We start from the raw sequence: 115,238 nt of genomic DNA, 5'->3' as shown, positions 1-115,238 counted from the left end.
GCTTCTGCCACTGCCAGAGGAAGACCTTGAAATGTAAATATTTTTTTTTTTTTTAATAAATGTTTTTATTTATTTTTTATAAAGGAAAACAAAAAATATACAGACAAAGTAGAGAAATAATCTGTTCGGAATTTGGAGGAGCAAAAGGAGGTGCCATAAACCGTAAAGTATAACATAAATAGACACTAAACAAGATAGTTACGTAAGTATGCCATGTCCATCAAACAATAATTATAAAAGACATGAAAGACCTGAATCAAAATGCCAACCCGGTCACTCATAGAATACTCGTAGATAACAATCTATTGATATGATGACTCCTGGGGGGTGAGTGATGACTCCGAGCCTGTGACCCACAAAGATTCTGTATGTATTGATTTGTATCTTGCACCGCGTTATCGTTGAGTAATTAATTCTGTGTCAAACCATGTGGTATGCCGAAAAGTGTAAATCGTTAGATGTCTAGTATGAGTGGGGAGTGAGGAGATATATGTCATCCAGGTTGAAAAAATTTTTTCTACATTTTCCTCTTTATTTGTAGTGGTTTCTAACCAGTCCATGTGGAAGATATGGTGAAGTTTTTGTTTAACCAGCGAAAGTGGAGGCACCGATGGGGGAAATGTAAATATTTAAAATGAAACATTTCTTAATTTAGGGCTGAACTCCACGGCGTGCTTACGTCCAATACGATGACATGCATAAGGCGAGTCGGATTTTGCAGAAGAGAATGGAACTGAATCTGAAATTTCTGGTACAAACTTCATGTATCCGACTGTGTAGTTTGTACCTGCGACTTCTAGTTTAGTTCCATTCTCTTCTGCACATCCGACTCGTCGCATGTGTGTCATCAGTGCGCCATGGAGTTCAACCCTTAAATGTTTACTTTTTTACAGCCAGTTGTACAAAAGCAGCACAACTAAAAGAAGAGACAAACGGGTGTAAATAATGATCTGCAAATTAAGATACAGCACAAAGGACAGTGGATTATATTTAGCATGCTATTAGGCCTGGGAGGCTACATCGTTAAAATGAAGCTGAACAAATCACAGAGATTGCAGATCAGATCAAACCAAACAAATTTAATTAACAGATGATAAAAACATTATAACTAGCCAGTGCCATTGGGAATCTGATATGGTATTTTGATCCAAAAAGTAAAGCTCACACACAGTGTACAGTAATTTCCAAAGGGTGCACATAGTCTGGTTGACAAGAAAACAACCCAGCATGTTCTGGAGCACATTTGCCTCTTATTTATTATGCAGGACAATGGTTTATTGCTTCCTATGGAATAGTTTCTGAAAATAAATAATTTATTTCAAGATAACTATGCTTTTGTTATGATTATTATGGCCAACTATGATATGTTTTCATGACATTGGGTTAGTTGATATGTAGATCAACTGTCTGTGTGTATATCTATTGGTGGCCAGCATGCGGCCACAATCAGACAGAGATACCTAATCACATGAAAATGCATCATACCTTTTTTCCACACCTGATGAGATTAACTCCTTTGGCCAGTTTTACTGAAGCTAGCAAATACACTTGCCAATCCTTCAAAGTATTCGACTGATCAACCTGTGAGCAGTAAGACTGTCCATGCAAAGGGATGGATAAATACTGTATTATTGTTCCGATCGTTCAAACTGCTATATTGCACCTTTGAATCGACTCATAGCAGCTAATCGAAAACTATGTAGATTTAATCAGCACACACATTATTCCCTTCTGTATAATGCAGTAACTGTTCTTTCTATGCTTGGGTGTATGCTGGAAATGCAACCTGAGCCCAAAACAGAAGGTTGCAAATGTGAAATAAATCTAATATTTGATTCAAATAACTTAAGTATCAAGCAATAAATGTTTGTGAGAGAGGTAGGTGGGGGTGGACAGAAGATAATAATAATTATAAGATATAGATAAAAGTATATTTTGTGTGCTCTTACACAACCTTGGGGTAGGCAGAAGAGGCACATGCCTAGGGCACAACGAAAACGACGGCTCCACGTACCTCTATTTTCCCCTACCCCTGGTCAAGACCCCTTTTCCCCCACTGGCATTCTGCGCATTCCTCGGTGCCCGGTTCCCTGTGGAGGGGACGAAGCGGCTGGCCTGATTGCCTTGGGCACCCAGCCGATTTGGCCTGGACCTGCCTTTACAGACTAAAGTCAAATTAACCTTTCAACAATTTTTCCCAACATTTTCACATTTCACAACTTTTTTGTCTTTAATAATGTTTTTCTCTATAGGTTGTACAGAAAATAGCCACGCCCACTTTTTAACAATTTTTTTTAAAGATTATCAATAGAGACGGAAAAATTACGTAAAATTGGTCTGTGAAGTCTGTCACAAAAACCCTTTTTATACAATATTTATACAACATTTTCCTTTACCAACATTTTTGTGAATTCCCCCCTATGGATTTTGGGGCAGAAGGGTTGCTGCCTATGTGCTGCTCCTCATGGATACAGAGTAGGCAGTATTATATTCACTGGTGCACTGATGAGCATTTTTCTGGCCTACATGGTGGAGGGCTGATAATGGAAGTCAGTGTTGACCACTCCCTGTTTAAAACCACACCCATGTTACCACAAGACAAAGCGCACATTAATGGTGGCAGCACGCCAAAAACCAAATGGTTGGTGATATGCATTGGTGATACTCATATGTGAAAAAAGTTAAGTCATGTTAAGACCCTTAAATCAATATGCCTCCTCCCCTGTGGATAACCCAGCACCCCCAGCACATTATAAACACCTTAGGGGCGCCTAACAATAACTTTCAAATGCTAACAAACCCCCAGAAAAAATACCAGGCTTATGTTCCACAGGCAGAGCAGGGTACACAGATAAGGTTGCCACCTATCCGGTTTTGACCTGGACAGCCCAGTATTTTGAAGGGCTGCCCGGGTCAAAACTTCCTGGACAGATTTCCAAATAAAACCGGGCAGGATTCCCTTGATTGACACGTCGATTGGGCAATTGCCGCATCATAGCTCCGCCCCCTGATTCACTGATGCTCCCATCTACATCACAGCCCCACCCCTGACGTCACGGCCCTGGCCCCCTGCCTGGTCTCCATCGTTTCGAAAGGTGGCAAACCTACACACAGGGGCAGAGTATGGTACACACAGAAAGCATAGGGTGGCAGAGTATGGCACACACAAGGAGCATATGACAGACAGAGTATGGCACACCCAAGGAGCATAGGGCAGGCAGAGTATGGCACACACAGGTAGCATGGGGCAGACAGAGTATGGCACACACAGGTAGCATGGGGCAGACAGAGTATGGCACACACAGGGAGCATAGGGCAGGCAGAGTAAGGCACACACAGGGAGCATAGATCAGGCAGAGTAAGGTCCATACAGGGAGCATAGGGCAGGCACAGTATGGCACACACAGGGAGCATTGGGCAAGCAAATTATGGCATACACAGGGAGCATAGGACAGTCAGAGTATGGCACACAGGGAGCTTGGGGCAGGGGTGGTTGCGACCTGCTGCCACTTGGACAGTCCTTAGGTAAGTGAATACAATCTCTGGGGGGGGGCATAACTTTTGGCATCCCCCCAGTGATTGTTGTGTTTCCTTCTCCTTTAAATCCATCTCCTTTAAATGCAGTGTTAAAGTACACAAAACAGCTCCAATAAACTCACATTTCATTCACCTAATAAGTAATTAATGGTGAGCCTATAGTTTAAGCTATTTCATAAGTAAGCATATTGCTGTGTTTAAATACAGCTAATCTACTGCCTAAGAAAATCCACTCTTCCCAAAGCACAACAGATATATAATAATTACACCAGGGTCCCTGTTTAAATATAAGTATCAACTTTTCGATTATGTTAAATGAAGAATAAAAACACAATACTGTATGTCACTAAAAAAGCCTATCTGAAGCCTCTCCGATTTGCCTCAGAGGGGGAAAAATTCCTTCCTGATTCCAATATGGGAATTGGACCAGTCACTGGATCAACTTGTACTATGAGCTATCTTCTATAACCTTGTATTTACGCACATGCTAAAAAGCAATCCAATCCCTTCTTAAAGCTATCTAATACATCAGCCATTCAGGGAGAGAATTCCACAGCTTCACTGTTCTCACTGTAAAAACCCTTTTTGAATATTTAGATGGAACCTCCTTTCTTCTAATCGGAATGGGTGCTCTTGTGTCAGCTGGAAGGACCTACTGGTAAATGAATCATTAAAGAGATTATTATATGATTCCTTTATATATTAATACATAGATATCATATTTTTCAGTGTAAACAACCCCAACTTGGCCAGTGTTTCTTCATACCTTTTACCAGTTTAATTGCCCTTTTCTGCACCCTCTCCTATTCAATAATATCCTGTTTGAGCACTGGAGACCAAGGGGTGTATTTGTAGTAACCAGCTTTTGTGGAAATTTTGGTTAAGGGCATTCCTGCTATTTTTGCCATTGCCTTGTGATTCATTTCCTGTTCCTGTTTTCCCTCTTCCTGTCTAAGCTGACAGCAAGTGTGGAGCAGGGCTGTGTTACCTGCCATGTTCAATAAATGTATAAAGTTCCAGTGCTGGTCTGACTGCTTCACCTGAACTAACACAGCAGTATCATTTAACCCACTGCTAGCCAAGCAGTTTATCACAGTATTATTTAACAAAGAGTGAAGTTAGAGATCACCACAGTCCTCTAGAGTGAAATTCCACCACTTTCCATTCATTTCTATTGGATTTTTAAAAGGGTTAAAGTGAAAGTTCATCCTTTGATAAATACTCATTTCAAAATCCCATAGAAATTAATGGAGAGTGGCGGAATTTCACTCTAGCAAGACTGTGGCGATCTTTAACTTCACTCTTTGATAAATATATATAAACATAACTGTACAGCATATTCTAGATGGGGCCTTACCAAAGTTCTATAAGTGGAATAATAACCCCTTCCTCCCACTAATCTAAGCCCCTTTTAATACAGCTCAAGACCTTGTTTGCCCTTGCAGCTGCTGATTAACATTGCTTGCTACATACAAGTACAAGTACAAGTCCACAAGGACTCCATTTTTCATTATGGATTTACCGAGTGCAGCCCCATTAAAGCTGGCCATACATATGGAGATCCACTTGTTTGGTGAGGTCGCAAGGATGTTGAATCCTGCATGTAATTAATTGGGCTGTATAGTACAGTACTTACAATACCCTCCCCTAAGTCAATAATAAACAAGTTTAAGGTCCCCTGACAGACCCCCACTAAGAACCTTACTCCAAGAAGAGAATGTACAATTAACAACCCTCTATACCCAATCCTGTAGCCAGTTTCCTATACATGTGCAAACGACTCCATTAAGTGCAACAGACCTTAGTTTAGAAATCAGTTGCTGGTGGGGCACTGTATCAAACTCCTTGGCAAAATCCATATAGATCACGCCAACAGCACTCCCCACTATCCAGCTTCTTACTAACCTCATCATAAAAAGCATTTAAATTTGTCTGACATGACCTATCCTTCACAAAGCCATGCTGAATACTGCTCATAATGCCATTTTCCAGAACATAATTTTAAATATAATCCCTTAACTAGCCTTCAAATAATTTGCCCACCACAAATGGCAAACTTATTGGCCTATAATTGCCAGGCTGAGATCGTAATCGTTTTTTAAATATAAGAATTACATCAGCTTTCCTCAAATCCATAGGTACCATACCAGATGAAAGCGAGTCTGAGAAAATTAGAAATACAGGCCGGTCTAAAACTGAACTAAGCTTTTTCAATATCCGAGGAAGTATTCCATCTGGCCCTGGCACCTTGTTCACATTCATTTTGAGTAAAGCTTCATGCACCATATTCTGTGCCAGCCACTGACTACACTGTGCTCAGCCAACAGTGCAGTGGTTCTTAACACTTCTACATTTACTTCCTACGGGAATTAGGCATGCACTGAATCCACTATTTTGGGATTTGGCCAAACCCCTGAATTTTTTGTAAAAGATTTGGCCGAATACTGAACCGAATTCAACTCCTAATTTGCATATGCTGGGAAGGGAGAAAGAGAAATAAAGTCACGTGATTTTAAGGATTTGGATTTGGTTTGCCCATTTGATTAGGCTGAATCCAAATCCTGCTGAAAAAGACCAAAACCTAGGCGAATACCGAATCAAATCCTGTATTTGTGCATCCTTAAAGGGAATACATTGAGAACAGTAATGAGTTAATATCATTTTCAATGACAACCATTTCTGTTTTGAGCTTTTAGCAGAAAACATAATGCTGCAATCCATGCTAGGAAGGACAGTCCTTAAGGAGTTAATTGCTTTTCTGAAATGTAGGGTCATTGTTGCCACAGTTTATAAATGTTGTTTGTACCAAACATTCAGCCATGTTTCAGCAACACCAATCATATTTCCCCTCCAGCAACAGCACCTACAGTTCTCCCATTTTACCACAGTCAGGCTCCATGCATTTAAAAACATACAATAGTGGCATCAGTACAATAATTTTCCATATACAAAATGTGGTTCTCCCTATCTTTATCAGTACCCCCAACCAAGTCTCCTCTCCCATTTTCCCCTACTATGCCCACACCTAGTTTAAAATCTCCTTCGAACCTATAGCCATCTTTTCCCCCAAAGCAGCTGCACCATCATCATTTAGGTGCAGCCCATCCCTGGAAAAGATCCTCTAGCAATTGAAAAATCAGCCCAGTTCTCCAGAAACCTTCCTACACCAATCTCTCCACACATTAAACTGCCTAAGCTCCTGCTGCCATATTATTGTTGCTCGTGGCAAAGGTAATATGAGAAAATTACCTTGGAAGTCCTCGTCCTTAACATTTTACCTAGTTTGTAATATAAATGTTTAGGACTCCCCCCCTCTAACTTTGTCTTTAGTACCTACTGTATGTGTAGCAAGTCTGCTGGGTTTTCCCCTAGCCACTCCAAATAATATTCCAATCATTCCACCGCATGCTAAACCCTACCACCTGGCAAGCAGCAGACAGTTTGACATGTAGGCTCCTTGCAAAAGATGACCCCATCCACCTTTCTAATAATTGAATCCCCTATAACTAAAACCTCACAATGATGCTGGAAAAAGGACATGGCACTCTGCATATAAAGAGTGAACTTTGCACTTGCTCCATAAATGGATCCTACAGCCTCTCTTACGCAAAGAAACAGCCTCCCACTTTAAAGCAGTGGACAAAATTAGTCAATAGCAGGCTGGACTGGAGCAATGGGGGTTGATGCGCAGGAAATTAGAAAAAACTATTGTATCTCCTGTGCATCCCTAGTGTTTCTGAACCAATGTGGATGTGGTTGGGCAGCATGCAGCCCCCTAAAATTCTGTGCCCTATGCCCGGCCTTGGTAGCTTCTCCACATACATGCATCAAACAACTTCCCACTGCTTCCTGTTACAAATAGAACCTTCATTTTTTCTTGTCAATTGATCAGTGATTGATTCAAGAAAACAGATCATCACAAATATTGGTGCTAGGTAAAAGATGTAAAAAGAATTTAAAACAACCCAAGACATTTTGGTGAACAACTTTCTCATTTAATAGTGTTAGCAATACTTGATTTTTCAGGTTTTTAGTTTTAGGGTAGGTACAGTATAAGAGCCATGTGCATAGAGCACAAGGTGGGGGGCACTAGGTCTGATATTTGGACTGGCACTGCACTGTTAGTAACAGTATAAGAGCCATGTGCATAGGGTGCAAGGTGGGGGGGCACTAGGTCTGTCGACCCCTGGTTTGGCTTTCTGTAACTCTGGCTGCTGGTTGAGGCAGTTGGCCTAGAGCACAGCAGGATTTGCTCAGTGGTTTCAAGAGGTGAGTTGCACTCTACCCCATTCCCCCACCTCATTGGCAGAGACAATTGAGGGGTTGCCTTAGGCACCCTTGTCATTTGGACTGGCACTGCACTGCTGCACAAGAGTTCCTTTAAAAATAATTTAGGCACTGCAGTTATAAGTTTTAACTAAACAAACAAGACATCATGAAATATGCATTTCTTTTAAAAGCATGGAAACAAAACAAGTTACTTTTCCGATACTGAGATCATTTCTAAAGGTTGTTTCATCCAGGAGTAATTACAGCAAAAAGTGAGCAGTGCAGGAAACTAAATTTCCTTATTGTTTGTCTTCTTTGGTATTTGTGATATTTGATTTCTACATTTCTACTGTCCTTTTTTTGTAAAGTGCTGCATATTTTGCAACACCAAATGCAAATTTGGCATCACAGAGCAAGTATTTTATACTAGGGCCATGATGAACCCTTAATGGCCCTAGCATAAGGGTTCAACAAGGCAGTAAACTTCAACTGATATTTTGAACTGAACAGAATAGTAGAATACTGCGATAATCCCTCCAGCGGGATAGCGTATGCTCCAAGACAAACAACATGCAATACAGGTAGCCAGCAGCAAAGATTCACAACTTCAAAGGATAGTTACCCTCTCACTAGGTAATATACCCCCTTTGATGGAGAGCACTAGGTCCTGGGTATTCAGATAAAACGATACTCCCGCGTGCTAGGCGCTGATCCAGGACACCATGTGAGGACACAATCGTTTATGTTGAAATGTCGGCTTTATTGGAACAAACACACAGGGGGAATCTTGCGGTGGGTATACTGGGCTGACTTATGCGTTTCTTGCCGGATCTCCCGGCACTTCCTCAGAGTCAGTCAGTGACTCTGACAAGAAGGCTGCAAACAACTCAAAATTGAAGGCTGGACATCTCCCATTGACTCAAACAGCAATTTAGCAGTTTTTAGGTGGCGAATATTCGAATTTGAGTTCTTAAAGGGTCAGTGTATGATAAATCTAGAAAATCTAATTAAAATTTTTTAAAAACTCGAATCAGATTTGAATAACTCCCTAGTCGAATTTGACAGTTTTGATCATAAAAAAACTCGAAAATTTGAATTTCAAATTTTCAATTCAACCCTTGATTAATCTGCCCCTTAGAGGCACATTTATCAATGGTCCAATTTGGAATTCATGTAAGTTTTTTAAACTCCCTTAAATTAGAATATATTCGAAACTCGACTGGGGGGTTATTTAAGAAAAAAATCAAAAATCTTAAACTCTGACTAATTTTTTCAGACCTGTAAACCCAAATCAAAGTTAGTGGCTGACTGAGGGTATGATCCATAAAGCTTTAATAAAAATTTATGTAAACAAGGTTCCAGGGCCTGATGGCATACACCCCCGGGTTCTAAGAGAGCTTAGTTCAGTTTTAGACCAGCTCTTATTTCTGATTTTCTTAGATTCACTTTCATCTGGTATGGTACCTATGGATTGGAGAAAAGCTGATGTCATCCCAATATTTAAAAAGGGATTACAATCTCAGCCTGGCAATTATAGGCCAGTATATTTGACATCTGTGGTGTCTGAAGGCTTGTTAAGGGATCACATTCAAAATTTTGTCCAAGTGAATGACATTATGAGCAGCAATCAGCAGGATAAGGCAGGATAGGCCATGTCAGACTAATTTGATTGCTTTTTATGATGAGGTAAGTAAGATGTTGGACAATGGGGGGCAGAAGATATGATTTATTTCTAAACTAAGGTCTGTTGGGCTTAATGAAGTCGTTTGCACATGGATCGGAAACTGGCTACAGGATCAGGTACAGAGGGTGGTTGTTAATGGTACATTCTCTACTTGGAGTAAGGTTCTTAGTGGAGTCCCTCAATGCTTGGTATAGGGTCCACTTTGATTTAACTTGCTTATTAATGACTATGGGGAGGGTATTGTAAGTATTGTATCAGTGTTTGCAGATAGCTTACAACAAAGGTTCCTGATTCGCCAGCCTCTCCAATTTTATTATTTGTAAATGCATAGTTCTTGATGTGATCATATGTGTGAATAAAATTTATGAATAAAAGACTGTGAGTGAAACCATCCTGTGAAGCATTTCTTCACAGGAAGGTTTTACTCACAGTCTTTTATTCATAAATTTTATTCACAACAAGAACTATGCATTTACAAATATTAATAGTACTTTAATGCTCAGGCAAGCATGATATATATTGTATTAATAATTATGTGTTGTACAAACATTTTTTAATTTTTCTTAATTGTGATGGCTATTTATAAGATGTGTGCACGCTATTTTGCATGTCTGACGAAGGGGTCTGCCCCCGAAACGTTACATCACAGGACTTGAATTAAACACGCAGGGGTTCGGCCCGCTTCACCTGCTGTCGAGTATTTGGTGATTTTTTGTTCTCAGTGTTTGCAGATGACGCAAAATTATCCAACCCAATAAATTCCTTCCAGGACATGGCATCCTTGCAACAGGATCTTGACAAACTGGCAATCTGGGCAGCTAAGTGGCAAATGAGATTCAATGTTGATATATGTAAAGTCATGCACCTGGTATGTAAAAATATCCAAGCCACTTATACCCTAAATGGGACTGCACTAGGCAAATCCATTATGGAAAAGGACCTTGGAGTCCTTGTAGATTATAAACTTGGCTGTAGCAAGCAATGCCAGTCAGCAGTATCAAGGGCAAATAAGGTCTTGAGCTGTATTAAAAGAGGCATTGATTCACGACAGGAAGCGGTCATTCTTCCACTTTATAGAGCACTGGTAAGACCCCATCTAGAATATGCCGTACAATTTTGGTCTCCATCACTCAGGACATTTTTGTATTAGAGAGGGTACAGAGAAGGGCAACTAAGCTGGTAAAAGGTATGGAAAATCTTAGCTATGAAGAAATACTGGCCAGATTGTGGATGTTCACGCTAGAGAAGAGGCGTTTAAGGGGTGATATGATAACTATGTATAAATATATAAGGGGATCATATAATAATCTATCTAATGCTTTATTTACCAGTAGGTCTTTCCAGCTGACACAAGGTCACCCATTCCGTTTAGAAGAAAAGAGGTTCCGCCTAAATATTCAGAAGGGTTTTTTTACAGTGAGAGCTGTAAAGATGTGGAATTCTCTCCCTGAATCAGTTGTACTGGCTGATACATTAGATAGCTTTAAGAAGGGGTTGGATGGCTTTTCTGCAAGTGAGGGAGTACATGGTTATGGAACATAGCTCATAGTAAAAGTTGATCCAGGGACTAGTCATTTTGGAGTCAGGAAGGAATTTTTTCCCCCTTTGAGGCAAATTGGAGACGCTCCTCTGGATCAATTGCAGTTAGGCAGGTTAGAAAAAAAGTTAAAAGTTTGAACTTGATGGACGTGTGTCTTTTTTCAACCTAACTTACTATGTTACTTCCTGTGTAAGCCCTGATATGTAGTGCACCTATGCCAGTCCTCGTGCCAGCAGTGATTTTATCCAGCTCCACTGGCATAGAGACATCATTGCTGTGTGCATAATCAGTCTTTTCTAGCATAAACTAATATTTATTACATCGCTTAGCACTTATTATAACTGATGACAATACTCCACCATTTATAGCTATATAATTTACAGGACATTCGTGATTCTTTTGTATTATGATATTCTAAAATGCCTTTATTTATCCATTAGCAGAGACCAATACTGCAACATTTCAGGTCTTACCTTGACCCTTTCTCAAGTTTGAAAAAGGGTCAAGGTATACCTGAAACGCTGCAGTACTGGTTTGTGCCAATGGATACATAAAGGCATTTTAATTAAATTAATTAAAAATTGTTGGTCCAGTGACGTGAACACAGTGGGACTTGCACCCTGTAAAGTAGTTATGGTTGATCTCAATGTTATTAATAGGGTTGCCACCTGGCCAGTATTTTACCGGCCTAGCCGGTAAAAATGATGGTTGATCCCAATGTTATTAATAGGGAAAAAAGATAAATATATAGGAAGGCGATATTTTTTTCCAGAAAAGGTGGCAACCCTAGTTATTAATAGGGAAAAAAGATATATAGAAAGGCTGGTATTTTTTTCCAGAAAAGGTGGCAACCCTATGTGTTACGGACTACTAAGCATTAATGTATTATGATATATTATACAGGTTATTCATGACGTTTATCAAAATAATGGTAATTTGGAAACATTTTTAATAGGAGCTTTTTACATTGAAATTACAAATAAAGATCCTGTAGGGTAGGCAGCAAAATATATTTATTTTGATATATTTTTCAATATAGGCAATACATTATATAAGGTCTCAGTAATGCAGAGTTGATCAACATTATCCCCCATGACATGGCGTCAGTTGAAATTTCACCTTAGGAACAAAAAGCTAGCCTGCACCCCTATACACAGAGGTATCATTTAAACGGTGTCAACCAAAAAAGGGATTCGTTTAAACTAAGTGGTCTTTTGTGCACTTTTGTAAGTTACACTTGTCTATTTTCAGTGATTCTTGAGATACGCGCAGTTTCAGCCTACAGGATGCGGCTAAACAGCTTTTCAAAGCTATAAGGCACGGCAGCTATTCACTTCCGGCAATACTACGCTAAGTTTGGATTTACTGCTTTTACGGAAAAGGCCTACGTAGACGGAAGTAGACGCAAGGGAAGCCGGAAGTAGCTTGCCGACGCTGGTTCCACGCTGGTTCCAAGTTTAACTCGGTAGAACGGAGATAGCTCTGCAAAGGGCCTGCTTAATCAAAGTCTAAACCCAAGGATTCCACATTGAACAGCGATCGCAACGCAATTTCTTGTCTAACTGTATTGCAGAAAGAGAACCCTGAAAGATGTCTTTGACTTGTTATAGTGAGTGCAAAAGAAAATCGCAGTAGAATAGCACCTTACCTGATTCATAATTTGCTTGTGTACAATAGTTGATCATTGCATTGCTCCAAATCTGGGGTTGCAGCACACAACTGCTTGTCCTTACACAATGTAGAGCCTGTGTTTCATAACATGCATTCATGCAATATTTACTATATAGATCTTGTAAATTGGGATTCAAAATAAGTTGCCATTTATTACTAGAAAATAAATGTTATTAGATTTGCATTTACGTAAACTGATTTCTATGTGGAGTGTAGTAACTGTGCTTAATTTCTTTTGCAATATCTTGAATTATAGTTTGTATATATTCATGTAGTCATTCAGGAAATGTAAGCTTGTTTAGTAGCTGGGTCATAGTTTGGTTGTAAATATTGTATTGTGAATGTGATTAAGAAATAAGATGCAACTAACAACATATGAAAAAAATTTGAAGTTTCTCTAGCTGTTTTTGGTTGCATACGAAGAACAGAATTATCAGTATATAAATGACTAGACTCCAACCTTAATGAAAGGTGCCAGATACTTGTTGCTTAGGTTCCTACAACTTAAATTTCAGGGCATTTGGCAGTACATGTGTATTTGAACCCTGTTTTTGGATTGCAATATTTTAGAAAATTATACATGTCATAGTTGCAAAAGAAAATGTAATCGTCTTTTTTTTTCTCCCCCTTTGCCTCTAGTCAGTAATGAGGTCACAGACCGCCCATGTATTTCCCCTGTGTCGGGTCATATTTTTGATCGGCGCCTTATTGAAAAGTATTTGGCTGAAAATGGGACAGATCCAGTAACAAATCAGCCCTTAAGTGAGGACCAGTTAATTGACATCAAAGGTGAGTAGAGCCCTGAAGATGTATAATGCTATTTTTTCTTTGTTTTCAGTGACATGACCAAACCCACCCCCCAAAAAGAAAAATTTGGGGTAGAAAGTACTTTAAAGGTCAGTACAGGTATGGGATCCATTCTCCAGAAACCTATTATCCAGAAAGCTCCGAATTACAGAAAGGCTGTCTCCAATAGACAATTTTATCCAAATAATTCACATTTTTTCATATGATTTCCCTTTTCTCTGTAATAATAACAGTAGCTTGTACTTGATCACACCTAAGATATAAATAGTCCTTATTGGAAGCAAAACCAGACTATATGTTCATTTAATGTTTACATGATTTTCTTGTAGACTTATGGTGTGAAGATCCAAATTACAGAAAGATCCGTTATTCGGAAAACCCCAGGTCCCAAGCATTCTTGATAACTGGTCCCATACCTGTATTATTTATTTTAGCACATTGCTGAGTAATGTGAATTGTATATGTCCCCAAACTTTACTGAAATTTTACGGTAAGCATCATTCTGCAATCTGAGATGAATTGTGCATTCTAAGTATTGTGGAGCTAATTCCTTGTTTTTTATGCCTTTGTAGGCCCTGCAAGTGTTCTTTTTACACAATATTAGCATTCCCCGAATGGCGGTCCCTAACTTGTTTTTTTTTTTTTTTTTTTTTTTTTTGAAACACTTTATTTTTCAGTATTTTGAACAACAAATATCAGTAAGCATCCGTGACAGCATTTCACATAGATAAAATGACAATCCAGAAAAGTCACACGAAATAGGCATGAGAGTACTGCACACATTGCAGATTTATCTATGTTGGAAATTGCATACATACTGATATAACAGAAAGAGAGAGACAAAAAAGAAAAAGCAGAAAAAAAGACAAAAGTAAAAACGAAAACAAAAGCAAAACCATAAGAGCAGGCAGAGGACATTATTCCAGTATCATATTTAAAAGGAAGGGCAGGTGGGGAACGGCCGGACAATTACAAAACGTGTGTTTTATTTATTTTTTATGTGCATTCTAGCATTACCTGTAATCAATGTCCATTGAACGCTGTTTTTTCACTGAGGGCTAAATCCTCCCCAGCCAGCAATCAGGCTTTTAAAGGAGAGATATTCCCAAAACAAACGCCCAATTTTAAAAGCATAGGATCACCACTAGTTTAAAGGGCGGGTATGGGGTGCTACAACCACTGAAGCTATGCCACAGCTTCCAGCTAAATATACAATATCAAAACAGGGGGGTTGTGGGAGCACTCTAAAGGCTTTAAAGTATATATATATTAGTATAATAAATGCTATTGCATATGTACCCAAAACAGGGGTTATTTTGTTACAAAGTTATGATCATAAAATTGATAAGCCACCATACCACATCAAGGTAAACCCCGAATGGCGGTCCCTAACTTGCACACACACATACATACACAGTCCAGGTGTGTATCCGCACTCTGACTTGTATCAAGATAAAGGTCCAAACGTGGACCGAAACGTTGGTATGCACAGTGGAATAAATGATTGTTGACCAGTAATATTGGAGTGCTTATCTTCCTTATCGCTATATACTGTATATCACCACCTTCCATAAAGCTACCTTGTAGCTGCCACGGAAAACCAGTGTGCATGAAATAAAACTAACACCAGCACCAAGGGTCTTCATCAAGGGCCCTTTATATGCTCATATTTAATGGTTTTGATGCACTATTCATAAAGAAAAGTGTGGTGGTAATCATACAGTGACTCATTCGTTTAATGATACACTAAGTTACACATGGATATAGAACCACATATATTTAACTACTCCTTAATCACAGCAGAAAATGGACTGATATGTACTTTGTGTGTTTTCACTTCTACTTCTTTGAGCAGTTTATTGAAAGATCTTATGTTTGTTACAGTTGCCCATCCAATTCGTCCAAAACCACCTTCCGCAACCAGTATCCCAGCAATCCTAAAATCATTGCAAGATGAGTGGGTATGTGTATCTGGATCCTTCTCTTTGCACTTTCTCCCCTTAAAAAGCGTTATTCAATAGTCAGAAGATCAGAAACCTTGAATTGTAGGCAGAGAAAGACTTCAATGTTGTAATCTAACCAAGGGTCAATTGTCCAAACTGTAATGGATGCTGTACTACAAGATTTACTAATTGTCAAACCAGCATGAGTATTTTATAGGTGTCTGTCTATAAAATATGTGTGAATTTAAAATAAAACAGAACACACACATTGCACAGCTGATTATCGAGTACACATGTACACTGCATAAACAATATAGTCTGCAGTATTCATACCTGTTGTATTGTTAGTATATAATGTATCAGGTTACCCTTTACTTATTTAACTTAGTACAGGGTAAATAATTTCTCTCTGCTTGGTATATTATATTGATTTCCATAAATGCAAAAGCTTTTTTTAATTTTAGGATGCAGTAATGCTCCACAGTTTTACATTGCGTCAACAACTACAAACCACTCGCCAGGAGCTCTCTCATGCACTCTACCAGCATGATGCTGCTTGTCGTGTCATTGCTCGTCTTACCAAGGAGGTGACAGCTGCCCGTGAAGGTATGAAGTACATAAGGAGAGTGTTCGTATAAAAGGATTATTAAAGATGTCTTAAGAAAAAAAGTATTTTATTTGTTCCCAGAGTGGCATTAAAGGGGACCCGTCACCCAAAAAAATTATTCAAAATCCTATTTTATCACATTAGTTAAGCAAAATGAACTTTAATTACACTATATAAATTATTTGAATCTGTTTCCTTCAGTCTTGGAATTCAAAATGATAGCAAGCAGGCAGCAGCCATTTTGTGGACACTGTTATTTAGGCAAGCCTTGCATCATCTCAGAATCTTGTTTGTGCACCAGAATGGGGGACACAATGCCCCCATCCCCATGCCCTGGCTACACAATTAAATGATGAAGGCGAATGTGGGGAGGGCAGTGACATCTAGGAAGTGCTGAATGGAAAGTGGAAGTAATTGTCTGCCCCGCCTCTATGCCCATGGCATAGAGGAGGGGCAGACAATACTTGATTGACAGCTGAAATTTTTAAATGAGCTTTCAACAGCTATGAATGCTTTAATAAAAAAATGAAATTGGATTTCATGTTTAACCCTTTGCCTGCCAAGCACGTACACCGTACGTTCTGGCAGGCAAGGGCTTTAACTGCCAAGCACGTACATTGTACGTTCTTGCAGTTTAACATGCTGTACTCTGCATCAGCGGCTTTAGTTGCCTCTGCAGAGGTTTAGCAGCATTGACAGCCCCCTGGGCAACAAGGCTGGGGGGCTGTCATGTCGGTCCTGCGACAGGATTGTCGCAGGGCCGACCTAAAAGAGGCAGACACAGCAAATCGCGTGTCTGCCTTGCTGCACTGCTTCCTCCTGCTCACCTCGTGTTCCAGCGACGCCCACACACTTCCTGCTTGCTGTGAATCTGCAGACAGCTTCTCTCTCTTCTCCAGCTCTCAGATCAGCCAAAAACGGTAAGTGCCCTTTATTTTACACACTTACATACACCTACCTACATTATACACACATACACACATATTTTAGTGTAAAAAAACAACAAAAAAAAACGTTTTTTTGAATTTTTCATTTTACACTTATATGCACTTATATGCATTTATATACACTTATATGGACTTATATATACACTTATACACACTTATACACTGTCACACAATTCTTGGAAGTGTACACACATGTATACACATTTTATTTTTTTTACTTTTTCATTTCACCAATTTGTGGTTTTTTTACCCCTAAAAACTGTTTATTTCAGCAGCGTGACTATTGGATAATAGATTTCGGTCACTAATTACGCTGTCGGTGCAGTTATTTTGTTATTTCATTGATTTGCACAATTTTTGTGGTTTTATTGCAATTTTATCCCTGCATTATTGTTCCTTATGTATCTTTAGTATAGTTTTGCTGTTTGGTGCTTTGGTATATTATTTTACTTAGATTGATCCGTCAGAATATATGCTTTCCAAAAATATATGGTTTTCTAGGGTCTTTTTACAGTTTGGGGGTCTTACGGCACATAACGCACAGTTGGGGTTCTCTTTTCAGCAGCTTAGTTGGCCAGCGTGAAAATTCATATGCACATTTTTCATTTGGGGTCGTGCACACCATATACTTTGGTAAATCTATGCATATTGGGCATCAAACTATTCAGTAGACCTCTGATGTCCATATTTGGGGTGATTTTTCTTTGTACGTAAAACATTGTGTGCGATAAATGTGGCAAACTGCAACATTTTTAGGCGATTTTCAGAAATGTAAAAATCTCTATGTTTAGAAAAGTTTTGCAGTTTGGTACTTTGCTGTAGAAAGACGTCTTTATCTTGGTTGTTTTCGTCAGAATGTGTACTTTCCAAAAACATATGGTTTTGGGGGGTCTTAGCTGTTAGGAGGGTCTTGAGGCACATAATATGAAGTCAAGGGTCTATGTTTACAGAAGGCGAATCGGCAGTAGAGAAAACTCATTCACTATTTACATTTGGGGTCCGCACATGCCAGCTGCCTTGGGATATCAATGCATATTGGGCATAAAACTGTTCAGTAGACCCTTGGCATCAGTATTTATGGTGTTTTACAATTGTATGTAAGAAGTTGGGTGAGATAAATGCGGCCAATTGCAATATTTTTAGGCGATTTTCAGAAATGTAAAAACCGTTGCTTTTATTGCCAAATTTAGGAAAGGCTTACGACTTGGTACTTTGGAGTACAAAGACATGCATACCCAATTTGGATTCGCGGGAATGTGTAATTTCCAAAAATATATGGTTTTCTGGGGGGAACATACTTTTTTCTACCTTTGCCCCCCCCCCCCAAACTATGTAAATGTGTTGATTTTGCAGTACCTGAAATGACAGACTATATGGGGGTCTTCCTTTTCGGGTCCCTATATGCCACGTACTTGGGTACACCTATACATATTGGGCATCAAACTGTTCAGAGGACCCTAGGCTTTCATATTTGGGGTGATTTCTCTTGATACCTAAAAGTATGTGGGTAATACGATGCTGCAGGTTAGAAATTTTGAGGTGATTTTTGGAAATATCACCAAAATCACCAAATTTAGGAATGGTTTGCAGCTTTGTACTTTGGAGTACAAAGACATGCATAGCCAATTTAGATTCGTGGGAATGTGTACTTTCCGAAAATATATGGTTTTCTGGGGTGAACTTACTTTTTTCTACTTTTGACCCCCCAAAATGATGTAAATGTGTTGATTTTGCTGTACCTGAAATGACAGACCATATGGGAGTGTCTTCCTTTTGGGGCCCCTGTATGCCACGTGCTTGGGTACACCTATACATATTGGGTATCAAACTGTTCAGAGGACCCTAGGCTTTCATATTTGGGGTGATTTGTCTTGATACCTAAAAGTATGTGGGTAATACCATGCTGCAGGGTGGAAATTTTGAGGTGATTTTTGGAAATTTCACCAAAATCACCACATTTAGGAATGGTATGTGGCTTGGTATTTTGGAGTACAAAGACATGCATACCCAATTTGGATTCAGGGGAATGTGTACTTTCCGAAAATATATGGTTTTCTGGGGTGAACTTACTTTTTTCTACTTTTGACCCCCCCAAAATGATGTAAATGTGTTGATTTTGCAGTACCTGAAATGACAGACCATATGGGGGTGTCTTCCTTTTGGGGCCCCTGTATGCCACGTGCTTGGGTACACCTATACATATTGGGCATCAAACTGTTCAGAGGACCCTAGGCTTTCATGTTTGGGGTGATTTTGCTTGATTCCTATAAGTATGTGGGTAATACGATGCTGCAGGGTAGAAATTTTAAGGTGATTTTTGGAAATGTCACCAAAATCACCAAATTTAGGAATGGTTTGCGGCTTGGTACTTTGTAGTACAAAGACATGCATACCCAATTTAGATTCGTGGGAATGTGTACTTTCCGAAAATATATGGTTTTCTGAGGTGAACTTACTTTTTTCTACTTTTGACCCCCCCCCCCCAAAACGATGTAAATGTGTTGATTTTGCTGTACCTGAAATGACAGACCATATGGGGGTCTTCCTTTTGGGGCCCCTGTATGCTACGTGCTTGGGTACACCTATACATATTGGGCATCAAACTGTTCAGAGGACCCTAGGCTTTCATATTTGGGGTGATTTTGCTTGATTCCTATAAGTATGTGGGTAATACGATGCTGCAGGGTAGAAATTTTAAGGTGATTTTTGGAAATGTCACCAAAATCACCAAATTTAGGAATGGTTTGCGGCTTGGTGCTTTGTAGTACAAAGACATGCATACCCAATTTAGATTCGTGGGAATGTGTACTTTCCGAAAATATATGGTTTTCTGGGGTGAACTTACTTTTTTCTACTTTTGACCCCCCCAAAACGATGTAAATGTGTTGATTTTGCTATACCTGAAATGACAGACCATATGGGGGTCTTCCTTTTGGGGCCCCTGTATGCTACGTGCTTGGGTACACCTATACATATTGGGCATCAAACTGTTCAGAGGACCCTAGGCTTTCATATTTGGGGTGATTTTGCTTGATACCTAAAAGTATGTGGCTAATACGATGCTGCAGGGTAGAAATTTTCAGGTGATTTTTGGAAATGTCACCAAAATCACCAAATTTAGGAATGGTTTGCGGCTTGGTACTTTGCAGTACAAAGACATGCATACCCAATTTAGATTCGTGGGAATGTGTACTTTCCGAAAATATATGGTTTTCTGGAGTGAACTTATTTTTTTTACTTTTACCCCACCCTAAAACGATGCAAATGTGTTGATTTTGCAGTATCTGGAATTACAGAACTGATAGCTCAAATGAGGTGTCTACATTTTAGGGCCCCTATATGCCACATGCTTGGGTACACCTATAGATATTGGGCATCAAGCTGTTCAGTGGACCCCAGGCTTTCATATTTGGGGTGTTTTACATTGATACCTAATGATATGTGGGAGATATGATTCTGTAGATTGGAAGCTTTGAGGTCATTTTTCAAAAAATTCACCAATTTCTATAAAACATTATAACTTTAGGAAACAATTGCAACTTGGTAGTTTGGAGTACAACGATATGTTTACCCATTTTTGATTCACCAGAATCTGTTCTTTCTAATAATGGGTAGTTTTCTAGGGTAAACCTACTGTTAGTGGAATGTTTGGCCTTGAAATCATAAGTATGTCGTTATGTGGAGAGGTGCTTTGGAAATTTGGTAGTGTACTGCTTGTAGATTTTGATCTATACAAGTGAGAAATCTCCATAAAACTATATATATTTGGTATTGCCGCGTTCAGGAGACATAGACCTTTCCAAATCAGCTGTGTTCTCATACATAAAGTAAATAATGTTTCTGATATATGTGATTGTTCTTTGTGAAACATGATTTTTTTCATTTACTTACTTTACTTAGAAGCCTATATTTTTTTACAGAAGTAGAATTACACCAAAATTCTTGCATATTTTGAAAGTTCAGGTTGTCCTGAAAAAAACAATATATTGTTTTCCTGGGTAAACTAAAAGACCGCCCCAGGAAAGGCCCTTAAAGTGAAAGAGTGCAAAATATCTAAAAACTGCTTGGCAGTAGATGTTCGCATCTAGGACAAAATGGCTGGCAGGGAAAGGGTTAATTTGAAAAGGACTTTTATTATAAATATTTTTGTATCTGGGTGACAGGTCCACTTTAATAACTCTTGAATACTTGAATGCATTATTCTTGGTTGTTGCTTTGAGTAAGATATTCAGATTTGTCTTTCAGAACTTTTACTGCATAAGGACAGTATATCAGAGTATGGCAGTTTAGAGTTTCTTATTTTTAACATACACCTGTCTTGCATTAATACCATTTATAAAAATGTAACTAGTTAACGTTACATTACTCTTAGTACACATAGTGGTCTGACATATAAAAAGATGTCTTTACAGTCCACTTTATGGGAGTTTGTCATTTTCTAAGACAGTGAGTATCTTTGATTCTGGGACTCTCACCCCAGGGATTGCTTAATAATAAGCTAGCCATCTCTGTGAGGCAGGAAAAAAGTACTCTGCCTCTGCGAAATTAATAAAAATAGGACCCATTTTGTTTGAGGCCTCAACCTTTAGATCATATACTTACCAATACAATTTTTGAAAGACTCTCTTTATATATAAATTAAATATTTTGCAATGCTTTTTAGCTCTTGCTACATTGAAGCCCCAGGCTGGAATATCTGTGCCTCAAGCCAGCCCTATGCCACCGACTGGAGCAGCTGTGAGTAAACATTCCATTTTTGTAGTTCAGTACATGTATTTTTAGTAATGCTTAATGAATTACTTAACTTTCCTGGCAGGGCTCTGCAGAAGCCATGGAACTTGGTGAATTGGTTGGAATGTCAGCAGAAATTATTCAAAAGGTACATATTTTATTGTTGAGGTGCAGTAGTCCAAAAAAGGTTTTTTGTTTTTTTATTTTTTTTTTGTTTTTTGCGGATTCTCTAAAGCTCCAATACAGTTAAAATATCCTTACTCTTACAGCTTCAAGACAAAGCAACTGTGCTCACTACAGAACGTAAGAAGGTAATAAGAATTTTAGAATTCTAGTTTATATTGCATTCTGTTTCTGATGTTCATCCATCCACTGTATATACTCTTTTATAATGTCTTTTCCTCTTCTGTTTAGCGTGGTAAAACTGTCCCAGAAGATCTGGTTAAGCCAGAAGAACTCAGCAAATATCACCAGGTTTCCTCTCATGTGGTAAGGGTGCATGTGTTCTTTCTTAGTACTATCCAGCTTGTTCAATCGAGAAGCTTGATTGCCATTTAAAACCAAATAGATCTTGCATAAAATGATCATGGTGATACTGGCATTAACATTTTATCAATATAAAGAATTGTCTCTTAACACACACACAACCAGGAACATGTTTAAATTGGTGTACCCATCCACCTCAACACTACTAGTGTTGGGGTGTATAAAATCAAGGTTAATGTTAAAAAATTTAAAAAAATATTTCTGTCCTTGCTCTTTCAAAAAATCAACACAATTACTCTTGTTGAAACTTTATATATAAATAGTTAATTGATAATGACTTATGTCAAGCTGGAGGCTGCTTAAATCTGTAAAATACTAGTTAAAATGGCACATGGCATGGAATATGCCCAAATTTTTTGGATCATTAGACGAAACCCATCGAGGATCACAATTTCTTCCAATTGTAAAAGGGACGACTGCCATTGACTTATAGATGACCTCGACTGGTGGCTTTGGCTTCAGGGTATAATAAATCTCGAAAAATTTGAGGGTTTTTTTTTTCCTCTAAAATTGCCCAAAAACCTTGGCCCGAAAAAAATCGAGTTAGTAAATATCTCTCTTAATGTAGCAGTTTAACAGATATTCTGTGGAAACCACCCCATATATTTTCTCAAAGGGTGATTTTCATAATAAAATAGTTTTTTTTGTCGTATTAAAATAGGTTTGAAACCCATGTATGTATTGTGTTAAACATTTTTGGATGATCATTTTAACATATACAAACTCAATTCTGAATTTTTCTGTAAAAAAAACAACAGCCTGTCTCTTATTACCACTGTGTATCTGTTTAGGGGCTACACAGTGCAAGTGTCCCTGGTATTTTGGCATTGGATTTGTGTCCAACCGACACAAACAAAACTCTTACTGGTAAGGATATTACCACTTCTTTCTGCTTTTCATTTAATATAGAGAGCAATGTTTAAACTTGTTTTTTCTCTTTTTTTTTTTTTTTTTTTTAGGTGGGGCAGACAAGAGTGTTGTTGTATTTGATGCACTGTCGCAACAGATCCTTGCTACTCTTAAAGGTCATACCAAAAAAGTTACCAGTGTTGTTTTCCACCCTTCTCAGGTATGCTATATAACCACAGGAGAAAACATACTGGAAAAGCGGTGGTTCCCCTGGATCTAACCGTCATGGCAGTTATTGCAATTACAATAAACACCAAGATATTGAATAGCAGGTTGATTAAAACTGGATTAGATGACTATACTTACCAGTCATTACTGAAAAAATATTTTTTGCTGCTTCTGATCTAAGAATGTAACATGAAAAAGAGACACATCACTTGTCAGAGATTACCTGAGATTATAAAAAAATCAGACATCTGATATTTCTTCATATCAGTCATTAACAGAAAGTTTTGACTCTTTATTTAAAATCAAATGGATGTTTTCCCCACTATGTATTTGGTCAGATTTAGTGTTTTAATGTTAACCACTTCTTCTGTTTGTGCTAAACTATCTGATAAACACAATCCTTGTACCTGCTGTGGATTGCTTCAGTGTTAGATGTAGTTTACAACAGATATATGCTGTACAGTATATATTTTAGGTATACTGTCATATGATTTTTTCACAGTTCTCTAAGTTTTTGTGTGTCTTTGTCCAGATGTTTATACTTCAGTCTTTCTGTTTTTTAGGAGCTAGTATTTTCTTCTTCTCCGGACTCCACAATACGGGTCTGGTCTGTTCCTGATGCATCCTGTGCTCAAGTGCTAAGAGCACATGAAGGGGCAGTGACTGGTCTAAGTTTGCATGCAACTGGAGATTACTTGCTCAGCTGTTCTGATGATCAGGTATTTTATAAATTACTTATTTCCAAACAATGGCTAAAGTGATTCCAAATGGTAGGACGAGTTCAGAATTGTAACCTGCCATACACTGAACGCTAACCATGAAAGATGCATATGTGTGATAATGTCTCTTTAATGTACAGTAACTTTCTCTTTTAGTACTGGGCATTCTCTGATGTTCATGTGGGCCGTGTACTCACCAAAGTGACAGATGAATCTTCTGGGTGTGGTAAGCAAACATTTCTTTTGTGGCAGTTGTAGCCATGATGCTTCTACTTACTTACATATGGTCAAAGTGGGTTTCTTGAAAATGTTACACAAAAGTCCAGTTACTTTAGACTTAATTCTACTAGATCCTAAATTACCAGTACACAAACAAGTCCGTTGTATAATAATCTGCTCTTTATTCTAAAGCATAACAAAGGCTGCAGTTTAGGGAAGAGATGCGGTTTATTTATACAGAGCTGATTGTCTCAATTTAAACAAAATTCCCTGTTTATGTGGAGGTGGGGGAGAAATCAGACTATTTTACAATTCATTTTATAATAGTACAATCTTTGAAGAACATGTTTTTTATCTATAAGAGTAACAAAATACATTTTCATGTAAGTCATATTTATTCTGATAATTTTGAGTAAAGGTGTGAATTTGTGTATACTGCCCTTTAAGGACAAGTTAAGGCTAATTCACGTGGGGTCAAACTGGGTGTTCTGCCTCCCTTTCTAAGCATTGAAAGTGTGATCTCTTTAACTTATAAAGTTGTCTTGAGCAATAACTTCAGGAATGTCAGCAGACAGTTGAACTCATATGTCTTAAAAGAAGAAGCCATAGTAGGCTTTCTATTTTTTCCCATGCAGACATTGCCTATGATTACCCAGCCTAGATCCAGGCGTTGGGCAAACGGGGCATCATGAGGTCCATTGATTTGTTGGCAGACCTTGTGCACTCTTGGATATCTCTGCCAAGTAAGAGAAGGATATCAGAATTTCTGTCAAGGGCAGAAAGTAGGAAAATTGTCTCTAGGACCCGGTATATGCAGTGTACATGCCTTGGTCAAGTGATGCAGCCATGTTGACCGGGAGCTGAAGTTTTGGAGAAACCGCTAAGGGGCCTCTTGCATTAGATGCAGCTGAATGGCTTCTGCTATCATTTGCGACATACTTAATGCATTCAAAACCCTTTATGTCTGTTGGACTGCTACAATTTCTCTCACATTAGCCTTTTGTTCTAAGACATGCAACCTTGCCAGAGCTGTAGCATGTTCACATTGCTTTTCCAAGGCCTCCATTTCTGCTTTCTTGTGTGCAGCTTCTGCATCTATGCATGCGGCTTCTGCTTCCATTTCTGCTTTCTTTTGTGCAGCTTCTGCTTCCATGCATGTGGCTTCTGCTTCCATTTCTGCTCTCTTTTGTGCAGCTTCTGCTTCCATGCATGCGGCTTCTGCTTCCATTTCTGCTTTCCTTTGCTCAAAAACTGCCTGGACCCTAGTGAATTCAGCATCGGTGCGTGCCTGAATAAGCTGTTGAAGGAAATTGGAAGATCCCGATTGTAGGGTTTGGAGGATCTCGTGGAGTGTCTACTAGATACAGAACGATGAGATCTGGATTCAAGAAATTGTGGGATTCTCATTTCTGCCTTTGTCTTTGCAAAACTAAGCTGTCTCTGTTTAGATTCAGCTAATCAAATCCCTTTACTTCCTTCTGTGACTCAGCAGTGTTGTACTGCTTTAAGAAGTTGGTATATTTCAAACACAATTGCTGGTCGCTCTCATAGGTAGCAGTTAATTGTTTGAGTGCCCTCGAGTTGAAGAGGATCGAAGGCAGATTGAGAAACGGCAGACATTAAGTTAAGTCTTAGACCACAACTGGTTAATACCAGAAAGCAATTCCTCTTTATCAGTCTCAGACCTTTGCTGAGCCTTCCAAGTCAATTTGGTTGTGCGCTTTGATTTTGCACTGGGCTCAAGGTTTACTCCCTGATCTGGAAGGAATTCTAATTCTTGCTATGGATCAGCTTCCCCAAAATGTGTAGCATTGTGCTGAGACATTGTGCTGGCAGGAAAGGAGGTAGTGCTAAGTCCTTCAGCAGCAGAGAAAATAATCAATTCAGATATAGCTGGAAGTTTGCAGAGCCTGTGTTTACAAGGCAATTCAGTCTCTCTTTAACTTAATTCACAGAATAGCAGGCAGGAGTCAGGATGCCAAACGCTTATGAAAACCGCTATACCATGCATGTATTAAACACAAGCTGATTTGAATGATGAAGCTCCAACAGTCACAACAGGATTGATAAACTGAAAGCTGCTGTTAGTTTGCTGGCACATACAGACTGTATGGCTGTGGCTGTGATGCTGCACTGTCTTTAAGTTGCTATATTACTAGTGTCCATGTATTCACAGTATATTGCAGAGTTATCAAATGATCTTTTGAATAATCTTTTGACTGTTCTGCCTCCCTTTCTAAGCATTGAAAGTGTGATCTCTTTAACTTATAAAGCTGTCTTGAGATAGCAATAACCCCAGGAATGTCAACAGACAGTTGAACTCAATCAGAATGGCACCTTGAAGATTTATTTCAAAACTGTAAGGATCTTGATAAAAGTGAACATCCAGATAGGTCAAAAGATTATAACATGATCCACTCTAGCAATATACTTGTAGTTCAAAACAGACAGAGATCAGAGGGGATAACAGGAGGGGAGATGGAGCAAAACAAGAAAAGCAACCATCAAACAAATTGCATGTGTAACATGAAACTGGGCATACTCTGTAAATAAACTTTAGTACACAATTTAATACACTGGGGATTCCTGCCATTTTTGTTCCCACAGCAGTGGTCCTTTCCATGGCCTTTCCATAGTTAACCCTTTATCATAGGGAAGTGTGCAGTATGCATGTGCCCCATTCCCCCTACCCTTAAATTTTCTAACCGTGGTTTGTTTCTGCAGCTCTCACTTGTGCCCAGTTTCACCCTGATGGTCTAATTTTTGGCACTGGAACAGTGGACTCCCAAATTAAGATCTGGGATCTTAAGGTGACTCTAAATTTAAATTAATTTTCTAAATTTAAATTAATTTTCTTAGCATGTTTTCTTTTTCATTTGTCTCTTCACTCTTGCTTAACTACTGAGTGAATTTTCAGATTTAGATTTGTTTTGTTTGCTTTTATTTCTAGGAACGCTCAAATGTGGCTAATTTCCCTGGACATTCTGGTCCTGTATCATGCATAGCTTTCTCAGAGAATGGTTATTATCTGGCTACAGCTGCTGATGACTCCAGTGTGAAACTGTGGGATCTGCGAAAACTAAAGAACTTCAAAACGCTGCAACTTGAAGAAGGATATCAGGTACGGAGAGGAAATTAGCTATTATAGCTATGAGCTAAAAATATAAATCAACAGAAACTGTAGTGATCTTTCTGACTTCAGCAAACGAGACAGGTTCCACATGACAGTAAAGGCAGAAAAAGTGAATATTTTTTGGGTGTCAACACCATAATGCTTCTAATACTTAATAGTAGCTGTAATCAACATTCGCAGGTTGTCCTCTGTTTTTTGTTTGTTTGTTTTTGTACTTTCTAGTTTTCATATGAAGAAAATGAAAAGATCAAAAAAGAAAAATAAAGCACATTAAGGGTTGAATTTTGTTTTCTTTAAAAGTTCAAGTATTTTTCACTTAAAAATGCCCCAAAGTAGCAAAAAACCTGAATCCAAAAATATTCCAGCTAAAACTTGTCGAATTCATGTAATGGTCAATGGCAGATTGTCCTTTTCCATTTGAAGATGATTTTTGCTTTCACAATTTTCCAGTGTTTTGGGGGGTTTTGACGCTGGTTTCCACTCAAAAACTTGATAAATTAGAGTTTTTAAGTCTATAAACTCAAAATTTAAGGTATTCATTTTTTCGAGTTTAATTGTTAGTAAATTAGCCAAATTCGTGGATGGGAGTTAGGTCGAGTTTGTTTCTGGTAAAATATAAGGGGAAAAAACTTTTTAGTAAATAACCCCCTGAATGTAAAAGGGTCCAGAAAAGAGCAACTAAATAAAGGGTAAATGTTTTTCTCCATGTCTGATTTAAGTGTGATGGACACACTTAGCTGCTTCTTAAAAAAAACAAACTGCTCAGGTTAATGGGGATGTAGCTTTTAATATATAATCTAATGTGTTGATTCAGCAACTCGGGTGAGTGTCTGTGACAACCGCTCACAGCTTTCATCAGTCATAGCGTTAGCTATTCAGTCATCCAAAACGGCTTAAACCATAAACATGTTAGAGTTCATTCATGTATAGCATGAAACGCCCGAAAGCCTCATACATACTTGCATTACCTTTCTTGCAGCTGGCTGGGAAAATCTAATCACTGGTTACATAGTTATATAGTTAAACCGGGTTAAAAAAAGACAAAGTCCATCAATTTCAACCCCTTCAAATGAAGACCCAGCATCCATACACACACCCTCACTACTTTCACATAAATTATATATACCCATATCTATACTAACTATAGAGTTTAGTATCACAATAGCCTTTGATTATATCTGTCCAAAAAATTATCCAAGCCATTCTTAAAGGCATTAACTGAATCAGCCATCACAACTTCACCCGGCAGTGCATTCCACAACCTCACTGTCCTGACTGTGAAGAACCACCTTCGTTGCTTCAAATTAAATTTCTTGTCTTCTAGTCTAAAGGGGTGGCCTCTGGTACCGTGATCCACTTTATGTATAAAAAGGTCCCCTGCTATTTGTCTATAATGTACTTGTAATGTTACTATGGGTTATTGCCCAGGTGCAAATTCGTCTAGTGTTTTATAAATGAGCCCCACTGTCTAAATGTTCTATTTGTAAGTTAACTGCTAATTTGTCTAGAGTGTGCATTTTTGATGCTACGTTTTCAAGGGGTGAGCTGGCAACCAATTTCTTTAATGGACTGATGTTTTTTTCTGTTATTGCAAAATTATTCATGCTACAAAAATGAAGTCAAATGTCACTTTATTCGTTTAAGCAATTGTTCAGTATAAAAATAAAAACTGGGTAAAAAGGCTGTGCAAAATTAAAAATGTTTCTAATTTAATTAGTCAGCCAAAAATGTAATGCGTAAAGGCTGGAGTGACTGGATGTCTAACATAATAGCCAGAACACTACTTCCTGCTTTGAGTTCATTTGGTTCAACTGATTGGTTACCAAGCAGTAACCAATCAGTGACTTGAGGGGGGGGGCACATGGGTCATAACAGTTGCTTTTGAATCTGACTTGCATGCTAAGGATCGACTGAACAGTTATGTGCCATGTGGACCCCATTAAGGTCACTGACTAACTCAAAGTTAAGTAAGCTGAAAAGCAGAAAGTAGTGTTCTGTTGGATTAGACATCCGCTCACTTTAGCCATTTAGATTACATTTTTGGATAACTAACTATATTAGAAACATTTTTTCTAATCTCCACAGCCTATCTGTTTACCCAGTTTTTATTTTTACACTGTACTGTTCCTATACCTTCTATACCACTGAATGTAGCTGACTATTCTTAGTAATGTATCTAATCTAAGAAACATGTCACATGGGTTGAAGTTTGCAGTACAGCCCGTTTATAACAATAGAAGTTGTTTTTCTCCCATGTCTGATTTAAAAGGGATGAGCTGGCAGCCCTCTAAATATAATAACCATACCTCTACCTTCATAAAAACTACATGCAGGGTAAATCTGGAAGCATGACATGCCTACTGATGAAAACCTCTAGTAATCTGCTTAGAAGCATTCTACCAGTACATTCTAAACTATTCAAACCACAGACATAGGGATTTGAAATGCTCTGTGTTTTAAAAAGATAACAAAATCCTTTGTCCTGTTATATGGATCAGAGAACACAGAAGTAGTGTGCATCCATAAAGATTCCACACACCGCAATGCTCATTATTGATTACTTTAGTTCCAGTACAGCAAACCAGTGTAGTGTACAATATCCGTTGCTAAATACCAATCAGTCATACAGCATATGAATGTATGTGTCTGATAAATAATGAAGTTGCCAAAGTAGACACAGCTAAGAGTACTTGACAGTTTCTGTACCTCATAGATTTAGCCTGGAATCCCACTGAAAAGCAGTTGACTCCTGGGTTATGAGATGGAATACATAAACACTACATAGCAAACACAAATCCTTTTTGCTACATACCTCAACATGAGCTCTAGAAATCAGTTTGGCATAGAAGACCTTAGGCTAGTTTATGTGTGTGTGTACATGGTACGTTTTGTGTGACATTAAAGTACAGTATTTTTATGTAAATTACATTTAACACCAAATTCACAAAAAAATTTACTTTTAACATCAAGAAGTTTGATTATCCAGAATAAACCAATTTAATGTAATCTTTTTGAATTTTATGTTGATGCAAGCAAAAAGTTAAGTTTCAAAAAAAAGTGACTTGTGAATGGTACTCATAATATATAAAAGTGATCTATGGAACAACAATTTATCAAAACATAACAATGCCTTATTTATGAAAACAGGAATTAGGCGCTTACAACTGATTTACTCCACAATCTGAATAACCCCCAGCCCCCTTTTTCATAAAAAATGGAGTAGTTACAAAGTAAATTAATTGGAAAATACACCTACCTAACCATCTGAAGTCTACAAAAAAAGTGCAAAAAAGACAAATAAAACCAGTCCCGTGATCAGCTCTATACTCATCTAGAAGTACTTGTGGATAATGAACTTTGTTATGGTAAGCAAGGCCAGTCAGCAGTAACGGCAGGATATGTCCTTTGCTGAAAGGTGTATTTATTTATTTATTGATGGATGGGAGGAGATGATTTGGAGATGTTCAGTTTGGCATTCAGTTCGTTAATAAAACATAACTAACAGAGTCTTGAGAAAGGTGACTAATACAGGGTATTGAATATCTAAGTGAAAAGGGTAGGTTTGATTTTTAGATAATTTTAAACATTTAACTATGTTGAGGGAAAATTGTAGACAACTATTGTTTAAATTGTAAACATACCCCTTTTCAGGTGAAAGTTGACCAGTTGCAGTTACAAGAATTTTGCTTCCTTAACTTTGCCTTGTAAAGAACAGAAATTATGTGGCTGTGTGGTATTGTAGCTGTCAGGGGGATCACTGGTGATGGTGCCCATAGCAACCACTCAGATCTTTGGTTTTGTTTTCTAACTTGTAGGTGACTGTTCAAATCTTATTGTTGATTGGTTGCGATGGGCAACATCACCGGTGATGTTTGTCTCCAAAGTTAGTCCCCATAGTGTGTAGAAAGAGGGACAGTGCAAATAGAGGTGAAAGCATGTGCACCGGCTTTTCTTTTTGTTAAATTTGCTCTTACATTTATATTTTGATTTGTCTGTTTTAAGGTATGCTCTCTGGTATTTGATCAGAGTGGTACATACTTGGCAGTTGGTGGGACAGATATACAGGTTTACATCTGCAAGCAGTGGGCTGAAGTTCTGCACTTCACAGGTCAGTCTCCTTACATCTTCCCTTCAATCTTCTGGTCTGTTAAAGTAAAACTATACCCCCAAAATGAACACTTAAGCAACAGATAGTTCATATCATATTAAGTGGCATATTAAAGAATCTTACCAAACTGGAATATATATTTAAGTAAATCTTGCCCTTTTACATCTCTTGCCTTGAGCCACCATTTCGTGATGGTCTCTGTGCTGTCTCAGAGATCACCTGACCAGAAATACTACAACTCTACCTGTAACAGGAAGAAGTGTGGAAGCAAAAGACACAACTCTGTCTGTTAATTGGCTCGTGTGACCTAACATGTATGGTTTGTTGGTATGTTTGTGAGTACAGTGAATCCTACGATCCCAGGGGGCGGCCCTTATTTTTTAAAATGGCAATTTTCTATTTATGATTACCCAATGGCACATACTACTAGAAAAGTATATTATTATGAAAATGGTTTATTTACATGAAGCAGGATTTTACATATGAGCTGTTTTATGCAATATCTTTTTATAGAGACCTACATTGTTTGGGGGGGTATAGTTTTCCTTTAATGGTATCTTCATAATTTTTATTGGATATTCTGTCCCTAATTCCCACCACTGTGGTTTCTTTCTATTGCTTATTTTCTTGCCTTAAGCCTGGAGGAAACCACCTTTACAAGTCCGCTTTCACCCCAGCCTTATCTTGGCTCCTCTGGTTTGGTTCAATATGTTTTTTTTCGGTGACTTGCTGAACCACTGCACTCATTGTATTTAACCCTGATTAGTGCTGACTCTCCTGTACCTGCGACCAGCAAGCCCTTCATCAGTCTTTACTAGAAGCATTTCTTACTCTGCTATCCATTTTCAGTTTATGTCAACAGTTACTAAAATTACTTCTCTGTTCTTTAGATCACAGCGCTCTTACAACTGGTCTTGCTTTTGGTCAGAATGCCAAGTTCTTGGCCTCCACAGGAATGGATCGGAGTTTGCGTTTTTACAGTCTTTAAATGGATCGGAATCTACCTATCTGCATTCTGTCATTTGCATATTTGTCACATTTCAGGTGTGACTGACATTACACAATTTGCATATGGTTATAATTTGGGATCTGTATAACATGCTTGCAACATGTGTGTACTGCAGCATTTCTGCAGTGTCAAATATTTGGGTTGTACTATCCTTGTTTTGCAGCTGCTCAAGACATTTATTGTGTATGACAGCTCAAGCTGTAGCTTTTTACATGAATGTGCATACTGCCAGAACAACATACTTCAAATATTGTGCAGCTCTAAAAATGTGCAGTGCAGCTGTGTAGCATGTCAGTAGTGTGATCACTGGGGTTAACAATCTCCCTTCTTTCTTGAAAAAGCCTTAGTGGTTGTCTGCTATATATCTGTTGTCTACAGCCTCATTATTCTTAAACTCCTACTTACTTTTTATTCAAAATATTCTCAGTCTCATGGTTGCTGAATAGTATGAATGCACCAAAGGGCTTTTTTAGGATAAAAAGCCTAAATCTGATAGATTAGACCTTCGTGTTATTTAAAAGTCACTCATAGCAATCCTTTGTTAAAAGCCTCATGTTCAGACCTGTTTTATTCCTAAAGAGTAAGTTCTCTTGAATATTTTCTTAGTTCAGTTTTGCCCTCTCCAGCCTGGTCCGGGTTGTTAGATCACAGTAGATTTTCTATATTTATATGTATTTTCCTTTGTATCTTTCAGGCTAAAACCATGAACTGATAAGGTTCAGCCTAACAGTAGAAAGCTGGAAAACTGCACTATAAATGTGTCTGGACCCAATTTGACCACCCACATTCCGGCCCAAATAATGTCCCCAATAGTGCTAATGATAAGATCATAATGAGGGCATAGAGAGAGCTTTTGTCCTCGTCCCATGACAATTTCATTCCTGCCCGATTGGTGTCTTGTGCTGAAGGGGCTGAATCAGCAGTTTAAATCTACCCACATATGGCTGCCTTAAGTCTGTGAACTCTTCTTATTTTATCCTACACCATTTTTTTAAAATAGTAACATAGTAAATTAGGTTGAAAAAGACACATATAAAATATACATTTTCCTTGTTAAGCTCTTTTTTTCTTTTCTTCTAACCTCTGCATTTTGTAATGTATTTTGTATTTCTTAGAAAAAAAATGTGATTAAAAATGTTGATTTAAACATACCAGTTAATTATGTAATTTTTTCCACACAAAAATAATCATGCCACAAAATGTGTACCTTTTTATTGCTTCAGCACCTACTGTTTCAGCATTGTCTGTTCTTTCTTAATGTAACCAAAGTCAAACCCATTTTACATACATAGTACATACCTTATTGTACAATCAAAGGTATGCTAAGCCTTACATATCTTAGTATTATTGCATACAACTGTATGGGTCTGTATGTATATTTTTATTCATATAGCACTACTTGTTTACACAGCACTGTACTGCAGAACAATAAATTAATAGAAGAAATAAGGGGTTATTACAATAATAGAATACAAACAAATGCAAGTACAGTTACGTTAAGATTAAGTGTCAAAGAGGAAGGAGGTCACTGTCTTGTAGAGCTTACAATCAAGTTGGTAGATAACTGAGACTAATAGGAGGATAGTGCTGCAGGTAACAATGGTTGACCGTTCAATAGAAGTGTGTAAAAATAAAACATGCTTTTGAATAGTTTAAAGGAGAAGGAAAGGTCTTCTAACTTGGGGAGTTCCAAAAGTTAGGTTACGTGATCGCATAGGTGTTCCTATCAGAAGGAAACTGCACCGGCTCGGGATTCTTCCAGCGAGCACCACAGAGCGAAAAAGCCAGATCTACTGGCTTTTTCTATGTTCACATTTCTCTCCGGCTTCTTCTATTTTCAAATGCAGATTCATGCACAGTAGAATCAAAAAGCTGATTTTTTCGAGAAAGTTTATCTTTTCACACTACTGCGCATGCGCAGCCGCTATAAAAAAGAAGAAACCAGAAGCTGGAAGATGATTGCTCCGTGGTGCTCGCTGAAAGAATCCCACACCGGTGCAATTTTCTTCTGATAGGAGCACCGGCCCAGGGTTTCAGGTAAGTATATGCAATCACTTGGGGTGCCTAACTTTTGGCACCCCCAAGTTCGAAGACCTTTCCTTCTCATTTAAGCTTTGGTGCCTTATAGGAAACTGGACAGCCATGTGCATCTTTACTATGAACAACAAGCAAAACTAACTTAAGGAACAGTTCAGTGTAAAAATAAAAACAGGGTAAATAGGCAAAATAATAAATGTTTCTAATATAGTTAGCCAAAAATGTAATGTATAAAGGCTGGAGTGACGGGATGTCTAATATAATAGCCAGAACACTACTTCCTGGTTTTCAGCTCTCAAACTCTGACAAAGTTAATGAGCATGACATCAATAAAAATTGTAAAGGGGAGAAGGACCAGTTTTTTTTTTTTTAAGGTTTTTTTATTTTGCATTTATAACAATAAACAAACAAACATTATATCATTTGTGGTTCCATTTTCTTATAGTTGTCATAGTATAGTGTGAGTATTTCACATAATTGAGTCCTGTACATTAGTATATACTCTAATTCAGTTATTATACTGTTGCTATTGCTCCTAAATCCCATGAATATGTGATAGAGGTAGTTATGCCAGTTATCTTATCCTTCTTGATATGAAGGCTCCACCATAAGGTTTGGATTCAAGGGCATGACCAGATGAGATGTAGATAAGATGCCTCTGAGGCCCTACACTTAGGACACTGTGGTGAGTCTAGTCGGCTCATACGGAACAGCCTATTTGGGGTTAAGTGGAGTCTATGGGGCAAATTCACTAAGCGGCGAACGCTAGCGTTAATTCGCTAGCGTTTGGCATTTTCGTTACTGCGCAAATTCACTAACGAACGCTGGCGTAGTTTCGCTAGTGTTACTTCGCACCCTTACGCCAGGCGAATTTTCGCTAGCGACGTAACTACGCAAATTCACTAACTTGCGCAGTGTACTGAACGCTACCTTTTACGCTAAACTTCCTTCGCGACCTCAGACCTGGCGAAGAGCAATAGAGTAGATAGGGATTGTTTCAAAAAAAGTCAAAATTTTTTTCTAAGTCCCAAAAAACGCTGGCGTGTTTTCTACATTATGGGTGATAGGCTGAAAAAGATCGAAAAAAATTTTGGGGCTCCCCTCCTTCCCCCCTACATTTCCTGACTCATGGCAACTTACCTAGACAGTGGGCACATGTGTAGGGCAAAATAAAATTTATATTTGATGATTTGAAGGTTTTCTAGGCATTTGTAGTGCTGATACGTATTCCTCCATTGAAATTTGAATTTCGCGCCGTATGCAAATTAGCCTTCGCTAGCGTAACTTCGCTTTACATAGCGAATCAACGATAGCACAACTTCGCAACCTTATGCTACCCCTGTGCGCAACTTCAGATTTTAGTGAATTAGCGCTGGCGAAACTACGCCTGGCGAAGTGCGGCGAAGTTGCGCCTGGCGCAACTTCGAATCTTAGTGAATTTGCCCCTATGTAGGATCTTGAACTGGATCAGTCTATCTCTGGTTGAGACGAGGTAGTCATATGCCTTATCAGTTGCCTCCTTCCAATCTTCGTCCTCTAGCTCTGGGATGTCTCTGCTCCAGGCTGCACCCGCTGCATTAAATGGAGGTTTAATAGTAGCTAGGAGAAGCGAGTACAGACTGGTGACAAGTTTTTTGGTGGTGGGGGCTTTAAGGGCTGATTCTATCTTAGAGGTTGTGAGATTCATAGCGTTCCCATGAAATTGGGTATTGGTGGAAGGACCAGTATTAGTGTGAAAAGTTGAGTGTGAAAAGTTTTTTGTTAGGTTTAGTTTCAGATGTGATGATTCATCCAGGAGGCATTTGTTATGATGCAATTCTATTCATATTATAGAATCTTGGTTTCAGCTGTTGAGGTTGATTAAAGTCAAATGAGTGGATGAGATTTTCCCAAAGTCAGAGTGTATAGGGAGAATAACAATCAATCAAGTACAAAACCTTGTGGCATCCTTTTATTTAGTGGAAGTGGGAATGTTTTGTTAGCATAAGAAACAGAAAAATCTCTAAAAAGATTCAGACTTTGCATTAGAATAGGAGCATTAGAATAGTGAGTTTTGGTAAACTGAATATCATTTTTAACTCCGCACAAAGCAATCTCAGTATAGTTTGTAGACTGCAAATGATCTCAATTATGGGTGTGTATAAAGTGAATAATATGGGAGAATACAATACATTCCAGGATTAAAGAGGCCAAGAAAGAGTTGTGAGTGTGGATGACAAAAGAAAGGAATAAAGCAAGCATAAGGGGGCTTAGAAAGAAGGAGATAGTTTTAGAGAAACCATAATCATTTAGGGGAGCAGTAATACCAACAGTTCTAGTAGCAAATCAGGAATATTGTGTAGTTCTTTTTTTTTAGTTTTTCATATGCAAGTTTCCAATTTGGAGTTTTAATAAAAAATATCGCCACCAAAGCCAGGCCAAAGGTTCTTGCACCCAAGGCAAGTACCTCTTGTGCCCCTGCCAGCTGTTCACTACAATAGCCTTCCATCCACTCAAGCTCCCATGCACACCACCACCGCAGGCCACTCTGCTTGCCCAGACCCCCCACCTTCACTTTGCCCACTAATTTACCCACTCCTGCTCCCTCTAGTTTGCTGTTTTAGGAACTTGTAATCCAGCACCAGAGCAGGAGCAGAGTATATCTGCCCCCACTTGGCATTCAGTACAACAGTCCACACATGCCACCTCAGTCCTCCCTGCTCCTCCATCCCCCTATTTGTTTACTACTCACTCGTTTGAGCTTTCTGTAACTTTTAAGCCATCACTGGAGCTGTAGCAGAGTATATCATTCAAAGAAGACACGCTGCAACACTCTGAATCTTGTGACAGTGGTTTATTGTGGCAACAAACATGCAATGTTTAAGGCTAGTGCCCTTTTTTAAAGCCGTGGGCAGTAGGACTAGCAGCTTGCGCCCAACTCTACAAGCGGATTGGTATAGTTGAGCATTGTCTGCATTGTGTTGGAGTATATCATTGAGTAACTTTTTTTTTATTGCTTCCTCGAAGTTGCACCCTAGGCAGCGGCTTTTTCTTTAACCCCTAGTATCTGTCAAGACCCCAGTCCTATCAACCACAGTATTAATCTGTTCTGTGACCTTGAAAATTCAGACTAGGGAGAGGCAGCCAACAAAGTCAAATAGTTCTAAACCACACACAGATTTAAGACCATTTGCATTGGTATAGGCTACATCAGTGCTGTCCAACTGTAAATCTGCCTGCTGTGACTGTTTACCTTGTCTAAACTTTAAAAGGTATCACTACATAGATTAACTGACCCCTGCATTGTTTACACCTCAAATTCAGACTGTAAACTCCTGCATTGTTCACACCTGTAACACCTCTATTGTTCACACCCTAAAGCTCTGTACTGTGTACACCTCAGACCCAGACTGAAACTGCCCACATTGTTCACCTGCTCATACCTCATATAAAGGGGCAACAACATTGTGTCACTGTATGCAGTACATCTTAGAGTGGTTTCCTGCTCATTTCTGCCTTCGCTATGCTCCTTGTGTGTGCCATACTCTGCCTGCTCTGTGCTTCCTGTGTGTGCACCATACTTTGCTTGTGCTAATGTCCCTTTGTGTGCCTTACTCTGCCTGCGGTATGCTCCCTGTGTGTGCCATACTTTGCTTGCTCTATGCTCCCTGTGTGTGCCTTACTCTGCCTGCCCTATGCTCCCTGTGTATGCCATACTTTGCATGTCCTATTCTGCCTGTGTGTGCCATACTCTGCCTGGACTATGCTCCTTAGGTGTGCCATACTATGCTTGTGTGTGCCATGCTCTGCCTGTCCTATGCTTTCTGGGTGTGCCATATTCTGCCTGCCCTATGCTTCCTGGGTGTGCCATACTCTACCTGTCCTATGCTCCTTGTGTGTGCCATGCTCTACCTGTGTGCCCTGCTCTACCTATGGAACATAAGCCTGGTAGGGGTTTGTTTTGGGGTTTGTTAGCATTTGAAAATTATTGTTAGGGGCCCCTAAGGTGTTTAATCATGTGGTGGTGGGGGAGGGTGATGTGTTATCCACAGACGAAGAGGAGACATATGGATTTCATATGTCTTAATATGACAACTTTTTCACATATATAGATTCGAGTTTGTGAGTTTTAGCGCAAAAGATTTTGAATCATAGCAAATATTCAAATTCAAACTTTAATAAACCAGACCCTTAGGGGTTTATTTACTAAACTCCGAATGCAAAAATCACGAAAAATCCGTGTTTTTTTTTTTTTTTATAAAATCAGACTTTTTTCAGAATTTAATAAACCCTGAGGATGGAAAAATCTGAATCTGAAAATCCGGCATCTCAGAACGGTCGAGGTTGCATATAAGTCAATGGGAGAAGTCCCAATGATTTTTTGATGTGTGCTGGGTTTCGTGCCATACCCTGGAGTTTTCAGGTGAAAATTCCGAAAAAAACGTGAAATTCGTGAAAATCTGATTATTTTACCGCAAAGCAAATTTTCAGGAAAATGTAATAATAAATAAGCGTAAAAAACCCGAGCGGATTTGATCGGGTTTGTAGCAGAAAGTATTGAGATAAATTCGACTTTAATAAATAACCCCCTTACAGTTGACCCAGCCCTTGACACAAGTTGGGCTCTGGCCTATCTGTATAACCCACCATTAAATATTAAAATTACAAAAGAGGAAAGTAATATTTATACCCTGTTTACATAAATAATTTTTGTTAGAGTGTAATATATTGTGAATAATCAGCTTGAATGTTTTCAACACTGAGGCGGAGATTTGAGCATAAAACGTATTTGTTGTCCTAGATATCTAATATGAAACAACAATGTTTGCATATATTTGTAACCCTGTTATTAGCTAAGGACTGGAGGACCTTGGCCAAAGGTTGGGTCTCCAAAAGGGGTTTGAACTGAGAAAGTCTGAAAACTACAGTACTGAGCTAGAGCAATCACAAATGACTTTCACTGAATATCTCAATGCCATGAAAAATGTAAGACTATTTACTTTAGTAGAATTATAGGGTACATTAGTTCAAGCAGCTAAGGATGGTCTTTTACAGAAAAATGTTATTATCATATACTACAGTGTTACCCATTGTTTGCTTACATATCTCAATTTACAGGGGTCAGCCAGAAGTGAGGAGGCAGATAAGTGCTAATACCAAAAAGGAAACAAGTAATTGATTTAAGGGAAGGGAACATGTGGAGGATATATTTTTACAGTATAAATGGCAAATGGCCATCTTACACAGCAAAAAGGAAGACAGAGAAAATGAAAGGTAAGTATTTCCTTTGGAGTTACTTTATAATGAAGAGATCTTAACTGTGACTGTTGATTTTAAAATTTGGGTAACAGCTCATGAAGTCCCCTAACATCATGAAGGTTGAAGGTCTTAGTTTTCCTGAATAAGACATGTAAAACACATTTCAAATATAGAAACTTTTATTTGGACATAATGCTGGATTTATGGACAGGATACTTAGGCGTGTCCAGAACATACAGTGGCTACAATGACTTCAGTATTTCACTAACAGTGAACAAACAAGGTATGTTGCTCTGTTAGTTTGTTACGTGGCTCTTTGGTGCGGATGCACCTGCCAAGGTAGGCATTGTAGTCACCCTCCCTTTCTCTCCTTTCAGTCCTCCCTCTCTCTCTCTCTCGCGTCTTCCTGGGAGGATTAGGGAGGAGCTGTGTTTGTGAGAGAACTGTTCAGTCAAAGAGAGAGGCAGGGGATTTACAGGGAGAGAGCAAGTGAGTGGAATCAGAGAATTAGTGAATCACAAAACAAAGAAGAGAAAACTAAGGTCTGAAAGAGCAACAGATCTCAGACATCTTAATGAAGCTACATTAAAGGTTGGTGCAGAAAAATATAGAAGAAACAGTGTCCTATCTGACACTGAAAGAGAAAACTGAAAAACCACTGAAAATAATCCAGGAAATTACAGAGACGCGAAAAAGAGAAAACGTGACTCACTAAAAAAGTAAAACGTTTCTTCAGCATGAAGGATCGTCTAGAGCAACTGAAAGCGGTAAGTACACAAATCAAAACAAACAGGGAATAGTTGTCAGTGTATGACAGTTAAAAGGTTTAAAGAGGTTAATAGGAAATCAACATTCACAAACCAGTTTTACAGGTTATATTCTGGGAACCTCCCATGGTCACCGTAATTCAATGACAAATGTGAAAATTGTGCCACCTGGATTTAAATCTGCCCATTCTTTATTTTCACACTTCGAATGTACACAGTGTACTAGCTTCCATGCCACCTATACATTTAGCAATGAAGTCTAAAATAAAAAATAATATTATACTGTTATTAAATGAAAGATATTATTATATTAGCACCTGTACCCGATAGTTAACTATATTCAAAATAGGTTGACATGGTAAATATAATGAATATATAAGTCCCTGAGCCACTAAACCATTTTCAAAGATCGAAAAGGCTGTATGGCATGGGGTAAAACCTGTTCTTTTTAGCAGCTAATGTGCTGGCTGAGGTATGTTTGATGACTGATTAACAAACCAGCTTTACTTGATGACTGAAACAATTACAAAACCAAGAAACCATTTACAGGGAGCTCTTTTCTTTCTTAACTATTTGTTTTTAGAGTATTCAATGTAAGAACATTGTATTGTACATTGTCTATACGATTTTATACATTTGTGGAGTATGCCAACATTGTCTTGATATCAGCCTCTTCTTATTACAATAAGAATTTGATAATAAGACTAAACTGAGGCTTTATTTTTATTCAAGTATAGCTGTTGTTTTGGAACTACTGTATGTGCATACAGATTTATTTTTCTTCCTGTAATATGTTGTATTTCCCTTCCCCCATTACACAGTTTAAAAAAACCCCTTAATAACATGTTACAGGTATTAGCAGATAATCCACTGACCATCTGCACCAAGAGAGACAGACTCTCAGAAAAAAGAGACAACTCGAGCGAGACCAAAAGATAACCAGCTGAAAAACATTCAGAAAGGAGATAAACAATGCAGCTTTTAACAGCAGAGACAGAAACTGCAAGACTAAAAAGATGATACAGACTGGTCATGGGATAGCCAAAGGAAGCATGAGTCACATAACTAGTGGCAGAGGGCTAGAAATAGACTAATGTGACAGGCTATGTGACATATACCAAGTGCAAAGATCAGAACCACAAAAAAGATATTTGTCTTTTTAAGAAATATGTAATTAAAAAAAAAGCTAGAGTGAAGTTTGAAATGGCATTATAATGTGAATAATTTATTGTTTTTAATATATTTTTATAGACAAGGGACACTGATGATCAAGATGAAGTTGACATCTCCATCGACAATGCAGCTTTTATGGATGACTTCTTTTCCCAGGTCAGATCTGAAAATCAATTTGCACTAAAATGTTCACTCTTGGCAATCAGCCATACACTACAGAGCTTCTAATACTTTCCATAAGAAGTGGTCTATTATGCAGGCAATCTAAATTTCAGTTGTTGCAATATGGTTTTGTCACAAACATGCAAATTTAACTTTTATTAAGGGTGGTAAAGTAAACTTCAAAAGCAATTTTTAAGTCTAAACAGAGATAGAGAAAATGTTAGGAAGAAAATGAAAAGGAAGATGAGAGTATTTTAAATATAATCATTGGGAATAGAAACATCACCAAAGTTCTTGACGTTATTTCAGCAGTCAAGAAGGTAAAAATTTAAAACAAGGATTTGGTTATTATTTTGTGCTGCTTGCACTTAGGTACACTAACTAGTTGGGGTGTCTGCAGGGGGCCAAAAAAGCACAAACTTAATTATCTATTCATCCAAATACAGAAAGACACCACTCAATACATAACAGATAACCTACAGCCCATAACAAGCGCTCTGAAACGTACTTTCCACTGGACCAAACTGCCTTCACATTATGGGGGTAGGGCAAATATCCTAAAAATGTTTCACCTGCCCAAATATCTGTTTATCTTCAACACCTCCCTTATATGTAAACAAATGGTTAAGGAAATTGAATTTGAAATTGAGACGTCCATATTGGAACTACAAAGGAGAGTGGTGGTTTAACACAGATCTCTGTACTCCCAATTAAGCCCTCCAGGCAACTATCACGGATCTATTGCAACCTTACAATACATCCCATATAGGAAAAGGTGTAAACTAGATGCTAACCACCCAGTTTTAACTAATACTGTACCTACAGATTCTGGACCATTGCCCTTAAAACACATACAGCTAACCCATATCTATCCTCCCCACGTCTTCCTCTGTGGAAGCTGGTGACTAGGCTCTATATAGTATGCTGATCGCCATAGTTCCACCCCCTTTCCAGGCTTCCTGTGATAAATGGAAAATAACTATACCTAGCCTGGGTCTAGGCCACTGCATATGACGATACCTCATATTGTCCAAAGATAGTTTAAATACTGTTTAAATTCAACACCAGTTTTATTACTGATCTGAACGCCTAGCAAAATTTAAACATCAGAATAGGGAGAATTGCCCAAGGTGTTAGTAATCCAGCCCTGTTTTTTCACATGATTTGGTCATGTCCCAACATCCCGCTCTTCTGGAGTAAAATTGTGCGTGAACTACGTGCCTATCTTAGATTCCCCCAGGATGTCTTTGTGCAGACAACCAATGTTAAAAATTATTGTTATTTTTATTATTTATATCAGAGCTTTGCAGAGATTATTCATCATTCACATCAGTCCCTGCCCCAGCCATTCACACTATGATCAGTTTAATCACGAGCTGCATTAATGTTTTGAAGCACTTTCAAAGTTCACTGGACTTGATCTAAAACATGTACAGGGAATAATGTAGCCCTGTTGTAAAATATATGGCTATTAGATGTTACCAGGTCCGGACTGAGAATTAAAATAGGCCCTGGCATTTCAGGTATACAGAGGCCCAATCAGCCCACACAGAGACCCAAGCAGTCCCTACCAGCCCACTAAATACTGACTTTCTATGGCACCTTATAGCAGCCCCTCTGGCATTTGCCAGAACCCACAGATTGCCAGTCCGGGCCTGGATGTTACCAAGGAGTTACATGCCCATATAAAGTCACAAGGTTGCAGTAAAGTCAAGGTGATTTCGTATCCTTATATTGTAACTATAGAGGAAGCAGACTGCATGGTCACAAGGGGCCAAGACCACAGGGTCCCACTTTCTCTATAGTTCTAGAAAACTTAGTAGCCATCAGCCCGCACCACTTGTGGTGCAGCTCCCCTACGTCTCTCCTACCTATATTCAAGTGGGCAGTGCGAAGTGGTAGGGGAGCGGGTTGTGTATGGGTGCATGTTTGTGCTGCATATGTGCGCTGGGCCCCTCCAAAGATTTTTGGACAGGGGTCCAACATGAGGTAGGTACGCTGCTGTTGTAACTATAAACTATTGTTTTATTTGTTATAATATGGAAGTTTTTGACTTTGTTTTATTGTTGTTCAATAATATACCTGGAGCCCCTGGTGCATAAACAGGGGTTGAGTATTGTAGTTCACATTGCAAAACCCTTCCTCCAACACCTCAATGTGGACCCAACTGAATAAAGGAATCACAAAGTAATGGTGCTCTACTATCCAGAAACCCCTAAAATATTGTTTTTAAAGCTAGAGTGACATGTTCAATATAAATGTTGTGATTACATATTGCTTAAACCTGTAGAAGGGGTTTTGTAAGATTGGGTATTAACTTATAGTTCTAATGTGTGTAGCCTGAATAGTAATTGGGTTGTGGTGATGATGCTGATACGTCATCTTAATTTGACTAGCTTTCCCACCATGTCTTGTATTTAAAGCATTTCCACACTGTATTATGCACTTTGAGAAAGGCCTCGGAGGAGGCCGAATCGTTAGTCTCCCTTTTAAATAAAAATCTTGTGAATTTATTTAAGACCTGAGAGTGCGGGTCTCATTGACCTGTTATATATATATATATATATATATATATATATATATATATATCATTCTGCAGTTTTTAGCAGAGATGAGACATAAATATTTATATAGTTTTGAGGAAAGAGGAAATAGTGAGATTAGTTGGCACATCATTTAGTGGGAAGGTTGTCAAGCAGAGGATGACACGTACAAACAAGAATATAGGGATTTTCAGTTTTGACAGGAAGTGGAAGAAGGTTTCTTGTGGTTTGCCTTATGCTGTGAGTTGGTCATGCCTGATTGCATCTACCCATTAATTGGCATGTTTTGCAAAGGCTTAGGCCTTTTCAAAAACAAAGGAAAAAGGAGGTATGAGCATAATGTTTATATCTGAAGCAGAGGAAAAGCTTCTTTAAAGGGGACCTGTCATCCTAAGAAATAATTTCAGATTCCTTTCTATCATGTTGAGCAAATTAAAGTTTACTTACACTATATAAATTATTTAAATCTTGTTTATTTTAGTCTTGGAATTACACAATCATAGCAAGCTTTGCATCATGCCAAAATCTTGTCTATGCACAAGACTAGGGGACCTGAGGGAGAATGTGAGACGTGTAGTTACATCTAGGTAGTACAAAATGTATAGTGAAAGAAATTGCCTTCCCTATCTCTATGCCTGAGGCAGGTGCCCTTTAAATGTGCAGGTAGTAGAACTTACTTAGTGAACTCAATGTTATTTCATTTAATATTTGGTGCAAAAAGCAAATTTACACTGGGCAACAAATTATTATGCAGCAACCCGAGTGTCAGTGCGGAAAATTAACATGCACCTTTCATTTTTGTGCCTCGGTACACCATACAGTTTGGCAAATCTATGTTTTTATGGGGTCCACTTACCTTTAAGTCACTTTTGCCACACATAAAGCAGACAGTATATTAGTTTAGTACAGGTATGGGACCTGGTCGGGACCTTGGGTTTTTCCAGATAAGGGATGTTTCTGTAATTACTAATTTAACTAGAGATCTTTAAATATGAGGTGTTATGGGATAAATATATTTTGGTGGCTTTATCCCACAAACTGCACTAAATATGTTGATTCAGTAGCTGAAGTGAGCTCTAGGGCATTTTGTATGAACTCATTTAATTTTGGGGTCTCCAAATGCCAGTTAGTTCAATGATCCTATGTACAATGGACATCAAACTGTTGCCCCGGTAGGCATGTGTATGTGAAATGTGAATGTGTTTTGCTGCAGTGCTTTGAAAACCTGGTAATGCACAGATGGCTCAGCTCAATCAAGTAAGTGGTTGATGCAGGATATAGTACATAGAGGTCTACGCAAAATCAACCAGATGGAATACACCCTTGGGTACTTAGAGAGCCTAGAGTGCTTAGTTCATTTTCAGCCAGGCCTCTATTTCTCATTCTCATCTGATATGGTTTGTGGGGAAACTGATGTATTTCTAATATTGGAAAAGGGATTACCATCTCAGCCTGCCAATTATAGACATTTAAGTTTACCATGACATATATGCTGGGCAGGTTATTTGAAGGTTTGTTAAATGATCACATTCAAAATCACGTTCAAAAGTTTGTCAGGTAAAATGGGAGACCTAGAATTAATAGCATGTTCTAAAAATTATGATATAATTGGTATCACTGAGACATGGTGGGATAAACATGGGACTGGACTGTGGATTTAAATGGTTACACCCTTTGTAGGAGGAGGAGGAGTGTGTTTGTATGTAAAGCCTGAATTAAAGCCATGCACAAACGAAATAACCATTCCATATAATAATCCAGTCCTTAAGAGGGATATAAATGAGCTGGAGAGTGTGCAGAGACGTGAAATTAAACTGGTTAGAGGGATGGAAGACTTAAATTATGAGGGTAGACTGTCAAGGTTGGTGGTGGTTTTCTCTGGAAAAAAGATGCTTGCGAGGGGACATGATTACACTTTACAAGTACATTAGAGGACATTATAGACAAATAGCAGGGGACCCTTTTACTCATAAACTGCAACAGAGGCCACCCCTTCAGACTAGAAGAAAAGAACTTTAATTTGCAACAGCGTAGGTGGTTCTTCACAGTGAGGACAGTGATACTGTAGAATGCACTGCCGGGTGATGTTGTGATGACTTAATGCTTTTAAAGGAAACCCAAACCCTTTTTATTAAAATCCCCCCTAGCCTACATAGACCCCCCTCTCTGCTCCCCCTAGCCTAGGTGTTACCCTGGGTAAATTAGCAGAGAAGGGGATCTATGTAGGGTAGGGGGGTAGGGGATTTTAATAAAAAGGGTTTGGTTCTTCTTTAAGAATGGCTTGATGGTTTCTTGGACAGACATAATATCAAAGGCTATTGTGATACTAAACTCTATAGTTAGTATAGATATGGGTATATATCATTTATTTAAAGGTATGGAGGGGTGAGTGTATGGATGCTGGGTTTTCATTTGGAGGGCTGAACTTGATGGACTTTGTCTTTTTTCAACCTGATTTAACTATATAATTATGTTCTGGAGAATGGCATTATAAGCAGTAATCAACATGGTTTTTTGACGGATAGGTTTTGAAGTAAGGCAAAATTGATTGCTTTTTATGATGAGGTTAGTAAGAAGTTGGACTGTGGGGGTTCAGTAGATGTGATCCATTTGAATGTTGCCAGTGTTTGATACAGTGCCCCTCAAACAACTGCTTTCTAAATTAGGAATGCACCAAATCCAGGATTCAGGCTTTTTCAGTAGAATTTGGATTCAACCAAATAAAAGTGCCCACCAGAACCGAATCCTTAAAATCAGACAACTTTTTGCACCCAAGCAAGGAAGTAAAAATGTTTACTTTTTATCCCTTCCCAGACCTGATTTGCATATTTGAATTAGGGTTCAGATTCTGTTTTGTATTCCACCAAATTAGTCACAAAACATTCTGGATTCAGCCAAATGCCAAAATATTGGATCTGGTACTTCTAAACTAAGGTCTGTTGGTCTTCGTAATGTTATTTGTACATGGATAGGAAACTGGCTACAGGATCATGTGCAGAGGCTGGCTGGCAAAGATACATTCTCTACTTGGAGTAAGGTGGATTCCCACAGGGTTCTGTATTAGGTCATATTGTAAATAGTTTAGTGTTTGAAAATGGCACAAAACTATGCAGCCCAATTAATTCCATCCAGAATATGGGATCCTTGCAGCAGGATCTTGACAAACTTGCAGTTTGGGGGTGGCTAACTGGCAGGTGAGATTAAAAATTGATAAATGTAAAGTCAAGCACCTGGGATGTTAAAATATGTAAGTCACTTATACCCTTATTAGGACTGTAATATGCAAATCCATAATGGAGAAGGACCCTGGTGCCCTTGTAGATAATAAAGGAATTTTCTCCTCCATTGAGGCAAATTGAAGAGGCTTCACATAGAGGGTTTCTTCTTCCTCTGGATCACCTAGCAGTCAGTCAGGTTTCACATAGACAAAAAGTTTGAAGTTGATGAACGTGTATCTTTTCATTATGTACTATGTTTCATGGACCACTGTAAAATCATTGGATAGATACTTATTACTCTTAAGGAACTGCATCATTATCTTTCACCTACTAATGCCCATGTGCTGTGTCCCTGCTGTAGGTTAATAAAGGTTGCTGATTAGCTTGTAGTGCCCCATGATAAGGAAGCTTAAGATATTTTTGAAGCAATTTTAAGATTGATGGCATGCAGCTGAAATTCTTGAATGTGGAACAAATGCGCCAAAGAAGCAAATATTGTTCGGTAGTAATATCTCACTTATGTTTACCAACAGCAATTCACAGGAATGTCTGTAGGACATAAAAAAGGTAGCACAATTTTATGAATAATATAAATTGCTTTGAGGATATGAAATGGAAAAAAACCCATAATACTTTATCCTAGTGGAAGATAGTCACAGTTGTTTATGAGAGCTGCCAGAAACTCTTATAGCTGAACAAACAGCAAGAACTACATTCCAAGATAAGAAAGTCAAGTTCACTAATGCCATGGGATCAAAGCCTCATAAAAAAGCCATAAATAAAACAGAGGCCAAAACCAAAGAGTCAAAATAGGCCAATACAATCATATTTGAATAATTTAATAACCACCATTGTAACTGACTAAACAGTATCTTATTTTCAATGTAATGTGTTATAGCTTTAATCACCATTTTATCTGTTTAGATTGAGGAGAGCCGTCAGAACATTGAGAAAATTGCAGAGTGTGTTAATGAAACAAAGAGGCTGCACAGTGTGATCTTGTCTGCACCTCTCCCTGAGCAAAGTAAGTTGTTGCACTTATATTACTACAGATATTAAAATATAAATATGGCATTAATTAATATTGCATTAATATGTGGCCTCATTTGATCATTCAATCACTATATATCAAGCAAAATGTTTGTCATTTTGTATATCATGCCAGCTTCTGTTCATGTCAATATAGGCATTTACTGGGCATGTAGTGGACATTCTGTTATACACCACCAATCAAATTGGCACCAAAGATGTGTGCAGAACACAACATTAACCCTGGCTTTAACAGGTCGAAAAATACAGGGTTCTCCTCTGGCTATTGAGGTGCTAGGCAATAGACATAGCTGGTGCTACAATATTGATGCTAAACAATGCAATGACCTGGGGCAAATATTTTCTGTATGGTGCTTTTATATATGCAAATTTGCACTCATTATTGTGCCTAGTACATCAACTGCTGTTAGTAAATGAGGATCCAGAAATGGAGTAAGATAAGAGAGTGAACTGATGCCTAGGGCTGACTAGGTTCGTTTAAATGAGAACTAAAGCCTAACTAAAGAAGTAGCTAGAAATGTTGTTCATTATGTTTTGTGCTTCTGTTCCAGCCCAAAGCAACCACAGCCCTTTAGCAGTAAAAATATATGTCTCCAAAGATGCCCCAGTAGCTCCCCGTCTTCTTTTCTGTTGACTCACTGCACATGCTCTGTGCTGCTGTCACTTACTGAGCTTAGGGACCCACTCACAATGTACAGTACACATAGAATAGAAATGTCACAATATAAGGCTGATTAGTAACTAATACAGATATTTACTACATGGTAGCACAGAAACCAGTGCAATTAGCATCTGCAATTAGGGACCCCTAAGCTTAGCTTCTCAACAGCTGCTCAGAGTCCACGGAGCATGTGAGTGTAACAGACACTTTCCAAGATGGTGACCTCCTGTAACAAGTTAGAGGTCCTGGATCATTGCTGCTATTGACAAGCTGAAACTTTAGGCTAGTGCAATAAATTCAGTATATAAAATATGGTATTTTCAGTCACATTCATTTTTAGGGTTTAGTTCTCCTTTAAAGTAGACATATGTAAAAAGCAAGAATGTGCCACTGCATTATACTCTTTTAAATATACAAGAAATGGTTCTGCAAAAACCCTACTAATCCCACTCAACTGTTCCACTTCCTGCTGCCTCTTTTCTCAGGCTGTGCAGGGGAGCCGGCAGCACTCAGGACACTGTAGGATAGGAACCAATCAGCAGCTAGACTGACCTTTTAGGTAACTGAAGCATGTGTGACTGCAGGGCTGTGATTGGCTGTCCCCATCCTACTGTGCTTCCGGCAGGGACTGTTAGAACATGCCCATCCTTCAAATGAAACACAGACAGGGACATAGTAGATCTATAGGGAGCTCCAATAAAGAGGCCTATTATAATGGGTTTTAGCTATGCTATATGTATCCTTTAATATTATTGGTAACAGAGGGCTTACAAAATCACCACCTTAGTTCTTTACAGTCAAGAATGTGTTAAAAATCAGACTATAAATACCCACTATGATAACATGTTAGTGCTCTTGTGGATCTATTGATGGTAGCAAATATTTTGCTTAACATGGCCTCATCTGGATGTATCCACAGTAGAGTAGATAAAAGCATATAGAATCAAATTACTTTGGACATTGCAACCATATATGCATAACGTTCCCTCCCCTCTGCAACCTTTAAAACACTGTAGTTTATATTTTATGTAATTTATATTGCATAATCTGGTGGGCACCATGTACGGTGTAGGAGTAGCTTGGATGTTATTCCCTTTGTATAAGGGTTTATCAAACAAATGGTTTTGATATATGAGGACAGGGATTTGCATTTGTCATTGTCAGACACAACTCTTTGATCCATAAAACCTCCAGCACAAATTGAGTTGTGTCTTACAACGAAATGTGCACTTGCAAGTGCAGTTGTCCCTGATGTAAAACTGCTTCCTTCTTTTTTTCCTTAATTTTTATATTCTTTGTAAATGAGACTTAGTACATATAGATGTAGTAAATGTATGTCTTAGTAAGTATGCCCTAAAGATTCAAGTTTGGAAATGTTGTTTAAGGGATATCGCATCAAATGCAGCACTGTGACATATCCTGCTGCAACTGGATATGTTTCATTCTTCAATTTTACCATCTTTCACATTACTTAGACCAGCTTCTGTGTAATACACAGAATAATTTTGGAAGCTTAGGCCTGGTACTGTACGTTTGCTCTACTCTACGTTTGCTGTGTATAAAAGTAGGCCTCAAGGGTTTTACGGTTTGTCCTTTATTAGGTATTTTCTTCCTTTGAAATCTTTTATGTGAGCCATGGTGTTTACTTATGTCCATAAAGGGTCTTTTTCATGCATGATGCTCTAAGGGTCATGCTTTTATAGCTTTTAGCATCTTAGCAGTTGCACTTCACCGTTATTAAATGGGCCCTAAAGACTCAAGTTTGCATATGTTTTTTTTAGCATCAAAAGCTGCTCTGTGACATATCCTAAACAACTGCAACTGGTTTCTTCACTCTAATTATAGCTGGTCTAAGAAAAGCACAGGATAATTTTGGAAAGCTTAGGCCTGTATGTTTGCTCTACTTAGGTTGTGTAAAAGTAAAATGGTAATATTAATAGTAATAAATCAAAAAAAATTGAATTTCTTCTTTTTTTTTAAAGAAACAAAGGATGAGCTGGAGAATCTAACAATGGAAATTAAAAAAACAGCAAATAATGTGAGATCACGTTTAAAGGGTAAGTATATCTATTAGTGGCTAGAATTATACTTTGTCCATTGAGAAACAACAGACTTTGTACTCTTGGTACCGTGTCTAGCACTTTTGACAATATTACACCTCTTCTGTGCTACTCATTGGTCAGACCTCGCTTAGTAGTGGAAGGTGGAGTTGGGGCCCTTTACTTTATGAAAACCACAGGTCGCTCTCCTGGCTCAGGTCTCTCCTCTTTCCACATCCGGGATTGTTTTGGTGGGCTTCTATCATTCATCTGTACTTCTATTACTCTCTGTATCACTGGGACTGCTGCAGCCATCTTTTTTAGATTCAGGCACAAACTTTGACACCACTTCAGTACAGTCTAGGTCTAGGGACTCACAGTGGATAACACATCTATTTTCACTTATATTGAGACCAGCTCCCAACCAAAGTCCAGCACTGCTTCCAATGTTATACAGTATAAGAGATATTGTTTTTTTGTTGCCTTGACAGTGTTACATCCTTTCCCTGGTGCTCAACTGTTGGTATAGGACATACCTGATTCATTCTACAGTAATAATAGAAGACATTTGAGATTTATTATATTACCAACCAAGACTTTGAAAACATTTCATAAGCAGAACCTGGTCATAATATATTAACATTACCTGCAATAAAGAGATTGATTGCTGCTGTTTCAACCTCTTCGGAGAGAAGCTACCACTGTAGGCAAATCTCTGATCATCTAGGACTTTGTAAATAACTTCAAATCATGGTACCATAGGGACATACTCCTACAGTGATGGATGGAAACATTTTTGTAACATTTATGAAAGGGGTAGTTCAACTTTAAATTAACTTGTAGTATGATGTAGACATTGATATTTTGGTTGTAATTGGCTTTTTTCATGTTTTTTTAGTTATTTTGATTAGCAACTCTCCAGTTTCAGCAATATTATACATTCTTCACATCACATACTGTAGTCCTTGGTCCATGCAGGTAATTTTCTGATTCTCTCAGTACGCCTTATAGGTTCACTTTCTTCAGGCATATTGCAGTTGGCATCAGGAGTAGGAAAATGTCCTTCATCAAATGGAGCTTCTCCAAAGTCATTCCTAACCGGAGCAAGACGACTTGCATTTCAAATGCCAGTTCATATGTGTATGGTCCTTGCTGGCGTCTCACTTCAAGTGGTGTACTAAATTTAGATTGTCCTAAAAATTTTAAGGACAATCTAAATTTAAAAAAGGTTTAATGCAGAAAAGAGATCAGACCTTGGAAAAATAGATGTACCCAAAATGGTTTGCTATAATGTTATACATTCATACAATTTAGAAATGAAAAACTATACAAACGCTCTTTGCCCCACTTAGATATACAGTATCTTTATAAAAGTCCGATATATACTGTATGTATATTGACTGTATGTTTCCTTCTCTGTATGTTTGCTTCTCCTTCTGTTTCAGCAATGGAACAATCCATTGAACAGGATGATATGCAGTCATCAACAGACCTTCGGATACGAAAATCTCAGGTTCGATATTGCTTTGTTTGGCATTGGTTATTCAAAATACGAAACTAAGCACACATGGTTCTATGTAATTGTGAAAACAGGGAACTTTTTTCATAGCACAAGATAATAAAATAATGATTGTAAAGGCTGCACCAGGTCTACTAACCTATAGCAGCCAAACATATCTTTGCTTCCAAACAGATGTTTAGTAAATGTTACCTGCTAGATTGCTAACATTTATTACATTTTGCCCTCCAAGTACATACATACTGTAGCTGCATTTCTATTCTGCCGTGGTGCAGTTCCCTGAGACGTGTTTATCAACCAGGTTGCTGAAAATGCCAAGTGGAGAGCTGCTTTCAAAAAAAGCTAATTGACTCAAAAAGCATAAATAATAAAAAATGAAAACCAATTGCAAATTGTCTCAGAATATCACTCTCTACATCATAGTCAAAGTTAACTCAAAGGTGAACAACCCCTTTAGACTTAAACTGCAAGCAGAGGAAAGCAATCTACTGGTAAAGTCTGTGAAATTAAAACACTCTCTTGCTTGTTTTCAGTAAATGTTAAATGTCTCAGAAGCTATAAGTTATAATTTAAACTTTTTTCCCTATGTTTAAAAAAAATAGCATTGCATCACAGCTATGTTTAAAAAAATAAATATTACAAAATGCTAAAGGTTTAAATCTGTTTTTATAAAAAAAATTTATGGTGGGTGTTCTCTTTCCACAGCACTCTGTTTTGTCTCGGAAATTTGTGGATGTTATGACTAAATACAATGAAGCTCAGGTGGATTTCAGAGAGAGAAGCAAAGGCCGAATACAACGACAGCTGGAAATTAGTGAGTTGCCATTCTAATACACTCTAATTTCATAATAAGGTAGCAGTTTTTGAGACAATATGAGAGGATAAACAAATAAAAGCTGGTAAAATATGATTTTAAACTTGCAAAATTCTGAATCTACACTTCCATTTGCATTGTATGGCATCTGGATTTGTCTTAGTTGGAATGAATAAAGTTTATTTTTTCCACAATTGTTTTCCAAGAAATTGTACAAAATCACAGAATTACAGTTGACATTCTGTACACATTTGTGTCTGTGACCATGACTTATTAGTCATGGAGGTTGATAACCCATACAAATCTCTGCAATTGGGACCCCAGGTCTCCCCAATTCCTGACGCCAATCCAACCAATGCTACGTGTCATCATCTACCCATTGACATCGTCATCCCTACCCTCTTTATTACCGTGACGTGACAAGAAGGTAGCCATTTCTTAAAGCTGTAACCAATTGACATGTGTGGTCCAGATATGAAAGTAAACTGAACTGGCTTAACATGTGAACTAGACAAAGAAAAACTGCGTGGAAACAGGATATGTGAAATAGCATTAGAAGCTGAAAAGTATCTTTATGAAAAATAGAAAGAAAAAAAAGTCAGAAAATTCCCATATTTGAGAGCTTTTTGGATAACGGACTTTTGGATTATAGATCACATATTTGTGTTAGGTTTTTCCTTGTATAGTACAATTTTGTGTCTCTCTTTGACTGATTTGTGATATGTAATTTAGCAAAAGCTTTTAATTAAAAGGCACTGCTTTCCCTTTTTTCTTAACTTTGCTTGATATGGTTAATCTGAAGCTTTTGCATAAACCTTAATGTTGTCCTTTTCACTTTGCACTTCCCGCCAGCTGGCAAAAGTACCACAGATGAAGAATTGGAAGAAATGTTAGAAAGTGGAAATCCTAGCATCTTTACTTCAGGGGTAAGAAATAAAAACGGGGAAGAGATATTTAAAATTTAGAGGGGGAATGCAAAAAATGTGATTTGCTATTCTCTTCAAGTTAATAATTCTTTTACAGGAGCAGAGGTAGATGACAGATGGACATGTTTGGTTTTCAAGCCAAGGAATAGCTGAAAAGAAAATAATTTTAGAAACTGATTCAAAAGAAGGGTCTGAAGATTTCTAATCATCTGAGGCTAAAGTGGGTTATGTATGGCGTTGCTAACTTCGGTTGTGGGGGGGGTCCAGTGATGTCAGAGGCAGAGCCATGATGTGGCGATTGGCCGATCAACATGTCAATATCAGGGAATGCTGCCCGGTTTTCCTAATTTGGAAATCCAAAAACAGGCTGTCCAGGTTAAAACCAGACAGGTGGCAACCCTAGTTATGTACAAAGTCATAACTAGGGACAGTGATATAAGAGCAATGGCACATAGCACGAGCCAAGTGGTTGTAGACAGAAGAGGCATGTGTCTAGGGCCCAACGGTGGGGGCGCTAGGGCACATACCTCGCCTGCCTCCTCTTACTCCAGCTGTCAAGAGGAGTTGCAGAGATTTTCCGAAGGCAGGATCAAGGAGGGACCTGTCTTGGGAGCACTTTGTGCTGGCCCAGCGATGAGCAGTATGCAATAGTTTTGAGCTACAATGACCTGACACTTGCGTACCCAAAGGTCTCAGGCTATTCTCATTGAGGGGTGATTCTGAACATTTTTCATCCATCCAGTGAACAGAAAATAGTTTGAGCGAAAAAAACATACCGTACTGAATAACCTTGTATGAAGTTTATTTAAAAGTTGAGGGCTAAGCTTGATGTGTAAGTTCTCTTTATCTCTTGTATTGATCACTTTTTGAATGTCATTTGTTTAGTTTATGTATGCATCCTTCTGTTGTTGAGCACTGCTGAATTTGCTCCTTATAAAGCATTAATATTAATAATAGCAATAAGTTGGAATCTCATTTGTTTTTAACTCTTTCCACAGATAATTAATGACTCACAAATATCCCGTCAGGCACTAAGTGAAATTGAATCCAGACATCGAGATATTGTACGACTGGAGAGCAGCCTAAAAGAACTCCATGACATGTTTATGGATATTGCCATGCTTGTGGAAAACCAGGTAACCTAAACATGAAATGAGTGAAATATAATTGTCTCGAGATGCCAATAGAAATCTAAGCTATGTTTGTATTTTCTACCCTTAATGCTATGCCTTTCATGGATATTGAGACTTCTTATAGACCAGGTAATGACAAAAATAAAAAGTCTGCATGTAGTGTATTTAGGATCCTTTACTGTCCCCCACTTTTAATAATAATTTTATTTTCAACAGGGTGAATCTGTAGACAATATAGAGTTAAATGTTATGAAATCTGTGGAACATGTAGAGAAAGCACGTGAGGAAACTACAAAAGCAGTGAAATACCAGAACAAAGCACGCAAGGTGAGAAGGGACATTACACAGCCTATTTTGAGATTTACACCTGAGGCAGAGCAAGGGTAGCTGAATAAGAGAGACGAGAACGCGCAGAGATTACATCTGAGGGCCATACAGAAGACAGCTCTAAAGACATCTGTTACTCATATCTTACTTTGTATACCTCTTTATTCATCTATTTTCCTTTACTTTCATCCAAAACTTCCCTTTTCCACACTCGTTCCATGTAATTCCCTGGTATTTGTCTTCCTCCCCTCACCTGGGACCCATCCTTGTCCCATCCTTCTTTGTTTGTACATGTATTCCCTTCTGTTTGAAAAGGGTACTCTAATAGATCGTATTGAAAATAACATGGATGAGTCAGTTGGATTTGTGGAACGAGCTGTGGCTGATACAAAGAAAGCTGTAAAATTCCAGAGTGACGCCCGAAGGGTGAGAACAACCACTAAATATTTGATCCTTTTATAGCTGCCTATACCTAACCCATCCTAAGTAACCTAGGCTAAATAAAGATTGCCTATGATTACATGTGGAAACACAAGAAACACGTTAGGACAAAATATGTTTGTGTAAATAAAAGCTATTTGAATTTTACCACTGCCTGAAGTCCCGTGGAGTGCGTGCCATTCTTTCGGTGTTGAAACTCAGGCTAAATAGCCTACATTGACACGTATAGCTGAAAATACACAGGACCTTGTAATGTGGCAAAAATACAACATGTAACCCCTTTATTTATACCCAAAATATTTATTTGTTTTCTATCTTTTTAATTTTCTCTTCATCTCCTTTGTTCTGACTACATAAAAAAATGACCTGACTTAAGTGTTGGTTCACCTTCAGGTTAGCTTTTAGTATGCTGTAGAATTGCCTATTTTTGTAATTTTCAACTGTTTTTTTTTTTCAAACGGAGGTCACTGACCCCAGCAGCCAAAAAACTATTGCTCTATGAGGCTGCAATTTTTTAACATTACTAGTAATATAGATAAAGGATCTGTTATCTAGAATGCCCCTCTCCCATAGACTACATTTTATCCAAATAATCCAGATTTTTAAAAAATGACTCCCTTTTTCTCTGTAATAATAAAACAGTACCATGTACTTGATCCAAACTAAGATATAATTAATCCTTATTGGAAGCAAAATCAGTTTATTGGGTTTATTTAATGTTTACATGATTTTCTAGTAGACATATGGTATGAAAATCCAAATTACAGAAATATCTGTTATCCAGAAAACCCCAGGTTCCAGCATTCTGGATCCCATACCTGCAATACTTTTTTCATAGACCTGCCTCTCATTCAAACCACTACCTGGTTGTTACATTAAATTGGACTCTAACAACCAGATAGCTGATGAAATTCCAAACTAGAGAGCTGCAGAACCAAAAGCTAAATAATTAAATACTTAAATAATATAATATGAAGACCAATTGCAAATTGTCTTAGCATGGCACTTCATCATACTAAAAGTTATTTTGAAAGTGAACAACCCTTTTAAACATATGCACCTGAAGGTACTGACTGTTTGTAGTATCATGTTAACTATCTGGGATATATAAAGATTATGGTAAGGAGTAGTAATGTAGTTAAAGGGATTATTAAATGATAGGGTAAAACTCCAGGTAAGGGCAGGAAGACAGAATGACAGTGACTTAGAAGATACATTAAAAATACTTTTTTTTTATCATTCATGCCATCTTTTCCTGCCTATTTGGTATATATTATTCCTTCCCTCAATGTTCCCTTCCTCAGAAAATGATCATAATTGGTGTGGTTGTAGCTGTGCTGATAGCAATTGTGGCTTTGATTATCGGTTTGTCTGTGGGACTGAAGAAATGAAACTAAAGCTGATCCCTGTATCAGGACAGTGCACTTGTAAGTAGTAAGAATTTACTTTAACCTGGCATGTTATGGAAAAAAATGTTATTACTAGGATTTCTCCAAAGAAAAAGAAAGCATCAAGAAAACTTTTGCAGTATGAACTTCTTTTGATGTACTTATGCCAGTCCTTTTTAGAACTCCGTGATACAATTACAGGATATCCAAAAAACAGCTGCTGTTCAATGCAGATTCCTGTGAAACAGGCAGATGATTTTTAGCAGTTTACTAATGCATTTTGTTGGTATAAACCAACTTTTTCCGGCTTCAAAATGTGCATGCACTTTCTTAAGGATAACTTCTGGCGACTTCGGAAAACAAAGCAATCCGAGTGCCACCCCGATTCTAGCAGGCAGGCAGTTTGGGGGGATAAGTTGCCCGAAGAAGAGGCAATTTATCGATGGGTGACTAAATCTCCCCGAACCTGAGCGTGTGTCTCTGCCCTTAAGAGTGATAAGATATGGAGTGTTAGATGCTCCTTGGACTTTTATGCAAATAACTTTTCTGCACTACTATATCAAACAACTAAACTTGTGTGGCTCCCAGTCCTATGTTGTATATATTTCAGGATGTGACTAACTGTCCTTAGCAACTAGTGTGCAGGTGTTTAGTAGCACTGATATAAACCAATACCTCCTTTTAAAAAAATATGATTACTATGAGTCAGCTATATGTTTGCAGTTTAGGTGCTTGCGGCATATAAGAGGGTGTTTAGAATTTTTTCTTGTTATGACATCTTTTCACAGACAATATGCTGAAAATAGCATCTGAGAAAAGTAATGCATAAGGAATGCATTACAACCTCAAAACAGAGACATTGCTAGTAAATGAAGGCCATACAGTATATCATAAATACCCCTATGTGTGTGTGAGGGGGTGAGAGATGTAACATGTTGCTAGAATCAAGATTAGAGCAAACCCGAAAACCTGCACAATATTTTAATTATAGTATCCCTCTACGTATACTGGTAAAATTCATATATCATTCAAATTTTACATCATAGCACTGATTCTTTTTATTCTGCTTTAGGTAAAGTGGTTGTTCACAATTTTTAGTGTAAATTAGACAATGAAATTCTGATTTTCAGTTATTTAGCTTTTTGTTCAGGAGCTTCTGTTTGCAATTTAAGCAACTATCTGGTTGATAGGGTTTACTTTAGCAACCAGGAAGTGTGAGTTTTCTCTGGGTACTCCCACATCCTGCACCCAGGCCTGGCCAGTGCTAGTTACGTCACTGGCTTCAATTTAGTAAAACCAATATACTGCAAAGTTGCCATCCATATACTAATCAACCCTTTCAAAATGGGCCTGTTAGCCATACTTCTAAACTACAACATTATCATAGTCATAGTTATCACATTTTGTATTAATTTATCATAAAACGTTTTTGATACTTTCACTCAACAGAATTACTTCAGCGCACTGCCCAGTTTTTTTATGCAGTAGTGCTTCTTTCCGCAAGTCTTCAGCATACATATAACTAGAAAAGTGAGGAGAGCAATCCAGGGCAGAAGATCTGCAACAATGTAGTTTATTAGCAGCTACAAAACACACAACATGTTTCGGGCCTCAAACGCCCTTTATCAAGTGTAACAAAAATGGAAACAAAGTGACCTTTTAAAACATATCCTATTGGAATCCCACCCCTTAATTGCAGGGTTAAAGTTCATCACCTCCATGTTTCATGTTAAAGTGCCAATTAGCAGTGTTAATAGTATAAATACAGCAATATGTGGAATAAAATTGTCGATCTTACACATAAAAAGATTTTTTAAAATATAAGAGTGCGTTTGTGAAAGTGTACGTATAATCTTTCAGACATTTACAGATTAAGACATATATCAAAATAGTGTATATCAAAAAATAGTCCAGTATTAAACAAAAAGAGTTTTTTCGACCTTAATCTATGGCATATTCAGTCCATTGCCATATCGCCAATTTCCACCTATAAATAAAATAAAATTCACTGATATAGCGCCTGGGTACTGCACATCACAGTGCCTACCTAGGTTTCACGAAACATTCAAAAAACGTTCATAAGACAGAAACTAGAGTAGCTTCCATAATATTCATTCTGGCAACTTACATGGTAATATTCATTACTATATAATAGTTAAATGGCCAAATGCCAGTATATAATTGAATCATCTTACCCTTATTGCGACTAAGTTGCTTGTATTTTCTATCATCAGAACCTGTAATAATGAAGACACAGAGTAAAAGTTAAAGATACCGTTTTAGGCTCCAACTATCATTCATTCCATCCGGAATAAGAGTGTTCAACTTTCTGATCCATCTGCCTTCAAGTTGCAGAAGTTTATTTAACCTGTTCCCACCTCTCTTATCTAGCACAGCTTCATCTAGGACACACCATTTCAATTGCATAGGGTTGTGTATATACTCTACAAAATGTCTGGATACAGATGTATCTGTTTGTGTGTTCATCTTGAAGTTCCTAATATTCCCTCTATGCTCTTGAATACGGATTTTGATTTCCCTTTTTATTTGCCCTACATAGCCCATGCCACAGGGACATTTCAGTAGGTACACTACATGGGTCGTATTACAGGTGGCGTAAGTTTTTATCTCATAACCTCTAGTGGGATGGTTATTGCCTTTCATAATTGATGAGCAACAATTGCAGCTCATACATGGAAAAGTTCCAGTTTTGGATTTTCCAAGAAACCTAGGCTTCTGTAACCTCGTATCTGAGGGACAGAGTATATCCTTGATCGACTGGCCTTTTTTATAGCAAAACAGGGGTGGTTGCTTAAAGAGGTGCCCAAATTGTTTATCAGCTTGTAATAATGGCCAATATTTCTTAACAGCTTGTTCAATTTTTCCACTATGATGATTATATGTGGAAACTAGGTTTAGCCATAGATCTTTTTCTATTTTTTGTTTTTTTGACAATAGATCAAAACGAGGGACTAATTCCACCTCTCCTACGGCTTTTCCTATAAGTTCAGGCCTATACCCCCTTTCCAAAAACTTTCTCGTAAGGGCCGTTTTCGCTTCCTCATATTTATATGGCCTTGAGGTAATTCTTTTAGCCCTAATAAATTGGCATTTTGGGATTGCTTTAGTAACTTTACGATTATGGAAGCTCTTCGCGTGAAGTAGATTATTCTTGTCTACAGGTTTCCGATATAAATCAGTGTGTAGTTTACCATCGGCCAAACTGATCTTCACATCCAGAAAATTAATTTCTGATTTCGACCATTCGTAAGTGAATTTTATGGTATCGTGGCTTGTATTTGCTTCCCTCAACATACTATCTAGTTGTTCAATACTCCCAGTCCAGAGGATGAGAATATCATCCACATATCTGTAATAAGCATGTATAGAATGGCAATACGGCTCCTTATTCAGAAAAAAATTTTCTCCAGATGGTGTACAAAAAGATTTGCATATGAGGGGGCGACTGTGGCTCCCATTGACGTACCCTGAGTCTGCCAAAAAAATTCGTTCTCAAATGCAAAATAGTTCTTTGTTAACACCATATTCAAACAATCTAATATAAAGAAAATTTTCTGATTAGGCAAATTGCTTTCCAATAGAACGTCTTCAATACAGATCATACCTTCATTATGGGGGATAGAAGTGTATAAACTTTGAATATCTATGCCGCATAATATAAGATCAGATGGAAGTGTATCAATTGCATTTATCCTGACCAAAAGGTCTGTAGTATCTTTTAAACATACACTGATTTTTTGCATTTCCTTCTGAAGAAAAGAATCAGTGAAAATAGACAAAGGTTCCAGTGCTGACCCTATCCCAGAGACTATGGGTCTCCCCGGGGGATTAGCTAGTGTCTTATGCACTTTCGGCAAAAGGTACAGCACTGGAGTCCTTGGCTTGTCAGTTATCAGAAAATCTCTTTCAACATTATCAATTACTTTATTTTGCCATGCTTCCTCTATCATTAAGTCAATGCTCTTTTTAACTTCAAATGTAGGATCATACCCCACTTTAACATAATGCCCAGGTGTATTAAGCTGTTTGTAGGCTTCACAGTTGTATTTGGTCCTGTCTAATAGCACAATACTTCCGCCTTTATCAGCCTTGCGAATAATTATTGAGGTATTGTTTTTCAATGAGCGTAATGCTGCTCTTTCTTTAAAGCTCAAATTATTAGCAGGCGGAGTGGTGCTATTACGCCAAATCTTCTTACTTTCAGTTAACACAATATGTTCAAAAGCTTGAACTGGCTCATTTTGTATATCAGGTATAAATGTACTTGGTTTCTTACATTTAGTGACTGGGCCGGGATCTTTATTCTCAGGAAAACACATTTTAAGCTTAATTTTCCGTACAAACTTAAGAAAGTCAATCTCCCAGTCCTCAGCTGCAGTAAAATGCATAGGCACAAAACCAAGGCCCTTATTAAGAACAGCCAGTTCGCTAGAGGTCAGTTCATCAGATGAAAGGTTAATAACTAGATTTTTTACCTCGGTGCCTGCCTGTTCCTCCATGGATAACGATCCTTGCTATGCTGAATTTCGGGATTGGAATGTCTCTTTCCTTCGCCTCCTTCCTCTGTGCGTCCGTCTAAAAAACTCCGCTGTGAAGTACTCGGGGTTTCATCTTCACTGCTTGTGGGGATAGCGGGGCTGCGTCTTTCTCTCCAACCTTTATTGTAGAAGCGTTGACCAGGCAGTCCGGTCCTCAGGGATCCCCCTTCAGAGCGCTGCCGAAGACGGTCTTGACGCCAGGTGTAGACTCTCTCTGCCGCATAATCCTCCGCATCCCTTTCTAATTTGGCAAGCTTCCTTGTTAGTATATTACGGCGTAGTTTCTCACCCTTTCAGCTTCCTCCACGCCGACACTATTGACTATTTCAGTCCTGCACTTTACGATCTGATCTTTCAGTTCTGTCAGTCTCACATGCGCTCACTCCACCATCAACACCATTAGATCTAGGCTGCATTTGTTCGTGATCTCGTGCCAGCGTTGCATCAGGATCACATCATCACCGCACAGGTTGGGTGTAATATCGAGTCGCAGGCCACGTGGGATTTGCTTGGCCTTTACATACCGGATCAGCGTGCTTTGATGTAAGGATAAACTTATTTCCTTTTTTTCCAGGTTCAGTAATTCTCTAGCCGGATCTCTGGTTAGACACAGTCCTCCTTGCGGTTCTAACCCTTTTTCTGCTTCTGTTATGATTCGTAGGATATCGCTGTCTGTATATGCAAATGTAAGACAGCTTTCGGATGTTCCATTAGTAGCCATAGTGGAGATTCTTTAACCTCCTAGGTACGGCGGCACTTGAAGAAACGGTAAATCTGATCACTCAACAGAATTACTTCAGCTCAATGCCCAGTTTTTTTATGCAGTGGTGCTTCTTTCCTCTTAGACTTCACCGCAAGTCTTCAGCATACATATAACTAGAAAAGTGAAGAGAGCAATCCAGGGCACTTATAGGAAAAGCCGTAGGAGAGGTGGAATTAGTCCCTCGTATTGATCTATTGTCAAAAAAACAAAAAATAGAAAAAGATCTAAGGCTAAACCTAGTTTCCACATATAATCATCACAGTGGAAAAATTGAACAAGCTGTTAAGAAATATTGGCCATTATTACAAGCTGATAAACAATTTGGGCACCTCTTTAAGCAACCACCCCTGTTTTGCTATAAAAAAGGCCAGTCGATCAAGGATATACTCTGTCCCTCGGATACGAGGTTACAGAAGCCTAGGTTTCTTGGAAAATCCAAAACTGGAACTTTTCCATGTATGAGCTGCAATTGTTGCTCATCAATTATGAAAGGCAATGTTGTTAAACATCCCACTAGAGGTTATGAGATAAAAATCAAAACTTACGCCACCTGTAATACGACCCATGTAGTGTACCTACTGAAATGTCCCTGTGGCATGGGCTATGTAGGGCAAACAAAAAGGGAAATCAAAATCCGTATTCAAGAGCATAGAGGGAATATTAGGAACTTCAAGATGAACACACAAACAGATACATCTGTATCCAGACATTTTGTACAGCATAAACACAACCCTATGCAATTGAAATGGTGTGTCCTAGATGAAGCTGTGCTAGATAAGAGAGGTGGGAACAGGTTAAATAAACTTCTGCAACTTGAAGGCAGATGGATCAGAAAGTTGAACACTCTTATTCCGGATGGAATGAATGATAGTTGGAGCCTAAAACCGTATCTTTAACTTTAACTCTTCATTATTACAGGTTCTGATAATAGAAAATACTAGCAACTTAGTCGCAATAAGGGTAAGATGATTCAATTATATACTGGCATTTGGCCATTTAACTATTATATAGTAATGAATATTACCATGTAAGTTGCCAGAATGAATATTATGGAAGCTACTCTAGTTTCTGTTTTATGAATGTTTTTTGAATGTTTCGTGAAACCTAGGTAGGCACTGTGATGTGCAGTACCCAGGCGCTATATCAGTGAATTTTATTTTATTTATAGGTGGAAATTGGCGATATGGCAATGGACTGAATATGCCATAGATTAAAGGAGAAGGAAAGCTACAGAGGCGTTTTATTGCCAATAGATTAGCTGCAATAGTACAAGCTAGAATGCTATATTTATTCTGTAGAATGTTTTACCATACCTGAGTAAAAAGCTCTAGAAACTCTCTGTTTGTTTAGGATAGGAGCTACAGTATTAACATGGTGTGACATCACTTCTTGCCTGAGTCTCTCCCTGCTCTGGGCTCAGATTACAGTAGAGAAGGGAGGGGGGGAGAGGAGCAAACTGAGCATGCTCTTGCCCAGGGCAATGAGGTTTAAGCTGAAGGCAGGAAGTCTGATACAGAAGCCCATGTGTACACAATAGAAGGAAAGAAATGCAGTGTTTTTTTTGACAGGGGACTCAGAGCAGCATTACTTTGGGGGTTTACTGGTATATTTAGATGGACCTTTCTGATAAGGCTTACTTAGTTTTAACCTTTCCTTCTCCTTTAAGGTCGAAAAAACTCTTTTTGTATAATACTGGACTATTTTTTGATATACACTTTTTTGATATATGTCTTAATCTGTAAATGTCTGAAAGTTTATACGTACACTTTCACAACGCACTCTTATATTTTAAAAAATCTTTTTATGTGTAAGATCGACAATTTTATTCCACATATTGCTGTATTTATACTATTAACACTGCTAATTGGCACTTTAACATGAAACATGGAGGTGATGAACGTTAACCCTGCAATTAAGGGGTGGGATTCCAATAGGATATGTTTTAAAAGGTCACTTTGTTTCCATTTTTGTTACACTTGATAAAGGGCGTTTGAGGCCCGAAACATGTTGTGTGTTTTGTAGCTGCTAATAAACTACATTGTTGCAGATCTTCTGCCCTGGATTGCTCTCCTCACTTTTCTAGTTATATGTTTTTGATACTTTTGTTCCTTAACCAAAATTAACAGAAAAGCAGTCCAAGCTAGCACTCACAGGACATATAAAGTGACATTTTATTTTCAGTGTTTTCATCACATTTTGAAATTCTGGAAATAAAATCCTGTTTCTTAATACAATATAAAATCTTTTGAACACTGCCACTTTTCAAGTGTCTATATAATCATAGCAGATACACCAGGCGGTCTGTATAGATTTACTGAAGGGTGAAGTGGCCGTCGCCAGCAAAAATTCGGCAGAAATACCAGCCACAGGGACATTGCCAATTTACTAACAGAGAGGACAATTCGCTAGCATCGCTATCGAAGTTTCACTCAATTGAACTATCGTTACTCCGCAAATTCACTAAAATGAGAATTTTCCCTTACATTACCCCTTTCGCCGGAGTTTCCTTCACCAGCTTAGACCTGACGAAATGATAAGATGAAGCTACATCCTCCTCAATCTTATGTCAGTGACAACATATCCTGTATGCCAAAAAGTCATAAAAGTTCTAAAAAAAAAAAAACACTTACGTTTTTTCATATTTTAAAGTGGAAAGATTGTATTTAAAAGTTGTAACGGTAAAAAAAAATTTGTTTTAACTTTTTTTAACCATTTGAGTCCTGCGTGGGTCCGTTTTTTGGAACCCATACCCGACACGCAACCTGCAATCCGCAACCCAGACCCGCAACCCGCATTCTTACCCGCTTGGACCCGCTACCGGACCAGCAAGTACCTTATCCGCAACCCAGACCCGTGACCCGCTGACCATCAAGAAACAGGAAGTTCTGTCATTGTAAACCGGAAGTTACATCATCTGAAGTAGGCGTGACCAGAAAAAAAGGAGTAAAACAGCAAGTGCTGTCATTGTAAACCGGAAGTGACATCATCGGAAGTAGGCATGATCAGAATAAAGGAGTAAAAATCACTATTGAGAAGACCTGCGGCCCGACCTGCGACCTGCAGAACCGCCGACCTGCGTCTATACCCGCACCTAGAACTTCTACCCGCAGGTTATTGCAGGTACACGACCCGCTGCAGGACTCTAATTTGAGGGACATGCCACATTTTTTTTAGGGTGGCTCATGTCTAGGACATTAGAGGATCTCTTTTGTATTTATTTTGCTTCCTTGGACATTTTTAATAATGGCCACTTCACGCAATTTCCCCAATATCACTAATACAGACATATATATGACCTATATGAACCTGCCCTATTCAAATTGACCTAAGCGATAGTATACCAATGAAGTTTTGCTAGGCTGAAACGAATGTTAGTGAAAGTTCGCTATGAAATGCTCGCGCTGACTAATTTACACTAGCGAAACTGCCAAGATGCAACTTTACATTTTAGTGAATTAGCGTAGTGGTAGGAAATTTGGGTCTGACGGAGTTGCACGAAGTGTGGTGAAGCCGTTCGCAGGCAAAATTTGCCCTTTAGTGAATTTGCCCCATAGACTGCATTAAGATATGAATTGTTAATCCCCATTGCAACTAGCATTGGGGATTAGGTATTTGGACAACTCTTTTCAATGCTGGAAATCTCCCTCTAAGTATGCAACCATCGGCAGTGCTAAAGGTACATGTGAGCTCTAGTAAATTTATTGAGTACCATGTAATGGTACTCAATAGGAAAAAGTCTTATTTCATATGAGAACCATGAATGACATCTGACCCCTATTTATTTTGCATGTTAAGTATGCGTTCACAGATGTACTGCAAACAGTGAGAAGATGTGGGTATGGGTCGGATGCAGGTCCTACAATGGCAAAATTTTGCAGGTTAGGGTTGGGTGCAGGTTAAGGTTTTTTAAGTTACGGTTGGGTGCAGTTGAGTTTTTCCAGACCCACACATTACTTCTTCTAACTACTTTTCTTGTTATTCATTTTTGAATATGTTTCAGAAATATTAAAATCTATTTGAAATGTTGCTTTAGTATTTATAAGCAATTTTCATTTTATAATATATCTTCTTTCTTCTGTGTAATAAGGAAGTGAAAATGCTATTTAACCTTCTTCTCCTTTGTTCCTTAGTTGAAAATTCCTGTGACTCCCTCTTCCTCCACCACCAGCAAATGATCCCAGCTACCTCTCCCTGACCTCTGCTTCTGTGGCCAATCCTGTTTCGATGTTTGCCAGGGAATGGGTCAATCTTATGACTTGAAGGATTCCATGACCAGTTCTGCTCCCTGAAACCTTATCCTTTACCCAAAGAGCCTGATGCTGCTAAAATATAACTTCCTATATGTTGCTGAATTCATTGAATCATTCCTGCTTCTTTGATAAAGTGAGAAGTACTTATTTGATTCAATGAGGTGTAGAACTCCTGACAATCCTGTATCTAAAGACAATACAGACTGGCTGACTGATGCAACTACTGTACTTCCACCTCAGTGTTAAGTTAAAAAAAATCAAGCCTTTATTCTTAAAAAATCACTATATTTTTTCAAAACATTTTTGGATTTTGAAATAATCTGCAGCCAAATAGAGGCTGCATAAAGTACTACAAAAAAAAGATCTATTAAATGTAGCAGTCATGGTACACATATTATTTACAGAAAACAATTTAGAAAATTAATTATCATTACACAATGCAATTTTATATATATAAATATCTTAGGGTGGGTAAAGGTATATTGGCAGTACAATTGCTTACACGTTATGACGTAAACATATGTATCCATTTTATTGATATAGATGAATATTTTTATTTTTAAAATGACATATCTGCAAAATGATAAGGAGAGGCTTTTGTATACAGAAACCCAGGGGCATTTGTACTTTCTGTCTCTTTCTTATTGTCTACTTTCATTCTCAGCTCTAACTTTTCTCTTTGTGACCATCTTTCCTTTTCTGCTCTGGCCTCTGTAGAAGAAGATTATGATTCTGATTTGCTGTGTAATTCTTGCAATTGTCATAGCATCAACAATCGGAGGAATCTTTGCCTGAGGTGAGAGCACAAGACTTGGTTGTCTGAGCAAGCAATCGCAAAGAAAAGTAAATTAATACAGGCTACTAGCTCTAAGCTCTATTATGTATAATTATGTATATATTACTATGTGTATATTAAATTATCATTCATCCTAATCATTTTAGATTAGGAAATTCTTTAGAAAACTTATTTTAACAAGGTCTGCTATTTCCACAGCTAAACTGTGGCTACATGATAGGAACCACAACAGCATCTGTTGCTGTACTAAACACAATGAATTTATAATATGAACAATATGAATGTGGCTAATGATAGCTACAGACCAAAAAAGTAATGTTGCTACATGTTTCAGGTTTCTGTTTCTTCTACTATAAATACCTCAACCAGTGGAAAAGAAAATCAGAGAAAGGTGAAGAAAGATGATGAATGTTAAGACTTACTGAAGATTATAATTGACATTAAAAAATTGGAAAAATGGTCACTTGTGTCTGTGCAATTAATTATATAGTTAATCATATTTTAGACAAACAGTAACAAATAATGAGTATGTTTTCAGTTTTAGACCTCATACTATCTTTCATTGTTTATTTTTCATGTCAGGACTAGTGATTGGCGAATCTGTGGCATTTACCAAAAAAATTGCAAAACACATTGAAGTCAATGGGCGTCAAAATAATTTTGACTGACGCACGTCAATTTTTATATGCGTGACTATTTTGTCCAAATGTATTAAAGTCAATGGGCATCCAAATTATTTTCACACGCACCAATTTTTATGCTCGCGCCAATTTGTTTTTGACAAGGCAGATTTTTCACTGGCAAATTTTCACCACTGTTTCGTGAATTTATTCGCTGACTGCGAATTTCTTCACCATAACTAGTCAGCACTGTTAAAGGGGTGGTTCACCTTTACGTTAGCTTTTGCTATGTTATAGAATGAGCAACTTTTCATTTGGTCTTCATTATTTATTTTTTATCGTTTTTGACTTATTTGTCTTCTTCTTCTGACTCTTTCCAGCTTTCAAATGGAGGTCACTGACCCCATCTAAATAAAATTGTTATTGCTACTTTTTGTTACTCATCTTTCTATTCAGGCCTGTCCCATTCGTATTCCAGTCTCTTATTCAAATCAATTCATGGTTGCCAGGGTAATTTGGACCCTAGCAACCAGATCGCTGAAATTGCAAACTGGAGAGCTGCTGAATGAAAATCTAAATAAACACAAATAATAAATAATGAAAACCAATTGCAAATTGTCTCAGAATATCATTCACCACATAATATTAAAAGTAAATTTAAAGGTGAACAACTCCTTTAATGGGGACAGACTGCACAGTAGAAGTCATGTCTGTAAATATATTAAAGTTGGTAGGATTCTAGCCCATGTAATCTGAGGCAGAATGCGTAGTACCATAGTTGTAGCTTTAGAAAACTCTTAAGGGGCTGATTTATCAGAATTGGAGTATTTTCTGAAACCTCAAATATTCCAAAGAAAACAATGTAATTTAAATTGGTCTCATTGAAAATGAATGCAAGAGTGTGATTTCTGCTTGTGTATTAGTTCTTTTAAATGAAAAACGCATACGCAAATATTCTCGCTCATATTTTTAGTAAATAAGCTAGTGATCGAGGGAAGAAACACAACTGCAGAAAAAAAATCACACTCGTTGCTTTATTTATTTATTTATTTTTTACACAATTCCATTTTTGTTTGTTTCCCTTGGCCATGAAAATTTATAAAAACCCAGTCCCGGGTTTGTTAATGAAATGCCACAACTTTCTCTTTGATCTCCTGTACTGAACAGCCAGAAAAATATACAACATTTCTAACTAAATTGGCTTTTGGCAGAGAGCCCAGAATAGATACTTAGATACTTTTGTAACAATTAAGATAAGCAAAAAATTAATTGTAACAATTTAAGACAAGCAGGTCTCTTGGCGAAACTGTGACTTTCTGCTTAAAGAGCAATTCATCTTTATTAGAAAAACTGTAATAACACATAAAAACCACAGAAATGTGTTCATACTTTCATAACCTGACAAATTTTGTCAATTGGACATGGTAATTAGGAGTGTGGTCACAAAAATGGCATGGTCAAAATAGTTTAGCCACAAATCTGTTGTCCCTCTTTCTGTTTCCAAAATGTTGGAAAGTATGATAACTGGTCTACAGAGGGAGTAAAATTACTGTACAATAATAGTTAGTGTATCTGTTTTGATGCTCTGCATTTTTTACCTGCTCTGGATTCTAATGCACACATGGTACAGGCTTTGATAACAGCAGTATGTCGACAACATAAGCAAAGCCACAAGGACAATGTACACAAAAACACCTTTAATTATATTGCTAAAGACAATACCAAGATGATTCGACCAAGTGTACGGGAGTCAATAGCAGTATATATAAACTATATGTAAAGTATAGTATAGTCCAATGCCACTTATCTGGGCCTATACTGTATATATTGAAAATGAGGTATGATGTGGTGCCCTTGCCCAGCAGCAAAACGATAAGACCAAACTCATTTTTTTTAATTGAAGCCCGATGTGCTTCTCACCCAGTGCAAAGGGTGCAATGACTTTCTTTAAAAAAGGCTAAATCTGTTGAAAACCTACAGGTCCCAGGCCAAAAGGCACAAAAGATCCAGTAGTCTTCAAGATCCCCTTTGCAGAAACTAGGAGGAGCCCCTTTATCCCCAACCCCCCCCCAGCACAAAAGGCACAGACAGGGGCAACGGCCGCCAGGGTTCAGGGGGGAAGGAGCCTAATGGCCACACACACCCCCCCCCCCCAGATTTGTGCATTGACCCACGAGGCCAGTGCACAAAATTCAAAAGTTCAAAATAAATGCTTTAAAAAATAAATAAAGTATAGGGAGTTAAAAATGCATAAAAATAGTAGATCAGTGTACTGCCCCAGCCTATCAGACAGATTTTAAAAATGTCTTAATCACCCTGTGCCAGAAGGCTTGGGGATTTAAGAGCAAGTGCACTAAAAATTGCCAGGTGCAAAGTGCCAGTGCATCTGTGTCCTTCTTCACTGTGTCCAGCTCCCTATGGGTGCAAATACTGGGGACCCGTCTCAGGCTCAATTTAGCTTCCAGCCCCTGGCCAGAGGTGCCTCTTTGCCTCACCAGTGAAAGAGCCAAAGACATACCCCCCTTAGCTAGAGAATACCCATTCCACTGATAATAACGAATACTATACATAATCTTAGCCAAAAGTCTGAGAAGCGATGAGTCCAAACGAATACTGTATTAGCAATAAAGCAATAAACAGGTGTCTAATTGCTCTGTAATGTCTAAAATTGCATCCTCTTACATAGCTGCTGCTGCTGTAATGCAAAAAGTGTACCAATACATAGACTGGTATGCAGTTGCAGTGTTGGACTGGGACACCAGGGGCCCACCCAAAAGCCTTATATGAGGGGCCCACCAAAAAACCTTAGACCAGGGGCCCACTCTCAGTACTGCTATTCTTCCTCTCCTCACTCAACCTCTATTCTACTAGTCTCTTTTCTTTACATACTATACTCTATTTTCCCATCTATTTAACCTCTTTGTTCTCATAGAAATAGGAAATGACCATGAAATAGGCCAGAAGTTTAGCAGCATGAGGGCCCACTGACACCTGGGCCCACCGGGAGTTTTCCTGGTATCCCGGAGGGCCAGTCCGACACTGTGCAGTTGAGACTTATAGTTGAACAAAAAATCAGTGACCGACTGTTATCATAGCAGTCACCATCTGATCGCAGACGGGGGGGAAGTCTTAGCTGGTTAAAGAACTACCCTTTTGCACCCCAATGTGCTTACAATCCAACCTTCCCCTTATCTAACTGATGCCTTGCTGTATAGAAAGCAAATAGTCAATAGGGGCTCAGTAGCAAAACTAATAATGTTTGCCATTGACTCTAACTTTAAAAAAAAAAAAGCTGAAAGGTGCCTAACGCACGTTTCATCAAAGGTGTCACACTTGCTTACACTTACATCTTCTAACATCTGGGACTCCCAAATGACGTGCCTATACTGTATGTCATTGCGCCCACTCCCTCCGCATCGCTGCTCAATATGTTACGCTATTGTGGATCCAGTGCCTCACAACATCTGGGACTCCCAAATGACGTGCCTATACTGTATGTCATTGCGCCCACTCCCTCCGCATCGCTGCTCAATATGTTACGCTATTGTGGATCCAGTGCCTCACAATATGAGTAGGAACTAGAATGGCATATTAAAAGAGTAAGAAACTATTCCTGTATCCTACCTAGTAGTCTCCCAATGGCAAATACAGAGGTTGCTCCAATGTCACAACTTGGGGAGGTCCATTTTTTCCCGAAAAAAAATTATTTTAGAAAAAATCGTGAAAAAAATTAATCAAATTATTTTTTTCGGATTTTCCACCAAAAAACAGTTTTTTCAGATTTTTGCCCGAAAACCACAAAATCTTCAGATTATTGCACAACACCCAGTGCAGATCAAGATATCTTTGGGACTTTTCCCATTGATTTATATGAAACTTTGGCATGTCTGAGATGCTGGATTTTCGGATTCAGATTTTTTTCATCCTCGGGGTATAAAAAATCCCTACAATTTTTGGGGGTTTTGGCATTTGGAGTTTAATAAATGACCCCCTTCATGTCAGAAGGTACATAAAGAGGCCATCTGCAACAACACACACAAATGACCCTGTAATGGGTAGGTGGTGAAAGAGAGGGTAAAAAAATTATTAACACAGGATGGAAAAAGCATACATGTAGCAAGTGTTAGCGGAATAGAAAATATGTGATTTGTACAGGACTGAAAAGTCAGATCCTATGTTAAAGGAAGTAGCTCAGATACAGTATGCTTTCATTGAGACATGCAATGGATAACGTATTTAGGGAAAAAAATCCACCAACATCCGGTCTATGTCGCCACCTCTTATGTTCTGGCTGATGTCAACTTCAGTCTGATTTTCAACTTATGCTTAGTTTTCCCAACATATAATTTATCGCAGGAGCACTTAAAGGAGAACTAAACTCTAAAAATTAAAATGGCTAAAAATGTCATATTTTATATACTGAACTTATTGTACCAGCCTAAAGTTGCAGTTTCTCAATAGCAGCAATGATCCAGGACTTCAAACTTGTCACAGGGGGTCACCATCTTGGAAAGTGTCTGCGACACTCACATGCTCAGCCTTATATTGTGACATGTATATTCTATGTGTACTGCAGACTACTTTGTGAGTGGGTCCCTAAGCTGACGGCATCTTAAAAAAAGATTATGGGGAGCTACCGGGGTATCTTTGGAAACACAGATCTTTACTGCTAAAGGGCTGTGGTTGCCTTGGGCAGGTAACAGAAGGCCAAAACATAATGTACAACATTTCTAGCTACTTGTTTAGTTAAGCTTTAGTTCTCCTTTAATGACATAGACTGCCCTTTCTGTGTTGTAGTCAAGATGTTGTCATGACCTTTCCCAAGGTGATAATTTTACGCTGTAAAAATCCTATAATCACTCAAGCCAATGTACAACATTACATTGCCTAATTCACATCTGCATACTTTCAATACAGTTAATAGAACTTTAGCCAGTAGATATCAATACATCTCAAAGTGGTATAAGTTATATAAACGCAAACTAATAGTATTTGAATGATTTTCAGAGAAAAAGATTTACCAATAAAACATTGAGAAGAGGCAGTTGCACCACAAAAAATTGTTGAACGACAAACTAAAAGTAAAGAGGATGCAAAGGACAAAGTTAGGGTAGAACTCCACGGGCAATTTTACCTGCGATACCTTGTGTCGGAACAGAAGGTATCACAGGTAAAATCACCCATGGAGTTTCTACTGAAAACAGTGATTCTATCCCAGCTGGGAGTTAACCATTTTTCCCTGAAAGGTCCATTTCTTTAAAGGAAAACTAAGTTAGCTTAATCAGAAAGGTCTCTTTAAATACACCAGTAAACCCTCATATTAATATTGCTCTGAGTCCTCTCTCAAAAGAAAACTGAATTTGTTTCCTTCTATTGTGTACACATGGGCTTCTGTATCAGACTTCCTTCTTTCAGCTTAAAGCTCCAGGGCAGGCACTTGAGCATGCTCAGTTTGCTCCTCTTCCCCTCCCTCCTCCCCTCCCTGCTGTAATTTAAGATAATACTGTATAGCAACTGCTATCCTAAGGCTAGGGCCACACGGCGCGATTTTGCCGCCATTCTGCGCTGGGCGAGTTGCGAGTTGCGAGTCGCTGCGGTTTTTAAGCCGAAATAGCTTTGTTAACTTTGGCGCTGGCGTCAATGCAAATCGCGGCGAAATCGCTGCGCTAATTCACACGCGGCGATTCTTTTTCTACTGTCGCCCGGAAACGCCCAGCGAGGCAACTTCGGGCGACAATAGAAAACGAATCGCCGCGTGTGAATTAGCGCAGCGATTTCGCCGCGATTTGCATTGACGCCAGCGCCAAAGTTAACAAAGCTATTTCGGCTTAAAAACCGCAGCGACTCGCAACCCGCAACTCGCCCAGCGCAGAATCGCGGCAAAATCGCGCCGTGTGGCCCTAGCCTAAACAAACAGACAGAGCTTCTATTGAGCATTATACAGAATAAAGATAGTATTCTAGCTTGCGTTATTGTGACTATATGTCTATGAAGATTCTCATTTATCCAGGTCACGATACATACAGCATCTAGTAGAATTAAGTCAAAGGCAACTAGACATTTCAAGTTTTTTTTTTCTCAAAAAAATCAAGGGTCGAATTTCCAGTAATCTGAGTTTTTTTGAACTCCCATAACTTCGAAATTCGAATAAAAAAGACCTACCGAAATTCAATTTAAAAATCAAAGGTTTTTATGTGGGTGACTAGGATGCATTCGATCGTTCGAATCGAAATAAGATCGAATTTGATTCGAAGCATTTTCAAAAAAACCTTCCATTTTTCAAAGTCCACCAATTGATTCTAAATAGTTTCTAGGAGGTTCCCCCATAGGCTAAAATAGCAATTTGGCAAGTTTTAGATGGCGAATGGTCGAAGTCAAATTTTTAAAGCTAAAGTACATGATGAATTTCAGTATTCACATTTTTTAATTTTTTTCAAATGCACATCGAATTTGGACTATTCCCTAGTCGAAGTACACAAAAATAGCTCAAAACTCGAATTTTTTTACTTCGAATTTTCATTTCAACCCTTGATAAATATGCCCCTAAATGTCCAGTTGCCTTTGACTTAATTCTGCTAGATGCTATGGTGGCTAATCTATTGGCAAGAAACTGCATCTGCAGCCTTCCTTCTCATTTAAGTAAATTGTATGTCCATTACTTCAATCCAGCATAACCAAATGCGTGAACTTCACGTGACTTTTTTCTAGTTGATATCCTCCTTGCATACTTTTCTCTGATACTGCTGTCTGCTCGTCTGGTAGTTAATCTGTTTTCCAATTGCTTCTGCTATATTTGAATACAGGCATAGTGGCCAAAACTGAATTTGACGGCTTATTTATTGGCCAATAGTATTGGCCAATACTGTCACAAGTTCCGCCTGTTCTGTGTGATGATGTCAACACTGCTTGAAGCAGGAGGGGAATCACTTTGAATCTGACTGGCTTAATTTTTTAAATCATTTTCGAAGGGTGGTGTTTAGAAGCAAGTGTGGACTACTGAAGCACAAACATGGCTGCCCTGCTGCACTGGAATCCAGGGGCTCATACTCTTAAGGGGGAAATGTAATTAAAGTCGGTAACGGAAAAAATATTCGCAATGCTAAAGTTATGCGTCTTTGCGAACAAATTTGCATTTGTGCGAATTTAATATAGCTTTTGCGAACCCGGAAACTGTTTAGTAACCACTTCCAACTGTGGAAGAAGGTTTGCGAATTTTATTTTATAGCTAGTACCAGTGCGCAGTGAATGTAATAAAACTTCTTTCTGAAAAAAAGCAATGTGCAATTAAAATTCGCAATGCGCAATTAAAACAGTTTAAGGAAGTATTACATTGCAAAATTAGACTTTTTGTTCTTATTTCTGCTAATTGTTTTGCTCTTTGTGACTTTTATTACATTCCCCCATTAATATGTTAACATTTGACCAATTATTTTAAAAAAAATATTTAAAACTGCTTAAAAATGTAACACAATGGCAGGTGTTAAGAAAAAGTATTTTGGGTGTATCTTTTTAATATGATTGCCTGAACATTGCATGCGCATAGTTAGACTGCCCTGACGGCAAGGTATCAGATGTATGTTCTTATTTACCTAGTAAAGCAATAGCTACAACCAGAGGAATCAACATTTGCCAAGATTAAAGAAAGTGTGTCATTGGACAAATACATCAGATCCTTTCCTTTAAAAATCCAATGCTGGGCTGGACAAGAAGACAATGTAAAACAAAGTAAACAGTTGTTAAGCTTGGTGGAAAGACATACCCCCAGATGAATATTAAGTTTGTTACTTTTAATAGAGGAGATACATTTTTCCTTAAAGGAATTGTTCAGTAAACAAATAAAAACTGGGTAAATAGATAGGCTGTGCAAAATAAAAAAAAAATTCTAATATAGTTAGTTAGACAAAAATGTAATCTATAAAGGCTGGAGTGACTCGATGTGTAACATAAAAGAATAGAACACTACTTCCTGCTTTTGATTTTCAGCTCTCTTGGTTACCAGGCAGCAACCAAGCTCCCTTGAAGGGAGGCCACATGGATCATAACTGCTTGCTTTTGAATCTGAGCTGCATGCTGAGGATCAATTGCAAACTCACTGAACAGTTATGTCCTATGTGGCCCCCTTCAAGTTATTGAGAAAAGCAGGAAGTTGGATTCTGGCTATTATGTAGACATCTGTTCTCTGCAGCCTTTATACATTACATTTATGGCTAACCCACTATATTAGAAACATTTTTTTATTTTGCACAGCCTATCTATTTATACAGTTTTTATTTTTACACTGAACTGTTCCTTTAAATGGGAAACTGTTATGAAAATGAAATATAAGCTTCATTGTGCTGAAATAAGAAACTTTCTAAATATAATCAATTAGAAATTCTGTACCGTTTCTCTTAGCCTCTATCAGCATTGGTTTCTCTTCACTCTCTCTTCATCTAGGAGTTGGGCATCATAGTTTAATTGATAATTAGATCTAATATAACTTTTAGGGACGCTCCCTTGAAAAATGCTGACAAATCCTGCATGTATAGTTGCAGGATTCCTGGTGATTTTAAAAGAGTGAACTGTAATACATCTTCTAATTAAAAGGAGCCCCCCAAAGGCTGTATTAGACCTAACTGTAATTTAAAATCAGACTACCGACTCCTACTAGTAACATAGTAAGTTAGGTTGAAAAAAGAAAAATTCTTTATATTTAGAATATTTCTTATTTCAAAATGACGAAGCTTATAATAAATCTTCATTTTTGCTATAGTCCACCTTTAAGAGGGATTTTAAAAAAACCATCAGCTTAAGCCTGGCCAGAAGGGGCAAGTAAACCTAAACAAAGACTTTTATTCTAGGAACAGGGTAAGACATGGACAATACCTTAAACTTGGACATATGTTATAACTGCCATATTATCACCAAAATAGAAATGCACCATGTCAATTCTTTTCACCAGGCAAAGTTTCTTCAGTAAATCTTTTCCAATTTATTGAGAGCACATGAATTATTTTTTCGCCAAGAGAAATTTCTCTATGTTCAGACTGCAAACTACCATTATAAAGCTGAAGAAACCACTTTTGCATCTAGTTCTGTCTCCTCATCCATGCTAATTTCCTACATTCTCTACAGAATATTAAATATATATTATATACCCAAAGGAAATTTACACCAGGAAAAATTTTAGAACATTTCTCTTACTTAAATTTTTTTTAGTTAATTTGTGATGTATTACGAAAATACACCTGACAAATTGTAATACTTAAATGGTCTTTTCCCTTATTTTTGAGATGTATTAGGCCAGAAAAAGAATACAAGTGGCATATTGCAATTAATACTGGGCCTGATAATTACAGCCATGAGTCAACTGAGGCAAGTTTTATGTCTAATTCAATAAGAGTGACCATGTCACGGCCGGCACCCAACACCAGAACAAGTGCTCGAATCCTGGGTCTGAGCTAAGCTTCACCAGTGGTGTGACCACCTTTGAGCTTCGGGAGGAGCCCTCAGCCTAATCGGGTGCCACCTGGTCTTACGAGAGGTTCAAGCAAGTGTTCTGGCAGGCAATGGGGCATGGCTGGTAGCTAGAGTCTTTGGGACCGAGGATCACGGTAACAGACAAGGATAAGGCAGAAGGATCGTCAGACAGGCTGGGTCGTGGCAGGCAGAAAGCAAGGGTCGTCAGGCAGGCAAGGGTCAAAACCGGGTATCAAGCAGGAAGGGTACAAGCAGAAGAGTAGTCGGATATCAGGCACTGGTCAGGATACAGAATTCGGGATGGTCAAGGTACAGGCTGGGTCAAACACGGATAATCAGATTCAAACAGACAAAATAGCACAAGGCTTCAGAACAGAGCACCAGAAACAAGTTCTATCACGGGCAGTTTGCTGGGAGTGGAAGTGGCCAATTTATACCTTGTTTGGACGCAAAGGTTTTCGCGCCAAAATCGGCGCACACGCGTCAGGATCGACGCGCGCGCGTCCGCGTCAATAAAGGAAACGAGACGCGGGCGCGCGCGTCCTAAGGAGGCAAGATGGTGGAACCACGAGGCCGGCGTGGCGGGCGTCCCCGCGGCCGAATTACAGCACCCCCAATCCCAGGTAAGACAGATTTCCTTACATTACCCCCCTCTCTAGGGGGGGACACCGGACCCCCAGGCTTCCCAGGAAACTTTAAATGGAACTGCTTCCTAAGACGATCAGCCTTGATGTCATCAACTGAGACCCAGGAGTTCTCCTCAGGACCGAATCCCTTCCACCTAGTGAGGTATTGGAGTTTGTTACGTACCATTCGGGAATCAAGGAACTCCTGGATCTCAAATTCAGGCTGACCGTCAACTTGCACTGGAGGGGGAACAGAAGTAAGGCGAGTATTAGCGGCAGGTTTAAGCAAAGAAACATGAAACGAATCAGAAATTTTGAAATTAACAGGCAATTTAAGGCGAACAGACGAAGGGTTGATAACAGTAGTGATGGGGTAAGGACCAATGAAACGGGGACCCAGCTTAAGGGAAGGAACCTTTAACTTGATGTTTTTGGTAGAGAGCCACACCAAGTCTCCCACTTTATACTGGGGTGCTTCTCTACGTCTTTTATCAGCAGCCCTTTTCTGAGCAGAAGTAGCAGTAGACAAAGAATCATGTACCTGGGACCAAATCATGGAAAATTGTTCGACAGAGGAATTAGCGGAAGGGACAGAAGAACCAGAATTAGAGAAGGAAAAAGCTTTTGGGTGTAACCCATTAACAATAAAAAACGGAGACTCCCCAGTGGAGGAGTGAGTAGCGTTATTGTAGGCAAATTCTGCCCAGGGTAGCAGTTCTGCCCAGGAAGATTGATTTTCGGACACATAACATCTTAAAAATTGCTCTAAAGACTGGTTCACTCTCTCGGTTTGCCCATTGGTTTGTGGGTGATAGGCGGTTGAAAAAGAAAGATCGATCCCCACTAACGAGCAAAATGCGCGCCAGAACTTAGAGACAAATTGAACACCTCTGTCTGAAACAATATTACTGGGAAAACCATGCAACTTAAATATATGTTGAATAAAAAGTTCGGACAAAGTTTTGGCAGATGGGAGGTGAGGAAGAGCAATAAAATGACCCATCTTACTGAATCTATCCACCACCACCCAAATTACTGTTTTCCCCTGGGACACAGGCAACTCCACAATAAAATCCATAGAAAGATGGGTCCATGGTCTTTCAGGAATAGGGAGGGGAATCAGTAACCCTTGGGACAAATTTCTAGAAGTCTTGGAGCGTTGGCAGACAGGACAAGAATCCACAAAAGATTTAACATCTTGTTTACAGGTCGGCCACCAAGCACTTCGAGTAAGTAATGAAATAGTTTTACTTACACCAGGATGTCCTGCCATCTTGGAATCATGAACCTCTCTTAGAACCTGTTCTCTAAGATCTTCAGGAACAAATAATCTCCCAACAGGAGTGTTAGAGGGAGCGTCTGTCTGAACAGGGGATAACAAAGAAGAGAGATCAGATTCCAAAGTAGCCACAATGACTTCACCCGGAATAATTGTACTACAGTCATCAGTTTCAGAATATATTGAGTCAAAGCTTCTGGAAAGAGCATCTGCCTTGACGTTCTTTGTACCAGGCCTAAACGTCAAGGTAAAGTTAAACCTAGAAAAGAACAAAGCCCACCTTGCCTGTCTGGGATTTAGACGCTTTGCTGACTCAATATACAACAGATTTTTATGGTCAGTGTAGACCGTAACCTGGTGTTTAGCCCCTTCTAGTAGATGCCGCCATTCCTCAAAGGCCCACTTGACAGCTAATAGTTCTCTATTCCCTATGTCATAATTTGCCTCTGCAGGAAGAAATTTTCTAGAGAAAAATGCACAGGGGTGTAACTTATTAGTTATCGGGTGCCTTTGAGAGAGAATTGCCCCTGCTCCCACCTCAGAAGCATCTACCTCGACTATAAAAGGTAGTGTTGTATCAGGATGGCGGAGGATTGGGGCAGAACTAAACTCCCTTTTGAGGAACTCGAAAGCTTGGATAGCTTCCGGAGGCCACATACTGGGGTCAGCACCTTTCTTAGTAAGATTTGTGATAGGAGCCACAATAAGTGAAAATTTTTTAATGAATTGCCTATAATAGTTGGCAAAACCTAGGAACCTTTGGGTTGCACGTAAAGAATAAGGTTGGGTCCACTCCAGGACAGCTCTTACCTTGTCTGGATCCATTTCGAGACCCTTGGAAGAAATATTAAATCCCAAGAACTGTACGGAAGCAACCTCAAAAGTACACTTCTCCAATTTTGCATACAGGTTATTAGCTCTAAGCCTACGCAATACCTCACAAACATGAAGACGATGATCAGACAGATTGGCAGAGAAGATGAGGATGTCATCTAGGTAGACCACTACGTATATCCCCAGCAGGTCCCGAAAGATGTCATTGACAAACTCCTGAAACACTGCTGGGGCGTTACATAGACCAAACGGCATAACAAGGTACTCGTAGTGGCCATCCCTAGTATTAAAAGCCGTTTTCCACTCATCCCCCTCCCTGATCCGAATGAGGTTATAGGCACCCCTCAAGTCAAGCTTGGAGTAGATCTTAGCATCCTTGACCTGGTCAAATAGTTCGGAGATTAATGGTAAGGGGTAGCGGTTTTTTACAGTGATTTTATTAAGCCCCCTATAATCAATACAGGGGCGTAAACCACCGTCTTTCTTACCCACAAAAAAGAACCCTGCCCCCGCAGGGGAACAAGAGGGCCTAATGAAGCCCCTGTCAAGATTTTCTTGTATATACTCTTTCATTGCCTGGGCTTCGGGCAATGAAAGAGGGTAGGTTCTACCACGTGGAGGAGTTGACCCAGGAACTAAATCAATAGGGCAGTCATACTGCCGATGCGGAGGTAAGGTCTCAGCTGCTCTTTTAGAGAAAACATCAGAGAAAACAGAATATGCTGTGGGTAACCCCTCAAGAGAAGTAGTGGCTACTACAGAGGGAAAACAAACCCCACTACATCCTGTACCCCATTGAGTCACCCCCTTAGAAACCCAGTCTATCAGAGGGTTATGCCTCTGGAGCCATGGTAAACCAAGAATAAGAGGAGAGGAAGCTCCCTCAATGAGTTATAGAGCTATCTCCTCACAGTGTAGATTATTTGCACACATGGAAAGATTTGTGGTCTTTTGGGAAACCACCCCTGATCCCAAGGGTCTTTTATCGACAGCCAAAAATTCTCATGGGAGGATTGAGGGCAACCAAAGGAATTTTATTTTTAGCAGCGAATGCTGCGTCCAAGAAATTACCCTCCGCCCCAGAATCAATGAAGGCTGACAATTTAACAGTGCCCGTAGGCCAGGTTAATTTAACAGATAATAGGACCTTGGAGGCAGATTGGGGAGAGGAAACGCCTGCACCCAAATGGAGCTCCCCTTCTCCATTTAGGCTAGGGCGTTTCCCGGCCTCTTGGAACACTGATTGAGGAAGTGACCCTTCTCCCCACAATACAAACACAACCCAAGAGACCGCCTCCGTGCCTTTTCCTCAGGAGTAAGGTGAAAAATGCCCAGCTGCATAGGCTCCTCCTGAGGTTGAGACACAGAGGGGTTTGACAACTTAGCACTAAAATTATGCTTATACACAGAAGAAGTACCCTGTTCCTCCCGATTTTCCCTCTGTCTCCTATCTATCTGGATAACCAGAGACATAAGGTCATCCAGACTGGTAGATAGGGGGTAATTGACCAGGCTGTCTTTGACAGATCTGGCTAGACCGATGCGAAACTGGCTCCTTAGAGCTGCATCGTTCCAACCAGTTTCCACCGCCCACCTACGAAACTCTGTGCAGTAAATCTCCACCTCCCGTTTACCCTGGCGTAGTTTGCGAATCGCGGAATCGGCCGAAGAGGCGCGATCCGGGTCATCGTAAAGAATGGCCATAGAGCGGAAGAAAATATCTAAAGAGTCACGGGCAGGGTCAGTGGCTGGCAATCTAAGTGCCCAGACTTGGGGGTCACCCACTAATAGGGTCATTACGAACCTGACCTTTTCCTCGTCAGAGGGAAATGAGTGGGGGAAAAAGCTGAGGTACAGCTTACAGGCCTCTTGAAAAACAAAAAACTGGGTTCTGTCCCCACCAAACTTGGCAGGAAATGCAATCTTGGGTTCCTGAGATCTGAATACAGCACCCCTATCAGGCAGGGAACCACAGAAGGAGTAGGAACAGAACTGGCTGGCTGCTGCGAGGGTTCCAGCTGGCGTGTTAGGTTATGGAACCCCTGGAGCAAATAGTTCTGCTTTTGCTCCTGCTCCTCCATACGTTGCAGTAGAGTAGTTAGCAACAGCTCGGAAGAAGATGGAAGTGGAGCAGCGGCAGCAGCTTCGGTGTGATCGTCGTCCTCCATGGCCCGTGATAATGTCACGGCCGGCACCCAACACCAGAACAAGTGCTCGAATCCTGGGTCTGAGCTAAGCTTCACCAGTGGTGTGACCACCTTTGAGCTTCGGGAGGAGCCCTCAGCCTAATCGGGTGCCACCTGGTCTTACGAGAGGTTCAAGCAAGTGTTCTGGCAGGCAATGGGGCACGGCTGGTAGCTAGAGTCTTTGGACCGAGGATCACGGTAACAGACAAGGATAAGGCAGAAGGATCGTCAGACAGGCTGGGTCGTGGCAGGCAGAAAGCAAGGGTCGTCAGGCAGGCAAGGGTCAAAACCGGGTATCAAGCAGGCAAGGGTACAAGCAGAAGAGTAGTCGATATCAGGCACTGGTCAGGATACAGAATTCGGATGGTCAAGGTACAGGCTGGGTCAAACACGGATAATCAGATTCCAAACAGACAAAATAGCACAAGGCTTCAGAAGCAGAGCACCAGAAACAAGTTCTATCACGGGCAGTTTGCTGGGAGTGGAAGTGGCCAATTTATACCTTGTTTGGACGCAAAGGTTTCGCGCCAAAATTGGCGCACACGCGTCAGGATCGACGCGCGCGGCGTCCGCGTCAATAAAGGAAACGAGACGCGGGCGCGCGCGCGTCCTAAGGAGGCAAGATGGTGGAACCACGAGGCGGGCGTCCCCGCGGCCGGCGTGGCGGGCGTCCCCGCGGCCGACTTACAGCACCCCCAATCCCAGGTAAGACAGATTTCCTTACAGACCACTGCTGAAATGAAGAATTTTCCTCTAGCTGTACTTGTACTTGTAGGGGGGAATGATGAATTTGAGTCTGTTCCAAATATGCCTAATTTAGAGGTTTCATGTGATCATTTGGGAAATGCCTAATTAAGGAACTCCACATTTAAAAAAGCCTGGCAAAGTATTAAATAGGGATCCTCAATTTCCTGGGGCTGGCAAGGTATTGCTGATTTTCTGTACCAAGTTTATAAAATACATAGGGTAGTAGGGGAACAGATAGCTTTACCCCAACCATGTAAAATACAAGGTCCATAAAAATGTGTTGAGAGAAAACCTTGTTTATGATAAAAGATACAGTATTTCTGGCCAGGTATACATATTGTGGTTAAGAAGTACTGTCTAGCGCCCTCCCTCACACAAAATAGAGGGCTTCCTACCATGGGCATCCGCAGAAAATTTTCCAGGGGGGGGCAAGGAAGAAAACATATTACGCTACTTACTCTAACCCATTTTTTGGTTTCCACACAAACCTAACAACAGCTTTCCTATAAATATTTAAAGTAGTAATTATATAGTATATAGCGTCGTCATTTTGTTAGTGATACAAACTCCTTTTTAGCCAGGACAGCGCTTGGTCTTTTCTACTTTCTTAGCACAGTAACTAGCCAGTTACTTGCCTAATTTTAAGTTCTTCTGTATTTTATACCATTTGTTGTGGTCCCACCAATATATAATGCACATAAAGTAGAGTAACAACAGCAGGAATAGGTTGTGCACAACAAAATGTCACTAGTATAGAATCTATGTTTATACATTCTATTTCAGTCTAGGGGAAAGCTGCATTGTCCCCAGAGTGGCAGAAGGGTTAAAAGATAAGAGGAACCCCAAAACAAACAATAAGGTGGATACAGGACAGGAGCAGGAGAGGATGTGAGGTGCAAAAATATATATTTTAATATTATAGATATTTCTATCTATACAGATATATAGAGTGAGGGGAGTGTGGAGGTAACTCAGCAGAAAGGGAAACAGTAAAACACAAAGGGGGTTATTTACTAAAATCCAAATTTATCTAATATTTTATTTTACAAAACCATGACCAAACTCCCAAGCTCAATTTGACCTTACTTAATAAAATAACCCAAAGTAATGGGATCGTGGACAAAACTCGATAAAATTGAGTGAAAAAAAATCTGAGATGCAGGGTTTGCAGATTTGAGCTTTTTGCAGCATTGATCTCAATAAAATAAATCTCGAAAAATTCTAGAATTTTTTTTTACCCGAAATATTTGAGTTTAGTAAATAACCCCCTAAGAGTACAGTGAATAGATTCAATGTAGTGGTGAGCAAGGAACTGTAATGTGCTGTTAATGTGCTTTGTGGCAAAATGCACAACCCACAACCAACCTATACCTATACAGTTCCATAATGAATGTAGTTACACAGCAATAAACAGCTTAATTATAGTTTCTATAACTCACACAGAGTTTGTCAGACCTTCTTAAACACAGTTGCCCTTACAAACACACACCAACATTAAAAGTTAATTTTACACACAGACATAGATGCACACAAAGACATACATATAAACTAGCATTCACACGCTAAGCTTAAAGGAACAGTTTAGTGTAAATATAAAAACTGGGTAAATAGATGGGCTGTACAAAATAAAAAATGTTTCTAATATAGTTAGTTACCCAAAAATGCTGGAGTAAACGGATGTCTAATATAACATAACAGAACCCAACTTCCTGCTTTTCAGCAACTCTGAGTAAACTAGCTATTTTAAGGGGGGCACATGGGACATAACTATTCAATGAGTTTGCAATCGATCCTTATCATACAGCTCAGATTCAAAAGCAACAGCTATGACCAATGTGGCTCTCCCTCAAATGACTGATTCGTTACTGATACTGGTACTGCCGGGTAACCAATCAGTGGAAACAAAGGCAGCTGCAAAGCAGGAAGTAGTGTTCTGGCTATTATATTAGACGTCACTCCAGCCTTTATAGATTACATTTTTGGCTAACTAACTATATTGAAAAAAAAATTTGCACAGCCTATCTATTTACCCAGTTTTTTATTTTTATACTGAACATCAGCAGGAGATTCTCTACTCTGATTCTCTCATCCCTCACACAGTTGAGAAGCAGGAAGCGTCTCACAGAGGGAAGGGCGGAACTAAATCCAGACTGCTGCTCTGAGCAGTAGAATAGGCATTGGGATGGTCCATTATTTGAAGGAATGCTAACCAAAATATTTATGCCTTTTATAAACTTATTTTAGACTCTTAGTGGTACTTTGATTAAACTTTTAAGAAACGTGTTCCTAAGAGAAAAGAACAATATATATATATATATATATATATATATATATATATATATATATATATAGAAGTTACCGGCACTCACAATTCATCAGGTTAATTGCTGGGTGCTAACCAATCAATAATTATTCCAGTCCATGAAAGCACTCACAGCAGACGCCATCCAGCGTGTATCATAAAGGTTGTTTATTGGTGCATGGTGTATCAACGCGTTTCGGTTCACCTGGATCCGTCATCAGGATAATGACAGGAAGTGTGGCACATCATTATCTCATCCCCTGAAACAATCAGGGTCAATCACTCATTAGGATATCCTATATGTGTGAACAATTCATATTTACATATATAAAAATATCTATAAAAAATATTTTTAAAAAATATCTTTAAAAAATGGGTGTAAAGTGATGGTGCTCATATCACAAATTCATTGTGATCATAAATTCTAGGCCTATATCTCAAATCTATATGTGAGGCCATCAAGTGAGTAGTATATAAAAAATGTTATAGACACATATATGTATAGTATCTCCTTATATGCATCCAGTATCTATTAAGCAATATTTTGTAACATTGCAAACAAAATCACCTGATATTTTAGAAACTGTAACAATGTAAAACCCATAATGTTACTATCTAGGTTGATATGCCTGAGCTCACTGTAAAAAGGGAATTCACAAATATAAATATTAGCAGGGTCAACAAAATCTCACTATATAAACAATTTTAACCACTACTGCTATACAATATCCATTCTAACCTGACGGTTAGGATGGATGGTCAGGTTAGAATGGATATTGTATAGCAGTAGTGGTTATATACCACAGTCTAAAGTGAGATTTTGTGTACCCTGCTAATATTTATGATCACAATGAATTTGTGATATGAGCACTATCACTTTACACCCATTTTTTAAAGATATTTTTTATAGATATTTTTATATATGTATATATGAATTGTTCACACACATGGGTGGTTGACCCTGATTGGTTCAGGGGATGATATAATGATGTGCCACACTTCTGTCATTATCCTGACGACGGCTCCAGGTGAGCCGAAATGCGTTGATACACCATGCACCAATAAACAACCTTTTTGATACACGCTGGATGGCGTCTGCTGTGAGTGATTTTATGGACTGGAATATATATATATATATATATATATATATATATATATATATATATATATATATATATATATATATATATATATATATATATAGAGAGAGAGAGAGAGAGAAAGCTGGCGGGATGAAGTGCACAACCAAAAGTTCATCCATAGCCTGGGTGCTAGTCCGAAAGATATGTAGAAAAGCTGCAAGGATTGACAGCACTCCTAGGCAATAATTCACAGCATGTCAAAGTAGCAAATAAAGTGGAGAGTTTATTTGTGGTCCAACGTTTCGCCTCCACACAGGAGCCTTCGTCAGGGAAGAACAGTGCACAAGTGAAATAAAACTTATATAGGTTATAAATGGCGCCAAAACACCTGCATCCAGGTGCCTGTCAGTCATCATTAACTGTACAAACAGGTAAATAAACACACACAATGCGCTGCAAAGATCTCACCCCTAAAGAAAGAAGATAGGAATCCTTACCCTAGTGTGGTCTGAAGTGTAGCTGTGGAGACACTAAATTTCATAAACCAGCGATCGACCCGTCCTACTCCCTGCATTCAGTAGACCGGAAGCGCACGGGACTCCTCTGTGAGGAGCATTTGCCCGAATGCAGTCGATCGTCTGTGCACGGGCCCCTCTATGAGAGGCGTTGCGAGTGTTGCTAGTTAACCCGTGGAGAGCTGTATGTAACCCAGCATGCAGCCGATAGCAACCTAAAAAGGATGCACCGCTGCAGGGCAAACAAAGTGGAGGGCGCTGCGGGGTGGTGAGCCGCTGAAACCAACCGCTCTACCACACCGCAAAGAAGCCCGGTTACCTTGATAACAGCCACGGCAGCCTCTATAACGCTAAAAAACGGGAGAGAAGCTACTTGCAGGGAAGGGTAAGATCTGGGGTATATAACCCAATCGAGCTGCTAATGTCCCACTCAGTTTGACAAGACCACGCATGGGGAGAACAGAAAGGGGTGCAGCAAAGTGGGTGTAAAATAAAAAAGAAAAGGAGTATACTGTTCAAAAGTCTATTCAGGGCCTCTAGAAAGACGAAACAAATGCCATTAACAGACAATAAAGTACATTAGAATAGTCCAACACATAATGGTGAAGGCAGGGTGAGAGAAGCATATATAATCAGAGAAAGCAGCCGAGGAGCAAGGTTTCATTTAGTCCACGGGGGGTAAACATATCCAGCCTTAGAATCCAACGTGACTCTCTCCTCAAAAGGGCTTGATCTCTATCGCCTCCCCTTATCAGCGGCGGTTGGTGGTCGATAGCCATGCATCTGAAGGTCGGAAGTGTGTGCCCCTTGGAGAGAAAATGTTTAGCCGCAGGCTGGAGTGCCTTTCCCTCCCTGAGTGCCTTACTGATTGCGGAGAGATGGTTAGCGATTCTTTCTCTTAAAGTGGTACAAGTTTTACCCACATAATACAGTCCGCAGGGACAGGTGATGATGTAGACCAGGTAAGTGGAGGTGCAGCTTAGTCTATGCCTAATTTTGAAACGTTTGCCAGTATGAGGGTGAGGAAAATCCAGCCCACTCAGCAGACATCTGCAGGTCACACAGTTGGGACATTTGTAGCAACCCAATTTCTGATTGGCAGTTAGCCAGTTGGGGTTTTTTCGGTCGTATTCTTTAAAGTCGGTGCGTACCAGGAGATCTTTTAAACTTTTTCCTTTCCTGTAACCCAGCATAGGTTCTGGGGCAGCATGGAAGGAGAGCGATTCGTCCATGTTCAACATGGGCCAGTTTGTACTGATGCTGGATGATACTTGCCGAGAGATGGAGGAAAAGGTGGTAGTGAAGATTAAAGGCATTACTGTGTTCTTCTTTTTTTCACCTTTGTCAGTGCATCTGTCTGTGAATGTTGAAGGGCTCTATTCATTTGGCTTCGCAGGAGGTCATCCGAGTACCCTCTTTCTTGGAAGCTAATAAACATTTCTTTGAGTTGTGTCTCTGCCGTTAATTTTGTGCTGTTATTACGTATCACTCTGAGAAATTGTGAATATGGGATTCCTCTAATTGTAGAGGGCGGATGGTGACTGGCCGCATGGAGAATTGAATTCCTGTCTGTGGGTTTCCTATACAGCCTGGTTTCTAGTCTGGATTCCAGGATAAAAATATTCAAATCCAGAAAGTCAATATTAGTCTTATCATAGTTCAAAGTGAGTTTAATAGGCGTGTTCAACTCGTTCAAGTGTTTGTGGAAAGCCAAAAGCGCTGGTTCAGTGTCAGTCCAAATAAAAAACAGATCATCTATGTAACGAAGGTATATTAACACAGATTGTCCCAAGAGTGGAGTTATATGGGCATCCTCGAAGTCCCTCATGAAGAGATTTGCATATGATGGTGGGAGGGCACTGCCCATCGCGGTCCCTGCTATCTGCAGGTAAAAAGAGTTCTCAAACCGGAAAACGTTTTTTGTCAAAGTGAGCTCCAGCAGTTGAAGTAGGAATTCAATGGGTGCTGTACTGGGTGGTGAAGTGAGTAGAGCCCTCTTACAAGACACGATGCCCTGGTCATGTGGTATTATTGTGTAGAGACTCTTAACATCCATTGTGCCTAGTAGACATTCACCGGGTATAACCCCCAGTGCCTTCAATTTCCTGATCACATGACCGGAGTCCTGAGTGTATGAAGGCATAGTCCGAACTAAAGGTTGAAGGTGGTAGTCGATAAACATAGAAATAGGCTGGTATAAGGAGCCTACGGCTGATATTATAGGTCTGCCCGGTGGGGAGGACAAAGACTTGTGAATTTTGGGTAGTGTATATATGATAGGTGTCCGGGGAAAGTCTGTTATCAGGAACTCATATGTGTCCTGGTCAATCCATCCAGCATTTCTGGCCAGCCTCAAAAATTCGTTATTGCCCTGGTCATGTGGTATTATTGTGTAGAGACTCTTAACATCCATTGTGCCTAGTAGACATTCACCGGGTATAACCCCCAGTGCCTTCAATTTCCTGATCACATGACCGGAGTCCTGAGTGTATGAAGGCATAGTCCGAACTAAAGGTTGAAGGTGGTAGTCGATAAACATAGAAATAGGCTGGTATAAGGAGCCTACGGCTGATATTATAGGTCTGCCCGGTGGGGAGGACAAAGACTTGTGAATTTTGGGTAGTGTATATATGATAGGTGTCCGGGGAAAGTCTGTTATCAGGAACTCATATGTGTCCTGGTCAATCCATCCAGCATTTCTGGCCAGCCTCAAAAATTCGTCGATTTCACGTTTAAACACAGTGGTGGGGTCTCCCTGTAGCAATTTGTCAAACTAGTATCCCCAAGTTGGCATAGAAGTTCTTCTCTATAGTACGAGTAGTCTAGTAGGACAATTGAGCCACCCTTGTCAGCAGGTCTGACAACCAGATCGTTGTCAGCTTTCAATGTTCCTATATCTGTGCGTTCAGCCAGATTCAGATTATTATATTTACTCACTTTGCCCAGTCCTTTCTTCAGATCCATAGAGAGAATCTTGCCAAATGTCTTAATAGGGGCTGGTGTGTTGGTTGGCTCAAACGTGCTCTTGCCTTTAAACTGTGGTATTGGCTCGTCAGGGGTGTTTGTAAAGTGTTCCTTGAGTTTGAGCTTACGCTGGAACCTATGGATATCTTCCAGAAGGTCCATTGTGTCAGGATTATTGGTTGGGACAAAGGATAGCCCCTTCGAAAGAAGAGACAATTCCCCTGGAGTCAGTATGTGTTTGCTCAAATTGAATACTACATTCTCCTGCCTCTCGGGGGTTTTCCTTTTGGATTTACGGCCACCACGTCTTGTGCACCTTCTCCTCCTCCTTCTCCCGTGTTTCCCTTTTTGGACCGTGTCTTGACCCCTAAAAAAGGTTTAGAGGTACTGCTGTCGTTCCCTGTGTCAGAGTCAGTTGATTGGTCCGAGCTGTCTACAGTGAGTAGGGATTTTGGGAGTCGTCGTCGTCTATAAGAAAGCGTCCCCTAGGGTTGTCCGGTCTAAGCCCCATTAGCCAGCCATAGACTCTTTTTGTCTTGTAATCATCTGAAACTTTTGTAAGTTTGTTCTGTTTAAAGACTGTAAGGTCCCTTTTGTATTTATCAATTGTCGTGGTCAGCTTATCTATCCAGTCATTGGTGTTATCTGTTTTTAGGGTTTCTAAATATTGTTCCTCAAGTCGCCCAATATCTGTTCTAATGGCTGCAAGCTCCTTCCCCACTTGTTCAACCACCAAGAGTATCAGGTCAAAGGAGCATCTGTTGAGGATTCCACACCACCTCCCACAAAATTCAGGGTTATTGCGGCCGATGGTAGGGATATTGGCAACTCTAAAGCCTCTGGGGATAAGTCTCTGACGATGATAGTTTGATAAATAGATCCCGTGTAGTTGTAAATCGATCTCTTTTTTCTTTAAATGCATAAGTTCATGATAGATATCATTACTGGGTTCTATTCTAATGTACTTTATTGTCTGTTAATGCCATTTGTTTCGTCTTTCTAGAGGCCCTGAATAGACTTTTGAACAGTATACTCCTTTTCTTTTTTATTTTACACCCACTTTGCTGCACCCCTTTCTGTTCTCGCCATGCGTGGTCTTGTCAAACTGAGTGGGACATTAGCAGCTCGATTGGGTTATATACCCCAGATCGTTACCCTTCCCTGCAAGTAGCTTCTCTCCCGTTTTTTAGCGTTATAGAGGCTGCCGTGGCTGTTATCAAGGTAACCGGGCTTCTTTGCGGTGTGGTAGAGCGGTTGGTTTCAGCGGCTCACCACCCCGCAGCGCCCTCCACTTTGTTTGCCCTGCAGCGGTGCATCATTTTTAGGTTGCTATTGGCTGCATGCTGGGTTACATACAGCTCTTCACGGGTTGCCTAGCAACGCTCGCAACGCCTCTCATAGAGGGGCCCGTGCACAGACGATCGACTGCATTCGGGCAAATGGGCTATATTGCGGAAGTGGGGAGCTGTTGGTTTCAGTGGCTCCCCACTCCGCAGTGCCCCTCACCTAGTTAGCACAGAAGCGCTGCAGCCTTTGGTACCCTGAAGGGTTGCCATCGGCTGTGCGCTGGGCTACGTGCAGATCCGTCTGGGTTGCCTAGCAACGCCTGCGACGCTCCTCACAGAGGAGTCCCGTGCACTTCCGGTATACTGAATGCAGGGAGTAGGACGGGTCGATTGCTGGTTTATGAAATTTAGTGTCTCCACAGCTACACTTCAGACCACACTAGGGTAAGGATTCCTATCTTCTTTCTTTAGGGGTGAGATCTTTGCAGCGCATTGTGTGTGTTTATTTACCTGTTTGTACAGTTAATGATGACTGACAGGCACCTGGATGCAGGTGTTTTGGCGCCATTTGTAACCTATATAAGTTTTATTTCACTTGTGCACTGTTCTTCCCTGACGAAGGCTCCTGTGTGGAGCCGAAACGTTGGACCACAAATAAACTCTCCACTTTATTTGCTACTTGGACATGCTGTGAATTATTGCCTAGGAGTGCTGTCAATCCTTGCAGCTTTTCTATATATATATATATATATATATATATATATATATTTACTTTTCTTAAGAGAAAAACAATATAAACAATATAAAAGGCCTTTCCTTTTGTCATATATATAGATATATATAGATATATATATATAGATATATACACATATGGCAAGAGAATATCCTTTATTATGAAGTACGAGTCCAGGGAGGGGCAAGTGCCCACTCTTACCCCTATCTGTGAATGTCCATGCTTCCTACTCCCCTTTACCCCTGGTCATATATTAGATAAGAGTAACTTCTTACATTCTTTTTATCAGTGAAATCACGCTTCACAGAACTGGGATTTGACCCTTACCTTTGCTGTCCGTCATTTATGATCCTGCTTTTCCAGTGGGACAGAAATCAAATATCAACTTAACATCTGGTTAGTAGAAGGTAATCTTCAGATGTGGCACTCTATAGAAAATGGTAAACTCAGCAACAGGTAAAACTGCTCACACAAACAAACCATATAAAATGTATTATTCTATTATGAATTGCCTGGTTGTACTCATGAGCGTTCTATATGCTTTACGCCATTCAAGTCTGATTACATTTTCTTGCGCTTGACAGTTGTTCAGAGACCAGTAGAATACAGGGGTGTGTTTGGAACTGACAAAAAACATTTAGCTGCATTAAAAAACACATGAACACTATTTGTGCTTTTTAGTGCGAAGCATCATGCATTTGAAAAACACAAAAAAGCTGTGTTAAGAGCCCTTAAATGTATTACTTGAGATGATGAATTGATAGCTATCACACCATTGGACTAATCAGTCCAATAACCAAATATCAGCTAATGTATGGCAAGCTATATATACATATAGATATTGGAGCAGGTATACTACATAGCTTCTATGAGGCAGTGACCTCCTTTCTCTTGTCTCTTTAAAGGGACTACAAAAAATGAGCACTACAAAAAATGAGCACAAAAATAGGACTTGCCTATTCTTTTATTAGAAAAGATCCCTATTTTAGATATTATTTTGACTTCATAAAGTTCCAATTTAAAATTGGGCTTTTTTTTTTTTTTTACTGAACGTTCACAACCCCTGAACAAAGAACGCTTAAGCTAAGCCTTTGAATGCCTCATTATCAGGGACTTCTCAGTGAGCTGTTAATTAGTTGTATCTGCTCTTTTGGGACCTGAAAGTTACAGAGGAACTGACAAAAACACATTTAGCTGCATGAAAAATACGCATAAACAATATTTGTGCTTTAGTGCTCAGCATGCATTTGAAAAACACAAAAAAACACCCTCTTTATCAGGGACTTCTCAGTGAGCTGATAATTAGTTGTATCTGCTCTTTTGGGACCAGGAAGTTAAAGAGGTGCTAAAGTGAAGCTGGTTTAGATATCGGTCTTCCGCTCCTGCTCTTTAGAGATGTCGCAAACTGTTCGCCGGCGAACTTGTTCGCGCGAACATCGGGTGTTCGCGCTCGCCGGAAGTTCGCGAACGTCGCGCGACGTTCGCCATTTTGGGTTCGCCATTGTTGGCGCTTTTTTTTGCCCTCTCACCCCAGACCAGCAGGTACATGGCAGCCAATCAGGAAGCTCTCCCCTGGACCACTCCCCTTCCCTATAAAAACCGAAGCCCTGCAGCGTTTTTTCACTCTGCCTGTGTGTGCTGAAGAGATAGTGTAGGGAGAGAGCTGCTGCCTGTTAGTGATTTCAGGGACAGTTGAAAGTTTGCTGGCTAGTAATCGTTTTGATACTGCTCTGTTATTGGAGGGACAGAAGTCTGCAGGGGTTTGAGGGACATTTAAGCTTAGGTAGCTTTGCTGGCTAGTAATCTACCTTCTACTGCAGTGCTCTGTATGTAGCTGCAGTGGGCAGCTGTCCTGCTTCTGATCTCATCTGCTGACTGCTGCAATAACAGTAGTCCTTGTAAGGACTGCTTTTATTTATTTTTTTGTTGTTTTACTACTACTACTACTACTACTACTATAAGAGCCCAGTGCTATTAGTCTAGCAGTGTTGGGGAGTGGGACTGGTGTGCTAATCTGCTGCTCCTAGTAGTTCAACAGCACCAACTTTAATTTTTTTTTTTAATATTCATTTTTTTTTATTTTACTTTTTTTTATTTTACTACCGCTGTAGTAGTGTATAAGTTGACCTTTTAGGCATTATTTGCCCTGTAGGCATTATTTGCACACTGTTTTCTTCAACCCGCCATCGAGCTGTGTGACCTTGTTCACATTCTGTCTAAATATCCATAATATTACCGTCTCCAGAAAAAACACCGGAGTCACTTTTTTCAAGCAGCCATAATATATTTTACGTAATCCGTATCCACCGCTGTAGTAGTGTATACGTTGGCCTTGTAGGCATTATTTGCACACTGTTTTCTTCAACCCGCCATCGAGCTGTGTGACCTTGTTCCCATTCTGTCTAAATATCCATAATATTACCGTCTCCAGAAAAAACACCGGAGTCACTTTTTTCAAGCAGCATTCATATATTTTACGTAATCCGTATCCACCGCTGTAGTAGTGTATACGTTGGCCTTGTAGGCATTATTTGCACACTGTTTTCTTCAACCCGCCATCGAGCTGTGTGACCTTGTTCCCATTCTGTCTAAATATCCATAATATTACCGTCTCCAGAAAAAACACCGGAGTCACTTTTTTCAAGCAGCATTCATATATTTTACGTAATCCGTATCCACCGCTGTAGTAGTGTATACGTTGGCCTTGTAGGCATTATTTGCACAGTGTTTTCTTCAACCCGCCATCGAGCTGTGTGACCTTGTTCCCATTCTGTCTAAATATCCATAATATTACCGTCTCCAGAAAAAACACCGGAGTCACTTTTTTCAAGCAGCATTCATATATTTTACGTAATCCGTATCCACCGCTGTAGTAGTGTATACGTTGGCCTTGTAGGCATTATTTGCACAGTGTTTTCTTCAACCCGCCATCGAGCTGTGTGAGCTTGTTCACATTTTGTCTAAATATTGATAATATTATCGTCTCTAGAAAAACCACTTGAGTTACTTTTTTTCAAGCAGCATTCATATATTTTACGTAATCCGTATCCACCGCTGTAGTAGTGTATACGTTGACCTTGTAGGCATTATTTGCACACTGTTTTCTTCAACCCGCCATCGAGCTGTGTGAGCTTGTTCACATTTTGTCTAAATATTGATAATATTATCGTCTCTAGAAAAACCACTTGAGTTACTTTTTTTCAAGCAGCATTCATATATTTTACGTAATCCGTATCCACCGCTGTAGTAGTGTATACGTTGACCTTGTAGGCATTATTTGCACACTGTTTTCTTCAACCCGCCATCGAGCTGTGTGACCTTGTTCCCATTCTGTCTAAATATCCATAATATTACCGTCTCCAGAAAAAACACCGGAGTCACTTTTTTCAAGCAGCATTCATATATTTTACGTAATCCGTATCCACCGCTGTAGTAGTGTATACGTTGGCCTTGTAGGCATTATTTGCACACTGTTTTCTTCAACCCGCCATCGAGCTGTGTGACCTTGTTCCCATTCTGTCTAAATATCCATAATATTACCGTCTCCAGAAAAAACACCGGAGTCACTTTTTTCAAGCAGCATTCATATATTTTACGTAATCCGTATCCACCGCTGTAGTAGTGTATACGTTGGCCTTGTAGGCATTATTTGCACAGTGTTTTCTTCAACCCGCCATCGAGCTGTGTGAGCTTGTTCACATTTTGTCTAAATATTGATAATATTATCGTCTCTAGAAAAACCACTTGAGTTACTTTTTTTCAAGCAGCATTCATATATTTTACGTAATCCGTATCCACCGCTGTAGTAGTGTATACGTTGACCTTGTAGGCATTATTTGCACACTGTTTTCTTCAACCCGCCATCGAGCTGTGTGACCTTGTTCCCATTCTGTCTAAATATCCATAATATTACCGTCTCCAGAAAAAACACCGGAGTCACTTTTTTCAAGCAGCATTCATATATTTTACGTAATCCGTATCCACCGCTGTAGTAGTGTATACGTTGGCCTTGTAGGCATTATTTGCACACTGTTTTCTTCAACCCGCCATCGAGCTGTGTGACCTTGTTCACATTTTGTCTAAATATTGATAATATTATCGTCTCTAGAAAAACCACTTGAGTTACTTTTTTTCAAGCAGCATTCATATATTTTACGTAATCCGTATCCACCGCTGTAGTAGTGTATACGTTGACTTTGTAGGCATTATTTGCACAGTGTTTTCTTCAACCCGCCATCTAGCTGTGTGTATTATCGTTTCCAGAAAAACCAACTGAGTTTTTGTTGTTGTTGTTGTTTTTTTAAAAATAATGCCAGGCAAAGGCAGGCCGCCACGCAGAGGCCGTGCTAGGGGCCGTGCTGCTATGCAATCCTGTGGCCCTAGCAAATTGCCCAGTTTTAAAAAGCCAATGACCCTGAACTCCCAAAATGCTGAAGAGGTAGTTGACTGGCTTACACAGCACACCCCATCCTCTACCGTTTCTAACTTTACCACAACATCCTCCTCATCCTCCACTGCTATGGCCACCCCACGTAACACTTCCTCCACCACCGGTGCCCCTTCTTCACTGGGGTCAGAGGAGTTATTTTCCAATGAGTTTCTTGAACTGAGTAATGCGCAACCATTATTGCCAGAAGAAGATGAAGGAGATGAGGACCTTACACCAGATTTAATTCTGGCAGAGAACACGATAGAGATGGACATAATGAGTGATGAGGAGGAGGTCCCCGCTGCTGCTTCCTTCTGTGATGTGTCAGAAGAAATTGATGCATCTGAGGAGAATGATGATGAGGAGATTGATGTTTTGTGGGTGCCTAGTAGAAGAGAGCAAGAGGAGGGTAGTTCAGATGGAGAGACGGAGAGTCAGAGAGGCAGTAGGAGAATAAGACTTAGAAGAAGCAGGGAGGACAGCCCGCAGGGATCAGCAGGGCAACAACATGTATCGGCACCTGTGTTCAGCCGGCCAACGCACCCGCCATTGCCGCCAATACCGCCAACTCCGCCAACTTCTACTGTTACCGCCAGATCGCACACTTCCAAAAAGTCAGCAGTGTGGGATTTTTTTTAATGTGTGTGCCTCTGACAAAAGCATTTGTAATTTGCAATGAGTGCAGTCAGAAACTGAGCCTTGGTAAGCCCAACAGCCACATAGGTACAACTTCTATGCGAAGGCACATGAGCGGCAAGCACAAAGCACTTTGGGAGCAACACCTCAAAGGCAACAGGCAAACTAAAAGCCACACTCCTTCTGGTCCAGCATCTTACTGCTCTACCTCTGCTCTCCTTGACCCGTCTGAACCACCCTCCACTCCGCCTTCCACCTTGACCACCTGTTCCCATTCCCAGTCATCTGCCACCAGCCAAGTTTCTGTGAAGGCCATGTTTGAGCGTAAGAAGCCAATGTCTGACTGTGTCACCCCCTTGCCCGGCGTCTGACAGCTGGCTTGTCTGCACTCTTAGCCCGCCAGCTTTTACCATACCAGCTGGTGGACTCTGAGGCCTTCCGCAAATTTGTAGCAATTGGGACACCGCAGTGGAAGGTACCCAGCCGCAATTTTTTTTCTAAAAAGGGAATACCACACCTGTACCAACATGTGCAGAGCCAAGTTACCGCATCTCTGTCACTTAGTGTTGGGCCAAAGGTCCATATGACTACTGACGCATGGTCCTCCAAGCATGGTCAGGGCAGGTATGTCACCTACACTGCCCACTGGGTGAACTTGGTAATGGCTGGGAAGCAGGGAATGGGTAGCTCAACAACAACAGTGGAGTTGGTGTCACCGCCACGGATTGCACGCGGTTCTGCCACCACCTCTACTCCTCCATCGCTCTCTACCTCGTCTTCTTCTTCTTCTTACTCTGCTGCTGGGTCCTCCTTCTCCTCCTCCACACCTGTGCACCCCCAGCTCCCCCTAGGCTATTCGACGTGCCAGGTACGCCGTTGTCACGCTGTCTTGGGGATGACGTGCCTGGAAAGCAAAAACCATACCGGATCTGTACTCCTGTCATCTCTGCAGTCACAGGCCGATCGGTGGCTGACCCCACACCAACTGCAGATCGGAAAAGTGGTGTGTGACAATGGAAGCAATCTGTTGGCAGCTTTGAGACTAGGCAATTTAACACATGTGCCCTGCATGGCACATGTGTTAAATTTAATAGTCCAACGTTTTGTCTCCAAGTACCCAGGATTCCAGGACGTTCTCACCCAGTCCAGAAAGGTGTCGGCCCATTTCAGACGTTCCTACACAGCCATGGCACGCCTTGCTGACATTCAGCAGCGCTACAACATGCCAGTCAGGCGTTTGATTTCTGACAGCCAGACTCGCTGGAATTCAACGCTCCTTATGTTGGAACGTCTGCTGCAACAACAAAGGGCCGTCAACGAGTACCTTTTTGAACTGGGTGGTAGGACTGGATCTGCACAGCTGGGGATTTTTTTCCCCGTTACTGGGTGCTTATGCGCGATGCCTGCAGGCTCATGCGACCTTTTGAAGAGGTGACAAATATGGTCAGTCGCACCGAAGGCACCATCAGCGACCTAATACCCTTCGCTTTCTTCCTGGAGCGTGCCGTGCGACGAGTGACAGATGAGGCTGTAGACCAGCGTGACGAGGAGCTGGAAGCGCACGATTTCTGGTCGGAATCACCAGAACGAACCCAGGCACCTGCTGCAACGCAGGGAGAGGTGCCAGAAGTGGAGTCAGAGGAGGAAGGTGGCTTTGTGGAGGAGGAGGAGGAGGACCAACAGGAGCAGGCTTCCCAGGGGGCTAGTGGTGACCTTTGGGGACCCCTGGTCTTGTACGTGGCTGGGGGGAGGAGACCGTGGATGATGCAGTCCTTGATAATGAGGAAGCGGAGATGGATAGCTCTGCATCCAACCTTGTGAGAATGGGGTCTTTCATGCTGTCATGCCTGTTGAAGGACCCCCGTATCAAGAGGCTTAAGGAGAAGGACCTGTACTGGGTCGCAACGCTACTAGACCCTCGGTACAAGCATAAAGTGTCAGAAATGTTACCAACATACCACAAGTCCGAAAAGATGCGGCATTTACAAACCAGCCTGCAAAACATGTTGTACAATGCTTTTAAGGGTGATGTCACTTCAGGAACTCATCAACATTCCAGGGGCAGAGGTGCCAGTAATCCTGCCACGAGCACACCTGCAAGGACAAAGCCCTTTGGCCAGTCTGTAACGTCAGACATGCAAATGTTTTTCTGTCCAAGGCAGCGCCACAACCCTTCTGGATCCACCCTCAAAGAACGCCTCGACCGGCAGGTAGCGGACTACCTGGCATTAACTGCAGATATCGACACTCTGAGGAGCGATGAACCCCTGGACTACTGGGTGCGCAGGCTTGATCTGTGGCCAGAGCTGTCACAATTTGCCATGAACCTCTTGTCTTGCCCAGCCTCAAGTGTGCTCTCAGAAAGGACCTTCAGTGCAGCAGGAGGGATTGTAACTGAGAAGAGAACTCGCCTAGGTCACAAAAGTGTCGATTACCTGACCTTTATTAAAATGAATGAGGGGTGGATCTCGGAGGGTTACTGCACGCCGGAAGACTTGTTCTGACTTCTATGCAGCTGTCCTTCTCTTCAAGCCTCATGACTCCACACACAGCTGTCCTTTAGCGTCCTCCTCCTCCCTCCGCCACCGTTACAAACTAGGGTGCAAACCCTACTGGTTTAATTTTTTCTGGCCTCTGTGCTTCAGTGGCTGCAACCAAAAAAACTGGGCAAACAATGTCTACAAGGTCAACGTATGGCAAAAAATGACTATTTTCAGCATTTATATGGCATATTTTTTCTGGCAACTGTGCTTCAGTGGCTGCATCCAAAAAAATGCATATTTTCTGCATTTATATGGCATAATTTTTCTGGCCTCTGTGCTTCAGTGGCTGCAACCAAAAAAATGCATATTTTCTGCATTTTATATGGCATAATTTTTCTGGCCTCTGTGCTTCAGTGGCTGCAACCAAAAAAATTTATATTTTCAGCATTTATATGGCATAATTTTTCTGGCAACTGTGCTTCAGTGGCTGCGACCAAAAAAATGACTATTTTCAGCATTTATATGGCATATTTTTTTCTGGCCTCTGTGCTTCAGTGGCTGCGGCCAAAAAAACTGGGCAAACAATGCCTACAAGGTCAACGACGTTGACCTTGTAGGCATTGTTTGCCCAGTTTTTTTGGCCGCAGCCACTGAAGCACAGAGGCCAGAAAAAATATGCCATATAAATGCTGAAAATAGTCATTTTTTGCCATACGTTGACTCAACGTATATGGCAAAAAATGACTATTTTCAGCATTTATATGGCATATTTTTTCTGGCAACTGTGCTTCAGTGGCTGCGACCAAAAAAATGCATATTTTCTGCATTTATATGGCATAATTTTTCTGGCCTCTGTGCTTCAGTGGCTGCAACCAAAAAAATTTATATTTTCAGCATTTATATGGCATAATTTTTCTGTCAACTGTGCTTCAGTGGCTGCGACCAAAAAAATGCATGTTTTCTGCATTTATATGGCATAATTTTTCTGGCCTCTGTGCTTCAGTGGCTGCAACCAAAAAAGTTTATATTTTCAGCATTTATATGGCATAATTTTTCTGTCAACTGTGCTTCAGTGGCTGCGACCAAAAAAATGCATATTTTCTGCATTTATATGGCATAATTTTTCTGGCCTCTGTGCTTCAGTGGCTGCAACCAAAAAAATTTATATTTTCAGCATTTATATGGCATAATTTTTCTGGCAACTGTGCTTCAGTGGCTGCGTCCAAAAAAACTGGGCAAACAATGTCTACAAGGTCAACGTATGGCGAAAAATGACTATTTTCAGCATTTATATGGCATATTTTTTCTGGCAACTGTGCTTCAGTGGCTGCGTCCAAAAAAACTGGGCAAACAATGCCTACAAGGTCAACGTATGGCAGTTGTTTAAAGAGAACAGTAGATTACTAGCCAGCAAGCTACCTAAGCTAAAATGTCCCTCAAATCCCTGCAGACTTCTGTTCCCTCCAATACAGAGCAGTATCAAGCAGATTACTAGCCAGCAAACTTACTATCATCTGTCCCTGAAATCACTAACAGCTCTCCCCCTACACTATCTCTTCCAAGCACACACAGGCAGATTTTTCAGATACATTTTTGCCCTTGATCCCCCTCTGGCATGCCACTGTCCAGGTCGTTGCACCCTTTAAACAACTTTAAAATCATTTTTCTGGCCAGAAATGTCTTTTCTAGATGTTAAAGTTCGCCTTCCCATTGAAGTCTATGGGGTTCGCGAACCGTTCGCGAACCGCTCGCGTTTTTGCGCAAGTTCGCGAATATGTTCGCAAACTTTTTTTCCGACGTTCGCTACATCCCTACTGCTCTTCCTGCAACTGGAAGCATTGTTTCCTCTTGGGTGCAGGCAGACGCGTTGGATTTCGGCGCCAAATGCAACAGTTTGCATTTTGCACCAAAATCTGCCCACAGTTGAAAAAGGCAAGGGGAGCAGCAGAGAATTGTCTGTTACATTGTCTGGCCCTATCCTTAAAGGGATACTGTCATGGGAAAAAAACATTTTTTCAAAATGAATCAGTTAATAGAGCTGCTCCAGCAGAATTCTGCAATGAAATCCATTTCTCAAAAGAGCAAACAGATTATTTTATATTCAATTTTGAAATCTGACATGGGACTAGACATATTGTCAATTTCCCAGCTGCCCCTGGTCATGTGACTTGTGCCTGCACTTTAGGAGAGAAATGCTTTCTGGCAGGCTGCTGTTTTTCCTTCTCAATGTAACTGAATGTGTCTCAGTGGGACATGGGTTTTTACTATTGAGTGTTGTTCTTAGATCTACCAGGCAGCTGTTATCTTGTGTTAGGGAGCTGTTATCTGGTTACCTTCCCATTGTTCTTTTGTTTGGCTGCTGGGGGGAAAGGGAGGGGTGATATCACTCTAACTTGCAGTACAGCAGTAAAGAGTGATTGAAGTTTATCAGAGCACAAGTCACATGACTTGGGGCAGCTGGGAAATTGACAAAATGTCTAGCCCCATGTCAGATTTCAAAATTGAATATAAAAAAATCTGTTTGCTCTTTTGAGAAATGGATTTTAGTGTAGAATTCTGCTGGAGCAGCACTATTAACTGATTCATTTTGAAAAAAATGTTTTTTCCCATGACAGTATCCCTTTAATGTCCTGTTTAGTGTAAAAAATAGCAAAAATAAATATTTCTTAAAACAATAGACAAAAGTTGCTATGTTCAGGGCCCACCGGGCCTCAACCTTAAAGGGGAAGGAAACCTCGTCGGCGCTATCCCCCCTCCCGTGTATTGCCCCCCCTCCCTCCTCCCACCTGGCCTACCCCTCCCGCTGGGCAAATGCCCCTAACTTGTTACTTACCCTTCTGCGCAGGTCCAGTCCAGGGAGTTCACAGGCGACATCTTCTTCCACGCGATCTTCTTCCTCCTTTGACCGGCGTTTTTGCGTACCGGCGAAACGATCCTACTGCGCATGCGCCGGTCAAAGCAGGAAGAAGATCGCGTGGAAGAAGATGTCGCCTGTGAACTCCCTGGACTGGACCTGCGCAGAAGGGTAAGTAACAAGTTAGGCGCATTTGCCCAGCGGGAGGGGTAGGCCAGGGGGGAGGAGGGAGGGGGGGCAATACACGGGAGGGGGGGTGGGGGGTTAGTGCCGAGGAGGTTTCCTTCCCCTTTAAGGGGTAAATTTATCAAAGAGTGAAGTTCCGCCACTAGAGTGAAATTCCGCAGCTCTCAATTCATTTCTATGGGATTTTGAAAGGCGTATTTATCAATGGGTGAAAGGAAAAGTTCACCCTTTGATAAATACGCCTATAAAAATCCCATAGAAATGAATGGAGGAAGGCGGAATTTCACTCTAGTGGTGGAACTTCACTATTAACTTCACTCTTTGATAAATATACCCCTAAGGGTCAACCACCTTCACCCTCCTCCATGAAGTGTTCCCCTCCAATGCCCCATCACAGATTCTTGGCCAGGCAGCAGTCCTGGAACAGAGGTGCCCCACAAGCCCAGTCTGACTCTGTAAAAACATGTAAACCTACATACCTAAAATCGCTGACAGCAAGAGGAAGTTTCATGATGAATTTACACTGTAGAAAGTCTGGTGGATCTTGGCTTAAACATTGTAAAGCAATGTGATATATAGTATGGCATGAATGAAATCATAAAAACTGGGAATGATTGTATCCTTCTGTTTCTCATCATTGCACTAGCAATAGATTTTTAGTTTTTTTGGAAAACTCCTTAAAGTTGAAATCGATAGGCCAAAGCACAGATCTGCATAGGTCTGCGTCAATCATGCATCAGTAAAAGAGATATTCTTGTGTCTCTGTCATCAGTCTTTGGGTCAAAAAAGCAATATTTTTAAAATCTGTCTGCATGTTTCAAACCAATATCTTGAAATTTCAACAACATTAATAATAATTCGTAGATTGTTTAGTCGTTTCTGTTGTACATGTAAAAAACAGACTGGGAAAACTGTAGTTTGATCCCTTTAATTCAAATACTCTATATGCATTATAAAATACAAATTCTTCATAAATGATTCATGAATTGTAAAACAAGTGCTATATATTTATGAATAAATACATAACAAATAATTTTTACACACGCTTAGGCAAGCAACGTTTGCCCCAGTACTTGCCCTTAATTTGAATGTCAAATGCACTTATCCATTTTCTACAGCCCATCATGTTTCGTATTGCTAGGTGAGTAAAAGTCCATGGGTTTTTGTTATTTAATTCCTTGTCCTCTATTTCTTGGCATCCTTTTTTTTAGAGTATCTTTGCTTACAGCCTGTACTGGAAAGACCAAAACCAAAGACAATGTTTTAGCAGAAGAACCTGATATCAAATGTGAAGCATTATGGTGGGCCTGGACAGCTCACCATCACAGAATACATTTTTTTTTATTATTTGATGCTTGAGGATAACGTAAGATCATCAATTAGAAAACTAAAGCTTAACCAAAAGTTGACCGTGCTAATTGACAAGGACTCTAAACATTCCAGTAAATCCACCAATGAATGGCAACAAATAGAAATGAGTCCTGGAATGGCCAAAAAACAGAAATGAGTTCTGGAATGGCGAGATCAAAGCCCAGATCTAAATCTCATTGAGATGCTGAGGCTGGGATTTGAAATAGGCTGTGCATTGCATGAAAACATTCTGCATTGAAGAATGAAAAAAATGTTGATCAGACTGGTAGTTTTCACACCTACTTAAAGTTTATTCTGGGTGTGTACAATATTGGGTATCAGGCAGAAGGAAATTTAATATATTTGTTGAATACATAATTGCAAAGTAAACATAATTTTAATTTTCAGATACCTTTTTCTTTATATAAGTCCAAATATTGATTGTCCACACATTAATTAAATTTAAATTGTTACAACAGTTCTACCTCACCCCTACAAGACTCCATGGGGCGTAATCCTGATGTTAAATTTCATAGGTGTGGGACAGAAGGAGCGAACTTTATACACATGGCTTGGAATTGCCCTCCAGTGGCAAAATTCTGGACTGAGGTGTTGATTCTCCTAGACGACAAACTAGAATTCCCAAGGGTACTTACACCACAGGTGTGTATACTAGAAATCCTAGATGATCTCATAACTACTAATCATGCCAGAACTAGGTACAGAACCCTCCTATATTATGCTAGGAAAATAATTGCAATGACGTGGATGGGCCCCAAACCCCCTATGTTGCAAACTTAGATTACACTGGTAAATCAAAACTTACCCCTCATCAAGCTCACCCTGTTAGCCAGAGGCTCACAAAAGAAATTGGCAAAATATGCAGCCCATGGGGGGAGGCAGGGCTAGGTGGTGGCAGTTCTCTTACATAAACCCCAATCTGTAAAAGGTGTGATATGAATACCGAAGAGAACTACATAATAACTAGAATATGCCATACAGGTTTTGTCTCTAGCAATCCTACAGGACAGCCAGGTTACTTTAACATAAAGCCATATGTTTTATTCACAACAGAGTTGCATTTCTTATTCAATATTCTGAACAGCCTGGATTATTTGGATAAAATGGAGTCTATGGGAGACAGCCTTTCTGTAATTCTGAACTTTCTGGATAATGGACCCCATACCTGTTGTACTTTAGAGTTTTGAGGGCCCACTTGATTGCCAGACTCTCCCTTTCTACAATGCTGTCATTTTTCTCAGGTGGGTGAGTTTTCCGCTCAAAAGCACCACTGGGTTTTCCTCATCATTACTCACCTGTGACAGGACAGCCCCTAACCCCACGTTAGAGGAATTTGTTTGTACTACAATTCCTCTCTTAAAATCAGGGGTAATCAAGGCTGGTCGTTCACACAGATATGCTTTTAACACATTAAAAGCATTGACAAATTTAGGATTCCATTTGACCATCACAGATTTGTAACCCTTTGTTAAGTTGGTCAAAGGAGCTGCATTGGTGGCAAAATTTGGCATAAACCTTCTGTAATATCCCACAATACCCAGAAATGCTCTGACCTGTTTCTTTATTACAGGTTGTGGCCAATCTTGGATTGCCTCTATCTTATATATTTGGGGTTTAATGACTCCCTTCCAATGGTATACCCAAGATAATGAGCTTCTTCTAGCCCTATAGCACACTTCTTAGGGTTTGCAGTTAACCCAGCTTCTCTGATGGAATCTACCACTGCTTGTACTTGTATTCTGGCTGTCCCAATCAGTGCTAAAATTACATCATCATCAAGATAGGCAGAGACATATTTACTAAGGAATTTGAGAATTATATCCATCATTCTATGAAATGTGGAGGTGCCCCATGTACCCCAAATGGCAGCACAGTGTACTTTCTCCTTCCAATGTTTAAGAAAATTCACATGATAAATTTGCTTAGGCTTTCTTTTCCCTGGCTGAGGTGAGTTTACCTCACCCACTTTCTGAAGTACTTCATAGGGTCTCTGTTATTTAGCATGGAATTTACTTTCTTCTGTGGGCACTAACCCAAGTGTTTCTCCTCAAGGTTAAATGTTTGGAATTTAGCTGACCAATTATATATCCTACTATAGGCTTCCTGTGCTTGCCATTAGGAATGGGGGAATTTTTTCCCCCTTGTTTCACTGTGGAAATGACGCCCATAGACTTGTATGGCGACGTGCGTCAAAAAAAAGACGTGCGTCAAAAAATGTCGCCGCGTGACAATATTTTTTTGACGCCCATTAAGAATTCACCAGCGGCAGATTTTTGACGAAACCAAATGTGTCAAATTCGCCCATCCCTATTTGCCATAAGTGTCCTTTAACAACAGGCATTACAGCACCAATTATATCCTGCTTGAGGTAATATGTTCAATTACACTTTGATAAGGAGTGGCCTCCTGTTCCCACGTTTCTTTTGGAAAGTCAAGAAAGCCTAATTTGTGTCTCCCATTAACCAGTTCAAATGGTGAAAACCCAGTAAAAGCCCTGGGTTACCTCCCTAAAGGGCATTTAAAGCCTACATTTTCCTACCATGTATATAAGTTGGGCATATCTTCCCCAACCAAGCCACATCATTGTACTGCATATACCCCCTCCATTTGCTAGCCCCGTTATATTTTCCTAAAACAAATAGCAGCTTTCACCTGGCAGCCATTTTCCCTAACACATCATCAGTAACAATGGACATGTATGCTGTAAAGTTTATGCAATGCAGAATGCAGGTTTACAGAGGCACAACATACTTTGATAAAAAGTTCTGCTGGGGTTGAGAACTGTAATGGTTAAGCTGAGCTCAGGAGAGGTGGTTAGGAGAAAAAATAGGATCAGACAGTTAGGGGGTTATTTACTAAACTCCGAATGGATGGAAAAGTCAGAATGGAATCTGAAAATCCGGCATCTCCGACCTGTCGAGGTTGCATATAAGTCAATGGGAGAAGTCCCAACGATTTTTTGATGTGCGCTGAGTTCTGAATTACAAAAAGAATCTTGAAAATCGTGAAAATATAATAATAAATAAGTGTAAAAAACCCAGAGCGGATTTGATCGGAGTTTGTAGCAGAAAATATTGAGATAAATTCGGATTTTGATAAATAAACCGCTTAGAGTTTCTATGGGAACCGGCAATGCTATCTCTTTATTGGCTGTTAGACTGGAGGGTGTGTTGAGTAATCTGAGCTGAGAAGAACTGAGCATGCTCACGAGTCAACAGCTAACGTAAATTCCTGAGGGAGGGGGCAGAGTAGGTTAGAAGAAGAGAAGGAATTCTAAGTGATTAAGGGGATGCTGCAGCCTTACTGTTAACAACCAGAGTGGCAGGTATCTAAAGATTTTAAAGAGGTTGTTCACTGGCTACATTTTTGTGTTGGGGTTTACATGTCAGTAAGGTTACAAACAGCCCAGTCCTTTCCACCTTATACCACCACCCTTTAAAACATTCCATTTAAGTGTAAGGATCAGCCCGGGACTCAAACCTTTATTTCCCAGATTCTGGACATTGTGTGTTCTTTTGAGCCACTGGGGGCTCTTTGAGGCTGATCCTTACCCTTGTGTGTCTTGTGTTTCATGTACCTGTCAGTTTCTAGTGTGTTCCTCCCCATTCTCCACCCACCTCTTTTACCCTCATGTGTTTCCCATTCCCAATTACCGTCCCTTTATTAACCCCGCCCTGAGCTTTGCTCAGGGCTGAGTCATTAATTGTAATCGTATCCTGTATCTGGTCGCTGTATCTTGTTCCAGTGATTCCTTACCTGTATCCCAAGCTCCTGGATTCCAAGCTCCTGTGTTGCCTTGTTCCAGCATTGTTTCCTTATCCTCACCTTCCTGGTAATTACCTTATTTTGAACTGTTCCTGTGTTATTTGCAAGCTCCAAGTAAACCTGCTTTATTTTCACCATGTCTGCCTCCCTTATCATCTATGGGTACACCCCTGGGCTTCCGCCATATCCTCTCCCAATGGAATGGCTATCCACTATCACAGCGGTTCCACGCTGTAACCCTTACATTAAGGTCTTGTTAAATCTCTCAAGCCCATTTGCCTGAGGATGATATTTGATATGTGGAGGTTCTCAGCTGTGTGACGTTTAGCTATTTAAATAAATCTTTCATCACCTTAGAGATAAAGGGAGTCCCTTGATCAGTAAGTATTTTTGGGCATACCAGTACAAGAGAACATGTGTACTAGTTCTTTAGTTTTTTTGAGAATGTATTCCATAAAGGAATTGCCCCTAGCATAATCCAGAATAAGCAGAACATACTGGTTTCCTCACGCAGACTTCACATTATTAAATCCATAGGAATTTTTCCAAAAGGAATCTCTATTATAGGCAGAGGTACCAGCAGGCTCTGAAAATGTGGCATAGGAGCTGTTAACTGACACTCTGGGCAAGTAATGTGGCTTGGTTGTTTCACACCCCATTGATTCAATAGAGAGGGGGGCAGGTAGCAACAATGTAAACACTGGTTTAGTTTTACTCACACCTTTGGATCAAGTTACAGCTGTTGGCTCCCTTTCTGAACCCCCAAACATCTTTCTCCCTTTTATTTAAAGGAACGGTCTTACTGGGTGTGCCATCTTACTATTACTCTGACTGTTCTCTTGAACCCCTCCAAAGCCAATACCTCACATACTTCCTGGTTCCTTGGGGCGAGAGCTCCAGTCCCCCAGGTAATGAAATCACTCCCCACACCTGCAGTTAATGTGGGGTCAAAGCATCTGTAATTCTCTTTACATTATGAGTCTCGTAAAGCATTCTGGGAGATGTATACCTTCCCTCCAGTCACTAACACAGTCACTAAAAGACACAGTCACTAAAAACGTGCAGAGGAATATTTTGTCATGGTTTTTCCTTAAATAAGATAGTATTTAAGAAAAAAAGTCCCACACGTTTTGTCACTTTTTTCTGTATGCGTTTTTTTCACAAACTCGAATTTTGATAAATTTGCCCATAAATGTTTTTTTCTGTGTACCTCCTGTATACAGTTAACCCTTGGGTTGCTGACTTTTAGTTACGCTAAAGAACCTGCATTCTAAAAAATGCAACCTTAGAAGAACTTTGAGTATGTTTGTAGCAATTCCTTTATTATTAAGGTGCAGTGGCCTAAAGAGGATAAGCATTATGATACCTTACATTTATTTAAGCCTTTGAGGCCTATACAAGAGGACAGACACAGACATTAAAATAGAATATTGTGGTTTTGCATCTAGACTGGCCAAAGGAAAAACAAAGTGAAGGAGCAAGGAGAATAAAGTAAAAACAAGATTAATTAATTAATTAATACAATACGTATATTAAAACATTAAATCAGTATTTGCTAAAAATAGCTAAGATATGTTCCTTGTTGCTTGGTCTGTAAGTTCCAACACCTAGAATGAAAAAATAAATACAATGACAAGAGTAATAAGCACAAGCCATTTTTTTTTTAAAGTAGTCGTGTATGACACAGAATGATTAAAGACACTAATGAATAATGTAATAAAAGTTATAAATCGGCATCACTTCTAGTAAACCATAGCAACAAACCATCATCATTTATTGGGCATCTGTTTGAGGCAAAATCTGACTAGTTGCTATTGATTACTAGATTGGTTACTAGACCCATCACAAACTTTACAGTTTTAATAAAATTAGCCCATAAGGGAGAATTAATGTTAATGTTTGTTTTGTGAGAAATTTGTACTTATAGGAGTTTTATTTTTTTAGAATCTCTACTTTTTTTGCAAAAATGTCCATAACAATTTATTGAACATTAAAATTAAATTCTAGGTGTAGGACTGGAAAATGAAACAAGAAACTAAATATAAATTCAAAATATCTGTTTAACAATTATTGTATGATGTATGGGGCTGTTATGGCAATATGTTATGTTTTGGATGGTTTTTTTAACTTATGTTAAGCAATTGTACCTTAAACTGTTATAGTTTAAAAAATTGTGAAATCAACTTATCAAATAACAATGAATTTACATATACATTTAAGGGTACATTTATTAAAGGTCATGGGGGAAAATGGAAATCCTGAAAAATCAGGATTTGTCTGTAAGTATAAAATTAACAAAAACAGCAGCATGATTCATAATTCATAAATAGTTGCCACACCAGTTACCCAGAGATTTTGACAAAAAAAATTTAAATCCGTTTCGAATACACCTAACTACCCTTCAGGGAAGAAAAATTACACCCTTTTAAAAATTTTTACAACTATTCTTTATTTAATGTATGTGTGTAGTACGGCCCATACTTGGTTGCAGACAGGGCCCTATTTATATATAAGTACTGAAAGACATGTGCTTCAGGGGGTGGTCCTTGGGTACCTAGATAGATAAAATAAATGTGTGATATTTAATAAAAAACCCCACCCCACATTCAAAAATTGTAGGTAAATACAGCAGAGAAGCTATGGGAGGGTTTGTGCCACCTACATGAACGGCAAGTGCGCACTTGTTCTACACGTGAGATGGGGTGGGTCAGGGACCATGCATAGGGCTGTGAGAGTTGGATTATATTGATATCATATTCATATCACTGCATACAGCAGGTAAAGGTCCCAAACTGAACAAAAATGTGTCTTATAAAGTATAGATGAATGTAAGGAAATTTACAGCAGCTATACTATGACAGCTCCAATTTATCGGTCAAAGAAAGGGGAAATTTGCCAATTCTGTTTGAGATTTCAGTGACATTTTACTATGTTGGTATAATTTTTATTCTGATATTAAATACCCTTCTGTTTTTTTAATTCAAAAGAACTGGCAACTGCTAGATCATAAACTTATATTACAGCAGTTTATAAATACAATATTTTGGAAACTCTAGTTTCTCTTATCATATAATATGATAATAAATAATAAATGTTCATATATTCACAAAATGGAAGGATAAAGAGTAAAACTAAAAGTCACAAGGACAGAAAGGCAAGGAACTGGAAGAGAAATGATAAGACACAAATTGCTGTATATAACCTTCTTCTAAGGGTGTTGATCCACTGAAAAACTGCCAGAATGTTTTGTCATTGCTGCTTCCGCTGAGATGATTAATAGTTGTTACAAATGGTCCCCATAAAGTTTCTTCTGTTTTAAAACTAGGAGGAAAATATATGTCCAGTGTTAGTATTATTATACAGGAAACGGTGAAAGACTTTGCAATTACCTTAAAAATACAGGAGGGTGATAGTCAAGGCTCTTGGTCCCAGACAAGTTATATATAATTAGGGGGTTGATAAAAACATTAAACAACCAACACAAAAGTTTTTCTGGCTAATATTGTTAATAAAAATAATAAAATGATACTTTGACTGCTGTCCAATCGCCAGTATTAAGTTCTGGACCCTGTAGTAGTACACAAAACGTTCACAGTAGCTGGGAGTAGATTAACTTTACTAGGGAGGAACGCATGGCTGAACTGCCAACAAGTTAGGAGAAAAGAGAGATAGAGAGGCAGATACTTGGGAAACAATTATCAGCAGAGCAGAGTGTCACATCTCAGTTTAACATGTAACAGCGCCATCTACTGGCATTACAATAAGTCAATACATAACATCCAGAATGTCATGTCAGCCATAAACCTTCGTTTCCTACTAGACATTTATTTTGAAATTATTATTTGGGATTTGGTGTAAGTGTTTTTGCGAGTGTGCTAGCATATCTCATGAAGTATGGATCAGTTTGTGCATTTGTCAGTAGTTTTATGTATCCCAGAGTCTGGAGTGTGCTAGTGACTGTATCAGAGATATCGAGGGTCATTTATTAATTCTGAGCACAAGTATTATACACGTGAAAGGGCACCACCAGCCTCTGAGCAGAGCAACTACCTCTGCACCCTTGAGAATAGTGAATTGTTGTAAAAAAAAAAAACTGCCCTTTGTGGGTTTTTTCTTGCACTTCACATCTTGGGTCCTTATGTAAATGAGCCTTAGGTCCTGTAACACACACAATTTCTCCCCAGTGAAAAACACATTGATTCGGCATGGTTCTTCCATGTGTATACAGTAACTGGACTGAAGGTTAAAGTGCTAGTGTGCATGTTCTGAATGAAATCTCACTACTGTGTGCACAGATTGCAATCAAACAATTTACTATATGCATCAAAAAATCTGAGATTAAAGGGATGTTCACCTTTGGACAAATGTCCGATTATGAACAGCCCATATGTCTTTAAAAACCTTTTTATAATCAAAATTAATTTTTTTTAAATACATATCCATACGTTTGTCACACATCCCAAATTGAGGTGTTTCAGTAAAGCCTGACCACTTCAGAATAATGTTTGTTTTTTACATGTCAAGGTTGACTGGCGCAATTCAGCCTGTTGGCTTAGTGATATACAATTGAAACTATAAAGGAAGTGTGTTCAGTGTACATGGAGGGCAGGGGCTGTTGGGGCTCGGCAAATCCCTGGCTAAGGGAGAATCTGAGAAACCTTAGGATCAATGAAACACAAATGGTACATATCTTGACAACTCTCTGTTTTAAAGAAAATTAAGATCAATTGTACAACATTTTATAATGGCAAGTGCTGTTCATGTTCAGAAGTTGAATATCCCTTTAACTTTGTTCAGTCAGCTTCAGAAGTATAGTAGATACATACACACAGCCCCAGAAGATGGGAAGTCCATTTTAAGTAAATAATGATCTATAGTTTCAATAGACTCTTACCTGAATTCCTTTGGATTCATTTCAGCAGCTTTCTGCATGACTTGCAGTAATGTGGAACCCTCATTTACTGAAATCTGGACAAAATGTTTAAAGTTGTCTCCCACAAGGTTATTCACTATGGTGTATTCAACTGTGATAACAGTAGCTGAAAGCAAGAATGTAATACAATCTGTGAAAGCCCAAATGCACTGTGCCATTGTATAGAAGAACTCTCAATGCCACCCTTTAAGCAAAGTTTTTTTTTTAAAAAAAACTATTTTCATACTGCTCTCCTATAAAATTATAGTTAATCACTCTTACATAATAACGTAGGTTGAAAAAAAAGACACCTCCATAAAATTCAACCTTATTTTCTGTCTTTCCCAAAATGCAATCATGTGAAACTGAATATGTTTAGTGATGGGCGAATTTATTCGCCAGGCGCGAATTCGCGGCGAATTTGCGCGATTCGCGGCAGGCGAATAAATTCGCCAAACGCCCGCGCAAATTCGCCGAAAAAATTTGCGGGCGCCGGCGTCAAAAACGGGCGCCGGCGTCGAAAAAACGGGCGCCGGCGTCAAAAACGAGACGCGCCGTTTCGCAAATTCGCCCATCACTAAATATGTTACATGGTCTATGGGTTTGCCCAAAGATAAAAAATAAATTCTGAAGAGAGGAAAGGGATTTTCCAATCACATCTCCTTAAAGGGGCAGTATATTGCCTTGTCAGCATGAATTCAATCAATAGGGTATTGTTTTATTCACGAAAAATCTATTTTTAAATGTTTTTTGTCCTTGTGAGGTAGATAATTAGATTACCAGTGCACAGATAATTCCTCTGCAATATGGACTCCTGCTAACAAAACACAAAGGGGAAAGGCAGAGATTGTATACTGGTTATCTACTTGCAAGGGCCATACATGGAGTAATTTCAGTTTCCCTGTAGTGTGTTTAGTAATGGAATAACAAAAAATATGTTTTTCTTATCAAAACAATAGGCACAACGCATGTTTAGCACAAGCCTCATTCATTGATTGTTGAACTAGGGGGTATACTCTCCCCCCTTCAAATACACTCCTGTAACCCATGGACAGTACTAGGATGTTTAACCCATTTATTTAGCCCTAAAATAACCCTTTTTATATTCATCATAACATTATCTTTGAATGCTATTTATAATATTGCCTTAAAAGTATTTGCCTGATGCTTTTACATTACCTTCCTTACCCCCATGTTCCTCTATGAGGGGGCTGCCATATTTGTGCAGCAGGAGTCCGTTAGCATTAGAAACTCTAACTGGCAGACTGAGATGGGACAGTAAGGTTGGCAAAAGCAGAACTATCAGCAAAAAACAATCAATGTGACCTATATGTAACTTTTAATGTAGATTAATATTTTGAACATCGTTTTTTTTTGTGTCAGTATCACTTTAAGTTACTTGGACTCAAAAGTAAATGGACACTTTGGACTAATTAAAGAAATAAATTAAACCCAGAAGAATGATTATACTGACAAAAGGAGCCTTGTCACCTGAAACGTTAATGCTTTCACTTTCTGTGGCTAAATAAATGGGTTAAACACCTCAGCACTCTCATTGTAAATACATTCTGTTTCCAATGCATTGTGTATAAGTCGGACTGGGACAGCGGGATCGATT

At 39.5% G+C, this 115,238-nt stretch overlaps 3 protein-coding genes across 11 annotated transcripts in view; 2 read left to right on the top strand and 1 right to left on the bottom strand.

Moving 5' to 3' along the window:
- Window positions 1-12,386: 12,386 nt before the first annotated feature.
- Window positions 12,387-33,698, top strand: prpf19.L (pre-mRNA processing factor 19 L homeolog). 2 transcript variants are annotated; one of them, NM_001087423.1, is made up of 16 exons: window positions 12,493-12,639; window positions 13,341-13,490; window positions 15,393-15,469; window positions 15,916-16,057; window positions 21,669-21,742; window positions 21,822-21,884; window positions 22,006-22,047; window positions 22,151-22,225; window positions 23,074-23,149; window positions 23,242-23,351; window positions 23,923-24,078; window positions 24,235-24,304; window positions 27,022-27,107; window positions 27,248-27,418; window positions 31,433-31,538; window positions 32,429-33,698. In NM_001087423.1, the coding sequence occupies exons 1-16, from the start codon at window positions 12,621-12,623 to the stop codon at window positions 32,524-32,526; spliced, it is 1,515 nt and encodes a 504-aa protein (NP_001080892.1). In that variant the 5' UTR covers window positions 12,493-12,620; the 3' UTR covers window positions 32,527-33,698. The 2 variants fall into 2 exon arrangements, with proteins under 2 accessions (XP_018097765.1, NP_001080892.1); XM_018242276.2 differs by lacking the exon at window positions 31,433-31,538 and having other exon boundaries at window positions 12,387-12,639; window positions 32,429-33,544.
- A 6,540-nt stretch (window positions 33,699-40,238) lies between these two features.
- Window positions 40,239-68,811, top strand: stx3.L (syntaxin 3 L homeolog). Of its 8 annotated transcripts, none has more exons than XM_041568496.1 (12): window positions 40,239-40,589; window positions 41,841-41,918; window positions 48,610-48,709; window positions 51,379-51,453; window positions 52,881-52,948; window positions 53,660-53,768; window positions 54,621-54,694; window positions 55,693-55,830; window positions 56,044-56,154; window positions 56,470-56,580; window positions 68,273-68,351; window positions 68,686-68,810. In XM_041568496.1, exons 1-11 carry the CDS (start codon window positions 40,560-40,562, stop codon window positions 68,348-68,350), a joined length of 972 nt encoding a protein of 323 aa, XP_041424430.1. In that variant the 5' UTR covers window positions 40,239-40,559; the 3' UTR covers window position 68,351; window positions 68,686-68,810. The 8 variants fall into 8 exon arrangements, with proteins under 8 accessions (XP_041424430.1, XP_041424428.1, XP_041424433.1 ...); XM_041568494.1 differs by adding an exon at window positions 57,900-58,022 and having other exon boundaries at window positions 67,436-68,810; XM_041568499.1 differs by lacking the exon at window positions 56,044-56,154 and adding an exon at window positions 57,900-58,022 and having other exon boundaries at window positions 67,436-68,810.
- Window positions 68,812-110,009: 41,198 nt separating this feature from the next.
- The window catches only part of LOC108695811 (cobalamin binding intrinsic factor), a 12,519-nt gene continuing 7,290 nt past the window's right edge, over window positions 110,010-115,238 (bottom strand). The window contains exons 7-9 of the mRNA XM_041569120.1: window positions 113,603-113,747; window positions 111,911-112,029; window positions 110,010-110,315 (exon numbers count right to left, since the gene is read on the bottom strand). Coding sequence (XP_041425054.1) covers window positions 110,254-110,315; window positions 111,911-112,029; window positions 113,603-113,747 — 326 coding nt within the window. The 3' untranslated portion in view covers window positions 110,010-110,253. The remainder of the gene's footprint in view (window positions 110,316-111,910; window positions 112,030-113,602; window positions 113,748-115,238) is intronic.

This window comes from Xenopus laevis, chromosome 7L (assembly GCF_017654675.1).
Source record: "Xenopus laevis strain J_2021 chromosome 7L, Xenopus_laevis_v10.1, whole genome shotgun sequence".
In the NCBI taxonomy this organism is placed as follows: domain Eukaryota; kingdom Metazoa; phylum Chordata; class Amphibia; order Anura; family Pipidae; genus Xenopus; species Xenopus laevis.
The sequence above is the reverse complement of the archived record's forward strand: the minus strand, read 5'-3'. Positions and strand labels throughout refer to the sequence as shown.

What these genes read in the sequence shown, in the direction of transcription:
- stx3.L (XM_041568494.1), top strand. Translation starts at nt 40,560, where the DNA reads ATGAAGGATCGTCTAGAGCAACTGAAAGCG. An exon ending in GTCTAGAGCAACTGAAAGCG is followed by an intron (nt 40,590 to 41,840) that starts GTAAGTACACAA and finishes ATATTTTTATAG; the next exon opens with ACAAGGGACACTGATGATCA. An exon ending in TCCAGAGTGACGCCCGAAGG is followed by an intron (nt 56,581 to 57,899) that starts GTGAGAACAACC and finishes TCCCTTCCTCAG; the next exon opens with AAAATGATCATAATTGGTGT.
- prpf19.L (XM_018242276.2), top strand. An exon ending in ACCAGGTTTCCTCTCATGTG is followed by an intron (nt 22,226 to 23,073) that starts GTAAGGGTGCAT and finishes GTATCTGTTTAG; the next exon opens with GGGCTACACAGTGCAAGTGT. An exon ending in CACAAACAAAACTCTTACTG is followed by an intron (nt 23,150 to 23,241) that starts GTAAGGATATTA and finishes TTTTTTTTTTAG; the next exon opens with GTGGGGCAGACAAGAGTGTT.